This window comes from Manacus candei, unplaced genomic scaffold, assembly GCF_025592945.1.
Source record: "Manacus candei isolate 608988 ecotype Guabito, Panama unplaced genomic scaffold, ASM2559294v1 h1tg000028l, whole genome shotgun sequence".
NCBI lineage: Eukaryota > Metazoa > Chordata > Aves > Passeriformes > Pipridae > Manacus > Manacus candei.
Window position 1 is genome coordinate 19,620,427 of NW_026138076.1, and position 144,179 is coordinate 19,764,605.

Sequence of the window (144,179 nt, forward strand, 5' to 3'; positions counted from 1 at the left end):
GTTTTGAACAAAACGTTTTATAAGAAGTGGGTAAGGAAAGTAAGGATCAAGCTTTTTTCAGTACAGCAAACAACAAAACATATTTCATTTCAGCAGCCAAAAGAGAACTTATTTTTTGCTTCCTTTTTCATATCTTAGTCACTGCAATGTCTTGCAGCTGCATATTTTGACACTTTGACAGATACTTCCAGGTCTGCCCAATGGCCGAGGAATGACTCTCTCACTTGGAAGCGCTGACTGAGGCATGGGAACGCGCAACTGTTTAAAGGGGAACTGAAATAAATTCACCCTTACTTTTTAGATCATTATGTGTGTAACAGAGAAAAAACCAGGTCTTGTTTCTTATATCAAACTGCTCAAGAAGACTGTGTTTCCTTTGCATTCGTGCAAATTTAAGGGCAAAATACATACCACATATGGGTGACTGCTTTTGACAATTTATACTAGAAACTTACACTTTAGTCTCCCAGATCAAATCCTGGATCTTTTCTTCGTTTTCTTCACATCACTGAAGAAACATTCTGCATTTACATTACCATACATTCTGTGTTCACTATGGCTTTTTGTGCAAAGCCTTTTTATTCAGAACTGTCACATCAAAGCATCTAGCTTCTTTGACATACAATCTTTCAGACTGTTTGCTTGTCTTCTGGGATGCCTTCATCCCAAAACATATCTTGTAGTACAGACATTATCCAAAGAAAAACACTCCTAATTTCCTCAAAGAGGGTTATGACTTGTTTTTTTGAAATGTTCGTTATGAACATTTTCTCAAGCAGAAAGAACTTTGTTTTCAGCTTTAGACAGTTTAGTTCCTGTTATTTTCTGTACAGTTCTGCAAGGTCTTGAAGGTTATCTGTCATTTGTTCTAATTTAGAGAATATGCTTTGGTAAGCAAGCAGATTTGGCTAGAGATGTAAAGCTGAAGTCAGTTCAGCCTTTTTTAAGAACACGGGGTATATATGATTTTTGAATTCTCATCCATTGCATATTAAATCTGAACTACTTTCAGTCAAAGTAGTGACTAAATTTGCATTAAAAGAAAGTACAAATTCTGTAAAGAGTGTTTCACAAGATTAATTTTTTCATACCAAATCATTAACTTGATTTTTGTATGGATAATGTAAGTATGTTTTCGATTACCATTCAGAAGTGATTTTGTAGTTGGTTTTCAATGATAGTTGAATACCAACCATGATGCGGTTGGTATTTTCTTTTTCACAATTAAGGAGTTGTGTATAAATTTACTTTGATTTTACAGCACACACAACATCATTTCTGTTATGTTCTTCTCATGGTACTACAGCCTGACGAATGCTCTTTTTAAGACTATGGGAAACCTGTCAGTAAAGGTAGGAGCAGCAGCAAAGTACCTAATATCTCTGTTATTCCCTAGAAGAAAGCATAACTGTGGTCAGCATCCATGAACATTACATGACGAAGTTCATGGCTCCAGGGTGTTTGCAATGATATTTTTGCTGCCTCTGAAAAGACTTGCTAAAGTCTGTTGAGCCATGCTGCTGGAATGAAGTGACGAAATCATGAGAAGCAACAGTTAAATGTTATATTCAGATTGCTAGCAGACACAGTGCTTGACTTCTTTTTACCTGAAGTAACTTTTTGGGGCATACTGATTCTGTGATTGTTTTTAATTTGTTTTATCATGCCTGGTGTCCCCATCCTTTTCAGATCAGAGTCAAAACATCTGCACAGCCAGCTAAAGGCCATTGTGCCATTTGATAGTTTTGGGTTCAAAAAATTACAAGTGGAGATGGTCTCTACCAAGTAATATGTCACTTGATCTCCTGGTAGGAAATTCCTCTAGCTAGATATCATGAAAAAAACCAACAACATTCTTTCCATAATTGAGTGTAGATCACAATTATAGAATTAATTGACAATCTCTGGGAAATGGTTGACAACTTTTGTGACTTTTGAGAAGTTACATCAGTTGATTCCAGGTCAATTAGAGATCTTCTTCTTCCACATCATTAACATGTTCAAAATGAAGAGCTGTGCCTCAAGGTCAGAGTTTGGCATAGGAAATTCATATTCACTGATTCTTGGGATTCATGTTGCAAAACTTCTAGACTAGCTGTTCCACTAAGCAACCTTCCAGAAGCAGAGGACTTCTTTCTGTTTCTCCTTCTGAAGTACCGGTCAGAGGAATGCTGCCTGTGAACAGCCTGTACTGCTGTTCCTAGAACCATAAGCACAGTTTGTTGCTTTGAGAATGGTGAAGTTGCCAGATCAAGCAGCAGTATTGCATTATCAGAGATAGTTCTCTTTCTTTCTTGAGACTAGGAAAATTAATAACTCCCAATCCTCTTTTCCATCATTCAAAAGTATACTTATGTATGCAATCACTCCACTTTTCTAAAGAATCCTCTGAAGTGACTGCTCCTTCTACTGTTCCTCTGGGTAGTCCCTTCCCTTCACCACTGTAAACAGACACAGTTTCAAATGAACAAACTTACAACTACAATAAAGGGCAGACTTCAAGTGTTACCTCAGTTTCACAGTATGGTTAAGGTTGGAAGGGACCACTGGAGGTCATCTAGTTCAGCCTCCCTGCTCAAGCAGGATCCCTTAGACCCCTAGACCCTCAGGATTATGTCCTGACAGCTTTTGAATATCTCCAGGGAAAGAGACTCCACAACTTCACTGAGCAATCTGTTCCAGTGCTCAGGGTCACCCACACAACAAAGTTCTTCTTCATATTTGGGTGGAACTTCCTGTGTTCTTGTTTCTGCTTATTTTCTCTTGTCCTGTTGCCCAGCATCACTGAGTCAAGAACCAGCCTGGTTCCTGACACCCTCCCTTTACTTACACACATTGATAAGATCCCTCCTAAGTCTCCTCCAGGCTATAGTGAACCACATGTGTCACCACTATGAACTGACAAAGTCAACAGACACATGCAATAACATGTAACAGAAGTAAAACTTCCTGAAGTCAAGTCAGAATGAAACAGTAAAACCACATTGATACTAAATAGGCAACATAGTTTTCAATTAGCTTGAGCATACTACTGGAAATTTTTCTGAAGCCAATACAAATTATGTGGCTATGGTTTACCAGTATTTTCTGTGGCAAAAACGCCATTTGTGAAAAATTTGGACCAACTTCAGTGAAAACTGCTTGCAAAGTGCAGAATAGACTCATAAAACCTCAGAGATCTGATATTCAGAGTATTCTCCGACTGCTTGAAAAATCTATTCTCTATTCAGGGATGATACACTGATGTTAGCATTTAGGAACAAACTGAGGAGCTAAAATCCTGCTAAAGACCCATGAGTGAATAGTCGCTTGATTGTACTTGTGCAGTAAAGAATCTATGTGGCAACCATTAGCATATAGTCACCACACTTAAATTAAACACTAGTAATGAATCAATTAAGTAAACTGAAGTGAGCAACAGGCTTGCATGCACCAGAGGCAACACCTTTTTTAGATCTTCCATCTTCCAAATACAATTATAATATCTTCCTGGAGTCATCCTGAGGTAATAATTCATTTCATGCTTGGTTGCTGTAAACATCCTGGTATGACAGAAAAATATTTAAATTCTTTTTTATTTATTACCTTATATTGTTCCATGGCCAGGATGCCTTTAGCATGAGTTGCTCTAAGGTGAGAAAGCAGTAGGCTTAACCTAAAATAACTTCACAATGGACTGAGAACTAATCATTTATGTGATCTCAAACATTTCATGATACTATGAATTTATTAACTCATTGTCTCCACCTATGTATATGTATGACATACGTATACGTGCATCTATATGCTCGGTCCCCTCAGCATAACTCTTGGATCTCAGGATTGTTAAGACTATATGGATATGAGAGCCTTTATGCTGCAGAAAAACTCATTTACTTTCAGGAATTCTCCACTTGTTGCATGGGGCAGACTTGGGTTTCAGGATTATGTTCATGATTACATTTTCACTGTTGTTCCAGAAAATCTGGGTTTCTTGAATGTCTCATGTCAAACCTGTCAATAGATATCCAAGATTCCTTAAAACATCTAAAAATATGTGGATGCCAGTGTTTAAGCAGCAGAATCCTTCCTATTATTGTCTCTAAATTGAAGTAAAAGGTATATTGCAAAATACAGTGTGGGTCAAAGGTGGTTCAGTACTTTAACTTTCAACAATAACTATTTTCAAGATTTATGTAAAAAATTCTTAGGGAACAGAAATAGCCAGAATAGTCACTGTTCAAAAGTCAGGATGTTTCCCATATGGTGTAAATCTTCATTTTTTGCTGACTAATGCTTATTTGACAGTGATTGTACTAAATAAAGTCTATAAACATACAAACTAAGTTCTTACAATTTGAATACAAAGTTGACATTTTCTCATGTGTGTATAGTCTAATTTCTTAAACATTTAGGCATAATGCATGAATATATTTTTCTTTAGAAATTTTGAAGAAACAAATGTTTAGTTGCAAGTTCCCTATCACAGGATACTTCATCTGTATTTTGTCTTTATACTTTACTAAATCGTAGTTTCCGTATACTGTGTGTTTATTTCTTTTTCCCATTTTCCACTTCTATCTCTTTAGTTCTGGTTTCCTTTTTTTACTTTAACTCTGACTACATATGCCTTTTATAATAACAGCATTGAAAACTGAGTTCACTTCTATGACAAAAGAATACTGTCTGACGCCAGAAAAACAAACTGAGAACAGCAGTCTCAAAGTAGGCTAATACTCAGTTGTTTACCTAATTTTTTAAAAAAATATATTGCTTTTTAAATACTAGTCACAACTAGTTAATGTTATGATAAATTACATTTTCTGCTGGTACAACTTCTAGGTTAAATGAACAGCAACAATCCCACGTAAGAATTTGATATAGATTTCTGCTTTACTTCTATATCTATTATTTCATTCTGTGTTCTTCTTGAAGACTATTTTAGCAATATCCAGATGCAATAGTTAATCCATAGTTATGATAAGATGGATTTTCTAATTGGAGTTAATAATTTCAAGATTTTTTTAATTCCCCACAGGGTGACACAGCAGTCTTTGCAAGAAATTATTTTGTCTAGAACTTAATCATTTTGGTACACTTAAAAACAAATAAACAATAACAAAATCTCACAGAAGCCTGGGAGTTTCTGGAGCTACATAAAATGATCATTTAGTTTAAAATACACAAGTATACTTCAGGAACTACTTCAAGTGCCCTAGTTTCAAAAGAAGGGCATTTCCCCCCACCAGTATACAGTATCATTGTACAGCCTCATGGTCTTACGGTTAAGATACTTTCCAGGGAGATGAGGATTTCAGTGCATTTGTTTTGTTGAAAGTCTTGACAACCTTAGCCCCATATTCCATGCAAATGCTTTAATTGCTCAGGTATTCCACAAAACAGAGGACAGATCATGTTTCCCACCCTTTCTGTAAATTTAAAGAAAGTGGTCAAAACAACCATATTTTGATTGAAGTTAATGTGGAGCAGAACAGGTAAATACTCGGGCAGAGAAACATCATTTTTTCAGACTACTGATTGGATTTGAGTTTCATACAGCTACCAGTTTTAATCCTAACAAGTCAGTCACTGAAAATTGTGGAATCTTCTGCGTTAGAGTAGATGTACTGCCAAAACTACAGACCTAACATGGTTCAACAGGGCTTTTGAGAATCACAGTCTTGGATTTAGATGCTTGAACCATCTACAGATCCACTTTTGGCACTATCATATTTTTTTGGATCTTGACCTGAAACTCTCTAAGCCTTGATTTAGACTAAAATAGCTCTAGTACTCCAAGAAACTATAGAGGTCTGCTATGGGAAAGTTACTACTATCTTTGAGGCCCAAGCTATCTGCAATCAGGCATGCCAAGAGTTATTATTGCTAGTAGTACTGTATTAGCTACCATGAGGACTGCTTCCTCACTAATACTAGTGGTTGAAAGATGAAGGGTAAAAGGCTAGAGTAGACACATCTCTGATTGTTTAGGTTAATTATTTGTTCTCAGTGCAACAGAAGGAAGCCATGCAATGAATTTGTGCAATAACTTAAGTGTTAAGCAAAGTGTTCTCCTGGTTTCAGATATTTTCACAAAATTTGCTGATTTCTCCAGCTGTCTTTCCCTTTTGAGTTTGCAAGTGTATTAACTCTGCCTGATTAGTCATATACCTAAGTGAATCAGCACAAAATAATTCATGTGTCTTAGCTTCATTGGATTACATTTAGTCATGCAATATTTGATTTGTCTTGATCCCTAGATTCCTAGTGTACGGTTTTGAATTTGCACATAGTTACTCTCTAAATTTTTGGACATCTTTGCTGGCTGTTGAGACATCCTGCCTTGAACTTTATCTGCTCCAGATGCCAGATGTGGTTAGTAACTTTGAACTCGAGCCCAGAAACTAAAAAAAAAAGGTCAAAACAGATATGGAAAAAGAACCTACAGTGGTGCCAAGATCCACCCTCACTTTTCATGCATAGAAGGTACACTGAAAACTTTGAGCAAACAAATGCTCCATCCACATGCTTAATGCTGTGAAAAAATGACCTCAGAAAAATTGCCTAAAGAAAACTTGAAGGCTCCAGCCTAGTAGTGCACTTTGTATTTACTAGACCTCTGATTCGACATATATAGAGTTTACTTGTGGAAACATACCTGGGAAGACCCTACACAACCAATTTCAGAAGAACATATTTCTACACTACAGAAGATAGACATGAATTAAATAAACAACCAGATTTACTTGTAAAAACAAAAAGTCCAAAATAAAACAAATAAATTCAGAAATAGACTATCCAATGATAGTAAGAGGCATTGTGCTATTCTTCTTTACGAAGAATACTCTTTATTTTAGAGAATTCAAGTAATTCAATAGGATTTATAGAGGCAGACAATATTTTAAGAGTATTTTAATATTTTATACCTCTATAATTTGTGAAAAAAACACATTAAGAAAAGTCTGTTCGAACCAATGCTATTTTTTATCTTCACCCACTACAAAATAACATTACTGTTGTTTTAAACTATATTATAAACTCTACGGTTAAATTGCCTTTAGTGTGTGGAATCCTGATCTTAGCAGAGTCTCATAAGAGCCACTAGATACCTGCAGCTTGTCTGAAATTAATTTATAATCACACAGAAACTGGATCTGCCTGACCATAATCTCATGAAATCCAGGAGGAGAAAGAACAAAAAATCTTACTGTATAAGTGCTAAAAATATCACATATCAAAATTTCTTTTTTGTCATTTACATGAAAATAATTTTTAAGGCATAGAATCGGATAAATTCATCAAAATGCACTATAAGATGCATATACATATGCATTTTTTGTCACTGAACTCTGTGAGCCCCACCTAATGTCACCTAAGCCAGGAAAGAAAACATAAACTCACTCTGTAAATAGTGTTGTTATTTTTCAAGCTGTACCAGTTTGGGTATTTCATAATGGGCTAATTTATCTTTCAAATAGAAATTAGTGACATGCAGAACTGGTCTATTTCCTTGGTATAGAAAGGTATGCAAGTTATATATATTTAGATACACACACGCAAATATATTTTGATTATTGAATGAATATTGATATATGAAGAAGGACAGGAATATACCTAAATTAGATTTAAAAAACCAATCAAACATTCTTGAAAAATAATCTGTTTTCTCTGGAAAAAATGTTCTGAAAAAATGTATGTAATAGATTTAATTAACTTTACAGACATTGCAGTATTGCCATAATATAGAAAACGACAGCACTCATTCTGAACAAAAATCCACATATTCTAGAATCCCTTCCTTGACAGTCGCCAGATTAGATCAGAACATACATATACATACATACATACATACATACATACATACACACACACACACATATATGTATATACTAAGTTTCCCACATTTTGCTCTCACCTTCAGTGATGGTAATTTGGTGTCTAATTAACGTAAATCTCATTGATAATTTTTGAACCCATTTAAAATTATACAACATCGTATGGCAATGGGTTCCACAGTCCACAGGTGCACTGGAGCCAAATGAACAGACACCCAAAGCACAAGGCTTGTGCATAAGTCCTATGCAATGCTTAACATTCTTACTCACAAGTTCTAAGTGGCTCAGCAGAAAAGTTTCCCATTTAGATCACACACTATATTCTCTCAATGAACTGTATAAAAAGTTTATGTATCACTTGAGTGATATGAATCAACCATCTGGGACCAGTGCATCATATCTTGGCATTGCTTTGCTTACTTGGAGATGGTTGAATAATGGTCATTAACAGTAGATTTATACATGTAAAATATATATATATATATATATATATATATATATATACATATGCATAACAATGGTAACTGGCACCACGAGCCTGAGAAAAAGTTCTGTTGATGAGGACTTTTTCAATTACAGTGCTGGATTACGAATATGTTCAGATCACCAGAACACTTTAATTAAACTTTGTTGTAGACTTCTGCTGCAATGCTTCTGCCGTAAATTGCCTTATAGATTTTGCTGTCTCTACTGCCTAAAAATGGATTACATAGTTCTTTAGACTTAGGCCATGATTCACAAAACAACACAAATTTTCCCTCCAAAACTGAGAGGATGATGTCCTGGTATATCTAATAAATGTTTCTACAACACACATTTGAGTACCTCGTGGGAGACTCATTATTTGAAGCAAAAGAAAAGGCAATAATTGTGAGGCAATAAAAATTAGGGGGGAATTGAATAAATGGTTTCACTCATGGGAATTCAGTCTAATAGTATTATCCTTATTTTTTTTCCAGGTAGACAATCTGTCTAAATGTGTTTGTCTAATAAGTCTTAAAATGTAATAAGCCTTAAAAACCCCTGACTAGAATGGTTGATGTTCAATTTTATGGAAAATTCTCACATTTCATAAGTACTTTTATCACTACGAAGGAATTCACAGTCAAGAAATTATTCAGGGAATATGAAATTAGAAATTCCGTGGGAAAAAGAACTGCTACAAAATTGAAAAACATTAAAAATACTGTATATAACAGAGACTATTTATCAACTAATAGAATATAAAGGCCCAAATAAAAAATAACAAAATGAATTAAGAATAAAATTAATTTTGAAAAAAAAAATCCTTATTAATAAAATAAGAACTGTCTTGTTCTAATGATTTTTTTCTTTGAAACTTGTCATAATAAATGTGGTTCCATAAGAGATCGGCGCTCTCTTAATACTGAAACTCTGAACATCTCTACTTACAGAGAATAATGACTTGATATATGGTGTGGTATAGGGAGCTAGAAAGGTGGAATGATCCAGTCTGATTCACTTCACTTTAACAAAAATACTTAAGTTGTCACCAGGACTCATTCTGGTCTTACATGGTTCATGGTTCACAGATTTTTGTCAGATTATGTTCATTTTCATGTTCATTCCTATGTTCAGTCTCATATTCTTATTTTGGATTTTTAACTTCTCAGTTTTTGAAATTTTTTTTCACTTTTCTTTTGAAAAGACTAAGAAGTAATTCTTAGCATCTCAAACATTATGTTATTCAGTAGTGTTACAGGATATGAAATAATTCAAATAGGAGCGACATTTCTCTCTTAATTGAAAAGGCATTTAAGAAAATTGAAAATTTTATTTTAATAGTATAATGTTAAGTATAATCTCCATTCCAAGAAATGAAATTCAGTCACATAAGGAGGAAGGTCTGGGTCCATAAAAAGGTGACTTCACAGAACATATTGGAAGGGACCCACAAGGATCATCAAGTCCAGCTCTTAAATGAATAACCCATAAAAGGATTGAACACATGACCTTGGCATTATTAGCACAATACTCTAACCAACTGAGCTCATCTCAGGATTGTATCTATATCTCAGTAATCATGTATATGTTTCATTTCTACAGACCTGTTACTTCCATCAACAGTAGTGCCTTATAATATTTAGGAGAGAAATTAAGTATCCCAATAAATAGTCTGCCTATCTTAACACAAAACTTAATTAGTGCACTGTATGCATTTCTAAATACTTTCAAAGGCACTAAGTAAGAAACAGTAAGAAGAAGATATTTGCTGTGTTTCTGCCTTTGTATCTGGCCTATCTCTGTTTGTATCTGGCCTAGTGAAATTCCATCGTTACCCTGTGTCACATGAATGCCAGAAGTATTTAAACCCTGCAGGAGTTTTAAATTATATAGGTAAATGACACCTCTCAAAAGACAGAAATGTGGATTGAACAGTCCCCTCTCCCTGATGAGAGGAAAAAGAAAGGAACCAAAACCAAGGTAATTATTTTGCTATGGAATTATTTTGAAAAGTGGGAGTTGCACGAAAACATAATGTAGTGAGAGAGGCATTGCCACGGTATTAAGCACAAAGCCCAGATGAGTATCTGTGCTCACTGCTCACATCACAGCATATAGGACTGATCACAAGACTGGATGATTTTATGCATGAACTAGACAAATATTAACACAGAGTTTACACTTTGCACATCAACACCGTCAGTGAGACAGTTTTCCTGGTAAAAACAAAAACATCCTGAGGGTGTTGTGACTGAGCATTTGTTTGAAAATTACAGAAATACTTTTGCAGATGTAGGGAGTCTCAGTTCTTACTTAACTTGTCTTTACCTGCAGTTTTCCAATTTGAAGAAAACATCTGATATGAAAATATCTTACTTTTGACACCGTAGAATTATGAAGAATTTTAAGCAGGCAAATTCTAATGAGAAATGTGAGACAGTTTCTTGGGCTGTGCTACCAACCCTGTTTATAGATGCCCTCACAATAATTTCTAAGAAAGTACTTTATGATCTCTCTCATTGTACTGGTTTAAAGGTAAACCAGCAGGAGGAATGAACCCAACTCAAAAGAGATCACAAGTCAGAGTTACAATTTAATGAAAAGTAATACAATAATACAATTATACCGACAAGCAATTGTTTTTAACCCACAAACCCAGATGTATAACCCTGGGGCACGAACAGAATGGTGTTCATTGGCCCCTGTGCTGAGCCCCACGTGGTCCCCCTGAGTCCAAAGTAAAAGGGGGTGGAAAACCTGCTGGTGAGAGCGCTGGTCGCAGTCTGGTCAAGGGTGGTGGTCATAGTCCAGTCGAGAGTGGTGGTTGCAGTCCGGTCGAGGTTCTGGTTCTCCTCTGGATCCAACAAATGGTACCAGAAGTCCCAAGACTCCAAGATATATACACTCAGGTTTGAGTGGGAATGCCCAGTACCTCCCCAAGGGCAGAGAGTTCCACAGTGGGTGGTTGTGAGTCGTGAGATATTTTTGGAATCCTTGGTGGCCTGTTAGCAGACATGACCCCTCAGGCTGGGTGTGAAGGTGCTAGTGACTCCGTGGAGGGGAGTTAACATCACCCATAACTATAGCCTGAGGGGTCAGGGCATCACCCATGACTATAGCCTGCTCTGGGCAGCTGCTGCAAATGGTATATTGTTAACAGTTCCTGGGAAATGACATAGAAGATGTAGAATACACAGTTTGGGTTACACCCACACAGTGATAAACTGCTCCCGGCTGCTCAAACTAGGACACTCATGAAGATCTCTTATTGTGAAAATTAAAAATAAAATATTAAAAAAAAATTAAACAAATTTTTTTTGAAATGTAGTAGTTTAGTGCATGAGCAAAATTAAATATTTCCTGTAAATACTTTTTATTGTCTCCAGTTCATAGACATATGTGACCTCAATCTTTTCATACTATTTTCTAATGAATGTGCATATATGAAATGAAATAAAGTTAAACTACTTTTGTTGCCAGCTTCTGCCTAATTTCAAAATGGAATTAATCCAATAAATGTTGATGGGTTTTTTAATTCTGTACTGTAACTGCTAATTGGAAAATATTAAAACATTTTAAAGAGTGTATCAGTTACTTTTCTGCCACAAATACCTAAGTATGTCACCATATTTGATGTGGCTGTGCATTCTGTTTTTATATGACTTCTGAAGTGTCTTGAAAGACTTATTTATATGACTTCATGCAAAAATTTTTGCAATACATTATAGATTTACAATCCAAACAAAACCGTCGTGAGGTTTCAAGTTTCATAACATAGTCAAAGGTATCATTTTTCTAGTAGTAAAAAAAGGCTTTCAGTTAGACAACAATTCTAAAAATGGATAAGTTTATTTTTACTTGCCCAAATAGCAGAAATATAAAATGGAAGAAAGATACCTAGTTATTTACACTGTCTTAGAAGAATGTACCTACTAGTAAGATTTTCAGATATTCTAGAATATAATGGCAAATTCGAACTTAGCCAAATAATTACATCGAGGATTTCAGCTTCTTTCTAATGGTGATATGAAGGAAACCCTATTATGTAAGCAGGAACTAATTTGTATATCTCAGCAAATGAATTCACTATGTGCAGATAATGCCTCCACATAGATTTGTACTAAATATTTAGTTGGAGCTTTTAATATGAACAGAAGGATGATTGTGGCTGCATTCATAAAAAAGTAAAGATTCTTATACCAGCATAACATGGTTCCTTTACCAAGCCGCATTGATGAGTTCCTTAAAACCCTGAATGTTCCTTTGTAAGTCAAGATTCATCTAAGAATTTCAGCTAGAAAGCCCACAATATATCATTCTCAATTGTCTAGCAAATACATCTTATTTTCCCTGAAGGCCACACAGCTGAGAATTTGTGAAAGGCGCCTGTGTACACCCTCCATAAGCACTCAGCACTAGCTGAGAGCTTTTCAGTGATCAAAAATAATATTCATTAATTGACTGTAAACTTCTATTAGTTAAAACACTTCAAAAACAGGCCAGTGGCTAAAATTTTAAGTATTAGCTACAGTCCTCCCTTTGGCATAGGATATTTCCTTTTAATAGATTTTTTTAAAAAATGTTATTATTTTTAATATCTACATCTAAGCTTATATTGATCATGCCTGAAGTAAATATTTATGCTTCTTTTTTTGTATTTTCACCAATATCAACAATGACATTTCCTTTAGAAATTATGAAATTGATTCTCGTAGTTTTATATATTTTTTGTTGGTTTTACTCAGTTTCTGATTCAATTTCATGTATTTCTTAACATTAAGCATAAAAAAATAATTTAAAAGAATGGACTTCCTATGAGAAAAAGTGCCATGGTGTTAACACTTGAGATTTTTTAATCATTTCTTAATTTCATTTTCCGTGATAAGTGTAATTTCTAGTAAGTTCATCACTCACCAGTTTTTTTGCTTCCTTTTTAATAATTTTCTTTGAGCTTTGTTTATGTTTTCATGTAATTTCTGAATGTCACTACATCATTCTTATGACCAGATGTTTATCTATAACACAGTACGAGTTTTCTGTAGCACTTCCAAGTTTTTGCACAAAAGACAGTTGTGGAAGTTTCCTAAAACACACATATAACAATCACTCTGCAGCACAAAATAGTCTGCAGAGTTAAAAAAAAAACTCCGTATGAGACAGATTTTTTTCTAAAACAGAACATCGAGAAATTGAGGTACCTAGATAGAGACGTGTATAGAAAAAAAAAGGAAGGAGTCAAAACACTAGCTTGAAAGACAACTATCCATCAGACCATACATAAAATTGGAAAGCAGAATAAGGAGGGCTCATTGGATTCATGCCTCCCTGCTAATTCCTTATTTTTCAGAGTTGGAATGAGGGTTTTCTGAGATTTCTCTTTTTTTTTTTGTAATATTCTTACTTTTAAATGTTAAAATATAATAAAAAGCTTTTTTTCTCTCCTCAACTGGATATTACTCAAAGAAGGCCCATTAGTAGTATTTATCAAATAAAATAATTAATCAGACTCTAGCATTTCAACAAATACCAAAACCCATGACTTTTATCTCTGTGGTTTTAATCCTGAAAGGAAGTAAACAAATCACTTGCACTAGAATTACACAGTTCTAAGAAACACAAGTTACTCTGCTGGGTGGCTGGTCTGATTTTGATTGCTCACACTAGATTTTAAGAAGCCCTTCACAATTTGAGTGTAAGCCTACAACATTTTCTTTCCAAATGTGTAGATATTTGCCCAGCTTGATGGGTTGATAATCAAATTAACAGAATAGACAGTCAGTCCTGCATATAGTGTGTTGCCAAAGTTGCAAGAGGCATGGGAGGGGTTCACATATTTTTGTTTTGGTTTTGCTGCCAGCTGCCATACTGCTGGGGTGTTTAAAGAGAGTGCCAAATACAGGGTTTTAAAGGTTCTCCTATAATTATATCAGATAGAGAAAGGGTAGGGCATGCTTTAACATTGAATCTTTCCTTATTCATTTAGAGCCTGGCTCAAGCCTTGAGAAGTTTAACACCTTGCAGAACTGCCTTCCTAGCAAGGCCTCATGCTCATGTTCTCATTCTTCCAGCAGACTACAATTTTTTTAAATGTGTTATCTCAGGCATCAGATTAAACCCAAATTTCCTACCTTATCTAGTTAGTTTTTAAAATTTATTTTAATAGTAATGTTTATATCCTCATTGAGCATTGTGTTACATTATTTGCTGAGCTTTTATTTTTCCTTAACAGCATTAAGTATCTACGGTGAAACACAAACAGCTTATTGATCCTCAGTTATTTGATCTATATGCAGGACAATGGATTGAAAACTTTACAATTGTGATGCCTAAGATACAGGCTGAATCAATATTCAGCATGACAGAAGGAATTTGGTCAAGGAAACACATGCTGGAGAGCTAGAAAGCCTCTCTGAATAGGTATCCAGGACACGGTTCCTAAATCTTTTGTCCTTTGCTTCCTAGGCAGCTATTTTCTTCCCCTTTTCCCTAGATATCTGTTACTACATTATTTTCTGTATTTCAAAACTTTTCTTTCAGTAGTAGTAGATACTTCCAAATGGACAGGAAACTCTCTCTCCCTCTTAGCATTCCTTCTCTAATATCAGTTGAAGGCAATCTAAAAACCAGTCATAGCCTCTCTTGCCTCTCATTTACTGTAACATCCTCCCACATGCTCTGACAAATCTTTTCACAAAAATTGTATACTTTTCAGATATTCTTAAGAATCAGGAAATTGCACTATATGAGTTTCTCATTCCCTTTTTTAATGTCCTCAGTGACTTCTCTTTCCTAATTTATAATGCAAAGTGGTCTAGTCTTCACTGTATGATCCTCATTAAGCTACTAAACCAAGCCTTTTTATTCTCATATAATGCTAATGCATGAACTGTCATTTCTATTATGACAATAATACTAACCTCAATTTCTATTTCTTGTATTTAAAAAAAAAACCACCATATTGTGCTGTCTTCTATCCAGCCTGCTATTTTTGAAAAGACAGACAATCACAGGACTGTTTAAATGTCTTACTCCAAATCTCACCATGGAAGTCTTGACATCTCAAGCATGTAGCATGAGCACCATAAAAGTAGATTTTTCGCAACTATTTTCTTGTACTCTACTCTGATGTATCCTGTTTTCACTTATTTTCGCCAAGTACATTACATTTTGTGCATCTACTGCTGGTGTCCTGGATGAACAAAATAATTTAGCCATTCACCTACCATGAGCTGACATGATGTTGTGCTTTAAAAATGCATTTTGGCAAATCTCTGAGCCTGTTGTTCATTCAGTTTCTTGCCCTCCGAGTTAGTTAGATATTTCTGGCAACCGGTCTATGTCTTGAATTATTTTATATTATTTTATATTATTTACATATAATATCTGAAATAAAGCCTAGCTGCATAACCTCATCTTCTCATGCAGTAATTGATGCCTTTCAACTTAATACATGCAAAGAGATCATACAGAAATTTCATTATGAAAAAGCCTCTTGGACATGGAAAACTGTTTTATACTTGCTGAACACTTAAGTTTCTTGTTAAGGAAGGTTTGATTACACCAGATTAAGCATGTGACCTGAAATCAGTTCTTTAATTACCCCATGCAAAGCTGGACATTTGTGTCATTTCTCTATCTTCGTTTTCCACCTGTTCTTCTCAGTAGAAGCTGGGGAAATGCACTAAGCTACATACCAAAGTGCACATGCTGCCTGTGTTTGTATATCCTGCTATATGCATTGCCTGATAATCCATTCACAGGTATGATGTCACTTATTTAGTTTTCATAGCAACTTGGAAAATATCTTGCAGAGAATGAAGAGATGGTAACAAAAATGAGGCATGGGTTGCTTTTTTGAAAAGCCATTTTTGAATGAACAGGACGGCATACATCTCAGAGAGATCATATTCCTTTACAAAAACAGATTAAAACTACCTGGAGTCTCTTCCCACTTTGATGCCACTGTGTTCTATGAGGAACAGTGCAGCATAAACCATGGACTAAGTAAATGGAAGGAAATGGAAGAGAAAGCACCACAGACACGAAAGGAAAGCAAAAAACCCAGACATTTTGCTAGTGATTTCAGATAATAGTTGTTTGTGATATTTTTGAGTCTAACTAATGTATTGGATAAGAACCCCTTAGGGCAAGTGTTAGTGCACATTTCATTTTGATGAAAAAAACATAAATGTGGTAAGATTCGGTTTAACTCTACCATTGAATAATGCAACCTCACATTTTTTTAAATGAACATACCAGCTTAAATCAACATATCAGTACACGAAGAACAAGGTACCCAAAGCATATACTCAATCTTCTGTAAACTGGTAATTTAGGAAGACAGATTCTTTATAGTATGCTACTGTCTGCTGTGACAGTTCTTCCAACTTTTTATGTGAACTTGGGTACTTTTCTTCCTTAAGGACGGGTTATCTGAAAAGATGGACCATTGAAACACTGACAAATGGAAGTCCTCATGCTTTTAAGAAAGTTTTCCTGAAAATTGAATGAAAGGTTCAAAAACTGTCAATTTATGAACCACGGAAGAAAAATATTTCATAACTACCTCCCCCCTCAGATTTCACCAAGAAGACTGAGATGCTAACACAGCAAATGTCTACAAGGAGCTTTTTCCTATGGACAATGTTTTGTCCTTATTGCAAACTTGGGGCAGTAAAGGACTGTGTTCCAACAAATTTCTTGAAAGTACCTGTAGTGAGTTGGCAACAAATCCAGTGCAGTTTGAATGAGAAGAGTGTACATATCTCTTACTGTCAAGCTAACTTTGCTGCCTGCAGGGGTAAGTCACAGAGCCATCCTTCTATTACTTCTGCCTAGATTTGGAGGATTGGTACATACTGTTTTAGCTAGGAACGCTGTGTCTTATTTCAAATATATTTTTCCAAATTTACTGGTATCAATGTGGAACCTTTTTTTCTGCCATCTTGCAAGATGTGTCATTTAGATTCTTGAATGGAATAATGGAAAGAGCCTGTTCAGCAACAAAAACAGATTAGAACCCTGGTTTAGTTTATCACAATACTTCTAAACAATTTCAATCTATGATACCCAGGACTATATTCAATCAAGCTGATCTTTGGGATGCAGACTTACAAGCTTTGTTTTATGGAAACAGTGTGTGCACTCAGATTTTAAAACATTCCAGAATCTCTAAAGAGTCCAGATTGTTCTTAACATTCATGCCAAACTATCAACAATTTAAGAAATGGTTGCCAAAGGTCATTCCAGCTACAGCTGTTTGGAAATGTAAAGGGCTTTATTGATCTTTTCCCTTGCATAGCTCTTTAAAAAAATATTATTACATCACAGAAATAAAGACCATGACAGATGTTGATAATGACTTGGTCATAAAGGGTGGAGGAGAACAGGAAGGGGGGGCTAATCAGGTTTGGGTTGAGGGTGAAAGACTCCACTACAATGCTATTGTTAGGTCCCTGTGTGGTAATACTGCTCTCATGATGTGACTTTGACCTGGCACTGTACTTGTCTCCCAACAAATTAGGGAAGCTGGCTCAGCTGGTTGGGAAAGAAATCATTAGGCATGGCACTTTAGGTGGCACAAATTTGACAGCTCCAAAGCAATCTGGAGTCCTCCCAGAAACATGGGTATCATATTCAAACAACTCACTAACCCCAGAGGCCAGCTCTGACTGCTCTTATGAAGTACTGTGAATCATGATCTTTAGGAAAACTAAATGGCTTAGATCCAATTTAGCAGCTGGATTATATTAGTTCACATTTTTAAGGACAAAGGTTATAATAACAAGATCTTGCGTTACCCAATTGACTCAATTTACTCAATTAGGTAACATAGTTACCTTAATGGTTCTGTAATAGTTTGCTGGTGTTAGGAACAATGTAATTTCTTTCTTCTAGGTAATACAAAAGAGGAGAATTTCATAGATGAAGGCAGACTAGTAGAAAATAGGCAGTTGGGATAAGAGAGAAGGCATGGTAGGCACACTGTTGCTGAGAAGTTAGGAGAAATGACAACAGACATTAATGATAGAGATGCAGTCTGAGTCAGAGTACTTCAGGGCCTTGAAAGCATAAGCGAGAAGTTTAAACCTGATACACCAGGCAAAAGAAAACAGAGAACACAAAAGACAAATGTGTGTGTGTTAATACACACATGTACTTGCATGATGTACATGTTTAGAGAACTTAAGACTGAAACAATGGAATTTTTCTGCCTGCCCAACACTCCACAACATTGCATTTTCTATGGGACAACATTTGTGAATCTCATAACAGACTATTAAGCAAGAAAATTTATTTCAGCTTTCAGATTGTTAAGGTTGCTCTTATTTCTAATGTACAGTGATATACCTTGATATTGAGACATTTTAGTTGCATACAGTTCACATTAATGTAGCAGACAGAATCTGGCTTATAAACTGTAAAAGTGGTTAAACACATTTTAAGGTATAAGCTACTTTATCCACAGACCTGCAAGTTTCTAGAAAGCACTTACCTTGATATGTCTAAAAACCATAACATTTAATGGATGCTTTTTTATGCAAATAGATTCTGCTTAGTAGCAGAATAAGAGGTACAAGGCTGGTGGACTGTTTTGAAGTGTGAAAAAGGGCCCTATGTTTGTTTTTTTCGAGGCTGAACTCTTAATTCCTCACCCTGCTGCTCATGCAGCTTGGGCCAACTAAAACTCACACAGCCCGAAGAGCTGCCAAGAGCCCTTATCAAAGCTTGTAGCAGCTTCTAACGCGATTTATGGAGTCTCAAATACTCTAATACACACACATGCATATCTCCCCCTCCACCGAGAGGAGCTGTAGCTGGGACCCGTTCTTGGGAAGACACAGTGAGCCGGTCCTCTCCGGAAAGCCCGAGAGTGAGAAGAGGGCATGAATCTGGTCTCCACTCTGGCTCTTGATCTCCGGGGTTCATCCAGGCACTCGGGAGAAGGATTTAATGACCCGCTCCGCCCCTACTCCCCCCGCCCAGGCAGCTCCGGGCGGCTTTCGGTCACACGAGAAGGGAGCGGGGGGGAATGAGCCACAGCGGCGGCTCCCCCCTCACAGGAGGGGGAGGAGGAAAGGAGGGAGGGCAGGAGGGAGGGAGAAAGGAAAGCGGGCAGGTGACACCGCGCTGGGTTGCTCGGGCTCGGCGGCAGGAGCGCGGCGGCCATGCACGTCAATGGGAAGGTGGCTCTGGTCACCGGCGGGGCGCAGGGCATCGGACGGGCTTTCGTACAGGCGCTGCTGGGAAAGGGCGCCAAGGTAAGTCTCGGGAAGCGCGCCATCCCTCCCCTTCCCTCCCCTGCCCTTGCCTCCAGCCAGCACTCCCGTGGGTGCGAGGTGGTGGCAGCCCCCGGGGCTCGGCTCGGCTCGGCGGGGGACCCGTCCGTCTGTCCATCCGCCCGCCCGCCACTCGTTTTCCTCCCTCCCCGCTCAGGTAGCCCTCCTGGACCGCAACTCCGAGGCCGGACAGGAGAGCAAGGCGGCCCTGGACGAACAGTTTGAAGCGCAGAGGACGGTGTTCATCCAGTGTGACGTGACGGATCAGGAGCAACTGAAAGGTAGGGAAATCCAGCGCTGCGCTCCGGTGTAAAGCGCAGCGACCGGAGTGAGCCCGGTCTGCCGCACCGGTAAGAGTGCGCTGAAAGGTTCTGGGGGACAGCCTGCTCCCGACCGCTTCTGACAGTGACTCAAAAAGGATTTGTTTCTGAACCTGCAGATGTGAAATATTACTACCACAATTTCACCCTTTTCCTTCGCACATGGGAAAGAAAAGCCAAAGAAATCCTTTCTATTGAGGTTTTGTGCGTGATATTTTTGCATTAAAGCCTCTGTAGAAGATAATTGTTATTTTATGAGTAATATATATAAACTTTAAAGCTCAGACTTGGTTTTTATGAGGCTTCAGTACAGATTCCAAGCTACATTCCCTCATAATAAATGCTGTGCTGGGTTGCAGAGCTCCTTCCATCCAGCACACTTACTTTCATTGCATGCTGCCACAGCTGAAAGCAGAACTGCCACAGTTGAAAGCAAAAAATAGCATGCTACTATACTGTGATGTTATCTGTGGGGTGACAACACCTCACACACATTTTGCAGATGCAGGGAATGCAAGGAGCTTCCCTCATGGATGATTTGCACTTCTGTTTTCACTTAGTGAAACAGTGTACCCTAATGAGTTCCTAGAATATCATATAATGTTGATGCACACCCTTCACAATATTTCATAACAGGCACATCACTTCATCAAAGGTTCATTATTAAATGATACAATCATAGGTAGTGACTCAGATACAGATTTGGACATCCCTTTTTTCAGCACTCTTTCCCCAGATTAATTTCTGCCAAACTAGATGTGAATATTTTTAGCTCTGTTTTTGTTCGCTAAACTTCACTGGTCACTTTCTCAAGAGTGGTCATTGAGCATATCCATTCCTCTTTTAGAAAACATTACAGTTATTCCAGAATTCAGCAATATTGTTTACAGTTCCAAGCTAGCATGACTATGCCTAAGTCCATAGCTTTACAGTGCCTGTCTGTAAGAGAGATGCTGGACTTTAAATATGAGATCTTCTCTAATCAGCTTACAAAGTCTTTATCAGCTAGGTTGATTATTGACTGTTTCTCCAAGTGGGAGGAGTAACCTAGGAGCAAGAAAAAGCATCCTAGGGGTAGGAGTAACATCTGCTGTAGCATGGGTGTTGCCCCAGTGTGCCTTCTCTCCCACAATTCCTCCTTTCTTTAGTGCCAGGGTAGTGCAGGACCAGTAGGGTGTGAACTGGGAGCTGGAGTGAGCAGAATGGGTCAGGAAGGGAGGTGTTAGAACCAAATTAGTAGGAAAAGAGTAGGATTGGAATGGGCTCTTGCAAACAGAAAGAGCAGCTGTTGTATATGCTTCTCTGATAATCATATTAATCCTGTTGTACATTTCTTACCATAAATTTGCAACCATGTCTTACAATCTTTTTGGGTTTCTGTGTTGGTTTTGGTGGTGTTTGTTGTTTGGGGGTTTTCTGACTGCTTTATTTTCAATTTTTTCACTTGTAATTGTATGCTACTGCTTAATGAATTTAGATTCATTTCATACCTAGTGTTTAAAGGTCTTATGGGATGAATTAAGTCCTGTATTTTATGTTAAAGGTCATGTGCAAGAATGCAGCCTCTTTTTATAACTTTAGCCCTTACAGTAGGAAACAAGTCCCAATACTAGAACTAGTATCTGTAGGTACACAAGGCTTATGGGTAGGAAATCAGCTGCTTCATCTACTTTCAAGTCTTACCTGTACTCTTTTCTCTGGTGGTTCTTTCAGTCTCCTACAAAAGTCTTCTATTTTGTCCTACTTTTGAAAAATCACCATACATTTACTTTTGCTTTCCAAGGATATCTAAGAAGCTCTTCTATAACTGCTGTTTGTGCTTGGTTTCCACTGTTTTTCTTACTTTTCCTTTAAAATGGAAACTCCTCTTCATTTTTATTTTTTCACTCAGTGTTTCATATGATCATCTGCTTTTAATTTTTATGGTTCCATAAGCACTAACTAGCGTGCAATGTAAAGGAACATTTTGAAAAGGCAAAAACAAGTCAGCTTAGACTGATGTGTGAGTGAGAACTTTACTAAGAATTTACAGCGAGTTTCTTCTTTTTGGGGATAGGTAAGAGATGGGATTACTGTAGACAAACTTTTACCAGAAATATTCCAAACATAGATATGAAAACAGCTGAAAAGCATTTGGCTCTTTTCTCAATGGGTAAATTAGAAAACTACAGTCAGTCCATGAATCTAATAAACAAATAATTAGCAAAATTACTATTATCCCTGGTGGGTTTTGAAGGCAAAAGATTCTGTTAAGAATTAGGTTGATGAAAGATGTTATTTAGAGAAGGCCTAAGAGGGAATCATCCAGTTTCCAAAATTTGGAAGTTAATTGAGGACCCAAATGGTATTTATTTTACTCATTGAAACTAAGTTAAATACTCAGTTCTGCTAGTAATAAAGCCAAAGGTTTCCATTTACCCTTGTTGATGCAGGATTGGTGAGAGTTAAGTTGAGAAAAGAGAGAAAGAATTAGCAACAAACATAAGAAAAGCCAAAAAGGCAGACAGCCAAAACTAGAGGATTTAGTAATATTACAATATTCTAGTATGGAATAAGAATATTAGAAAAATCTGTACAATAAAGGCAATTGGACAAATAAAACCTTTTCCATCAGCTGCCTAGCTCTTGTTTTGATGTGAAGAACATGATGGACCTGCAGCATTCAGGCAAAGAAAAGGCTTTAACAGTACTGACTGTTTTTCTTGTCTGGTACAAGAAAAAACTTTGTACATCCCTCCAACTGCTGTAAAAATATGTAGGTGTCTGAAAGCTGCTGTTATGCTCCTGAATAGCCAAATACTAAAGATCAGAGAATGAATATGTTCCTGGGATCATCTTTCAGTGAAATAGTTTCATTAAGACCTATCAAGCATAATTTCAGTACACCTGAAACACTGTAGATTTTCAGTCAGTCATCAAACAATGTTTTTTAAAATAATACTCTGGAGGTGGTGTCTTGGTTTACATAATAATAAATATTTAGTGATAAGAATCAAGGGAAAACCAAACAAGCTATATGGACATGTCAGATAATGTCTTTAGTCCTGGAAAATCTTAGTTTGGAATGAACATCTGGGAGTCATCTCATCCAACTACCCTGTCAAAGCAGAGGCAGGCTTGATGAGTTTGCTCCTCACTATGACATCATCATGTTTTTCCACAGACATCTTTTATTTCAGTTCTAAACCTTGTCACCTGGGAGAACACAATGTCATTGTGGAAGTTTCCCAGTTCTTTATTTTGAAATTCTTTGGAAGACAGGTCACTACTTTTATCATCAAAATGAAGAAGATTTAAATTTGAGAAACAGATTATTAAAGTTACCCGACAAGAAAGATGTATTACATTGTATCCATAAATATATACATTTAAACAAGAATCATGATCAATTATTTGTATTTGAAATATTTATATTCATTATTCATTAAATAAAAATTGGACTGAATGAAGAAAATTGTTCTGAACACATGAAGCTTTTTACTTGTCATTTAAAATAGATGGTGTCAAATCTTAAATTCGCTAACTGTGTCAAACTGTTACAAATCAAACTGTAAATGCTTAATTTACATAATTAGGGTGTCAAACATCCTATCTAATGTAAAATGTATAGATGATAAGAACTTTTATTAGCTCCTCTTATCAGACATCACAAAACTGAATGAAAAGGTAACTATGGTATCTTAATTCTTTCAGTTTCCCTCATTATGTCTAATATTAGTGCATATTAGATAAAGCATTTAATTGCATGTTGCTCATTAGTGGCTAAGAAAACAATGAAGACATTTTGATAGACTAATAAAGCATTAATTTGTACACATGTACTTTTATGTCTTACTTTCCACAAATGCTAAGAAATTTCACCCTTGGATCTTCCTATAGATGCTTTCAAAAAAGTAATTGAACATTTTGGAAGGCTGGATATTGTGGTTAATAATGCTGGAGTGAACAATGAGAAGGACTGGGAAAGCACTATACAAACTAACTTGGTAAGCATTATCTCCTTTCACATGTTCATATTTAAAGCTGGAATACACTTAACAGCCTTGGCTTGTACAGACTGTGCCATATGACAGAGCATTAATTATCGGATTGGTAAGCACAGCTATTGAAACAATAACCATGTAACTGCATGTGTACTAACCAAAGAAAGGGTGTGTGGTGGGTCCTTTAAACTGTCTGAGACATGCAGCACTGCGTAGAAGTACTCAGGCTATCTATCACCAGAAAACGTTCTCTTTCTATAAAACACAATGAAATTCTAAAGAGGAGTAACAATCGACTGCCAAAGCAGTAGAGCTGCATCCACAGTGGGCCCAGTCTCTTTATATGAAGGTTTTAGAACATTTTAGTTACTTGTGAGACTCAGTTGGCCTGCATTAGAGGATAAATTGCCATTTGCCGTTCAACCAAGAGCTCCACATTTTCTTCACTAATGAAGCAACCACATAATCTGAGCCATTTCACCATCATCACTGGTAGAAGCACACCTCTTAAGAGCACTTACTTGTTAAAACCCAGTACGTTCAACGAGCTTGTAAAATTCATTTTTGAACAGACTATTACCAGTTCTTTGATATAAGAACCACAATATCTGTTTCTCAATTGAATTTTTTTTAAATTTGTAGTATATTGCTGGGACATCTAAGCTCCAAAGGAAAGACCAACTTTCTAGGTTAAAAAAATTCTGACCAACTAGTATTCTACCACCTGTGAAGTCCTAATTCAATGGTGATTCAACAAGTCACCCCATGATCATACTTACTGCAAAGAAAGTAGCAAAAGGAAGCTTTGAAGAGTGAAATGTGAAGATTTCTCATTTGGAATTTGTCAGGCAACAAGAAAGCTCAGAATAAGAAAATTGAGTTTGTTTTTGTCAAAAATTTTGAGGACCAAACTACCTGTCTTTGAATCCTAATGTCTCCATGAAAACAAACTAACAAAACAACCCCAGGACAAGTAAGACAAACTGTATATGAGAGAAGTTACAGAAAAATTAATGTCAAAATAGGTATTTGGGAAAAAAATTACGTTTCATACCACCTTTCTCTTGACCTTTTATATCTGTCTATTCTTCACATACTCTTCAAGATTTAAGTACATATATTTCTTCCTCCTTCTCTAATTTCTACAATGTGCTGAAAAATCAAACATCAGGAAACTTCATATTGTGAAGTAACAGGATAACTGTCATCCTCAGTGATATGCAATACCAATATCTATTAATACAGATCCCTTGAATTTGAAAGAAGACTTTATCTGTGCTCTAGACAACTTATTTCTCTCTATTTTTGTGCCTGGTTTTAACACAAGATATAAGTTACTGTAGACATCCATTGACCTATCAAATTTGCAAACACAGATAGTCATCACTAGAAAAAGCGAAGTCCATGTGAGAAACATATTTGACTGTCACCCACCTTACAGTTTAGCTCAAAAAACTAAAGGCACTTCTGATCATGAAATCTTGAAGATATTTACTGTCGGGGTAAATAATGTGGTGTCTTAATAATTTTTCAGTGACAAGAGCTTCAAACAGAAGACATTGAGAACCTCCTTCTGCTGTTTTGCAGACAACACCAAGTTGGGTGGGAGTGTTGATCTGCTGGAGGGTCTCTACAGAGGGATCTGGACAGGCTGGATAGATGAACCAAAGCCAAGTGTCTGGGGTGCAGTAAGGCAAAATGCCCAATCCTCACTTTGTTCTCAACAACCCCATGCAGAACTGCAGGCTGCAGGAAGCATGGATAGAAAGTAGCCCAATGGAAAAGGACCTGGGGGTGTTGGTTGACAGCCAACTGGTTCAACGTGAGCCAGCAGTGTGCCCAGGTGGCCAAGAAGGTCAATGGCATCCTGGTTTTTACCAGAAATGGTGTGGCCAGCAGGAGCAGGGCAGTGACTCTCTCTCTGTATTTAGCACTAGTGAGGCTGCACATCAAATTCCATATTCAGTTTGAGCTCCTCAGTACCAGAAAGACACTGAGGTATAGGAGAATATCTGAAGAAGGGCAGCTAAGCTGGTAAAGGGTCTTATAAGGAGCAGCTAAGGGAGCTGGGGTTGTTTGGCCTGGAGGAAAGGAGTCTCAGGGGAGACCTTATCACTTTCTAAAACCACTTGAAAGGAGGTTGTAATGAGGTGAGGGTCAGCCTCTTCTTCCACGTTAGTGATAGGATGAGGAAATGGTTTGAAGTCGTGCCAGGGGAGGTTAGACTGGATCTCAGGAAACATTTCTTCACCAAAAGGGTTGTCAAGCATTGGAGCAGGCTGCCTAGGGAAGTGGTTGAGTCACCATCTCTGGAGGTATTTAAAAGACCTATAGATAGGGTACTTGGGGTCACAGTTTAGTGGTGGCCTTGGCAACGCTGGGTTATCAGTTGGATTTGATGTTCTTAAAGGTCTTTCCCAACCTAAACAATTCTAGGATTCTATTTTTTTTTCTTATTACAAGTCATTGAGCAAAAGCAGACCCTAGGTGAGTTTTTTGCTTTTTGTTGAAAGGAAAAAAATATGTCTGAAATACATGTTTTAAAAATGTCTCTATTTCCCTGATGTGGGATATTTTAAGTATTCTTTGTATTATTCCTAAGAACAAGAATAATTGCTACAGTCACACATTGTGATACACATAATACACATATTTTTTATTTTAAAAAGGGAAAATAAGCCCTCTACATTCCAGTTGTTGTCTTAGTGATATCATTTATATATTGAAATGACAAATATTCCTTGCCCCAGTTTAAAGTACAAAGTACAAAAGTAGAGCAGTACAGAGCAAGATAAATCAGAACAAACACATCTGGGGTGTGTTCTTTATGGCTAAAACAGTTCACAGAACCGGTTGGTCTTCAAGAATATTTTTAAAGGAGTGTAAGGAAGTTCTCTGCTAGTACTGCTTGAGAAAGCATGAAGAACAGAAATGAAGAAGCAAGTTCAAAAACTAGGACTTAATTTGCAAGGAAAAAGAGGAAATAGAACACAATTCCTACTTGTATCCATTACAGTTTCCCAGGAGCAAGAAAAGACAACTTAATAAAGATGGGGATGGGGGGTAGAAGGAGTATCAACTGCTAAAAAGGTATTTCTCTTGCAGTGTTTTCCACCATTTTGCTCCATTTTGTGCTAAACACCCATATTTTCATTACTTTATAAATATTTCTGTTACTTTCTTTTGTTAAGTATTCCAGAAATGCCATCTATTTGTCACCTCAAAACTCCAAAGCTCGCGGTGTGAACTTGATCGATATCAGCTTAATCAACAGCCACTTCAACTGCTCATACCCATATGAGTGTTCACTCCTGTTACTGTGGTGCAAAAGAAAAAATCCATACAGGAATTCCACTTTAAACAGATATTACCAGTGTAGTTTCAAGAGTTCACCACACACAAACATACTAATGCACAGAATAGCACAGGGGCATATGACACTTACGATCTTATCAAGAGTCCTACCTACAGCCCTCCAGCATAAGAATAGTGTTTATTGCTTTCAACTTCATATGAACTTTTACCTTAGGGATCCAAAAATTTCATAATCTGACTTTTTTCTCTTCAAATCCCTAAAGCAAGAAAAGGGCCCACATCTTTATAAGCCTTGAAAATATATGTTAGTTAAACACAATTGGGTATTCTAAGAAATTTCGGTAATTTTATCTTGTGTTGATGATGTAGGCTTTCTGGAACCACTGTAATTAGAGTGGCCACTATAACTACAATATCTTTTCTCTGTACAAATGCGCTTAAGCACATTTTATATTTAAGACAATCCCCCAAATTACATGCAGATTCCCTTTTTATGTTCATGTCACAGGTTTCTGAAAACTGACATAGCTTGCAGTATACAGTTCAGTGTAGCAGGACTGGTATCACATTTTCTTGCATTTTAAGTATTACCTTAAACAAAAATTCAGAAGCACTTTATGTGACATTTTGACTACCTCCTTGTTTTATTATGCCAAAAAAATTAATTTTGTAGATATATTTAAACAAATTTCCCAAATGTAATTACACAGATTTATGAAAAAATTTGAACTCAAAATCACAACTATCTCCTGGTTTTGTGATGATTTTGTACACTTTAATACATTCTGGCAAAACTTTAAATTGCAGGCCAGAAATTGGGCGCATCAAAAAAAAACCAGTCACATGGGATCCAATTATTTAAGCATTCCCCAGAAAGAAGTAGAATTCAAATGCGTTACGAGACAAAATGTAGCAATACCCAACAATTCCAAGATTTTACGTTTTTTATGGGTTTGCATAAGTTATTTCCATAAATGAGAGAGGTAACAATTTGCATAAATTTAGAAAAGTTACTAAAAGAAGTCTACCAAATTCATGGTTTGTCCCTGAAAAATATTTGGATTGGAACTACAGAGAAGATAATGCAACACTGTATATTTATGTGTGACTCCTTTCAATATAGCTCACGGTGCAATAAATGTTCCAGTAATTAGCAAACCTTGCAAAGTCAGTTTGCTCATCAGTAAGGAAATATTCCTCAAAAGGGCAGTTAATGTCTTGGCAGAAACCAGAAGGGTAACTAAGTACACATCAGAAGTGATTAACTGAATTTATTTTTGGGACAAAGACTTCATGATCATCACAAGGCTGTTCCACTGTGCAAGCCATACAAAGGATCCCTTGGGAGTATGCTGCAACCTTCGTCTGGTCCATACACATTGCTTGCCTTTCCCAGTGTACCAGGAGAAATGACAAGGACTGAACTTTCATCCCAAAATAATCTGACCCAGACACACAGCTGGATTCAGCAGCTGGAAATAACCAGTGGATCCCACAACACAGACAAAAGCAAGCACTGTTTCTTAATGCCACCAAACAAACCAAAACAAATTGCTATCTGTAGAAGATAAAATGGTATATGTGACTGGTTTACCACGCTTGCCTTCTAAGACAACTAGAAATTAACTAGCTTAGTTGCTTATTCTTCAGCATAATTTTATATCGGGGGACCAAGTGTCTATGGAGAGATGCAGCCAAAAAGAGATACTTCCTTTGAAATTAGTGACATGAGGGTCAATCCTCTAAGTGCATAAAGAAGCATATAGGTATAATTATTTTTGTTGTTCATATTGCATTAGGAAGGAAACAGTGACCTACCTTAATCGCAAAGTCAATGAAATTTTTAGCTTACAGTTTTAATGTATGTTTATAGCAACCACAGTTGAAGTACAGTGAAAAGCAAATGTCTTTAAACTAAGAACTTAAGCTTAGCTATTCAAATGTCCTTCGCGAATAGAGGTGTGTGGAGTGGAGAGGGGGGAAGTAAAGAAAACTACCATGAAAAAACTAAAAGATAGTGTTTCACTCCAACCTTGTAAAAAAAGCTATGGATTTGCAGCAAATGAACAAATCCTACTGCACACTCCTTTCTCCTTTTTACCTCTCCCTCCCTAGACTTCTTGTTTTCCACAGTTTGAGCTGGAAATTCAAACTCAAGAGCCTCCAATTTCATTTCATAGAAATTAAATTAACTTCTACATAGCAATGCCAAGGGACTTGCATGCTTGCTACAACTTGTCTACTTCCTAGAAAATATACATTAAAAAAAAAAATCAGTCCCACCTTTCTGTCCAACAGCAAAATGCTAAAATTTTCCACGGGTACCACTAGCAGCACTTAGTTTCAGACTTTTGAACTCTGTCTTACGCAGTTTACAAGGTACTTTAAATGTTTCCTTATAGATAGCCATCAATTTACAACATCACAGTATGAAAGGCAAATGATCTTGGTTCAAATTCCAGCTCTGTGCTAACCTGCTTTATGAAACCACAAGTCCATGGCTCTTTCATTTTTGTTCATTATCCCTAGCACTGAACTATGTTAGCTCAGGAACCTATATAAAATGTTAGGACTGATTACCCTTTTTTTCCCTCAAAGGATTTCATATTGCTGTACCATCTTAATAGCAATATAGCACTTATCTTCAACACTGAATGTGCTAATACATTTTCTCAGCATGAAATACTAGCATGCATAAGGAGACAGCAGAAGTATCAGACAGAGGTGGAAGGGAAACCTTATTAGATAGGTAAAACTTTTGTTAAATAGGAGTTGGAACACCTGCCTTGAAACACTAGAAGAAAGCACTGTGTACTAAGTTACCTTCAAAGAAATTGTCACTTGCAAAAGATGATGATTAATGATGTTCTGAGCACCATCACTGAAGAACTTTTTTTTTTCTTCTTTTTTTTTTTTAATGGATAAAGCTAGAATGGAATACAAAGTATGAGAACTGAGTTAGAGGTATAATGTTGGAATGCAAGAATTTGTACACATTGGCTGGCATTGGTTCCCAAAAGAGAAAAAAATGAATTAGTGCTCTATTGAAGACTTGGAGTCTAGTTAGAATCAGAGTTTCAATATATGATTTCCTTTAGAATAATACAATTAAAGCTATACAGCCATGGGATACATAGAAATGTCAAGAATCAAGGATTTTTAAAGTTTTATTTCTGATTTTGACACTGATACCTAAATTGCCATTTAAGAAATCATTAAATAAGCTAGTGATTATTGATATGATACTCTCAAAAGCAATTGCAAATGCTCAGAGTATTTGCATAATTATTTTACAATGTTTATCATGCTGTCAGATACCACTTTGAGTTTATTACTTTATAGTACTTTAGAAGGTCTGATCTCTACTTTAAGTATGTAATTTATAAAAACTAATGGTCATATTATAACTTTATTGGAAAGAATCCTAAATTTTCCACTGGCATTTGAAGAGTAAAATTGCCCTCTTGGGAGACCACTCAGACTTCCAGTGCACCTTGATGGCCTATCTTCATTATGTGCTATAGTAAAACACTGTATACTGGTAAGAAAATAAACAGCAGTGTTGCTAAATCACACAGTTTTCAACAGCTAGAAGGACAGTAATTTAGACTATTTTCTGATTTTAATGATACTTGTTTTCCATAGCCAGGGTCAAAAAAACTGTGTGAGAGTCATCTGTCCTAATTCTTGATTAACCTACATTTAATTACAAATCTGACAACTTTCATACTCTTTGTTCTTGACATGTTTATGAACAACATCCATTCCACTAAATGCAGCTTTAAACAAAGGAACTGTAAAAATTTCAGCTCTGAATTGCTTTCCTGTACAGTCTCTCAGCATATTTTTATCTTAAACCAAGTCAGACAATTTTTTTAATTAGGTAATTTTAAAATTCACTTTCCCAGAATTTCTATTTGCAACAGACAAGCTATGAATTATTGTTGGTTAAGAGCATGGAATTAAATTATTTTAGAAGTTCAATTAGAGAACTACACAATCTGAAGAGACTTTTAGTTTCTTTCAATTTATGGAAAGGAAATGAGAGACATTTTTAATCATATCCCAAACGCAGAAAACTGTGCAGAAAACACATAATTCTTTGCCCATCTCACTTTCTATTGTGTATTTCATGGTATAAAGAAGTAACAGACGATGATCTTTCTTTTAGAGTGCAGACTAATCATTCTGACGTCAACAATTAGGAATCCAAAGTCACATATGTGAGGAGGCCTGAGGCTGCAATTTGTGCACTTGCGAAGATGGATTTCATAACAAAACCAAAATCAAATGTGCTATTGTTCTTTGGAAAACAGTAATCCAAATACTTTTTTTCTTTGGGAAACCTCTTTCCCATTTGAGTGTTTGACACCCAGATATGAGGAGCCAGCTTCCCTTCATGAACTCAGCTGGATCAACAGGCTCAAATGGAAAGAGGCACTAAGTCTGCTAAGCACACATTGTTGACTTCCATACTATAGTAAGTTCTGCCACCGCTGTCTTCCTTGGGGAACTATTGAGAGAATTTTCTCTCCTGGAGAGAGGTGGATTCTGGAAAGAGAATGGGAAATCTATCACGCAATACTTTTCATCTGAAGTGTCACCTGCTGAGTATGCAGACAGATAGATTCTTCTCACCCTGGATTTGAGGTTCAGAGTTTATCTATCTACAGAATATAGTAATTCTTTACTTTACCAGCCTAAACATCATAAATAGCCACTTCACCCCAAATCAGTCACAGTCAATGAGGTATTTGCAAGGATTACAGGTAAGGATTACAAGGATATAGCAGGTGTAAGGGGCAATATCCAAATGGAAGTCTGTCTTTATTCTGAAGACTACATCTCACAATACCTTTGTGTAAAGGAGAACGTTTCCAGCCACTTGAATAAATACTAAGTTAATGGATTCTAGAGACAAAAAAAGAACAATACAGTAATTTTCATAAGAGAGTCAAGCAACTCACTTTTTTTCTTGTTTTATAATTGTAGTTTTTACAAGGACTAATCTAGCTCTATTATCTCTTAGAAGGCTGGAGGAATAGAAAAATCCTTAAGGAGCCCCAAGCTGCTTCCTTCTTCAATTGATTTATGTTCTCTAATCATCCTAAGTGGAATTCTCTTTCTCTGCTCAACAGGCTGAGCCACTGCTCCAGGGCATGACAGGACCTGCACCTGCTCTCCACAGACAACATTAACCCCTTTCTTTCTAAAATATCTTTTGTACAACCCCTTTCTTTCTAAATATCTTCTGTACAGCCTATCATAAGTATATATTAAAAAATACCACCCACCCTTAAGTCCAAATCTAATTTCAATTGAGGTGCCAGTTAGTTCATGATCAGAATAAGTATACCTTATGGCAACACTACTGGACATTAACAGTCTTGGGTTAAATAAATCAAATTTATATGTGACAATCAACATTAAACAGCACTAGATTACCTTTACAAGAGGATTTGCTACTTTCCATAACATGTAAGAGAAATCAGATTTACTTTGGTATGTTTCAAGACTGAACAACACTGAAGAGAATTTTGAAAAACAGAAAGTTTCTGTTAAAGCATCTGTTATAGCATCCTTTTGATAATAATCAAAATATTTTTAAAAAATATGTTAGCTGAAACAAAACTTGCCAGGAGAGAAACAAAAAAAAGCTTTTCTATGCTGTAACTGTTTCACTAAAGTTACTGTCTTCCACCAGGAGCCCTTGCTGCTGCCTTTCTCTTACTGTTTGGTTAAATCTCAGATAAAGTGACTCACTCTCTGGGAGAAACTCTCTCTCATGATTCATCCAGGAGGCTGATAACCCCAGGCTTGTCTGAAGTTCAGTGAGAGGAATCCCAGCAGAATTTCTAACTGCATTAGGGATCAAAACCAGATTTTAAGGAATCAGTATTATATAGGTTTCAGAAATTTTCTTTTTCTTCAAAATACTTTCTTAAAAAAAAATAATTGTAAAAATCACCTACTGCAACTAATATTAAGCTAACAATATTTCACATCTCTTAGAATGCTTTTTTTACCTTATCTGTATTTGCCTGTTTGGGCTAATTTTCATTTGAGAGGACTAGTAAAGCTCCCATAACTTTAGCCAGAAAATAATACAGATCTTTAATATCCTGGGACCAGAAATATATTCTTAATCTTAAAAACTGTAAACTTCTTGTGACTTGAGCCAAATGCAGTTTTAAGTGTTAATGTTATTTTCAGATACAGTCTGTACAGTTTTTTATTATGTATAACAGCATGTCTCAACAAAAATTATGGGATATAGATCAGTTCATTTGCCACTTACATTTTTAGATAAGGTGTGTGTTTGATCTATAATTTACTTATTTAATTTCTTTCGTGGCTCTTATTTCACTTTGCAATATTTTAGTTTGATTATTGATATCTTCTTAAGAAAAATAAGTAAACTGCTATTACTTCTATTTATTGCAGTCCCACTTCTGAAGTTATGGAGTTGTAATACTGTGGAGTGTCTTTTGTGTTTATAATCTTCAAAGTATAAATAGGATCAATGGTAAAGCAATACAGGTTCTAAGCACCACAATAAAAGCAAGTTTCAGTTTGTAGGAGCACAACAGAAAGATACTTTGTATACCATAAATAATTCAGTAAGATATTTTAATAGTTTCAAATAATCTTTGAATATCTTTGATAATTCCTTCCCCTTATACCAGACATCTGTGATTAGAGGAACCTACCTTGGCCTAGAATACATGAGAAAAGGAAATGGAGGCAATGGAGGAGTAATCATTAATATCTCATCCTTGGCAGGTGAGAATATTTTCTGCAAAACACTTCCTACTACTTTTTTTTCTAAAGTAAATGAATAATACTTGTCAGTCGTATTTTTTCTTCTTTCTTATGGCTCTTCCCTGTTTATTTTTCCATGTTTATATTTATTTTGACCTGGTTTTCATCATAGCAACAGAAGCATATCAAATCACTACAACTTTCATTTGCTTTTTTAAGCATACTTCAATAGAAAAATCAGTCATTTTCCTAACCTATCGGTCTCATATTTAAAATCTTGTGCATGATATAAATTCCTCCATTCAATTCCATAGGAGCACAGTTGTAGGAATATCTAAGACTAGACTGTATCTACTCTACTAACGAAGATTGTCATACACTCATTCTGTTCCAAGTCCTCTCAAATGTGATCTACTTGAGCTTGAGAAGTCATAAAATTAACATATTTCACCGAGCTTAAGCAAGTGTTTTCTTTGCTCACTCTTTGTCTATGCTATAATTGTGTTTCAATTTATCGGCATAAAAATAGCATTATATGGGTCAGGGTTATTGCTGCTCAGTTGTGAGGCAGAATTCTGCACCATTTCCTGTGGCACACTCAATGTTGCAATGACTGGGTTCACAGTAAAAAAGCACAGCTAAAGGGGAAACTATATATGGACAATGATGTCATCTGACAACCTTCCTCAAAAAATGTGTGGGGAAGTACTTGCATTCTCTCTTTTTTGTTTGAAGAGTTTGTTCTCTCTTTTTACTGTTATACTGTCTGGGAAAAATAATATATATGCTAGTTTACACTTGGATTGTCAGAGCTTTCTTTGGTATCTGTGCAGATTACCAAATTAGAGCAATTTTATTCCAAGATATTCCTATCTGTCTTAACAATGAAAAGCCATTTAAGAGCACTGGCCATAGTTACTGACTGTGGATAGGTGTGGATGTTCTGAGTATTAAATTCTCCTGTAAACCTTAGCTTTTGTGATAAAAAGTCTAGTTCACCCTGTTAAGATAATGCATATGGATCTGGAGGATCTGAATTAATACATGCACATATCTCATACGGGTGAGAGGTTCTTTATTAAAAGCCTCCGTGTACTTTTAAGTCAGCATTTGTAATACTGCCTAACACACTGCCCACTGACGCCTCTAAGTTTATCCCTATTGGCTCGAATGGACATTGTATGGGGATCAAATTAACCTGAAGGAACTGCTGTTGCAGTACAAGAGTTCATCAGCACAAGTAAAAGATTAAACATTTTCACAGGAACACTGGTGCCCAGGCAGTGCTTAAGAAAGGGCAGAGGAAGCAAGTAGTTTGATTCCTTTTCTAAATAGTCTCACATAAACACAAAATGACTTTGTTTTTAAGACCTAAAAGCTTGGCTGTTCTGTTTGTTAAGAGCTTGTAAGAGCTGCTTTAATTATTTGATTAAAATTTGCATTTATTTACTTAATTTTTTAACATTAACATTGTGCCATTATGATTGTGGGTATCTGACAAAACAAAGTGTTCTTTGTTTTGTTTTCTTTTACATGGCTTGTATTTAGGAATTGTTTCCAAAGGCATAAGAAAAAACACACTTTAAAAGCTAACATATACTAATTTTTATTGCTTACTTATTTACTACTACTTGTGCTTTATGACTCTAATTCTCCTTTCCAGTTTGAAGGTCTAGGTCCTGTAGTTTATTCCATATATGAAAGGCAAACTGCCATTGGCTTGCTTACTATTCTTTTTGAGTGTTTTCTTAGAACTAGCTTCTGTTGATCATTAAATTTTTGAGTGGCTTTGATCCCCCCTGTGCAAGTTCTCTGTAAGATGCAGACAGTAACTATTCCTGTGTCTTGATGAGCAACAAAAAGAATTGTATTTAGTGCTTACGTAACATTCAATAATAGCTTTACACATTAATTAGTTTCCAGTTCTCTGCCATGGAAATTTTCCCAATGATTTGGACTAGGGACAGAATTAAGCCTTACAGTTCTACATTTTCAAACACCCATGGAACTACTTAAATGCTTCCTATGAAGTCGATGCTTAAAGTGTTCATTCAGCTGGATTAAAGCCAGTGTTCACCCTGTCTTTCCAGTACTGGGTCTTCCTTTCTTTAGTCTCTCCACAGGACAGGACTAGGTAAGAGAGCAAGCACTCAGCTGTGTCTCAGATCTATAAATCTGATTGTTATTGGACTTGTGTATTCATATCAAGAAGTAATGCTGCTAAACTGAAATAATGAGAAATGAATTTTACTTCTAACTTGGCCCCCTAATGACTGCAGGGTTTTGTACTGAAAAAAATTTGATTTCAAATTTAAGGAGTAAAATGTTCTAAAATTTCTTCTGTAGGAAGCTACACATTACCTTTATTTTGTTTAATGGAATAGTTACAAGCAACAGAGAAGCCATACAAAACTAAATTTAACTCAAGAGATTATTTACCTGATTAAATTTAACATTGTCTTCTACCTTGTGGTGGCTGGTACCTTACACTTTTTGCAAGTAAAGGGAGAAACAAAGTCATGCATACACTTTGGCTTGGTAGCTTTCATATTTTGAAGAAGGTATTTTATAAAACTGAATTTGTATCTGTCTGGATTCTAGCAGACAAAAAACCTTCAGAGTTTTCATAGAGGGCTTAGAAGTGGTAAAATTTTTAGCACACCACCAAGATTGAGAGGTTGTTTGATACGCAATGAATCTGGTCACCTTTCTGTTGTACAGTCATATAAGTGCTTTGATTGCACTCAACTTTGAGCACTCAGATTCCACAAGCAGCTCATTTGTCCTCCTTTTATATGGAAAGCTTCAGCCCAAAGAAATACTTAAAGTACCCATCATAGCAAACAGGCTTTAATAGGACCTGATTCTATATATATTACAAGAACAAAACTAAGAATATGGTATCACAGTGGTACAGGGGAGCAGAAGTGCCAATGGCTGTACAACCAGGGCCTTAATTTCACGATTGTGAAAGAGCTTCCGGTCCCTCCGCTTTATTAAAAGAAGGATACTGAGCAGAATCCAACAGAATGAGGTTAAAAAATTTAGAAACTATTCCTCTGAGACTTCAGTTCACTATTAAAGGAATCATAGAAATGGCACAGCTTAGAATTTCTGCTAGGATTTCTGAGTGTCTTTTGTTTTGGCACTCAGGAGGACTGCTAGGATGTCATGAGGGTATAAAGGGAAAAAATCAGAAGGGCCAAAGTCCAACTAAAAACTAAAAAGGTTAATAAATCTTATTCAAAGAGACTTGTTCAAACCTCTGAAGGCAATATGTGTTCAGCAGGAAAGTATAACTGGGGAAAAATGCTTAATTCTGTTTTCATCAAAGTTCTTCAGCAGACTGAAGGGAAATTTCAGTCTCAACAAAGCTTACTGATAACAATACAAGCTTATTGATACAACTTTCCACTTCCAGTACTAATTTCTCAAGATGTGGATATTGAAACTATTGACCATGATAAATAAGGCATTGGAGTGAGAAGCCTGACACCATGTCTCCAATGGTAGAATGATCTTGCCACTCTAATAACAAGGGGACTAGAGTATTAGCAAGGGCAAGAGGTGTCTCTGTCAACCTGCCAGCAACTGAGAAAAATAAAAAAAGAGCAGTTAACACTGATTTTGGTAAACCAAAGAGCATCTTGAGTCAACATGAAATCATTTGCAATTCACTGTGCAGCAACATCCAGAGAAAGAAAAACTTAGGCATAGCTGCCCCCCCTTGTTAAGAGAGATTAAAACACACATATATCACTTTCCAGAAGTACACTAACCCATCCATTTGAACACCCTCCCCTTCCTCCCCCCATTATTTTGTGCATAATGTTCTCCAGTCTGTTTCACAGCCGTTCTGCATTGCATAAGATAATTAAATATTCATGGAAGGAGCAAATAGAATCCAGATTTTCTAACAAAAGGATGTCCTAAGTAATATGTTATGAACTCATCTTTGCTTGCTGCTTAAATTGAGCAGGCTCAATATCACACAGTGGTTCATCACAAAATACTTGCTAAGAAAGTCCTTAGGACACATCACTAACAAGTTCAGCTCTTTCCAGTGTAGGGAAGTGGCTCAGAACTGGAAAGCCCACACCATGGTTCTCAGTACCAAACTCAGGAAGAAAAGTAAGACAGGGCTGTCATTGTTTTGTGTGAGGGGTGCTAGGACTAGTCTTAGCTGCTTGGGCTGAAAATGAGTCAACTGATTATTTCTTGGTTCTCCACTTCTGCAAAAATAATAATTTCAATTAGAAAAGAACTTGCTTTTTTAAAAAAATTATTTGTTCCTCCCTTTCTGCTTAGTTATTCTTGCTGTCTTTGCCATTTAAGTAAGTCTTTGAACCTCATTACACTTCATTATTGTGAGCTGTGCCCTTCCTTTGTTTATTTCTTGACTTTGTTTCTCTTCCCTCTCAAGTAAAAAGTAATTTGCCTCACTGGGCTTAAAAAAATAAAAATAAAATTACCTCTAAATTCCTCCTCTGTGTCTCTCACTAAATTGTGTCAGTTTTATTTCTGTTTGCTGCAGCCTAATTGCAATTTTTTTTATCTAAAGTATGTAAAAGTACTTAAGAGTATTTTTAAAAATAATGTTATAATATTTCTAATATGCTACTATTCCAATGTTTCCAATAATTTGAAGAATGGTGATGATCATCAAAATTCAACAAAAAAGAGGAATATTAAGCCTGTGTTGTGATCACAACCCACAGGAGACAACACAAAAGCCATTTTCATAAAGTGAGTTCTCAAGCAGAAGTTTAACACATTAGTCCAAACTAATCAAATAAATACAAGTTAAAGAGAACAACCAGCCACTAGGTTTAGTTCTTCACTTTCCACTACTGAACAGTGCTAATAACAGTCTTGGTTTCACTGGATCACCAAGGTAGCATATGAACCAAGATAAAACCTTGAAACTTTCAGGTTCGTAATTAGAACTTGGTGCTGTCTTAGAAGGTTTGTTCCTTTAGACAAAACAGATTCCAGAGCAAAGAGCCCATGTAAGTCTCTGGCAAACATATTTTTTTCTGGCAAATCCATATTTAAAGCTGGGTAGTGAATTCCTCATCTCCACTGAGATAAGTCCCTCCCCTTCTTGAATGTATCACTTAAAGATATGAAATATGAAAAATGAAAGTAACCATACTAGATGTGAGTTATTAATTGAGATGACTTCCAATAGAACCAAGCATTAAGGCATCAAAATCACTATCCAGTTTTACAATGGCACATTAAGGAACACAGACTAATTTTATCCTCTAATTTTAGGACAGGTTGAGGTTTGCTATTCATAAGGGCATAGCTTTCAGGTGAAACTACAGCATCCATATGGTCCAGTTCAGCTTTCATTGTACAGTGGAAATTGCTGGCACGATGGGCAGGAATGAATATGCACTCATGATCTGTCATTTCTTCTTGATTAGCTTCTTTGGCCATCAAACTCAGTCTTACTAGAACTAAGTTCTTAATTTTCCTTCAAAACCTCTGTTCTCTCTTCTTTTTCTAGTATAAATAAAAATTTCTGCTCTCCCCCTCTCACCATCCAGATTCACGATGTTAGCAGTCATTTTTTATTTTGCTTCTCCTTTTCCCACACTTCCTCTCTGAAGTCACTGTAAATTAATGCAGGTGTCCAGTTCACATCAGCTAGGGTGTTAGAAATCAAAGATTATCTAAAATACTTCAGATCCTTTATATACCTAAATACTTTACTAATTCATAGAACATGACTTAAAAATCTCATTCTTGAGTGTTTTCTTCCAGATCCTGTCCTCTCTTCTAAGTCATACTTCATAAATAAAACTTTTCCTCTTAAAAGTTACACTTTCATTACTGTTCTTTTGACTCTTTGTGTTTTTATCCAATATCTTTTCCCAGCCTGTCTCAGATTATAAAATATAATCTGCACATTTTTACTACTCTATTTTGTTGTATCTCTATAAATATATCATATTTTTTTTTACATTATATACCTATATGTGTGTTTAAGGTAATCATAAATAGGAGTTCTCAACATCTTTATTCAGCTATCTTTTTATTTTAAAGGACTCATGCCTGCTGCATTTCAACCTGTGTACTGTGCTACAAAACATGGTGTAATTGGATTCACACGATCAATAGCAGTAAGTATGTGTTTTGGAAAAGAGTATCAGCAGCTCCTTCGGAACATGCTGAAGTTTTTCACGTTCCTTCTCTATAGCCACACAACTGGAATTAATTTTCTGAAAGGAAACAAAGTGTCTGAAGCAGTGGAGGTTCCCTCCTTTCACAAAGGCAATCCAAAGATGAAATAAGTATGGCATCTGTGTGTTTATGACCGATTTGAGGTTTTGGGAGCATGGAAGAAAGATGTTGCAAAGTAATTTAAGGAGAGTGGGAGGAGCCCAAAAGCCAAATTCTAATCCAAGCTTTAAAAATTTTTTCAGAACCCCGTCCCAGTCACTTAACATTTTGTTTTCCTTATTTGCCAGTCAGGTTGGTTACATTTTTTAATGATAAAAAGGCACTAAAGTTTACAAAAGTGACTTGGACTCACCATTATTTATTCTTACTGAGTCTTAATACTCCAAAAAGGCAAAATGACACATTCAGGATGGGACATGTAAGATGACCATACAGTAAGTCTCAGGCTCTGACTCCAAAACTTCCTAGTTAAATTGAACAAGCAGTGTAATAAAGTAACTTGGAGGGAGCAGATATGGTTACTTTCAATAGATTAATCTACTCATATAAGATTTCCAACCTGATTTCCAGAATTATTCACCTAAAATAATACTTTGGATATTTTATCCATATTTTATGCCCCCATGCCCACACAAATTTAACTTCTTTTTCAGATTAACCTTAAGAGAATAGTATGGATAAGTGTTTCATATACCACATTAAACACATCAAGAACCTAACACCTAGGCTTGCATTTTGTTTTTCTCATTATAAATATAGATTACACCATCTAAGTGCAAAAGTAAATTAGAGGAAACACTGTCTTTAAGTAACATAAGAATGTCAAGAATAAAAAGAATAATGAACATAGTGAACTACAGTATTTACCAGGGAAGGCAGTACAGCCTAATGTTGGGCTGGTCTGATACCTAACATCTAGGATTTGATTTTCTTTTCTCCCTCAGACCAAGAGGGCAGACTACCATACCATGAAAATGACATGAGACTTGCATAATACCTGAAAGGATTCCTGTTAAATATTAAAATAAATAGAATGTAGCATTAACATTTATGGTTATTCTTGAATATGTCATGTATAGTTCATAAGTTCTGTGCTGAGAAAGTTCATCCAGCATGCAACGCATGCCTGAATGCTGATCAGACTTCTCTGCTACATACACACTTTAGTAGAACCACAAATGAGGGCACAGAACAACTTGTGCATCTTGCTTTCATCATGTTCCTGAACTACTTCCTGAAAAAACTAGTGCCTCTTTCCTGGAGTTCACAGGGACTTTCCTGTGGAGATGCTCAGTGATAGCTTCATACACTGGCAGGGACAACAGAGCAACTGGAAAGGTTTAACATTACAGTTCTAGGCATAAAGACTAGATCCTATTTCTGTTGATGTAGGAAGGCAAATACAATCTTAGAGATACTGTTTCTTTAATGCAGAGTTTTATTTTAATAAAAAAGTTCATATATTTGGGAGATTCTTTTTCTTGGTTTTGCTTAGAAGAGTTATCTCCTCACCCTAGAATACTTTTAATGACATGCTAAGAGCACTAATAACAAAAAATATTAGAAAAAAACAGCTTCATGCAAGTAAGAGTGTTGATTTCTTGTAGAATTGTTCTCCCAACAAAACAAACAGTTTTTTTCCTAGTAATCTAGTATGATTACTACAGGAAATGTGCTTCAAACTTAGTTTGAAACAAAACAATCAGTAGTAACAAAATCTGCTTATTAAGCAAGGCTGAAAAGTACTTAGTGTTAAATCTCATTATCTAAAAACTTACACAATACTGTCTCAAAATGTTGATGACAAGCGTCTAACCCTTTCTCTTTTCTAGTTAGCTGCTAATATGGACAACTATGGTGTAAGACTCAACACAATTTGTCCAGGATTTGTCAACACACCAATTCTTCAGTCCATAGATAAAGAAGAGAATATGGGACAATATTATTCATATAAGGATGAGATCAAAAATATGATGCAGTTCTATGGCGTGATGGAGTAAGTCAAGTCAGATACAGGCTTTTTCCTTTTGTTCATGAGGAACAAAGACATGCAATAGCACTTTTAGAAAAATTAAAATAAAAGGGAAATGCTGCCTCAGACAAAAGACTATCAAATGTGTTATCCTATAAACAAGGAAAAAAAGGAAGACATCTAAGGCTATTTTTACAGCACCACCCTCACAGTAATATATCCCCATATGCATTCCCAATTCCCAGCAAAATGCAAATCAAATTCCTAAGTTAAATACATTGTGTTTAGTTTTTAATAGACCTAGGTGTTCCCTCATAAATTTCTTTAATCAAACATCTTGTGAGATACAAGGTATATAATTTGCGTTGGATTTTCACAAAATTTGCCAGTGAAACAAGACAGAAGACCAAGAACTGAAAAAACTGGACTAAGTTCATAAAAGCACAGTAGCAGCCATCGTGCATCAGATCAAAGAGTTATCTGACCCATTACAGTATTGCCAACAAAGGCCAAAAGCAGACATCTTGGACAGCCTGTGAGAACAAGACAAGTATAAAGTGGGGTTTTTTTAACACTTTCTTAGTTTCTAACAATTGGCTGCTCAGATGCTTCTGCACAAAGGAAATGCTATGACTGTGTTGGTTTCACCCATACTTTTCCGTATGTAAAATACATTGCACCTATTGACCACAGCAAACTGCATGTGAAATTATCCTTATGCTAATTTGTATGTCAGTCCTGGTACAGAAACAGCAGAGCTGCAGATGATTGTGTAAGGATTACTTCTGTCCATTTTCCTGGCAGAGAAAACTTTGATAGGAAGTCCAGTAGCATTTGGATGTCCACAGGCGTTTATCAGAAACTAGAGCAAACAAATGATGATTTGTAAAGCAACCACTTTACATGTATGTCCTGATTGAGGAGACTAAATATCTTTCCTGAAACACTCAGACACCTCTGCTTTTCTTCAAAGTAAATTTGCTCAAACAAAAATTTGTTTAATTTTCAGGTTATATAGATTTACATTGAGTTTCTTTACTTGTCCTTTTCACGTTTTATTATATCATGAATGTGAAATAACTTTTTTTTTCAGCCCATCAACAATTGCTGAGGGACTGATAACAATAATTGAAGATGATACTCTAAATGGAGAAGTAATGAAGATTACAGCATCCCAAGGGATTCATTTTCAGCAATATGGCCAAACACCTTTTCCATCATCAAAGAGATGAATAATTGTTTTGTGCTAATTACTCCTGGCTTTTCTTAAATATAAAAAGTTTTGAAAAGAGTAATTTTGGGGAAAAGGGTTAATGTTTTATCTAGAGCAGTAACAGTGCTCAAACGTTTGCTATAACAAAGAAATGGGCAAGAAAATCTGGTGTGGGAAGATGTTACCACTCTATTCTGATTATAAAAACACTAAGAAGATTATTTATTTAGTATAATAAACACATTGCTCTGAAGACTTTTTTTGTTGTTTAGTAATAGGAGCCACTTTTTTCATTCTGGTAGTTCTGATCTACAGACTCCAAGTGTATTTTGGTGGACCTGACTTACTTTCTTAAAATTCTTTTCAATGCCTACTTACATTTTCAATTCTTCAGACCAGGAATTCAGTTCAGGAATCTAGCCCATAAGCTCTGTAAGGAGTTAAGAATTTACTTTTTCTTATGAAAATTAAGCAGAACAAGAGGCAAAATTCAAATTCCTTATATATATATACATATATATAAGTATGTTCAAAATTCAAATTCCTGGTGTATATATGCACATATATATTAATATGTTCCATATCATATAAGAAAGTACAGATTTTTATATTCTTAGATTTTAGGTATTTATAAAATAATCTAGAAATATTTTTGTTTTCTTATATATATATATATATATATTTGTGTGTGTGTGTGAATTTTCTCTCTCTGTATATAAAAGGATGAATACTTTGGCATTGTTTGAAATGTCTGCTTACTCATTAGATCATATTTTCCAAACCCTTAAATCTAATTTCTTTCCTGATTGATTAAAATATTAATTCAATCCTGAATAATCTGGGTCTTTTTCATGTTTTATACATGTCTGTTTTGGTTTCACAATACATATTCTGAGATGCAGCATGTCATATAGTGGCAAAGAAAACAAAAATTGAGCTTCCTACCTCCTGAGCACTACTGGACCTCCTGAATCCAGGTCAATCCCCAGCTACATTTATCCAACAAACCTAGGTACTCCATGGGTTACGTGCCTGACAAAAATAATTTTTTACATGGTCATTTAATTAGGTGATGACCTAAAAAGATTTAATAGCTCCTGAGAAAGTTAGAAAAAGTTAAAATTTACCCTTCTTAGGAGTACAGACTTTAATCTCACAGATCTTTTTTCAGCATTGTATCTGAAATAGTGGAAATACTAGCACTTACCTTCTGTGAAGTTGGGGGGGAGAAGAAAAGAAACAGACACTCATACTTTGAATTACTCATTCTCCCATTTTTTTGGCTATGTTAGCACTATTTTTAAAGCCCATTTTGAATGCACACATGATGCTAGCCACACCTTTAACATCCCTGGCAGCATCTGCATATCCATCTGGACTGGAAAATACTATCTGATTTGATAGTATTAATTTCTACTTTTGTCTCAATAAAATGAGAGCATTTCTAATACGGGGCAGACTAGTGTAAAAGATGTGATGTAAACTTTAACTCAGCATGTGTTAGTTAGGTCCTAAAGCTGATAATTATCTACCTCTGTATGTCTCCTTGTTAAGCAGTATTTCAAGATAGTTTATAAACAAGTGAAGGTTTAATAATAGTGATACTATATTCAAAACATGTAATGAGCAAACACCAGGCTAGAAGAGTAACTCAGCAGCTTCTCTTAGTAACACACCTCAAATAATGATGGGAATATCGTTGATGATATATTGCTGTCTTGAATGCTTCTCTTCATCTCTGCTCCTTGCTGCCCCAAAAGAAATATCTGTTAAATAGGGTGGGTTGACTTTCCCAAGGGATCCATGAAAGCATACGTAATTTAAGAATATTAATAATAAGAGGCTAGAAGTCAAATATATGCTCCCTGGGAGAATCAAAACCAGAAAGATATGTAAAGTTAATTAGAGCTAATCACTTTAGACATTGCACAATTAACTTGTGATAATGCACTTGTAGAAAATTCTAATTCTATGAATCATCAGTATTCTAAGAGTAGATTCCATTTATGTGGTATATCAATAGTCACACAAGAAAATATCAGATTCATAAAATATACAATTTGACTCCAGGACACCTGGAAAATCTAAGCCGGTATCTGGGAAACAATTTAAGTCACAACTTTTTGTATGTATGGGTCTTTTCTTCTAGTTTAATTTTGTAGCTCAAAAGACAGATGTTTTCAAATCAAAGCCATACAGAAAACTTCATGAAAGGCACATACTGCACTGATTTCCATTTGATAATCTGATAAGGAAGTCTCAGAATGCAATACATGCTCATTTGATCAAATAAACATTTAAACTAAAATAAATCTCAAATTTTTAGCACATCTGGAACTCACTGAAAGAAACACATACAATGAAGCAAAACCCTTGGCACAAATTATAACGGAGAAAACTAGCCATCAAATTTCTACCTTTTAATTAAAAAGTGCCCCAAACCAAATATTACAGCTCTCCAGTTTCAGTTAGTCTGCATTTAAACACATCCGAGGGTTTTATCTGCACAGGAAGAACAAGACCTACATATGTTTTGGAAGGGTTTCCTGTAAGACTTCCCCCCAACCTTTGGAAGTCTTCCAGTAAGAAAGAAAAAGAGCATATGTTTGATTTACAGAGAGAAACACCCAGAGAAGCAGTACGTAGAAAGATGAGTTAAAGAGAGAAAGTGACTTTCATTTTTGCACAAAAATAGTTTTTAAACTTCTTAAGTTAAAAGTCTTGACATAATTCCAAGACTAAATTTATTTTGCCTGGGAGACCATAATTTTTAGAACAACTGTTCCAGTTTTGTAGGGAAAACACAGCCAAAAGGAAAAATAAATATTTTAAATGAGATACAATAATTGCCAAGAACATAAAATAACAAGTAATATTCTAGACTCAAATAATGATCATTATTTGGAATGAATACTCAATCCCATGTGACACGAGTTTACTTTTCAGTGGGTCCTTACAGTTTCAACTAAGATTTTTTTAAGGGTAAAGGATAAATATGACTAGTGAACTCCATCTTTTCAGTGCTCATGATCCTACACAAAAGTCCAAATCATAAGGCATTTCAAATGCTTTGTTACATGATAGTTTTACTTTATTTCTTTGTTTAATGCCTTGATTCAAGGCATTTAGAAGGTAAATAACTACAATCATCAACATAATTATGTAGATAATAAATTACATTATGTAGACTTCAGAAGGACATGGAACTGATTTGTATTATGAGCATCATAAAATCATATGGGTATTAATTTTATTATTGAGGGGGTGAGCCATGCAGTAACAAGTCCTTCTTGTAGTTTCTTTAAATTAAGGAAGTCCTGATATGAGAGACTAGACTTTCCTCTTGTTTGGGACATAAGCTTTGCAAACAGTAAATCAAAAGTAAACTTTAATAAACCCAAAATCTGATTTACTCTGAAATCTTGAATATGAGACTAATCTTTAAAGAAACAGCATTAGATGCTTAATGCTATGGCTTTTGGGCAGGATGAGACTCCTCTGACAGATAAAGATTTCCTTCCTCCAGTGTTGAACTCCTCTAAACTTTCTACATGCTGATGCTCCAGCTTGAACTTCCCTTTTAGCTAAGTCTATTTGCTTTGAATCAAGAGACGTTGACAGTTTTCAGCTCCGGAATGGAGCTGAATCCAGATGGTTTAATGAAAGTGAAGGATAGTACCATATGACTTGGATTTTTTTTTTCCCCTCCAGTACAGAAAGGAATAGCTTAATGTCAGGTCAAATTTTAAATTCTAGATGAGAGAGACAGTAAATAAGAGTTTGTTCTTACTCTGAAGGGGACAGTAAACAGGAAGAGAACAGGTCAGGTCAAAATATATAAGAGGAAAACAGGCTAAACCTGAAACATATTTAAAATAAGTAAATTAACCCCACTCTTTAAGTGGAAAACCATTACTATGAACTGTGGCCCAAATTTAAACCTCAATGTTTTTTGACTTGTATAGAGACAGTCTAACAGTATTCTCAGGGACTCAGAAGATAAAATCAGGATCTTCACAATAAAAATTAACCTTAATGAAAAAAATCAATCTATTTCAAGCAATCATTCAGCAGTGAAGCATTTGCAACAGTTATGTATATACAGCTCCTTTTATTTTTCACAAGCTCTGTGCTAATTCACTGCTGGCACTTGCTGGACAAATCTTACAGAGATTATTACTACTACTGAGGTGGAATTAATTTCTTACAACAAGAGTTGTGCTTTTTCAACCTTCACTTTCATCAGAGGGTTCCTAGCCCTCCTGCTTTCACACAGAAAAGAAGCTACACAGGACTTGATGATCATCTGGTGACAAGTCTGACATCTGGTCCTGGAATTCTGGATGGTTGAAGGCTCTAGATTTAGCATCATGAAGCAGAGATTTATTGTAGTGACATCCAAGAAGAATGCAAAAGATCTGTCTATTCCCTTATATGTCACCCTGGCCACTCCTCTGCATCTTTCCCCTGGACTACCTTAAACACAAACATTTCAGCAGTGAACTACACTCCAGCTACACCAAAACACAGCTGTGCCTCTTCATCAGTCACTGAGGACATATTCACATAAGACATCACTGATTTCAGGCAAACCATAAGGCCAGTTTATTAGTTCCCATGATGCTCCATGTCACAGAAGTGGCTCCAGGTATCTCAGTAGCACTTTTGTCTCCACAATGAGACCTTTCCGCAGCAGCCGCAATCTGGGGAAAGTCAAGAAAGAAGAATAGGAAATCAGGCTCTCAGTTACACAGCTTTGAACTCTTTACTATAGGACATGAGAAAAAGCACACTTCTGCTTGCTTTCAGAAAAAAAAAAGAAAACACAAAGACAACTTTTAGTGCACTTTCTCACAGCTGCAAACAAAACCCAAAGAAGAAAAGAGGAAATACAGATATTTCTGGAACACAGGAATGCAAAACTTCTCAGAAAAAATAGTTTTATTTTAGCTCATCTAGCCATTTCTATTTACATAAATGACTAACACTTCAGAATTTTGAACAGCATTTGACCTTGAAGACTTCTTTCTGCAATTAACACTACCAGCAGTTAACTTCAAATACATATGAACAGTGTAGTTCTCAAGAAAGACCCAGAGATGGGTAGAGAATACTGAATTCTCTGCTACTTATTCTGGAACAGTTCTTACAAAAATGAATAAGCTTCCTTATACAAAATCCTTCTGGCAATTTCACTTCAAAAAATATAGTGTTCTTTTATGGAGCTTTTATCTTTCTGTGCATTCATAAATACACTGCCCTCAGCAATGCTTACAAATTAGCTGACACTTATCAAAACTACTGCTGTAGTCTTGATTTAAGTGAGTTACTATACTTGGTACGTATTAATGTAAGGTTAGGGAAAATGCAGATAGCATTCTTTTGCCTATCTATCTATATATATACACATATACACATATCTTCACATATATGTATCTATCCACACACTCACAGACCACACATACAAAAAAAATTATCATTTGTTCTAGAGCAACATTCACTATTTTTGCATGTGCCTGAAGATAGTAACTTTTACAAAAGTTGTAAAGCATTATTTCTCAGTTTAACTCCCAAATCTGGTATCTGAAGTTCATGGAATATGCTTAAATCTGTATAAACTAGCAGGTTTTACCTAGTCTAAGTCTAATTTGCAATTTCATTTTTCTTCTCAGTTTCTGAAATATACCAAAATTAGATTTACTCTTTAATTTAAACACTCATACATTAGCTGATGTATAATCTTTGACATATTACGTATCCCTAAAATTCCACCTGCTGAGGTAAATCTATTGTCTTATCTGTTATAATTTCTTATATGTTATTTTATATATTATTATAGATAATCACAATCACTGAAATGTTTGCAATGTTACACACTGGACACTTCCCAGATATTTCAAGACAGAGCCTTTAGAATCATAGAATCACTTAGGTTTGAAAAGACATTTAAGATCATTTAGTCCATCTCTGTGGAAGAATAAATATACTTTTTTTCATATCTGTTTTCCTCTTCTTTAAACTGCTAGCATTATTAAGTTTTACTTGTAGAACAGGAAAACAAAATTAAACAATAACCCCAAAACTCAAAGAAAACCCAGCTTTTCTTTGAAAGTTACCCATCCAAATAATAATGACAAGAAAAAGCATAAAAGAACATACATTGCTATTACATTTATTGAACAGAACCATCCACTGAATATAACAGTGGGTTCTACTTAAAAAAGAACAACTGTGCTACAATGTGGTCAAAACAAAAAACATGATCACCTCTGTGACTGTGTTCCTTGGAAAACTATAAAATATATCATCTGAGTAGCCTCATTATTACTTGTCATTTCCCATTTTGTTTAATATGTCGATCATTAAAAAAAAAAAACAAACAAACAAACCACAAAACCAAACCACACCCACAAAAAAACATAGAACAAAAGGTTTCCATAAAGTATAAAGCTTGTGCTCCTCAACTGAACTGAAGACAAGTAGCCATATCTTGCAGTACAGATATTTGTCTATGACACACACATGGTGCAAACTCTGTGGTTGAAACAGTAAGGTTCATTTCTATGAATGGCAGAGTCTGTATAAATAATGGTATGGATAGTAAGGTTGCTATTGGCCATTAATTTTCCCTCAATTTTTCATTGTACCATACTTTTGGAAAAATAATTATTTATACAGCTTAAGGACGAAAAATGTAATCACTCTACGCACTGAAATGAAATTCAAAATGAGAGTTTCTTAAAACATTTGACCATGAAAACACATTGGTAGCATAAATTAAAATACTACAGGGTACCAACAAAGATCTGTGGGGCAGATCTGTTTAACAGACATAGGGACTAAAACCATCTTAGACTTTGTTAATAGCGTTTTCAATTAGCAATAGCTTAAGCAATCATAGTCATTTAAATAAACTAAATGTGCTTCATTTCTGTAAATTTCAAGCCTTGGTGCTGCAATTACAACAAAGCATTTTTGTTCTCAAATTAAATGAAACTTTAGCACTGAAACATTCGTGATTTTGAGGAAACATCTACATGCAAAGCAGTATTTGAAAATGCATGCTAAGCTTCAGGGAAAAGCTTAGATGTCATCAGCTTCAGTGAAACTGAACCAGCCTACAAGTCAGCTGAATCTCTGTTCAAGTCTCTGTGCTATAGACAAAAAATAAAGACATAGCATATAGCAATGAAGCATTAACTGCACTACCTGCATATTGGTCCTGAAGGCATGAAGTTTTTTTTCTTTGTCTAATTTTCCTGTGAAGACACCTTCTGTGAGCTGCATTAGCTGTATTAGTTTGTTAGCTCTTTGCCTCCAACTTCCCTTAATTTCTGGATATTCTGAGAAACATTCAGTTAAAAGTCATTTTTGGCCTAATGCAGAAAACTAAAGTTCATATCCAAAAGTACTGGGTCACAGCTTCCGAGCTGCATAATTCTGGAGAAAATGCAGAAGAAATTGTTAACTTACATGGACTTGGGTACTAATGGTAAATGCTGCTCCAGACCATGTGACAAACTCTGAAGATGTGATAACAGTATTTGAAAATATGCATTAACTGAGTTCTTGTTCAATTTCTAAATGAAATGCTAATGTTAAACCAAATTGACCAAAAATACTCTTTCACTCCTCTGCAGGCAGAGGTGATCAGGTCCTCAGTTCTAAAAGTCAAACAATATTCCAGAAGAAATGAAAAGAGAGAGAAAGAGCTGTCACTGTTTACATCTCTGCAAACAAGCAAATAACTGCTAATAAGTAGCATGACTATCCTGTCTTGGAACTTGGCTACCTCTATAATATTACAACTTTGAGGAAAGATCTGACCTGCAAAATCATTGCTATTTGTTTCTATTTACTTTACTTTTTTCTTCTGTGTATTCCGGTAGGTTTTGTATATTTAAAGCATTTAGAATATATGAATAGGCATCTAATCACCTGTAAAGCAACTTAGACTACTGGATCCTCAATATTTGCCTGATATTCAAAATTAGGTTTGTGGATGATCAGAAGCTTTGACAGTGGTATTTGACACAGGAGCTGCAGTCTGACTCCCAAAGCAGAAATGTAAATTACAGTAATACAGAAAGCAAATGCATTTTGATTTGCAAATCTTTATTTCAGATTTAGCAGCTATTCATGTCTGATTAAAACCCAGAGACTGAAATACAACTATTATAATAGGACTTCTAAAACCTAACTTTTCAACTCATTAGTAATTCATGCGTTCTGATCAAATTTTCACTCTCTAGTAATTCATTAAAGCATATCTTTGAAAGACAGTTGCATAAAAAGTTCTACAATTAGACAGATTCAAACCAATTCAGTAGCTTTGTTTATAGGGCAGCTGCCAAAACTTGAGTCACTAAGTCAGCCTGTGACATGCCCGCTTGTATAACTTGTATTCTTTGGCAGCATTTGAGGGGTTTGCATATCTCTTGTTGGATACATAACTCTACTCACAGATCAAAAAATGAAATGGAGTGATAAATTTGTATAAAATTAGTTTTCAAACTGTACTCATTAAATCCAGCGGAGATCAGTGTATTTTTTTTACATCCTGCACCACCCTCTTACTTGGTGGCCAAAGAAAGGGTAAAAACTTGAAGCTGGTAAATGGCAAACCTCTTGCCTTACATCACAATTCTGATTAAAAGAAAGCTTTAAAATCCACCAGGATACTATATCTTCTCTGATAGCAGAGGTTGGTAGATATACAAAAAGAACAAATTTAATGAATTTGTCACAAGCACCACCGACTTCAGCCTGCTGCATATCGATAGCTACCTCTGTGTGGAGAGAGAAAGCACACTCTCTCTCACTCTGTCTCTCCATCTACTTAATTGAATAAGGGAAAGGACAGGTGAAAGAGTAATAAATTTCAAGCACAGTTGTTAGCTTTTTAACCTAAAATTAGATTCAATACTGAAATAATTGGTCTCCGCCATTCAGAAATCTGTTCCACTATTTTTCTGCAAATTTTATGCCTCTGAGAGTTGTTTCCTAACCAAATGGCTCAAGCAATAAACATTTTGGGAGATGATTTGCTTTGCTTCCTTTAATGTCTAGAAAATGGTTAGGCTTTTTAAACCATCAGCTTTTAGCTCGATAACCACATTTCAGTTCTGGATTAAAAGAGTCTCTGGTCATCAACAGTTACTTTTTTCCTCCTAAACAGGTTTATTTAGTGAAACAATCAACTCTTAACAATTTGATGACTCTGGCATCCTCTTTAGGTGGTATAATACAATCCAATTTCATAAGAGATTTCAAAGCTAGTCAGAGCTTGCTTAGCAGTTCCTATTTATCTTTCTCTGGAAAAGAAAGGAAATGTTTTGTTTGCTTTTTTGTCTTGTTTTCCCTTGAAGGATTCCAGTAGGCCAGTTTGAAATCCAGAATATTAATTACTTTATATACCATTACATCAACGTGATCTGAAGGAAACAGATTTTTCTGAGTTTCCTGTTCTAAATGATGTGAGTTCAGATAGAACATTTGATAGTTGAGGACTGGGGCCTCTCTACATGCAATCAGTTCTTCCTTATCTAGTAAAGCATTGTTTTTAATTTCATGTTCTGCTAGTGCCAGGTTGAAACGAAATTGCATTATTTTTCATATTTGACCTTTCCACACCTACAACTTTACCTCTTTACACTTTGAGGTAGGGTGTCTGATGGTCAAGGATGACAAGGAGAAATAAAAGTAGACATTAAGGAAGTGAATCTGTGGAGCCTGAGGTCACCTTAGAGGATACAGAATCACTGTTTCTCCACTATCTAGAATCCAACTCATATTGTGTAAGTTTGGCTTGAATTCTGGTGAAACACATTCATCAGATGACTAAACAGAGAAGAACTTGAAGAGGAACTTGTCACCCACTGGCTGGAGATGAGTACACAGCCTGAGAGGTGAAGTGTCAAAATTCCTATGAGGGAAGAACATGAACCAGTTCCAGTCAAGAGAATGAAAGGTAAGGAGGCAGACAAGAATCCACACAAGCTGCAGGAAAGCCTTGTCAGAGGCATCTCTTCTGGGACAGAGAGCTGCCTCTCTGCTTTAGGTCATCTATGATGTTTTAGGTCATCTAAACACTTTCATCTATGATCCATTTCCCATTAAAAGTTGGACTAGATGATTTTTCAATGTCTCTTCCAACCTTGCCTGTTCTGGTGTCGTGCACATTACTTTTTTAACACCCTCTATATGGGCCATATTATGGTGCTCCTGGAACTAGTCATTTTCAGACCACCATAAAACCCCACAACCAGGCTGAACTCTAATTTGTTGACAAATAGTTTATATCAGATGGTGGTAAAATGGCATAAAGACCCATTGTAGAGTGTACAGCTAGGAATTTCCTTCCTAAAAAGAAACCGTTCTAGGCTTCGAGTCAGATGTAAAAGAAGGTCAAAATTACTTTATGGATGCGTAGTTTTTGGTTTCTCTTGAAATCACTGGGTGTGGCTGTAAAGTTCTACTTCCCATGCCAGATCCAGAGGTTTAAAAATTATACACAGAAGAATGGGCTTCGGGCTTTTATCTTGTAACAAGTAATTGATAACAGCAGTGTTGATTGTAGTGTAATAGGAAGAGAAAAAAATACACAGAAACCTGAAACCAGTTGGGAGGCTGGCCACTGCCTGAAACAGCAAAGCTCTGCTTCCATGTGCACAATCTGATGAAAGAAGGGAAATATCTGTTTATAGTAGAAAAAAAACCCAGTGCTGCTGGCAACATGAGGGCACCTCACACAATATCTTCATTGTTTCTGAGTTACCCTTGATGGACAAAAATAAAACATCTAATTTAATTGAGAAAAAGAGGGGTTTTTTCTTAAACTAGCCTGGAATTGGCTGTGAAGAGGAGCTATCTAACACATCAAAGGGCTTCCTGGGCCATGGTATGCTGTTACTTTAAGGAAACCCCAGACATGACAGATTGGGATGGAAAAGAATTATATGAATGCTTGTACATCATTCCAACATGAACTCTGCCAAGGAGGAGGTCTGGGGTGTTTACTGCACCTGCTTTCCTCCCACCCTTTCTTGGATTATGTGTCAGCAGGAATTGATTAGCTGATCTGGAGTATGCAGCAAGTGCATCCCTCGCTGCTCCTAATTATACAGCAAATCATGGTAAAAAAACCCACATTTCCAAGCTTGGAAAGCAAGTTGGCAAAATGGATTGAAAGGCTAAGGAGGGAACTTAAACTCATAGGTCTTTGCTGCAGTGTTTACTGAGACATAGTAATATTTGGCTTTGCAAAAGCAGACAATTTTCAAGATGGAAGACAAATTATAGAATCATAGAATCATTAAGGTTGGAAAGACCATCAAGATCATCAAGTCCAATGTCAACCCAGCACCACCACCATGTTCACCATTAAACTATGTCCTCAGGTGACACATCCACATGTTATTTGAACACTTCCAGGGGTTGTGATTTCACCACTTTCCTAGGCAGCCTGTTCCAGTGCTTAACAACCATTTCAGTGAAGAAATTAAATGTGATTACTTTAGTAAGGCAGGATTCCTCACATAAAAACATCAAATTCTAAATTAGTAAAATATTCTCATACCTCTGATTTCCCTGTAATCCCCTATCTGTAAGAAAATATTTTTGTCTGCGCTATCCTCATGTTGAAAATGCTTTTAATACTTTCTTAGCATTAAGGGGAAAAACAGGAGTTTAATTTTATCCAAAAGATAAAAAATGTTTCATATGAAAATTTTAGTGTCAGTGATAAATGCAATCCTGAATTTGTTTGATCTGTTTCAGACTAGGAATATTAGATGCAGTTACTAATATTGTTTCCTTTGCAGGAAAGCTGGGGACCTCAGAGCAAAATATTCTGTTTCAAAGCTAATGTGTGCTGTTTCACCACAGAAACCATTTCCAGTATTACTGGCCTTAACTCATATTGTTTGTTCTCAAGAATCCTTCTTGGAACTGAAACTCACCTTGACCCTGCATAACTAAGTGCTGCAACTACTCTATTGTGCAGGGGTAGCAATTTTATTTTTTAACTAGTAACTGATACTCAAATATGATTTCTATTTTCTCATGAACACTAGTTGTCATACATTTATCATACTAAACTGCAAATGGATAAGCCTTCAATATACAATATATTTTAGAAGGAAAGAAACTGATTGGGTAAAGAGTTGAAAGATAATTTCTTTCTATTAATATTTAAAAACCTCTACGTAACAGCACACCACACCTTCCCTACTCTGTTGTAAACACTTGAAGTAGCCAGACAGGTTTTTGAAGGTCACATTGTATTATTATGGATGAAGTTCCATAAAAAGGCTGAATTACAATGTTTCTCCTATCATTTGTGGCAATATGTAGAAATAAACATGTGACCTGTACCACAGATGCTGTAATTTGTAAGTTTTTTCAAAAAGAAACAGATTTTATAATGTGCTTGATGGTTTGGGTCTTTTTCCAACTTACATATAATCACTTCTACTACACAAGGCCCATGACAAAAAAATGGAAAAAAGTATACCACCTTCTTTTTCTTGCATTAAAAAAAAGTGATGAAAGTAAGCTTATTGAAAAGCAACAGCTTTGGAGGACATGTTTAAATACAAAGATAGTATAGAAATTTAGGATGACAGGTTAAAAGGGAACAGAAAGTGCAATCAAGAACCTGTCTATACCCGTGCTGCCTCTGTTCCTTCTCTGCCAGACATTCATCCCATTTGGTCCTGTTACAGGCTTTCCCAATGAGTTGTTCCTGTAAACAAGTTAACTGCTGACAAGGCGTCACAGTAATCCAACAATCTTTGTACCTCACAATATGTGTGACAACTTTCAGAAGATTGAGCCAGTTCACATCACTTGAGAGCACTGGTGTGAGATCACGGAGGTGCAAGGCTGACTAGCAAACCCACATCCTGATCATGCAGGAAGATGTTTATAAGTACATGACCAGGTTTGCATGTTTGCTTTTCTTTCATAGAAAAGAAAAGTCTACTGGATTAATTAAACACTTCATTTCCAAACTATACAGTATACTTGTCAATTTAGAGCTGCTGAAATTTTGAAGGAATTAATTTGAACATTTATAATTTTCTCTCTTTCAGCTCCAGTTTTTTTCTCCTCCTTTTAGCTGTCTGCTGCTAGTTTGTTATTAAAAAAAAAATAAATCTTTCATTTCTCTGCACTTATATGTTTTGCATCATAGGATTACATATATCACTAGTTTCCAAATAATTTGCTATTTCTGGTACTCTATGAAACCATTTTTAATAAATATGAATGTCTTCCCTCTCACTGGAAACATTGCACCAGCCAATGCTACAGAAGAATATGAAAGGTGTATGAATCAAATATAAAGAGAAGATGGAGAAACACACTGCAAGTAAAATGCCTTGTGAAATATTTACTTTCTAAGACATTTCTATGTGAAGTTTATTCTCAGAAGAAATAGTAGAGTGTAAAATCAGTAGCCCTAATTTAAGCTAAAAAGTGTTTCAGAAAAATTATATTAATTATAAGTCCTGACCTTCTGTTATAAGGTTTGCAGACACAACCTTTATAGAATGCGTATGGAAAACCAGGGAAAAATTATGAAGTACTACATTGTTGACAGGCAGTGGCAGCCTCTCTTTGTCTTTGCCCAACAAGTTCTTCTCAGACAAAGTCAGAACTAGAACAAGAAAAATGGTTAATATTTACAAGGAGCAGGTAATTCTGAACCTCTTCTCCTAGTTTTTTGCTAAAGCACACTTAAGTGCCTCTTTCATCCAGGAACTTGTTGGAACCTCTTACTCTGTCTTGGATCTATCAAACTACTGACATTGATAATAAACCTCTTTCTCAACATGCCCTTACTGAAGAAGAGGAACTTTCAGAAGCTAACAGTACCCAGCAGCTTCTGGCAAAGGGATTTAAAAATCAAACTAGAAAATAAAAAGTGAAAAATGGAGGTAATAATAAATAAAACTGAAATTCCAAATAACACCAAAAGTTACAAGAGAAACATTTCACATTGTTTTCTGGCTTCATCTCTTACTCAGCTCTTGTTTTGACATAGCCCCTAAACATTTATACGGCTAATACCACAGCAAAACCAAAAGTCTTTCTCTTCCCAAGAAAACACCAAGATCCTCTTTTTTGGAAACACAGTTTTTGCTGCACATGGGTTATGTAGGTGAGCCTCTACTAGGAAAAGCAGCCTAGAGTTACCTAAGTTTAATTTTTAAAATTAACTGCTTCAACTTAAATATTTTGCTTCCCTTGAGACAAAAATTGTAAATTGCAAGCTTTTGTTCGCATACTGCTCAATGTAATTTCTAACCGCAAATGAAATGAAATATGCATTATTTAATTTGCTTGCATGCTTTTTTCCAGAGTCCACTCTATGATTTCTGGAATGCTAATTACTTCATAATTTTTCTCTGCCTTATCCATAATCCTGCTGGGGATCCAGACAGAGAGAAATTTAGGTAAAATTAAATAGATTGTAGAAAGCCCAGTTTTGGAATTGCATTCTGCACTGCTTTGTTATGTTTTACTACAGTTGCCCTTCTCACATGAATGAAGCATATTCTTTATTTTCTATACTTGATTGTGCAGAAATGAATGACTAAAATTTACAGTGGAGCACCTGAAACAGGGAAACATTAAAGATTAAGTCCTATCTTCAAGAAGTCTTTTACAATTTTCCTTAATGGAGATAGCATTTTGTATGGTAAAATTCATGTGGGCACTTGATGGCTATGGACCATTGAAACAAACTTTTGGGTTTGTTTCTGACTCTTTAACCAATTTATGTGTTCTTTTTATACAAATCAGAGCTGCACTTTGCACCTAGTGAGCATTTAGTGGAGAGAAACAAAATACTTTCTCTGGGAAACACTAAGAAATGAAACAACCTGCAAGATTACCACCAACATGACCCCCTTCTCAGCTACCACACAGAAGACTATTTCACTCTGTGCTGAAATTTCATATTCTAAGAACTTCGATTTGCAGATTGAATTTTGAAGGAAGAGTTCCTGTAATGTGCAAACTCTGTTTATCTCACCAAAACTTCATTTCTGTTTGTTCTGGAAGCTGCTTGTCTGAATTTAAAATGAAAGCACTTGGTTTGCCCTCAGGGCTTAGTACAAACAAAGATTTGGGAAATAATTAATTTGAATGCAGAAGAAGTAGTAAGAGAAGAGTATTTACATGTAAATATCTTTTTTTTAAAAATTCAGAAAAAATTAGCGAACTGCAGGAAATATGCAACTGGGAAATGAGATGGCCAGATAAGCAACAAACTATATTTTTTTGCTTAACATGATACCAATTTGAATTTGCAAGTACTAACTGTGAAATGAAATATAACCGGAAAATGTAGTTGAGTCAAAAACCCAACAGCAAGATACGTAATTAAAATTTAGCATCAAAAGAGTATTTCTAAGTAACATATCTATAGAGAGAGTAAAGAGCATGTGTATAATATACAAACATGAATGTTAACAAAATTTCATGAGAAAGCAGTGAAAGTACTGTTGGTTTAGCTGTAAATAAAAGCTGGTTAAAACTACTAATCATAGAAAAAAACCACTCATAGAGATAAACATAAAATGTGAATGCAGAGATAAACGTATATGCTATTTGATCTGTACTAAAGAAAAAGATAATGTTCTGGACATTTTTTTTAATTTATTTATTGTCTCAGTGGAGTTAATTTGTTTCATATACATGGTGTTGGTTTGGGATTTTTAATCAGCCCTGACAGTTCTCCAGTAAATTATTAAAATGCCTAAAGTTTCTGCTTTAGAAACTTTAGAACTTCTTGTAGCTGACATAATGGAAACAGAATTGAGGAGTTTCTAAGCACTTCTATGAACATACTGTTCAGAGCATAAGAATAGGGACATGCTACCACATTATTTGACTGTTAAGAAAGGAAGTGCTGTTAAGAAGTTACGTAATATCATCACAGATGTGGGTGTATTAGTGGTAAATTCCTAAAAAATTTAACAGTTAGGAGTTATGAATTCATATACATGCACCTCCACCCTATTGCCCAGACATCTATATGACCTTTCAGTATCTCCCAAGCACCATACCTACATTCGTCAGACTTTTATTTTGTTCCTATATTTAAAAAGGATCCAGGAGGAAAATTACTTCCTTCGTTTATGGCCACAAGTCAGAATAGCCCTGAGCCACATTGGTAATGACATTCCTTATCTGTCGCAATCTTGGCTTCCTTTTGTTTGCTGGGCTTTTTGGGAACACTTTGTATAGTAATTACTCTAATCTTGTTCTCTTTCCTAATACATTTCCACATTAAAAAAAAAAAATAAAAATGGAATTTAATGCAGGATAATTAATTTATACTGTTAGAAAGAAATCCAATAAACTGGGAAAATCTATCAATTTCAGTCACTGTAAAAAGGGCAGACCTGAGCACCAAAACTGACTACAGTCGGGCAGAAGACACAAATGGGAATATTCAGCAGCTGTTTCACAGTGTTTGGATTTTTTTAAACAGAAAAAGAGGGATCAAAATTGTTATGAAATCCCTGAAAGTGAGACAGCCAAGTCTTTTGTGTTCCTTCCTCCTACAGGGTCAAGAAAGAAAAAAGTTAGTGAAAAGAGGTAGTAAAAAAAATTACATATCTGAAATGCATGCAGTTTCTCCTGCACTTTTCTGGCACACAGGCTTTTCATTTAGTCTTTTTGGATGTTTTCTCCATTAAAACTACAAGCAATGTAGAGTGAAAGTATTTCTCCCTGATTTACGTAAACAGCGAATGTATCAGAGAGTACACAGGAATTGTCAAACTTCCATATCCTGTCTCTGATAGCAGTCACTATCACTGTAAGAAGAAAGCAAGTAAGGGTAACAAGATATCCTTATCAACATGGAAAGCTGTTCCCACCCTCTGAAACTGATTCATGTACAGAAGATAACTAGCCTCAAAACAACTGTAAAAAAAAATATGAATAATCTTGCTACCTCTACAAAGGGGCAATCTGTCCTTTAGTCATTTGGCTTCGATGTTACATAAAAATTCTTGACCTTCTAGTGTATTTCCAAGAGAACATCTCATTTCTCCATCACAGCACAAGATCCCATCTCTTGCTCAGTTCTGTTGCCTAATGATAGATGACGGTTCTTTTTCGCAGCCAAAACACACACACTTCTAGCGCAGGATTGCCAGTGGCAGCATACAAAAACAAACTGTACCAGGTTTCTACTCTACAACCACCCTCAAGATATATCAATGATGTTCAAATTATGCCATGCATTTGGTCATCATAAGAATTTAGAATTTATTCAGATATTATTACATAGCTTTCTATGCAATTTCTAGCAATATCAAAGTAGATTCCCTTACTCTTTCTACTTTATCAGTGTCTAACTACAGGACTTCTGTGAACCTTGTGCTGTTTCCCAGCATCAGACAACATAATTTGGAAAAGTCATTGACACTTTCCTAAAATGCATCTAATTCTTCAGGCATGATGTGAAACTAAGGAAAAGAACAATTTAACTTTTTTTCCACAGATTTGGTACTCTGTTTACCTGTAAGAAGTCAAGTCTTCTTTAAAATAATCTCAAATGTGAATTGAAAAAATGAAATGAAAAACCAAAAAGGAGCTTTTTCAACGTGAGTGTTGAAAATTTCCACTGGGAAAACTGCAAAGAAAATTCGGCATAAAACAGGTTTAAATATCCTTTATAATAATATTGTCCTTTGCAAACTCATTTAACTTTCTCTATCAAAAACTTCAAAAATGTTATTCACCAATATCTGATATTACACAAATAAAATTTCTTGTGAAAAAGTCCGTTTTCAAAAAAGGTAAACAAAAGTTACAATGAGTAATATTGTTACTTAACAAAGTTATAAGTGTTCTTGTATTGAGAGGGGTATAAATGACGTAGTGACTAGTAAATCCTAGTAGAAGGATTTAGGTGAAACTTTGGAGAGAGTTTTAATTTAGCAGTTCACCTTAATACCATCCTGTGTTCCCCTTGGTATTATCACATCAGATAATTAGAACAATAGTATAAAATTTCAAAGTGAATTTTTTCCTTATCTTTTGCATCCAATCCTTCTATGCCATTCCAAAAAAATGGAAGCTGCTGGATTAGATCATCTAGCATATCTCAATACAGACTGTTCTTTACAGACAAGATTGCTTGTTCTAAAAAAATCCACGATGTTGGGATTTCCACAACTTCTATCCAGTGTCCCTTTCTTCACAGGTTTCACTCTCAAGAACCTTTCATATATTCAAATCTGAATTTTATTTTAGAGATTTCATCTTGTTGTATTGGCTTCCAGCTCAGTGGATTATTCTAAATATTTCCTAATTGTCTGCATCTGAACTAATAGTATCAGGACAGAGATGCAGGCCATGTCAAAGCTGAGTGTGAAAAAGAGAGATAGCAAAGATAGAGGCCACTGAGTGCTCTTAAAGTGAAGGTAAATTGCTCAGAGTTAGTACAAGATATTCTGGGAGCCAACACAGAGCTGCAAACTTCCAAAATAACTTATGCTGCCAACTATGCTATTTAATAAATAATTAGTAACTGACTAATCTACTTCAAATTTCCAAACTAGAGTAATGTGAGGACTTATTATACAAGAGAAAGAGGGGAAGTATAATGTTTACATTCTTTTTACATAGCAGTATCATTTTATGAAGAATTAGATAAATAAAAATAGACCACATAAAAAGAATCTGAGCAAAATTGTTCAGTCTTTCAGGATGTTGGATATCTGCATTTTTTTCTCTGTAAGTATGTTAATTAACTCAGGTTTCCCACAAAGGAAAGTCTTATTATGAATCACCTCAAGTATGGCTGAATTTCACAAGGCCACAGGAATGTTCCCACTCTGAAATGTACATTTAATTGGAAGGAATTAATCAGCTGTTTAGAGTAGAAGAAAAACACAATTGACTCCATATGCCTGAGAGCTCAGTAGTAAACCTTTCCACAAATGAAAGCTTCTACCCCTACACAGAAATGTAGTGGTGCCTGGCAAACCCCGTTATTTCCAGAACATGAATGGGTTAAATTTTAATGTGCTATGATGGAGGCCAGTGCTGCAGAGTCATCCCACAATGAAAAGAAACACCACATTGCAACACAAAGGTCTCTGAACAGCCTGTACAATCATCAGTTGGTAGCACGTCAATGCTAATTAAATAGAGTTGACACAACTTTTGTAAGAAGGTGTGGAGAAAGATGCCTCAACCTGGGAAAACTTGCATAGTTTTCTTGAGTAACTTACAGTTTTAGGTAGTATCTGATTTATATAACACTTAGCAGTTCTAGCTGGGAAAAAGTATTACATATGTGTACTCAAATCAGAATGGGAAAAAAAGTTAATCTGCCTGAATGCCATTGAAGTAACATGTAATAAGTGGAAACTGCGAGAAAGAAAAATAAAGTATTGGTACAAAGTAATTCAGCTTACAAGGTAGAAGGATTCCTGATGCTTATGGGGGATAGAAATTCACTAATGTTATGCCCATTATTACAATAATACAATTCTATTTTCTGAAGAGTTGCCAGAAGAGACAAAACTATTGATTTCATAAATCTGGCAACACAAATGCATAACAATAATGCACAAAAATATATTAATCACTTCACTGATCAGAAAAGTAATGTTTTCCATTTATTTTAAACAAAATAATATTTATATACTCTTAATTCCATCTTTTAGATAAGTCCATTGTGCTATTTTGTGTGGTAGCTATACATAACCATCTGAATGTTTTCCATGCAAAAAGATTATTCGCTTGAAACCAAGAAGTACCCACTTGTGAACAGATAATAAGAACAGACTTATTCTCTTATATAGGACTCTTCACATGCAGCACAATACTCCCAAATTCATTAGGACAGAGTGGATAAGAAAACTCTGGAGCAAGACAACTTACTGTCATGGGTTACCTGCTGTAGGTAGTCAAGCTCCACCCAGCCAATTGCTCACTCCCCCGACAGCAGGGCAAAAGTGTGAAACTCAAGAGTTGAGACAAAGACAGTTTAATAGGTAAAGCAGAAGCTGTGCAAAGCAAAACAAGGTATGAATTCACCACTTCCCATGGGCAGGCAGGTGTTCAGCCATCCCCAGGAAAGCTGAGTTCCATCACACATGATGGTTACTTGGGAAGACAAATGTCATTACTCCAGGTATGCCCCTTTCCTTCTCTTCCACCAGCTTTATATACTAAGCATGGTAACTTATGGTATGGATTATCCCTTTGGTCAGTGGGGATCATCTGTCCTGGCTCTGTCCCCTCCCAGCTCTTTGTGCACCCCCAGCCTCCTCACTGGCCAGATAGTGTGAGAAACAGAAAATACCTTGACCCTGTGTAAGTGCTGCTCAGCAACAATACGAACATTCTTGTGTTATCAACATTGTTTTGGCCAAAACCACAAAACATAGCACCTTACAAGGTACTGTGAGGATTAACTCTATCCTGGCCAAAATCAGTACATTCACACACAACAACAAAAAAAAAAAAAACGTAATCAGAACAAATAAAAATTTTTAACAAGGTATAGGTCAAATATGCAAGCAGGGTCAGCTCAACCCCATTTATAAACCAGGTTGTTATAAGCCATGAAAAGAGAAAAAAATAAAAAAGGAGGGGTAGATGCAGTCTCTGAAATCACGATCTATTCAATATTTTTCACTTAAGGAAAGTAAAACATCAACAAATGCTAAGAGCAGGAGTGTACATTACAGTATTTTTTAAAATTATTTTTTCCTGTGAATGCGGGCATATACAGACACAAGCCAAACAGCTGTCTGAAGGTTTTAAGCCAATCATTTTTTTGAGAGAAGGAATTTAATGAACATTTAACAGAGCACATATTGAATTTGAGATATCTGAGCATTGAAAGAGAAGACAAATTGCAAAAATATTTCTGAGTGTTTTCCCCTCAGTACAGGCAAATTGTGTTCAAAAAGACAAATAGGAAGGCTGAGAAAAACATTGGACTTTTTTTTGTGTAATGGTAGTCTCAAAGCAGGTACACAGTCAGTGAGAAACCAATAATGCAGAAGAATCAATTGCAATGAAAATTACAGTTCTTTGTTCTTCTTGATAAAAAAAAAAAAAAAAGAACAAAAAACACAGTCAAAGACCATGTATTGAAAATATTAAGTGACTCAGATAAAAAGAGTGCATGTTTGTTAAGAAAAATGTCTGTCATATCTTTTTTTGTGAAATAGGTCTTGGCCCAGTTAAACACCTGATACTGGAAAAAAATTCATAAATAAGTTTTAAAAAATCAAGGACATAAACAAGTAGGGCCAGTGAAAGTATTGTTTGTGCTTTCTCTCCTGTCTCTGCTTCTAAAAGAAAGATAAGTTATTAGTTTACACAATGAACCTATTTTAGCTGGACAAAGGAAAAGCAGTGGCCATTATTGTCTGAGGCACTGCACAGTCAGCAAAAGCAGCAGTTTTACGTGCTTTAAATACACCAGGAAAAGATGACAGTTTGTGATGCACCGGCCTTTGAACAATGTGTAGGGAGGAACAAAATTCCTGAGGACAGAAAGCTCTCTACCACACTGGATACCAGTTGGAGTTTATCATGATACTCTGGAGTCTGGCTCTGACCTATATCTTTCCTTTGACCAGATAAAAACAGCCCAAACACATGCAACGATTAGAAAGCATAAAAAATCTCTTACAAGTGGACACACCAGCAAGGAAGTCAAAGACATTGCCTGACAGTGGAGCAAAGTAAGCATCACACTGTTTTTTGCCTGAAGCAAGAGAGTTCTCCATGAGCTAGAAGCATGTGGGACAGCAGCTGGGTACAGCTCAGCACTGAATTGTGAAGATGGCTTCAAGGCAGTAGGGGGTTCAGTGACTTAATGTCACAGCAGGCAGAGTAGCATGAGGTCCCAATTAAAATGATTTGGCAGATATGCAAAGACTACTGTTAGTTGGAACAGCAAATACATTTACTCTGTGGAGAACAAATTCATTCTCATGTCCAGTGAACGTACATTAGCATGCCTTTCCTGTATCTGACTCATTTGTCACTTTAAATACTATAAATTAAGCATAGTTGTTGTTGATATGCACTTGCATACAGAAATTCATGAAAAAACCCAGAAAATATGAAGTGTGAAACAACAGCAGTGAGGGTTGTGAAAAACAAAGCTGCTACAGTAGCAAAACCAGTAAAGTTTGTTGCTGTATCTTGACACTTCACAGTGCTGATATCTCAGCAGTGACAAATCAACATGCATGTCCTTGATTATAAAACAGCTGCTAGTATGACATTCTCAGTTCCTCATATTGCTTCCTCAGTATCTACAGTGAGTGCTACACTGCAAACAAAACTGAAAATGTCTATTAATGTTTATTAGCAGCTTCTCTTTATTTGAAAGGATGAATCACCTCTTGGCTCCCCGAAACTCTGAGTTAATCTTAGCCACTCCTGAACTGACTCATACTCACTATTATTATTATTGTGGGGACTCCAGTGAGATACTCCAGTTCATATTACTAGTGCCATAACGCATCTGATTCAGGATGATGCTATGACCCTACCACTATCACATATGACAGGTGCTTATAACAAGATCCAGAGCAAGTCAGGATTGTCAGGGCTACACATGTGAGCCTTTACAGAACCACCTTACTAGAAATGTGTAAAATAAAAGGTGCTATTCCTGTTTGTTAAGGATTTCAGAAACAGTAGATGCAACAATGCAGTAGCATGATCCCTTAATGGACTGTTTACCTTCAGGTTACAAATATCCTACTGTGACTCCTATCAGTACAAAGTTAGTATCCAGGGCACAGATAACACAGCTACAACTGCTACCCAAAAAAATTATTATGTGGTCTACTGCCTGTACTCTAAAGCAGCCTCCCAATCCTGTAGAGTTGGTTTCTTGAGTTTGTTGATAGTCTTGTTGGGTTTTTTTCTTCTCTTTCCTTTTTTTTTTTTTTTTAATTCAAGTGACATTTCCCTTTCCTGTTCCTCCCACTAGGTTTTGCGACTAGGAATGAATGGGAGAATAATGCATGGGTCTCTCAATCTGCAAGCTGGGGAAATCATCTGAACTAAAACATACTCCTGAGCTTGCTTAGACTGTAATGCACAAACCCCTTGGAACTGTTATTCTAATTGAAGTGATCCAAAACAAAATAAGATAACATAATTCTATTTTTTTGGGCATGGAGCTGGTAAGGATAAGACAAAGTGAAGAAATAACTTCTTATACTTAATTAAAAAAAAACCAAGATACTTTTCACTACCTCTCATATCTCCTTTAGTAAATGAAAAGTCAAGAATTTTGTTACTGAATTTAACACAGAGTGTGATTACCAGACAGGATGGTTCACCTGCATTATTGTATTCAATATTAACAAACATAGCTGCTGTGGAGGATAAACCTAATTACTAATAATCATCCCTCTTTCCTCTCACAGTCTAAACCGGACTTTATTTCATTCCAGGAAATGACCTTCATTAAGTCTGATGTCCTCTTCTGTGCTAGGACCATATGCGTATTCTCTCGTGCTCTGGACCACTCAGTAATCATAGAATCCTTTAAGATGGAAAAGACCTTTATGATTATACAGTCCAACATTTAACACAGCACTGCCAAGTCCACCACTAAATGATGTCTCCAAGTGCCACATCTACACATCTTTTAAATACCTCTGGGGATGATGACTCAACCACTTCCCTAGGCAGACTGTTCCAATGCTTGAAAATCCTTTTGATGAGGACATTTTTCCTCATATCCAATCTAAACCTCTTGTGGCACAAATTGAGGCCATTTCCTTTTGTCCTATAGATTGTCAGCTGGGAGAAGAGATTGGCCCCTATATGTCTACAACCTCCCTTTAGGTAGCTGCAGACAGTGATGTATCATTTGTGACACTTCTAATATTCCTCCTATCCCCACTTTCTCCTACTCCATACACCATGTTATTTTTTTTGAAAAGGTTCTCTAAGACTTCCTTCTCATCATTTTTCTCCAGTGCCTACTTTTATTAACTATTCTGATGGCTCTTCCTCGTACTTACCAGTTTTTAAGTGGGTTCCTTTTGCCTTTTTAAGTTCATGTCATCAAAGCTCCCGACAAAGCTAGTCTTCCAGGTTTTTAATCCAAAATTCTTTTTACAAGCTCTTGACACTGGGAAGATTATTGTTTCTTTCCTTACCGTATATAGCTTTCCTCTTAAAATTTTTCTCTTCTCTGATGAAGCTTTTGCCACCTGAACAAATGAAAACATTTGAAGATAAATAACGTAAATCTGGATTTACTGAATCCAACTACCTTATTCATCTTCAAATTTGAAATTAAAGAAACAAATTATTTCTTGAGTTTATCTTTTCCACCTATCTGCAAAAAGCCAATATAAATCTATTCAGTAAAACTGAGCAAGAATTGGGGTAACCTTGACCATGAATCTGTAACAATCATGTTACATAGATAACTATGGTTTTACTGACAAGACATGTGCAGCAATTGTCTTGTAAGTGATTAAAGCTGCAAAAAGACAACTTTAAGTCTGATTAAAATTCAGAGGCCTATTTTAGCACATACAACTATGCAGGACTTGCACTTGAATGCTCCATGAAGTACTGACACTGATGTGATGAAGAAGTGTGTTCTGAAATAGAGAAAATTGAGAATTGAGCAGGCTGGCACTGAGACTGCCAAGAAATTGACACACTTCATGACTCAGCCCCACTGACCAGATAAACTAAATGAGACAAATTGCTTTCAAGAAAAAAAATATTTTCTGAAGGCAGTCAGAAAAATAATTTCCCACACAAAGTTCATATCTGTTCTTTTGTGTTCAAAGCACTGAAGAATAATTGAAAATGTCTTAGTATTAAGCCTTGATTCTCTCACTCTGACTTTTATGTGTATTACTGAAACTCAACCCTTTACAGGCCACTTATCTATGTAAACAGTTTCCTCTGAAGAATAAAATAATCCTTTCTGCAGCTTTTATATTATTTTTTTAACATAAAATTCAACTCCTTTTAAAGCTTCACTGGGCAATGCAAGCTACCTCATTTTCCACAGTACTCCTCCAGTCCTAATTCCAATTTAATTCTTCCTGTATTTAATTTATATATTTGAATTATTTTTCATTGGCCTAATAATTCTGGAATGCAAGGTATATGTTATCCATCATGCCTGATGTGTCATGTTTGTCTAACAATTTTCAGCCAAGTAAACTCAATGTGGGTTTCTTATCTCTACTTATCTTTGATTGTAAATTCCTCAGGGCAGTGACTGAGACCTCAACAAGGTACTGAAATATGCTAAGCAAACAACAGTAGTTGACCTGTACAGTAAATTTCCATGACTTCACTGACAAACATATTGTCAAACAGTTTTCACTACAATAATTGCCAGTCAACTAGCAAAGTTCATGAACATCATACCAGCTTCAGAAGCTGATATAAATTTAAGAAGCACATTGAAGCTGTACGATAACCTAGGTAATATAACATAAATCCTACTAGGCACTAAATTTGCAGCAAATATGTTTGTTTGTTGGGATTAACCAATCATATTCTTTGTTGGCTATCTTCCATACACTGGCAAGATGTTCTTTCCATCTTATCTCAATATACTTGTGGAGACATACGACACGCAGAACAGCTGCATTTGCTAATCAGTAACGTACCTGTGTAAAGCACTAAAAGCCTCAACACTTCCCTGAAGTCCACACGGATGTGTTTGTGCCAGCCAGATAAGAAACAGGCCAAAAGGACAAAGATAAACTTCTTAGGCCTCCAAGACTGTAGTATAGTTTTTTTGCACTGCTACAACACAGCAAGGTATTCAATACAGATACACTATTACATTTGACATGGTGATGAAAGATGGTTCCTTCTTACTGAAGCTCCTGTCAATTTTTGACACTTTCCCATGGTTGCAGTCAAATCAAGTTGTAGGAAGCCTAAGTCTTCACATTCTGGCTTTTCATTATAGCTAAACTTAATTTGGAGCAAAGTAGTTTAACAATGAGTTAATGGCATTTTAAGATACAGTTGAGTTTGTTACACTGTCAGATTGCATTCTGTAGCAATCATATGGTACTCATACATTCCTCAAGAAAAAAAAACAACCAAACAAACAAAAAACTTTCTATCACTTCTACTTCAATGATAATTCTACAAATTGAAATCAACAGAAATTATACACTAGAGATTTGATATGCTCCTAATTCCCTATTTGGGCAAGGAACACTGACGTGGTTAGACCTTTATTTTTTTCACATGTATATTTGCCTTTTCAGGTACTTGGGAACAGAAGGGGGGGGTAGCACATTTGCATATTTTAATCAAATTCTAGCAAATTAAATAACTCAATTATTTTACAAATAAGATCACTTACCTTAACTGAAAGCTCTCAAGCACTGTGCAAAAGCCATCTGGAGCACTTATCAGTGGACAGACAATTGTTATTATACTGATTAGAGTAAGATATCACTGGATGCAGTATGCAGAAATTCTTAGATGCCAGAAGACCTCATTGCTGTAAGGTAATGCTGTTTTTTCTCCTTTTGTGGGAGAAAAAGAAAAGTCAGCAAATTTGGTTTAACTTTGGAAACCTTTCCTGGCATTTACTGATTCCTGATGTGTATAACAAAGCATTTATAGCTCAACTTCCAAAAACATGTTACAGTCACATACATTGCTTGATAAATATTTAACCTCCAACCTCTCTGCCTCTCCACCTACCTTGTTTTGAAGTGTTTTCATTATTTCTCATACAATGGTAACATAAGTATAGGCAGAACTAAGTTGATTCCACACATCTAGTAAAAAAACACGAACAACATGCCTGGAATACTTGTAAATCATAGGTTTTATCATTTAAGAGTATAATCCTGCCTTGCTTCTAAGCTCGTAACATAGATAGCAGTTAATAACAACTAGAGGACTGAATGCACTATGAGGCCTTTAAGAATACACACAGGTAAATGGGTATCCAAGACAAGGACCACAGGTCCTATACACAGAAATTCTAACTGTACAATAATTCACAGAAGTCCATTCTCAAACATTTGGTGAATCAAATTCAACCAAAAAACAGTATTAACTCTCCAGTTTGCAAGATTCTATTTTTTCAGTCCAAAAGTTATATTTTCAAAATATAATATGCTCATTTTCCTGCTTTGTAAGACATGAAAACTCAGTTGCTGACTGCTTATGAATAGTAGGAGTTCCCTTTCATTTTCAAAAAAACTGAGATAATACAACTATGTTTAATTTTCAGCCTTATATTCTCATGACTTGTTGTTTTGACTGAAAGATTAATTGCTTTTTTTCTGCTCTATATCATGTTATAAGTATCAAATACACAATGTATTACAATAATTTGTTTTTCTGTGATGTAGACAGTGACCTAGAAAATTTCTTTTGAGTGCCTAAAGATGTTATTTCATCTAAATTTTAATAGTTTATTTCCAAGACTTCAAAATATTCTATAGTCTATAATATCCTAAATACTAGGACTTTAAGAGTCCTTAATTTTCTTTTGAATGTGTGCACTAGTTTTGCACAAATGAAAACAGTCAGATCTCACAAACAAACAAACAAGAGAGAAAACTCCCTTTTTTGGCCACAAGAAAATACAATTATTCCTGATTTTTTCAACTGAACAATCTAAAACCAGCTATAAAGCAGTGTGGCAGAACATATATTAACATCTCATAATATCAAAGAAAAGGCTCATGGCTCTTTGGTTGCCTCCCACTTCTGTTCAAAACAATACCTATCTAAGCCCTTTTTGGGAGTTCTTAGATTAGAAGACCTAGCAGATATCCTGTGTAGCTCTTTCTGGAGAGCAGGGCTCCCAGCAATCTTCAGTGCCTTCCAGTTGTGTTTCCCAGTCCTTTGCAGATGCACCAGCTGCTCATGTGCACAACGAGCCATTATGCTGGAGACTCTCTAAAATGGTATGGATGAAAAGCTGGGGTTTTGGCAAAATAGTTTTGTGAGGTTGATATTCTCCAAAACACACTGCTACATGTAGTATAGACTAGTATTTTCTTGTGAAGTTTGCACTATTATCTCCATGATTAAGGAGTTTTAAAGATCAGAATACGTATTGTGGGTGCACATGAAATTCCACTCTGACTGGCCAGAGAGAGATCTGTCTGGTTGAATGAAATACACCACAGCAAAATTCACACAGATATAAACACTTATGGAAGACACCTTTCTACATTGAGCAGAGGAATTAGGTAAAACCCTCAACTAACTTATAAGTGGAGGGAGTGAGGGGGGAACCCGCAGGGGGAACTCACCTCCCCCAGAAAAACCTATCAGCCTTATCTTGAAAAAATGTAGGACAATTAAAAGCCAATAATACTTATGAGGGAGGATTTTGTTTCTTAACATCAAAACAAAATATTTTTTCCTCATAGAAGCTTTTACTCTGTATGTTTTGATGATAAACCTTACCCTTGATTTTACCTTTGGGCTAAAAGATGCAAAAGTTTTTCATCATCTTTTGTGTTCCTTCACCGTGCATTATCTAAACAGACACCTCATTGCTCAGAGTGCTTATGACTTCTAACCACAACACAAAGGGCAAAAAAATAGTTATATGTATTTTAAATAAATCATACTAAAATGCAGGAGGTAATGGAAGTTACTGTGCCACCCAGGATCTGACTAATTACAATAATAAAACACATAGCAATTACTTGCAGCTATAAGTTGTTAGGTTACCTCTAACATTCTCTTGCGTTTTGCAGAACAATTTATTTTAGCTCAGAAAAGTTAAAAAAATGCACCTACACCGCCATCTTGTGGAAAGTATCCCTTTTCCATTTATTGGATTTTGCTGGATCAAACACCATTTCGAAGGGAAATTTCTGTTTCTTTAGTATGCTGCTCTTACCTATCAGACACGTAAACTTTTTTTTTTTTTAAATAAAACAGTATTAATTTAACTTCAACTCATTTTCCTACTCTATAACATAAAAAAGATGAGACAGATTCTGCACCGAACTTGTAGTTCAAAGTGCAACTCAGCTAAAACCAGCAACTTGGAGAGAAAAATCATATTACACTGATGCATCTCAGTGACCAATTGGAATATTCTCATTTTCCAGAACCAGATTTGTAAAATCCCCCTTTCAAACACATCTTCTCACCTACAATTTATCCATCACCTGCTCAGCATTTCCAATAAGGCTACCAATAACACCTGTACATTTCTCACCCTCAGAGGAGCTGTAATGGAGCAGAATTCATGACCAGAGTGGAATTAGCTCTGCTGTGAATATGAAGGAAGCACTTCATCATCCTTTCCAGGTTAAAACACACTTCCTTCCCAGTGTAGCCTGTAAGAACCACAAGGTATGTATTTTTCACACAGGGCTGATAAATAACCATTAATCAGTTACAATTAGTGTTATATAAGATAGACTCGGAAAAAGGATAAGAACTTGCCTAGTTTTCTAGTCATTAAATGCTTTATATTGAGATAGATAATTTTGAAGGAACTACCCATAAAAGTTAAAAAGCAAAATACCATAACATAGGCTACAAAACTCTTCAGCATGAACAATAATTGCAGCAGAACTACAGTTGGGATACAAGTCTGGAGTTTTGCAAACTAATGCCTCTTTCATGGGCTGTCAGTCTGATATATTTAGAAAACATGTATTCAAGTCTTTCACATTTTTACCTGGACCTACTCTATCTTCAAGTTAATCTCCCTTATCCATCTCTACCATACTTCCACAGGCCACTATGAGTATGAATAAATCTTTATGCACATCACATTTCCCAAAGAGGTCTAAAAAAATACTTTGGCATTCTTGAGCTCAGGAAGATTATACAGCATTTTCTTAGCAGTGTTACTCTATTGTCACCAGCAGGAAGACTACTGAATTCTAAGATCCTGAATGCCAAAAAAAGAGTCCATTTCAGTCCTGTTTGCCCTCAAAACACAAACAAGCCAACCTTTGTCCATCAGGTATGGGGCAAAGAAGATTACTGGGCAAAGTGGGGTGGGAGACGTGGAACATTTTTTACTTGAGTGGAAATTGTAACAACCAATAAGACCCCCCTCAGTTATGATGAACTACCAGATTCAGAAATCCTCATCTCCCCCTGATTCAGATTCAGTTGTGAGAAACAATAACAAAATTATAAGAAATTTATATTTAATAGGTTTATTTTTAAAAAATAAATAGTAATCAATAAATAACATGTACGATAGTCTTCCACATCTCAAGACTGTGAAGTTATTTTCTTAGAGATATTTTGGGGAAGGTACCGTTGTCCAAGGTCAATATTCATAAGAGCCTGGGATTTTTGGCACAAGAGAGGAAAGTGAAGGGGAACTAGGTTCTGGGAAAGTTTCAAATGAAGATAGGATAAATCCAGGTACAAGTGTGAGAAATTCTGAACCTGCCTGTTTATTAAATTTCAATAAATTATAACAAGCATGAAAATAATTACTTAATAGAAACATTCAATCTTTTCGAACACATTTACACAAAAATGTGTAGCCATACATTTGGTCTAAGACCAAATATACTGTCTTGAACAATGTATAACATACTTTAATAGTGTACATAAAAAAAGTCTTTGTCAAATAATTTCCACTAGACTGTACTTCAGTCATTTGCAAAATGCTGTCACAAACTAATCTCATTTCTATGATATAAATTAAACAAATATATGTTGTCATATGTATATTTTCCAATTGTGTTATCACAAAATAAATGCTGTTTTAAGGCTGATCTAAAGATAAAAGACGAAATTATAAAATAGCGTGCTAATATTTTTGTCATTGTTCTAGTTTTTGGAGAAATAGGTATCTCTCATGGGAGGAATGACTGGATTACAGTGCTCAAAAAACAAAGTTCCTCTCACGTGAAATTTGATTGCAAATAACCAAAATGCATTAAGAAGGGAACTAATTCAATTCTCAACAAAATTAGAATGGTAACAAGAGTTTTACATTTAACTGTTCGTACCTGGTTACAACTTATTCTTTGAATTCCTACTCTTTTAAGATGTGATTATTTTAGTAGAGCTCAATATGTTGTGAACATGAGTGTCTGTATTACTGCAGTGACAGATAAACATATAGATACAAAATATATGCACAGAATTAATATTCTTGCCAAGTATTTTGTATTAATTCTCATCTGTCAGTACCAACTGACAGATATCTAATTGGAGTAATGGATGTCTAACTTTCTGGAAAGCTATTAATCACTTTCACATACTTAAGGCCATTCAGTCATTTCTTCCAGTGTTGTTGAAAATGCAGAAATGTTTTGGAATAATTCAGTGTGTTGATGGCAAATATGCTGCAAGGTAATAATCACCTGGCATATCCTGACAGTAGACCAGATGTCAGTTGTATCTCACCAACTGAGCTGAAAGTAAACTAGAAACATACAATGCTACTGTGAAAGGTGTCTCAATGAAAACAACTCAAAGAAAAATAAAACCTGTTCTCAGAATTCAGTTAAATCCAAAGAAATTCCACCTTGAACTTAGCTCAGACAAATTTGAAGACTTTCAGAATTCATCACATGCTGTACGGATAAATACATACAGTGCTTCTTAATATATTTGATAGGAAACATATGACTGGAATGTTTCAAACCTTGGGGATAGGCATAAACTTAAATCTACACATCACATATCAGAGGTCCCTCACATGTCTAACAAAACAAATAAAGAAAAAAACAGCCAGCAAACAAACAAAACCCACAAAGCATAGTTCTTGGCTATTTGTTAGGCAAATTCTTCAGATCCTGCAGTTAAAGCCACAATACAGCAGAACACCAGAACACATTTTTACATACCTAATTACATGAAGTCCCTGATAGCTGCACTTAAACTGATTCCAAAAAAGACAGAATTTTCATTACATATAATGAAATTAATTATTTTTCTGTCTTTTCCAGTGGAATAGCTGGGTTTATTGTTAGTTTTCCCTTTATCAGGGAGTATGTATAATTCCATAGAATACTACAGAAACCATTATATAGGTGCTACACAGGGGGTAAACTAATTTAACATAAATTAGCAATTATGAGGAAGCATATAATCTGATCTATAGATGACCATATATTACAAATAAATATGACTATCTGCCTTTCTTAAGAGTTAAATTATTTTATCTATTTAACTGCAGATGGAAGTACTTCACTCTGTTTTGCGCAATCCAGTACTCATCTACTCATATGAGTAGACCTGTCTCTCACTTTATAGAATACATTGGTAAAATTTTTCCATACATGCTAATGCCAAATATCCTAGATGTTTTGGTTTGAAGCTCCCAGGAACTAAAAGCAAACTGGTATCCTGAAAAACTAGAGCTACAGGCCAGATTCACCAAAACTGACTCTATTGTCAATTCTTAATATTGACTGTATTCTTAATAGTTTTCCAGTGTCTAAATATCAAATTACTCATGATGTATTAAGTAGCAGAAACTGTTTTCCAGCTTCAGCTCAGACTTGTAGGCTCTATGTCTGCTCAACTGCAGAGAATTAGAATCAACCAAAGAAATATTCTGAGATGATAGTTTAGCTTTATTGTTGCAATAATACTTTCTATTCACTCAGTTAACATTTTCATGGTTAGGCTTCGCAAACGAAGATTAAGGAAGGCTCTATCCACATTTATTACAGGCATGCTGTCAGTTAACATAGTTATCAGAATAACTGTCTGAATAGGAATTTATGGAGAAAATAGGTTTAGGCCCTAAATAATGAATCATTTGTAGGGCATCTCTAAGGGCTCTGCTCTCCAAGACTCCCTCAAATCTATCAAATACCTTGCTTGGTTTTAGAGAACAACAAATTCAGGGATTGCACTCCTCTGTAGTTGCCTACAAAAGTTTATCTGATGTTAAAAAGCAGGTGCAAAGTTTCATGTTCCTAGATATATTTTCTAATATTATTTGTCAGGCTGTATAAAACGGAAAGCTGATATTATGTAATAAAGGCAAGCTGAGAACTAAGTGTCCTTAAAATTAACAATAAAAAACTGCAGGCTATAAGTCAAAACAAATACCACCCTTCAAGATTTTGACAAAATCACTTCCAGTTCAAAGAATGCTTCTCAATCCTCATGTTACCCTTTTTATTTTTTTTTAATTCATCATTCATTCGTGCAGAGATAATAATAAGGCGGGTTTGTCATGGAAAAAAATCTACTCTAAAAAAATTAATTTTAAAAACGAGCATCTCTGTTACTACATTGCCCTTCTTCCAAAGATATCCAAGCCAGGAATCAAGCATAATGCCACCTGTTATGAAAGGTCTTTTTTTTCCCCTACTTTTAAAACTACTTCAAGACACTTTATGCTTTCCTTTAATTCAGAACAGAACAGAATTAAGTTGCTGTGCCACAAAGAGCAAACTGTGACAGCTGATTTCAAAGCAATCCTTCAAGACAAGTCCTGACTGCCATGCTTGTACTCAGCTGAAGAAGATTACTCAAAGGTTGGATGAACAAGAGCTGCTGTTATACAACCTCAGTGGTCTCAAAACTGCAGAAGGAAACATATGGGTAGCATATCAGCACTGAAAATGGCAGGTCTGCAAATGTGCAACATCCTCCTGATGGCCATTATTATCATATAAGCCCAGTATCCATACATAAAAATATGAAGATCTATTTTTATTGCTTTAGAGCTGGAGATCAGAAATCACTTTAATATTTTAGAGCTCTCAACTCAGTGTGTCTGAAAGGACCATGGCTCCACGCTCTGTTCAATAAGGATTTGATTTCTCTGTATTATTTAAACATCCACCTTTAGGGGATTTTGTGTCCTTTTTCTCCACAGTATACTTGCATAATTTCTCACAGATTCTTGAAACTCATAAAAGTTTTATATATGTGTGTCAAGGTAAGAATAACCACTTTCAGGTAAGTAAAAGTAGTGTCTATTAAGAAAAGCTGTAGACGTCAAGAGAGCTAAGTAATTCTGAGTTGCTTTAGGGCTTTGACTTTGCACTTATTCCTACGTGTATCTCAGGAAAATTCCTACTTTCTACATGTTGCTTGTATTAGTGGCACACACAATACCTTCAGTGCTATTCTCTTGGACATTGAACAGTTTTTCAGGATGCAGAAACCAGTAACCTTCTTTAAAGGATTTATTTTTTAAGCATTCCTCCTAAAAGTTACAATTTTGTTCTGCTGAGACTCCCAAACATAGTTTGAGCCTTCAAATTCTCCTAAATATAAAATGACTGTGGTGGTCTTTTAAAGAGAAATTGTACAGTTTATTCAAAGTTAAGTGATTGGTGCACAAGATAATATTGCCACAGACTTCGGTGGTGCAGTATCAGGCCTTATAAGAGCAGTCATTCCTGCCTTTTCTGTGACTTCTAAATTCAAATTATTTTACTGGCAGTTTTCTCAGAAGAGTTGCATTTTTGCACATTAGAGAATGTTTACAAAGATCAAAGCATTAATTAATAAAGTAATTAACTATACCCCACAATGTTAATTTATTTAGACACTATTCAAAAGACATAAGATCACAGTATTTTATTAAATATTTAAACTGTCTAACTGCTCATCAAATATTTAAACTGTCTAAGCAAGACAAAAGTTTTCATAGACTGAAGTGTTTTTCTTCACATATATTATTCTTTATATTTTCTACATATGTAAATGTCTTTATCTATTTATCTCTCTCCTTTTCAGTACAGCTTGAAACAACAGAAAATTATGAATGAAAAGACAAGAATAGACCAAGCAGTAGCATTAATTCTGTATCACGATCAATACCCCAAAACAAGTTTTCTTTCTGCCTCCCTTCCTTCTTGTTATAATTTCTGCAGGTGTCCAGAAAATGTATCACACCAAACAATTACAAATCTGTATCCCTGAGAGAAATTACAAACATGCTCACTGTTTTGCTAACACTTTGCTAAACTTCCTTTGACACAAGGATATTCTCACACAATAGTGATACATATCAGACAAAAATATTGCATAAAAAATAATAAATTAGTTGAATTAAGGGCTGTACAGGAGGTCAGACACTTTAAAGAAAATCCAACAAGCCATTTCCTCAAATAACGGGACTTTAATATTCTCTTAAATACCATTCACTTATTGTGCAAAGAATGACCTGCTCCAGACTTCTTTACACATAATAAAACAAAGAGTTAAACTTGTGAGTATTGATACTTAAACAACCTTATAAACTTGTGCAAGACTGACATGGCCATAAAAACTCTGTTCATCCCTAATAAATCACTCCTTTTATTTTAATAGCACTGGCATAAAAACAAATAACAGTTACCATCTAGATTGCTTGGGTGCATGTGTTTTAGTGAATGGTTACTTCTATGCACACTTAAAACTCTGAACCATATAGAATTAATGAGGCTGCAAACAAAGGAGAATAAAGTTCTACTTATAATTTGTCTATATGCCCGATACACAGCACTCACGCACAAACAGAGAAACCGGTCTCTCTACAGCAGAGCTAGGTGAACTATATATTTAGAGGCTTATATTAAGCAGAGGGAAAGGAATTGCACAATATAACATGAACCAACCAACTAACTTTCACTACTGTCCTGTTCTGTCTCTGTACAGGCAAGTGACCACTAGATTGCGTAAAAAAGAAATATGTGTGGTTTCAAGTGGTCTGTTGAATAAAAAGTAGAGGACTCAGTAGCTCAGTTCTGGAAAGAAAATCAAAGTCATACTGAACACAGACAGATCAATTCAATAAGCACCACAAACTACAAAACACCTTTGAATGTGCACCATCAATTGCAGAAATGCTATTGTTTAATTTAGCTGGGAAAAAATGCTGTGCCTGTGGGAGTACTGCATTTCACTTCACGTGGGATAGAGAAAAGAGAACAGAGAAAGCAAAGGAGACCAAAACTGTTTTTCTGTCTGTACTCTCTGGTAGGGAATTGGGGATATGCTCTCTATGCTGCCAACAGAGGCATTCGTATCATGTGTCCTTGAAAAAGCCCCTAAAAAGATAACTGTTTTTATAGCTTATTTCACTCTCCAGCACTGTACTGCCAAGCACTGTAGGACACGTAGCAGAACTTAAGTGAAACTGAACTGACAAATCCCTTATAAGTGTTCTGTTTTAACTTAATAGAATCATGCTGGTGTGCCACCAAGAAGGTCCTCCTTCCATGAGTTACAGTCCAACTACATTATTGCAACCAACAAATGGAATTCACAATGAAGAATGCAACTGACTTTATTATTTCACATCACTTAGATTCTAAGCTTGTTTTGAAAGCCTCTACTTTCCTTTTTTGTATCCACAAAGTACATAAGGTAAGAAAGACTGATGCATTTAAAGGAATCTGAGAACACTCTTGGAAGAAAAGGAATGCACATGAAATTATGATTTCTGGAATACTTATTTTTGTAATCAAATCAAAACATCTCTGCACCTTTCTTAAAGCCATCTTGCCCAGAAATTTCTTCACACATCTAGAAAAATCTCTGTAAACTCGCTTCTCGCATATGGAACAACAAGAGAACAGCAAGCATCAATTGCTTTCAAAAACACTTTTGAAAAAATATAAATGCCGTTCCTTTTGCTCTCAAGTTTACACATATGATCATGGTATCTCTATGATTACCATGTCACAGACTCAAGACACTGCACTCAAGACACTGCACCACTTCTTCACGAAATTCATTTTGTTTGTATAGAAAAACAAACCAATGAACTCCCAGCCCTTCAGTGGTCTCTCACCAAGCTGACACGCACCATTCCACACCAGTTTCTCATAAGTTGGAAGGATTCCACAGAATCTCCAAGGACAAACTTTAGAAGGAGGCTTGAGTTAAAAGATCGGCAGCACATAAACCTGTCTTTTTAATGGCAACCACTTTACATTGTTTAGCACATTTAGCAGGATTTAAGGATGAATCTAATACAGTCACAAACTTCCAGAAAAAGCCTCTGAGGTAGAGGGGGAAAAAATGGTGAGGGGTGAAATATATAGTCACTGCCAACAGGTCTTGAGCAAGCACTGCATGAGCAGGTGAAAAAAAATCTAGTGACTGTGAAGAGCTTGATGACAGCTCTGGGTCTGCTTCCCTTATTCAACTGTTTCCACTTATATTCACCTCTGCATCTGTTACATATTTAGGGGTGTTTTTCTTAGTAGCTTTGAGTCCATTGAAGCAGGTGAGCACGTATTCAAAAGACAACTAAAAAGAAAATAAAACATTAAAAAGAAACCATTAAATAGTTCAGAGAAAAGTCGAACGATAAAGTGTGCTCTTTGCAAATAAAGGTAGCAAACTCATTTCAATTGAGTTTATGCCATTTGAATGTAGACAAATGAATAAAACAGTTTAATTTTAAATGAAATCGGGGGAACGTAATTTGATGCATATAATCTCTCTTGGCAAGGACTTCTCAAGAAGGACAACAGCAAATACACGCACATACCACCTGCAAGTATCTATCATACACTGATCTTCCTTAAGCAACTTTCCCCCACGTTCCCACCCTTCAACATTAAGCAATTATTTAAAACTCACTTTATAATCTTACCTGTTTTCCTCCGTATTTATGTGCTGACAGAGGTCCCAGGTCAGCAAAGTATGTGGTACGCACTTGAGATCCAAGTGCATAATGGCAGGGAGAAGGGTTAATTCCCCCCCAAAATGCCTTTCTGAATATGAACTCTTTGGCCAAGGGTGATGAATTTATGCTTTTGTTTTCAAGCTGTTCTTGGAGTGAAAAGGAAAAAAGAAAAAAGTAACCCACAGACTTGTCTCCAAAGTACTTAATAATTTGATTCATATGTAAACAGGTTTTTGTTAGGTTTTGGGTTTTTTTTTTCATATATAACCTTACTTTAATACCTTAATTGCTGGGTAGAACAATATGCAGCTACGTTCGGGACTATATGGAAAAGTATTAAAATACATTATAACAATTCATTTTCTTTGTACTGGTGAGTCTACGTAATTTTGACAGGGACTGTGAAGGACTCAACAGTCCAATAGATTGTAATTTCACATCTAAAAAGTTTAGAGGTGTTGCAGAACTACCTAAGCACTTGACCAGCTCCTCCCTCAAAGAAATACAAAGGAATCCAAACATCTGTATTAAAGTGCAGTTACACGACACATTGTCTTGTCTTCAGACAGCAAAGCCAGTTTAAGATGTTCCCATGCATTTCCTCCCTGACACCAGCTATTCCTTCCTTCCTTTAAGCTGCTCCCTGGAATAAGCCAATTATATAAAACCTTCTTTGTGGTTTAGATGTTTTACCTGCAGTAAAATACCTCTCTCTATTTTTGATCACAGATGAAAACAACCTCCAAATTACAAGTACCTACATATTATTGGAAGGAAGACACTTTTCTCGTTTAAAACACCCATGGTGATGATGTTTATAAAGTAATCCAGAGGAAAATGTCTGGATCATAATGACAAAAAAATCCATGAAATTCTGGTCTAGGCATCAGGGAGCTCACAGAGATGCAGTTTACATTACATTTGCTTTTGCCAAGACTGCTTATCTTGCAACTGTACATATGATGCAATAAGAACCACAAAATTGTGAAGGGGGAAAAAAACAAACAAAACAAAACAAAACCCCCACTCCTTATGTGAACTACAGATTGGTGGTTAAGACAGTCCCTGAAAGGGAGGCACATATTTGCATTCCTACTGCTGAGGAAAATACTACATGTCCTAAGCCATAACACAAAAGGCAAGTCACAGAATCACAGAATCATTTAGATTGGAAAAGACCTCCAAGATCATTGAGTCCAACCATTGACCGATCACCACCTTGTCAATTAGACCTGACCACTAAGTGCCACATCCAATTGTTTCTTGAACACTTCCAGGGACGGTGACTCCACCACATCCCTGGGCAGTCCATTCCAGTGTTTAACAACCCCTTCCATGAAGAAATTCCTTCTGATGTCCAAACTGAACCTCCCCTAGCACAACTTGAAGCCATTTCCTTTCATCCTGTCGCTAGTTGTCTGGGAGAAGAGGCCAACTCACACCTTGTTACAATCTCCTTTCAGGTAGTTGTAGAGAGCAATAAGGTCTCCCCTGAGACTCCTTTTCTCCAGGTGAAACAACGCCAGCTTCCTCAGATGCTCCTCATATGATTTACTCTCTAGATCCTTCACCAGCTTTGTTGCCCTTCTCTGGATATGCTCCAGCACCTCAATGTCTTTCTTATAGTGAGGGGCCCAAAACACATAACTCGAGGTGCAGCGTCATCAGTGCCGAGTACAGGGGGACAATCACTTTACTGGACCTACTGGCCACACTGTTGCTGATACAGGCCAGGATGCCATTGGTCTTCTTGGCCACCTGCGCACTGCTGGCTCATCTTCAGCCACTGTCAACCAGCACTCCCAGGTCCTTTTCTGCCAGCTGCCTTCCAGCTACTCTTCCCGCAGCCTGTATCACTGCAGGGGGTTGTTGTGACCCAAGGGCAGGACCCAGCACTTGGCCTTGTTGAACCTCAGACAACTGGCCTTGGCCCATTGATTCAGCCTGCCCACATCCTTCTGCAGAGTCTTCCTACCTTCCTGAAGATCAACACTTCCACCCTCTAGTATCATCTGTGAACTTCCTGAGGGTGTCCTTGATGCCCTCGTCCAGATCATCGATAGATATTAGACAGGACTGGGCCCAATACTGAGCCCTGGGAAACATCACTAGTGACCATCCAACAACTGGATTTAGTTCCATTCACCACCACACTCTGAGCCCAGTCATCCATCCAGTTTTTAACCCAGAGATGAGTGCACCTGTCCAAGCTGTGGGTTGACAACTTTTCCAGAAGAATACCATGGGAGACAGACTTTGCTGAAGTCCAGGTAAAATACATCCACAGCCTTCCGCTCATCCAATCCTGCCACCTATCTTACAAGCAGATCAGTGCAGTAAGTGGACTCCAAGGATGTCTAACAGACCAAGTCTGAAGGAAATATGTGTAAATGAGCTGGTTGGGTTTGGATGCTGACTATTTGAAATGCTTCTCAGTACTGTTTAGGACTGGACACAAACATATGTTCAAGTTTGTGGAGCTCTAGATTATATAAATTTTAATGTTTCTTTCAAATTCTGGTGGCTCTTAAGAGACAGTTTTGTGCTTAGGCATCCTAACTTAAGTTGATGCCAACTTTTTTCAAACTTAGTTTAATAACTCCTTTGAACACTCCTGTTATTCTAATTTATAAGGCAACATATTTGTTCATATTCAGATAAAATATATCAGATAAACCACAGCTAACGTTACAAAAAAAAATTAGATGTATGTTTTCTTAAAAATAATCATCATAAGGAAGAGAACATATGATGATTTAATCAGTGAAAACATTTCAGTTCTTGAAAAATATATGAATAATAAACACACGTCAAAAAGAGCAAGGCATCTCTAAGCATAAAATTTTGAGAAATAGTAGAAAATATTTCTCTCTGAAAACATTTTCCAACAGTCTGCAACGTTGCAAATTACATTAATGCTTGTCATTTTGTCCAAACTACAGTCACAGTGTGAAATTACAAACCATGATAAGATGATAAAAGTATAGTATCAAACTAATTTCCCACTTACAGCATGGTAGCCTCACAAGAGCAATTAGATTTCATTTTTTGTCACATATTTGGCACATTTACAGATACCTTCAGAACGTTAAATTCATCAAATTTAACAAAAACAACAGTTTGTCAACTGCTGAGTTTGGGGAACTAAAACATTCAAACTACTCACAGGTATTCAGCCTACATGGTCTAATCCAAATCAAAGCATGCCAAGTAGGGCCACACTGGCAGCAAAGGAGTAAGACCTACTAGTAGCACAAACTAGGCTAAGGGCAGAAAAGGATACAGGGAGAGGAGACAAGACAATGCATAAATGAGTCATGGGGATTTAAGCAGTAGGGAAGAAGGTAGTACAGTCTGTCTAGAGACAGATTAGTCAACTTTCATTAGTTCACTCTAATACTTGAAAAAATTTGGTTTTCTCCAGAACATATTTAGGAGGCAGATAAAAATAATGCATCACAGCATCATAGAAAAAAAAATTAAAAAATCAAATATGTAACTTTCATTTATTTTGTGGTGCTTTTAACAGAAAAAGTTTTATCCTTCTCAAGAAAGTTACAAAACCTACTTCTGCTGACAGTCTTAATAGAATTTGCTTGCCCCTTTTGTGTAATCATAATTGATCACCTTCATTTTTACGTGCAAAACATTTCACACAGCTGCAGAAATACTGGAAATGCTTGTTGCTTTCAAGTTCCTGAAGCTATTTTAAACAAGTATATCTCAAAATCCCATTTTATAGATAAAAGAGCTTGGATAGAAGAGATTATCCCAAGATATATTTCTTTCTCATTCATGAAGCAACCAATCTTTCTTAGTCAAAAGATTCAAATACATGAATAGACACCTCTAAATGGTGCTGTTATGATTAAATCTTCAAAATTCTGCTGCATGGAAAGACTAGCACTATATCCTTAACAGATGTAGTGCTGGAATGGTTTTATACTCTTCAGAGAAATGGTAGAATATGATTTATCACCCGAGTGCTGTCAGTGACGAATGACAATTCCAGCTGATTGAACTTTTCTAAAGAAAGTAAAAGATGGAATCATTTCACTATTTTACAGTTTGGAAAAGCAGCCTGGAGTGCTGAAATGTGCCAGAATTTCTATAATTAGTGGCCTTCTACTATCTACTTTAAGCAAGGGAATTATATCATGTAGATTATGGGATCTGAGGCCACACAGAGTGTCATTTTCACCATGTCTGGAGGAGGATTTAAATATGAGTACAACTTTATGTAGACACAAATTTTCTAAATTATAACACATTACTACACAAAACCACTAAAACCAAAGTTAGATGTTTTCAAATCCTTGCAACTTGAAATCTAGGTTTCCATCATACCGGGTCTGAATCTGCCACAAGAAAAAGCTAAGCACAAGGTAACGTTCAATGCGATATTTCAACTGAGAAATAAACCAGTTTCCAAGTTCACGACTGGTGTACATAACCTGTGAGGATTTAAAATCTGCACATACTTATTCTAGTGAAATAACTTCAAGGAGGACTTGAGTCTTTACTTTCAATACCAGATCAGAAGAAAATAAAGAAGCAAGCCTTGTTCACATCACTATAATGTCTCTCAAATAACATGACTGTTTTTTTCTTAAAGGAGAAAAAGCAATTTCCTTCATTAAAGAACAAATATTTAAACTTAGTCTCCCTCCCCTTATTTTTTTGACATTTTAATATTAATATTTGAGAGCTTTAAGTTCTAGTCAGCATTGCATTAACTGTTGCTCTAACAAGTGTTAATGCAGTTCCTGTCTTTCCTCTGAAGAGCTATAAAAACACAGTGCTTTCGAAATTTAGGTAAGGATATAAATCTCAGCTCCAGGTGTTCCTGAATTACTTTCCGTAATCTGAAATGAAACTAGTCTTGACCAACTCTGAATAAAGTTTGAATGCAGTATAGACTTGTATTAAGTTAAACCACCAGAAGAATGAGTATGTAAAACAAACCAAAACTTACTGACATATTTACTTTCTGGAAGGCATGTTAAATGAACTTTAAAACCAGATCTGAAAATCCAGCTGTAAATGGGTATGCAAAAGTGATTAATGAGTGCTGAACACCATCCAGATCACATACGTGTAAGAACTACAGCAAGCTAGTAAAAATTCCACCCTGAAGTAACAATTCAATTTAAATTAGAACTTGCAGTTACTTTTCTAATTTAAGTCAATAGTAATTCTATGGTTGCCATATATCAGAAAAACTTGCTTAGTAAGAGTATAAAACAGCTCAGTACAACAGACATAAACAACGTTTTCAAATTTCATTCCTGAGTGAAGAGTGTACAACTTCTTCACTGCCAACCCTAACACAAATCCTCCCAAGTCTGTACCCCTAATCATGTTTCTACTTTCAATGAGTTTCTGAATGTCTCTTCTATCCCCCAACCACCACCACTAACTAGAAAATCCTCCCTCATTATCTTGACTGATTGCTTCAATTAGCGAGCAATTCAGTCAACTCACATTATGTTCTATGTTTCAATTCCAGGAAGGTAAAGTTCACTGACATACTTCAGGTTTACTTAATTAGAAGGAAAATTAACTTAAATGTTCTAAAGACACAATGCTGGATTAGACTGCCTGACTAATGCTTATAAACTGTTTGCACCAGCCAAGGCCTTCCTTGCCAACCATGTCCTGGGGGGCATCAGGCAAAGCATCGCCAGCTGGTTGAGGGAGGGGCTCTGCACTGGGGCAGCCTCACCTTGAATATTGTGTGCAGTTTTGGGTACCACAATACAGGAAAGACATTAAGCTACTAGAGAGCATCCAAAGGAGGGCAATGAAGATGGTGAATGGCCTTGAGGGGAAGCCGTATGAAGAGTGGCTGAGGTCACTTGGTCTGTTCAGCCCAGAGAAAAGAAACTGAGGGAAGACCTCATCATGGTCTACAATTTCCTCATGAGGGGAAGAAGAGGGGCAGGCATTGATCTCTTCTCTGTGGTGACCAGTGACAGGACCCAAGGGAATGGCCTGAAGTTGTGTCAGGAGAGGTTTAGCTTGGATATTAGAAAAAAGGTTCTTCACCCAGAGGGTCATTGAGTGCTGGAATAGGCTCCCCAGGGAAGTGGTCACAGCACCAAGACTGATAGAGTAAATTGTACATTAGAGTAGGTAAAAAAATTACATTAACATGTTTATTGTAACCAATTTTGGGTCTTCAATCAGTACTATATTTAGAAATAGATTTGCACACCCCTCAACAATTAGGAGAGTTAGAAAATTTTTAGTGAGAAAAGTGTTTTATGTTGAAAAGTGACATCTTCTTCTATTGCTTAAAATATATTTTTATTACCATGTCTGAGGAAGATGACAAAACTTATACTTTACTTAACTTAGTTATTTTGCATCAGCAAAGATATGAATGAACTATCTACAGGAACAACCACTCCAAAAAAGTTTGCCAGACACATGACAGTGACGAAATATTTTCTTTTCTTAATATAAGGGAGACTAGCTCTTATGTCATTAGGAAGCAAGTCAGTAAATGCTACCAAGTTTTGAACAACTCAATATAAGAAGAGGTCACTTAAAGTAAGGGCTGTTCTTGTTCAAGCTATTTCATCAACAGCAGAACATTGCAAAGCCCCTTAGCACACAAAAGTACAATACACAAGTAGTTTAAAAGTCTTTTAGCTTTCAAGTACTAATGCCATACAAAAACTCTAATTTAAAATACAGTCAATCCAAAAGTCTGCATAAAATCCTTAGAAGTTTTACAAACACTTTTAGAGTTTGTTAGAAAACCCCAAACAAACAAAGCCACAAGCAAACAAAACAACAAGAAAAACAACCATCTCAAAATCAGCTGTATCTTACACTGTACCTCAGGTTTCTACGGGAAGTCATATTCACACATGATAAGATGGGTCAAGGCAGCATAAAACCATACCTGGAGATATGAGAAAATGAATGTAGGGTTAGAGACTTGGAAAAAAAAATCATTCATCTACATTCAGTCAGTCAACAATTCTTAGGGTTACTTTTTCCTCAGAACCAAGAACATGGCCCTACTATAGTCAACTTACCCTTATTCCAAGTAAATGAACTATCTAGTAAATTACTCTGTTTCAAGAGCAGTTATACTTTCTATTGAGGTGACAATGATTATCCACCATTTTGTTAAAAAACAGCCCTTCACCTTCCCTCTTTTACCCCATTTGAAAATGCACTGTGAAATCTTGGTTTTTCTTAGTTCTCAGCTTTCAGGTGAACCTGAGCTTTGAAAAACTTCTGAAAGCATTGGAATACCCAAAAAGAAGGAGAATCTAAGGGAATCAAGCCCATCCCTCTGATAAGAGGTTGAAATAGAAAGCACACACATTAAAGCAGAAGAAGCCACGGGGAATATTATGGATAAATAGTAGAATATTTACCATTTTAGTAAAGGAAGGAATTGGGTTCTAGTGGCTTGGTACAGGACAAGGATATGGAAAAGAGATCAGAAGGCTTCTGCTTATCTCAGAACTATTAAAAACTTAATTTCTTTACAAATGAAAATTTGCACAGCAAATTTGAGCAGTTTTAAAGAAAGACACAACACATTTGAGTGCAGATAATTTTTATAATATGAAGATAAATAAAGTCTAATGAAGAAGAGTTAGACTGCAAAAAATAAGGTTGGACAGATTGTTTCTAGAAAATCATATCACAAATGTCACAAATGTGACTTCCTAATATATCAAAGAAGTGCTGAAGCCTTGTCTAAGCAGAAGCAGTTTGAACCAGCTGTCCTTCATTATAGGTTTCTAGCTTAGCTGAGGGTTAGACCCTCAAGTCTCTGCTGACAGATGTTTGAGTAATACTTTATTTGGTTGCTTTGCAAGAAAGGGCTGAGATGATTGCCTATGCTGACAGGAATCTTAACATTAACTTGAATTTGCAGTGGTACCTGTTTCTCACGGGTCATCTGACGCAATTTTAGCTATATAAGGAGCTTTGAATGTTCCTGAATTTCATCAGAGACTTCTGTGTGGCCCTAAGCTCTCAGGCAGACAAGTTGTTAAGGCTTAGTACTAGACAGGGCCTCAGAAACCCAAAAGTAAGAGGAAAAAAATGCATAAAGTCTTTCATACTAAACAGACACCATGGTTAAGTGAGCTGAGTGGTCAGTTTAAAGGTGTTTATCTTTTTAATGGGAGTCTAAATGTTAAATTAGTACCTCTAAGTTAAAGCTGCTATTAAATACCAAGTAATCAGTTATGTTACACTGCTGACAGTATGAAATTCAATTCCCTTTGAAAGATGCTGCACTCAGTTTAAACTTGCAGCTTCTGCAATTATGTGATAGGTATGCTCATTCCCAAGAATCCATCAAGTTTATCTATATTGTCTTTCTGCACTTTTCGGTGACAAATGTCTAATTTTCTTCAAGTAGTATAAATATTAGATATATAGTAGCCTCAAAGAACTCAAAAGAAGCAGCAGAACCTTTCTTCAGCATCTTCATTGTAAAGGGATTTTTAGGTGAGAACTTTTGTTTAATATTATGCTTCCAATATTGTCCATTAGAGATCACATTTCATACAGACCTAAAATGACAAAAATAACCCAGTGTTTAACCTAAGAAAGGTAAAAAGGATGTGAAAAGATAAAATTGGTTTCCCTGGATAAATCAGGAACAAGTAAAGACAGAGAAGCATACAGATATACAAGTCTACAATTTGGAAAAGGTTCCGAAGATCAGAGTGACATTTTGTTAAGGGTCAAACAACAAAAAGCTGAAGAAAACTTGCAAGAAGGCTGTTAGGACAAAAATTTAATTTGTGCTACCCTTTTCACAGACTTAGCTGAGCAGCTACTGCTAGAAAGGTAGAAACATCGAATGCAAATCTGTTCATAAATGTTCTAGAAGATGTGGTTTTCTTGTGATATGACAATTTTGGCTGACAATATTCAGACTGTTAAGATGAGAAATGCTGAAAAAATATTTACTGAAAATACTGAGTGAAAAAAGAATTGCTGAAGAAGTTCAATGCTGACAAACATTAAACAAGATACATGACAACTCTAACTTTGCAGTGATGAATTCTGAGTTGATTCCCCCTATGCAAAAATGAGATACTGGGTGTACAGATGTGTCCAGGAGGCAAAATAGCCCCTTGGGAAAATTGCAGAGATGTTACATTTTGCTATGAAAAAGAATTCAGGTCTCAAACAGAAAACAGAAGATGAGAATGTGATTTATACAGATGAGAATGTGATTTATACAAAATCTCAAACTAACACTTACCTCTTCAAATAACATTGGAAAAACTCATGCTAGTTTCCTGCTGACCTGTTTATGTTCTGCAAGCATTGTTTTCATACTTGAAGTTTACTGTCTATGTATTTTGCCTCTATTGTTTCTCTCCAATCATGCAAATTATACAAATATAGTCACAATTTCACTAGTACACTTATCAACAACTTCCCTGGGATATTTCCCAGATTTACCTTTTCTAGACCATGACCTCTCTCATGGTTCACATTCTGCAAGAGCCTGCACAATGTCCCCAGTGGTCTACGTTTTCAAAAAATTATCCTAAGTGATGTAGAATCTCTACCAATAGAATAGAATGAGGTAACAAGAACAGCACTTTTGCCATGGTACTTGCCTAATCCTGTTTATTTATTCCCTCCATTTCTCCTAGATTCACTGGTACACAAAACCCATCTCAATAATAGCTGTCTCTTTCTGAAACACAAGGCATAAAAGAAAATACTGGCAAGAAAAATACTCACATATTCACCTGATACAGTAATAAACACCATTAACAATTTCTTCTTTACTGAAGGAAAGAAAAATAGATCAGCTTAAGTGCAATGCTATTCAAAAAAGATAATGCAAGAACTTAAAGTAACAGGTATTTTAAAAAGGTATATTTAAAATAATATGGCCAGAAACAGTATTTCTGGTATTTCTGAAAGCTCCTGCTTTTGGATTCTTTTTTTTTTTACCCACGTAATCACGGAGTAAACTCAGTAAATTCTACTTATCCTAAAATAAGAGCAGAATTGATGCTTTTCATTTTCAACAACAACAACAAAAATAATATGAAGATAAAATTAGAAAGGAGAATCAGCTTTAGTACTGGTAGCAGAAGCAACGAGCTCGCTCTTCTCTCTTCCTCCAGATATGTAGTCCAGACATTAAATTCAAGCAGCAGTTTCTGAAGCAGAAAAACATAGCTTCAGTTTGTAAAGAAGGAAAACATTAGCAGGCCAGGTATAAGGAAAGGAAATGAAAGGGGAGTAAAATTCCCTTTCAGCTACAAAAGCAGTTCTAAATGAACTTATGATAAGGATTATGGGACATATTTGCTAATAATAATAGCAAGAGAGCTGGAATTAACTGGGCCTATCCACCATTATGTGCAATAATGTATTCATCATTGACATCAGGAAAATCTGTCTTAGATAGGGGGTAAATACTCATTTAGAGGTGCAAGAAATGCAACTCAACAATTTTTATAGAGATTTTAACACATATTCTTGGGTATCTTTTCTTAGATATTTGAAAAAATTAAATTAGAGGGATTATATCTGCAAAAAAGGCTCAGAGTCACAAATAAGACCCCACATGAAGAATAAAAAGTAAATATTAAATTTAATTTCTCTTACAAAAAATCCCACATCATTTTGAAGTATTCTCTATATTGCAGACAGCTTTAATTTTAAAATTTAAGAATTTAAGCTTTTTATAATAACCTGTATAGATTAACGTATTTATCTGAAAAAACCTATATAGATTAACATCTTCATACTTCTAAGTGATTGCAAAATTGTTATGTGGGGAAGAAAAGGGCTGATTGTAACAGGATATTGGGAAGTTCTTTAGTCTTTAATCTTTTCTCAAACACAAAGACCTTGTTGCACCATTGCTCCATTACTCAAAGTTGTTCTTATCTTCTCCATGACTTAAAGAACTGCAGCTAACCTTTTCCCTGATAAGACAACACTAGCTACTGTTATCTGGAAAAAGCAGAAAATGTCAATCTTTCATGAAAAAAAACATAACTTAAGGACTAAACTGTTTATATTATAGTAGACAAGTTTTTCTACATTTACCAATAAACTACACCAAAATAGAAAACATGTATGATACTTTATATGCTTTATTTGGGGTCTATTTGTCAGTAAGAGTCAACTTTTTATTTTGTATGGTGACTAATTCTGGAGCAACAAAAAAAGAATGATCCTTCAGCAAATTGTCTGACTTAACACTCAGATTTAAAATCGTCATTTTTGCATGAATAACGGGCTTACTTTACATGGATGTTATTTCTTAAATCACTCCAAATATAACTTCAATTTTTAACATGAAAGCATTGAGCCCATTTTAAAACAGAAATCTTGAGTTCAGATATTCCTTACTTGATTTTACCATTTATGTTAAAAACTAGTACTAATTATGTTTTGAATGTTTTATAGATATTTTTAAACATATTCTTCCCTTTTGTTCCCACAGAAAATACATATACAACAATCATTGTGGGATACATGGGATGTTGAAACTGCATAACGTGAACTACCGAGAACACCGTTTAACTTTAGATCCTATATTCAGTTACTGAGGTATATGCTGCTGTCCAAGACTTTAAAACTAGAGTTACCAAACTGGCTGGGTTGTCAGCAAGAGCAGTTACAGCAAGAGAGACTGGCGTGTTCTGACTCACACTTCCTGGGTCCTGCAGCCTGTACTGACCTCAACACTACAGCCCTGGTAACCTGAGCTACTCAATTTACTGATAACTTTGACACTACAAATGAAGACCTAAATGAGTAATCAAGACAACTTAACCTCAGTGGATATTTTAAAGCTAGCTAGCTATGTGCTGAAGTGTGCTGCTGAGGTCAGTCAGTTCAAGTCTGAAAGCCTTATTACCTAAAGCTCGAAAACCCTGTCTGACATCTATGCCATTTTAAATAAACTGTCAAATTAAGTTTTCTCATTTACAGGTCTGTGATTTGTACAAGATTCAAGATACTCTCACATTCCATCTTCACCTTGACTAAGGTCTATGAAATCATTTGCTGAAGCAATACTGCTGTCTGTCCTGGTTCCAGCCAGGACAGGGGTAATTTTTTTGCAGTAGTGGGGAGGGGGCATGATTAGAACCAAGCAGTTATTCCATACCCCTCACGTCCTTGCCAGGGGCAAGGGAAAGAGACTCTTTCTTCTAAGGAGAAGGGGTTCCTTATGGTCAAGAAAACGTGGTGGAGAGAGTAGTTGGGGTAGCGTGGCACCAGCACCAAGCCAGAGTGGTGGGGTGGTGCCAGCTGTGGTCAGGTCAGGCTCAGTGAGCATTTTGCATGTGAATCACTGTCTTTTGTACACTCTTGTTATTAACATTGCTGCTGTTATTGTTGGTTTTCTTATCTCATTGCTGTTTCCAATAAATTGTTCTTATCTCAATCTGTGATCTTTGCCTTTTGTGCCTCCCACTCTCAACTGCATCCCACCACAGCAGAAAGGGGAAGGGGAAAATGGGGGCAGGGAGCAAGAGAGAGCAGCAGTGTGGTTTTGGTTGGTGGGAACACTGAGTTGGGAGTACCATTTCTAAACCATGACACTGTACTAGTACTGGGACAGTATATGTTAAATAACCTGTAGCACTTTAAAATGTGGAACAAAATACAGAAAGAGACTTACATAGTAGATAAGGTTGGAGTGAAATAAAGGACACAAGCAACAGTATGTGATAACAAGAAGACGGTTCACTGAGAAACTGCAGTGATTAGTTTTTCTGATAAGACAAACAAGTCCTGGTCCTGCTGCTTTTCTAAGAGAACACCTGTCATTCCTGCATAGGTGTTCAGCTGTAATGGTTCCCCTGCAGGGACAAAAACACTTGTTTTAAAGAGGGAACACTGGAACAGTTCTCTTGAGGTGACAATAGGCTTAGGAGAGTGAAGTCAACACTAGGGAAAAAAAACTAGGCTCTCTAAGCAGTATGCATCTGTTACATATCAGTTCAACCATACCACAAACACCTAAACAAAGAGTGGCTAGAATTCCTTTTGCTGTATTTCAGAGGCTTGAAAATAACTAATTTTATGTAATCACTATTTTAGTAGTGAGGCTCTTACTGTGCCAGTGTTTGGTTTTCCTTAGCAATCTGTTTATTTCTTCTTTTGCACATCATTACAAAATGAAATAGTATAGAAAGCATTGAAAGATATGTAAAGATTAATGAAAGTCATCGAATGTTACTAATTCACTGATCAAAGGAAAGTGTTTTATGTGTTTTATAGAGTTAGGAACAATATAAATTGTTACAGTTACTATACAATTTTTTATTTTTACACAGCTATGCGGCCATGGCTATCTTTTTAAGACAGGAAAAGTATAGACATATACAACTCTGGCTGGCCAGCAACACCTTAAAAAAATCCCAAAACAACCCAAACAAGCCCCAAAGAAAATCTCCCCAAACAAACCAACCAACTCCCCACCACTGCCTTGGTTTTCATTGTATTCAAGGTGACTTTTATATCTGCGATACTAGGCCCCACCTCATATATATCCTAAAATGTTACTCAAAAATCACCACAGCAGACTAAAGAAGGCTGGAGCGAGCCTTTCCGAGGAGGTGCTATAACAGCAAAGTACCAAAGTATCCACTCACACCATAAATCATAAAAGAGGCAAATTGACCTGTGCAGGCAATCTAACAGCAATAAAATCCTTAGTAGTGAAGGGATTTTTAGTCCCCAGAAAACTGAAGGTAATGTGATATAAATACTGTAATGCAACAATATCACAGGCAGTAACTGCCAATGAGGATATCCACCCCAAGCTCATTTCTGGGTAGCCCCAGCGGCACACTCCCGTCTTGCCTTCTGGTGGTGTTGCCTTGACTTTGTATCAAGCCAATTCAGTTTGACTGAAATCTGCTCCTCTCTTGCATCTGGTCTCTCCCCAGCTGAAGTGACCAGTTTCACACTGTTACGTGCGCACTGTTTCGTCATAGATAAAGCCATTATCACAGAATCATAGCATGCTTTGGGTTGGAAGGAACCTTAAAAGACCATCCAGTTCCAATGTCCCTGCCATGGGCAGGGACACCTTCCACTAGACAAAGTTGCTAAAAAAATCTACACTTCCAGGGATGGGGCATCCACAGTTTCTCTGGGAAACCTGTTCCAGGTGACTCACCATCCTCACAAGGAAGAATTTCTTCCTAATATCTAATATAAACCCACACTCTCAGCTTGAAGCCATTCCCCCTTGTCCCTTCACTCCATGCCCTCTCAAGACGTCCAACTCCCTTTAAGTACTGGAAGGCTGCTATTGGGGTCTCTGGAGTCTTCTCCAGGCTGAACAACCCTAGCTCTCTCAACCATAGGAGAGGTGCTCCAGCCCTCTTAATTATCTTAGTGGCCCTCCTCTGGACTTCCTCCAACAGGTCCATGTCCCTTGTAGTTGGTGGCCCCAGATTTGGATACAGTACTCCAGTGAGGTTTCACAGAAATGGAGTAGAGAGGCAGAATCACCTCCCTTGACCTGCTAATCACACTTCTTTTGATGCAGCCCAGGGTACACCTGGCCCTCTGGGCCGCAAGTGCACATTGCTGGCTCATGTCAAGTTTTCACCTCGATGACACATTCTGAAGAATGAGAGTTTGATATTTTTGTTTTAACAGAGTTAAAAGTGTTCTGATGAAAACATGGAGAATGCAGAGGTGATTACCTAAATCCTGGAAGAATAACAACAAACACCAATTCAGATTCCAAGTCCAATTACCTCTCTCCATAGGGATACAGTCTCATTTTTTTCCTTCATGTGCAAACCAGAATTATGTCAAACATATTCTTATTTACATCACTGTTCCCCACTCTCCTAGTTTCAGAGGCATTCCTGGGTGGAAAGTTTGCTGAACTTCTGAGGAATACATGAGTCTGAACCATCTCCTCTCTTTCTGCACATCACATTTGGAGATTAAGCTCTAATCATATTGTCTGGGTCATGAGAAGAGTCATTCAATTGTCTCATGCCTTTGATCATCATACTTACGGTAATAAATTGTTTGCTGGTATGTCTTCATGAAAAAGGCTATATGTAATACAGAAAATACAGAAATGTTTCAACAGTGATATATGAAAAAAACCCTACAGAAAATTTGAGACACTGGTCCTAAATTGTTATATCTCAGCTTAAAATGGAACTTGATATTCAGCCTAGTTATTTCCTACCATATCAGCATTGAATTTTCCGTAGTTCACACAAAAGCACAACTACTTTATCTGAAATTGTCACAGCTGTCAACTACTTTTATAACTACAAGAAGTTGGAGCTTAAGTTAACACTAATACTCAAGCTCAAGTTCATGAATTTACTCTTAGTTCCTTCAATAGGTTCCAAAGGAATGGTTTCAATTAAAAGAACTCTTTAAACCAGACCACCTTTTTTTTCCATTAGCTTTTTTCCTAAGTAATTCTCAAAGTGGACATAAACAATGAACCAAACCACATAATACTCTCAGGAGAAGAACAAGGGGAATCACTTAATTTTACAGTTGGAGAAAGCAAAATTACTACAAATTATTTATGCAATGACCTAAAGACTATGCAATCCCAGACTACATCAGTACGACAGGAAAGGCATAGTGTGTTCTACTTGATCACCTATGAAGCAAACCAACATGCAGAACTAAAAATAACTGAAGAATATTCATGTATATTAAAATCTCCTTAAATTGTTAGCAATGAAATGCTTCAAACTCCATTAACTGTATTATCTAGCTTATCACAGTTAAACTAAAGTTGAAAGGAGTATTTGTTTCATATTTTTATAATACAGTGTGATAGTCTATGTGAAATTATTTTAAATGCATTACACATTCATATATGCTTATTCCACAATATGAAAGGTTTCAAAAAATATTTCCCAAAAATTGTATTTGCATTTGCCTGTATATTTTATGGTCCTCTTACACAGCAACAGGACAGAAGTTTTTTGGGTTTTTTTTTCTGAATATATGAAAGATATGACTAAATCCAAAAAAACTGGCCAGGGGAAAAAAGAAAGAAAAATCACAAGCACATGTAATAAAAAGAGCTATTTTAACACCTGAAAACTGACCCAATCCCAAACTGTAGATTTACATTCCCTTTAATCCTATTTTCCACATTTTTCTCACACGTTTGCCCTTTCATTTAGTCAATTCAAAAATAAACAAGTTTTCATGAATATGTACACTGGGAGTTTGCATAGGAACAACTTCACTTCTAGCTCGCTACAGGGTCAGAGAAAAAACCCTTCAGCAGTAAAACACCAACTTGACCCATTCTTTCTTCTGCTGCCCCATTACTTGCTGACAGCACAGCGTGCTGCTCCAACCGAAAGTTCAGGCACAAATGTTTGTATGCAATGTCATAAGCTGGAACATGGAACTGATGTGAATCAGAAAAAAAAAAAGCAAAAACAAAAACAAAAAAACTCCAAGACCACCCCAAAAAAACAACCAATACCCCTTGCTATGTATTTTCAGAAGTGTATACTTAAGTCACATCAGTTACAAAACACAGTTCATAACATAGACAGATGGGAATGAGCAGCACTGGGAGGAAATCCCCTAAGCTGCCAAAAACTTCAGCTTTGTGAAACTATTCTCAGCATTCATGGAAAGTATTCAAGGCTCTCTAACTGCAGTTTTCTTAATCCCAGTTCATATTTCAACATGCACTGCAATGAAGCAACACTAGGTAAGAAGAGAACAGACAGGCAAACGTGAAACTTTATGAAAACCTTGCAGTATGTTTTAGAAATATAATTGCATCTTTCATTCAAATATCCCGAGGCATGATATTCTTGACATTGCTTATACTAAAAATTAATCATTATAAATCTAACATTAGCAAAATTATATTTCTCTTGATTCTGGAGCCTATCATCAAGTGATTTTGCTTTACAGCATAAGTTTTCTTTACAATAACTGCAAAAGGAAAGGTGAAGGGAAACCCAACACACAGTGCTGTATTAGAGCATCAGCACTCTACACTACTGCTAATTGTTGTTAACCTATAACTAGAGCAGTTTGCTCCCAGAGAGTAAAAAGCCTCACTACCTCCAAATCAAGCATCTGCTCTTGATAATCTATAAAGAATAAGTCTTGCAATGACCAGTACAGCATCTTTCTCTCAGATAAGGTCACATTGCCTAAACAGAGCTACTAAGTTTACTACACCTCATTAAACAAGCTGTAGGATGCTCAGGTGAAGGCATATCATAGTTTTGGTATGACTCCTTTTACCCATTTGGAACAGTCAAGTTAGAAGTGTTTTAGTTAGTACCCTTGTATTAACTGCTCATCTGACATCACTGGCAGAGTGCATCATCCTAAGTACCCTACAAAGACCACAACACAGACCTCTATCACACAGAAATCTGCCTAGATAACACAGAAGCAACATACTATCACTAAACAATTTTTGCAGATATAAGACCTCTCCTGAAGAAACAGTTTGCTGTCTGTTATAACTGAACCAAGATATTTTCACCACAGAGTTAAAGATCCTAGAAAAAAACTGAACAGGAACTACAGGTGGCATAAAGTGTTTGGAAAGATAACTGTAAATAATTCACAAATAAATAATTTTGAGGTAGAATATATTACAACTGCGACTGTTCAAAATCATGGCTAACTTCCGGTGTCAAAACAAGCAGCTGATAGAAAAAGCTGTTTTAAAACCCTGTTCACTAATGATTAGTAATGAATTTTAAGCATCTCTAATAAAAAGTTACTATATAAATTCCACAAATACCAGTAGCTTCTCACATATTTTTACCATTTTTTATTTTTTTCAGAAAAATTAACCTTTACAAGACAATAATGCACTTCTCAAACTTCACTTTGTCCATATTCTTGATTTCAGCTTTTCATTACTGTTTAAGCATTTAAGCTGCTGGAAGAAGCTCTGGATTTTCAATTCTGTAGCACTAAACAGAGATGATATTGAATTGCACACATACAGAAAGACCTAGCACTTGCTGCATTCCCCAGAGGCATTCAGTGATAAATCACTGTAACTTGAATCAATTACACCGACTACCACTTCTCATTTTTGCCATGACATCAACAAACAACAGATTCATTCCTCTGGTTCTTGCCAGAAATATTATCAAATTTCATAGAGAATAAATATCTTACTTAACATAAAAGCCCCTTTGACTTCAAGGCAAAGAGGAAAAATAAGAGAGATAATAATTCAGAATATTTGATCACTACTGTAGGAATATTAATTTTTACTCCTTTGATAATTACTTTGTATACAGATTTCCACAAGATGGTGCTGTAGTCCTATTTTAAAAACATGAACTGCTCTAACATTTAGAAGACTTCATTTAATTTCATTTTAGAATAATGAAGAGTGATTTGTAAGGTCTGTTTTCAAATAAGGAGCAAAACAAATTCATATCATCTAATTTCCAATCTTTTTTATTTCTTCTTTTTTAAACAACCAAAAAAGTTGCAGAACTACATTTTATAACATAATGGATCACTAAGTTATTCTGTTTGTATATAAAATAAAGTCAATTTATATTCCTAATGGTTATAGAAAAAAAAAATTACTATTGTTAAAACATATAAATCATTTTTACAGCATGTCAAACAGCTGCTTCTGTCTTTATCTGAAAACTCTGCAAAAAAAAAAAAAGTATTTGTGGTTTTGTAATATTAAACTCCAAAAATCCTTTCAAGTGAAATATTAAAGTACAAAGAAACCTTGATATGATAGGCTACCAATTTACAAAGAGTAATAAACAAAAAAAAAAAATCTTACCAAACCTCACACATCTTTGGTCTGATTATGTTTATAGAAGTCTTACATCTACTTATGTCTCTAAACAGAAATCTTAGTATGGCTTCAAATAATGAAAATGTTGTGTTTCTTTGTACACTGGCTGGTCTCCATCTGTGCTGCTGGTCTTAAAATGTGTTGGGTAAAAGCACTAAAACACTCAGCACATCTCTTGCAGTCAAAGTCTGTGGCTTACTTGCACATTTTAGTGTTTAGGATCAAACTGAACCCCACTTTGTCAGTGTTAATGTAAGTCATAAAGTGTTGGTGCTCTCCAGCTCAGCATGAAAACTTATATTTAAAAAAAAATACCCAGTAGAAAAGGTACCTATTTGAAACTGTGTATATAAGTTTTTTATTAAGATTTATTCAATAGTACAGATGGTAAGATGGTATGTAAGAATGCCTCTTGGGTGTAACATGCAAGTTCCAGCTGGAATGTTTCCAACAGGATGTAAACCACGGTCCTCAAGCTTGCACTTTAAAAAACATATTACTTAGCACACTGCTAACAAATGTCAACACAAGAATACACTCCTGTAATGACTTCAATTTACAGAAGTGCAGGGAGGGTGGGAGAAGCTATTTGAGCAGTTTTTAAAACAAAAAATTGGGGTCAGGGGAAGGGAAATCAATACACAGATACATCAGAAAAATATTTATTCAAAGAAATAAAAGCACTAGTGATCATTACAAATTCGATATTTTAAAAATTTAATGCTGTATAAACATACATATTACTCCTGGTATCCATAAGTCTGCACAGACCAGATCTCACGACCTGTGCTTTCAGGTATTCTCAGAGGTGGGCTTGATGTTTTCAACAATTTGAAGGTTTCTTCAATTCTGAAAATAAATTTTGTTCACATATGCTTATTATAATCAGGTAAGAAATTACTGTCTTGCCTTTAACTTTTTAATTATCCAAAATACTAATATATAGCATGAAACCAAAAGTTTTCTCTCATCCTCCCTTTTCCTCTGCAATTGATTTGTATTTTAAATGCCTACCACATATCATAAACCTTACATACACATAAAGAAAGAGGCAACCCAAACAACACAATCAAAATCACAGAAAAGGCTAGACATTTTTACAGGCCAGCCACTTACAGAAATCTCTTGCTAAAGAAACATTATACAAAAATGCATTTCTCTTCAAGTATAATAAAAATATTTCTTACCAAACAATTTTATTACAGATCTCAGGATCAGTATCAAATACATCTTAATAAGTTAACATAATTCTTAAGCTGAGATTGGTTTTACTTTTCCTTAAATAATAAAAAGTAGAGTTAAGATATGTAGTTATTTTTCAGGAGAAAAGTTGCAAGTACCAGGGAATTCTTATCAGAAGATAAATACTATTCCTAATTTTTGTCAACCAAATTCTAAACACTCTTTAATCTCTATTTAATACTATTAAGAATGCTTTCTATTGCTTTTTAGAAACCAAAACAGTGACTCATCCCACAAATACAGAACTGTAAGTGGATTTATTATCCAGTGGAGTCATAAGGAAATGCCACACCTGATGTAGAGACCTTTGAGGTTTGGAACACACATGTACATTCTCTATATGCCTTAGTCCAATACAAATCCCTCCTGGGAAATAAATTCCTGCTGCCCTTTCCTATTACTTACATTTTACTTATCTTTTCCATTCTTTGTCTTATTGTCTCCTACAATTTAAAAGCAACAAAGTTAGTGAACTCTTCAAAGCTGACATTCTTCAGATGGACTTTCAACTTAAAGATTCAGAGAAAATGTGACTTTAAGCACTGTTTACATATCAAAAGTATTTTTATGAGACAGACCTAGATGTAGTTTTGCTTAGTTTCCTTGTTTTTCACTAGTAGTATATACAACTAAAACCAATGCTTACTTGTTCTCTTGACCTCAGAAAGGAAATCAACCAAGCATTCCCCAGTTTTACTTACCTTTGAAATGTCTGTCAGATCATGAGAATTAATGGTCATGGCTTTGGGAGATGGGTTTGTGGATAATAGTGAACTGCATCCAGAGGACTGAAGATGACTCTCTGGCATCTCCTCATTCCTCTCTGTATCTATAGAGAAATACTCGGTTTTGTGTCACCTTTGCCTTTTTGCTCCCTTTTGCAAGGTCAGCTATCAAAAAACTTGATTTACAGTATGTAATAACAGAAGAGAATGCATTGTTTAGAGCGGGAAAAGGAAAAGCTACTATAAGAGTCCAAAATAGGTTTCTAATCTTTTTAAAACAAGATAAATGCAGTATTACTATGTATAATATATACAAAGCAAATTCCAAAAAGATTACTAGGAAGATTACTTTATCCTGATTCCAGCAAAATCAAAACTTACGAACATCTGATTACAGTGTCAACTTTTAATAGTAATTCCATATAGTTTACATTATTTTTATTGTAAACTGCCTGTTCAAACACATCTTTAATTTGTGCTAAGTAACCTGTCTTATAAGTAGCAGAAACATTATAGAAAATTATCACCTTCTTGCTTAGCTTAAAATTTGTATCACGCTCTTGCCGTTTTCTGGCTTTCCTCCCCTTGGGACAACTGTAGCAACCATTCAGCAGAAAGAGACTTTTTTTTTCTGTTATATTGGGAAGGCTGTGTTATTCTTTGCAATTTCAGATTACTAAAATTTGTGAGGGAAGAGAACTTAGTATCTAGGAAAAAGTGTTCCCATGTCCTTATTTTTAGTAAGGTCACCATCAATGCATCATACCTTTGGAACATGCTTAGCTACACTACTGTGTCTAAAAGTCATATCAACTAATTTTAAGCAATTAAAATTAAAAATTGTTTCTTCTGTACAGCTGTGATTTCTGAAGAGCACTAGAACCAAAAAGAGCACGAAAGCATTCCTGCACTGTACATCTCAGATAAAAAAGTTAAGATTGGCCCCATAACTTGTATGCCTAAAATTTCTTGAATTTTAGAAAAACAGGAGTAACAAAATCAGAAGAACTCAAGAAGTTTGAAAATATGAAAATTCTCTTTGAAAGACCATCTGTTTACTGATATGAAGTCCTTAAGTGTCACTAACAAACCACTAAACTAACAAAATGAAGTATACATGTTGCAAGCTTTCCTGTAAAAGGAGGATCCCATTTCTGAGACTACAAAATAAAAACAAACCTTGACATAACCAAGAAACTGCCTTCCTCATTTCCATAGAAATTTCTGAGATTCCCTTTTAATTACAATGCAACAGGCCAACACTAGAAGAAATGGAAAACAGCACTTCCTCCTTAACATTGGTGGCAGGAATAACAGTTGCCACAGGGGAAAAAGGTCGAATCAATGAAGTGAATGATGCAAGCTTAGGGATAAAGAGTTATCGTTGAGGAAGACAGAAAAATTACTTATGGCCTGGGCAATGTTTTTAATTTCTTTCCCACTTAAGGCTTTTTCATTTACTTCTTGTATGTTATCAAAATTAAGATGAAAATGGAAGAAAAAGATTTTGCCTTCCTGCTTAAAATGAGAAATCTTAGCAAAAATGCCAGTTAGATGGTTGTTAACTGGTTCAAAGGGATGAAATATAGACAACATTCAGCAGTAGTTTGAAAAAGAACACAGATTATGAATAAAAAGCCTCTGATTTATCTTGAGTCCCATTATAAAACTAGAAAACAGCATCATAAAACCAGTGATAGCAAAAATAATTCCTTCTGTGCTTATGAATAGTGTATTTTCAAAACACAGTAACTGCTTTAAAGTCCAGATAACATTGTCTTTCACTACCTTAGCAACAGCATCTCAATTAAATTTATATCGTTAATATTTTGAGTAGCTATTTGTAACTATTAATTACTAAGCTAGAGTAGATAAATCTTCTGAAGAACCAATTACAGACAGGAAGTGATGAGGACGTTAAATTCTAATCTGCAGTACGGATTTAAATTCAGAGGTCACTAAATTGCAATTATCTACTTAAAAGGAGTATTTTAGTCAAGGTCAGCAAGAAGTGTTTAGCATATTTATGTTAATTAAAAGGAAAATCATTAATACTCACCAGGAGAAACTGGAATGCTATTGGAAGTACATGTCCAGCTTACATTGCTGGATTCTGTAGGTAAGTCTCTCTGAAATACAAGTTTACTGCATTTTAGCCATACACCCTGTTTAAATCATATTTTGACTGAAGAAAATTATATTTAAGTACTTACTACGTATGCATTTGCACCATCCAGTCAAGTTGGCACTGCACAAATGTCTTTACAGGATTAAAAAAATCCAACATTTCCATACATACACTTCATTTAAAAAGTAGTCTATTTCATGGAGTTTTTTTTAATATCAATATTGCTGTTTGTAAACAGGACAAAAACAGGCTAAAACATAGTTCATATAACTTAGGTATGAGTGGAACAAATAACCTTAGTTCTTAGCATGCTAATCATTTTATCTTGACATTGGCTGCCATTAGTTTAACAAAGCAAGTGTACCTTCCACTGCTGGTTGATATTCAGAAATGCAGTTCTCAGTACTAAAAAAATAGCCTGTAGATTAAATGAACCTCTTTCCACTTAAATGCTTAGAACTTAGAAGTCTATCCTAAGCTAGTTTCCCAGACTCCTAAATGAGAGAATGCTCTTTTAAGAAAGGTTCTCAGTTTAAGTCAATCTAATTTAAAAAGGCTGTTCATAAGCAAGGAAACATTAAATGCTTTTGAGTGTACTTTTCTAATTTCAAAGTTAAAAAACACAACACTCAAACAACATCTAGACTATTTTTTTACCAATGAGTTATCATTATGATTTGAAATCTCAGCCTTTAAAACATATTGTTTTATATACTGAAGTCTATATCAGTTAACAGGGGAATATTATACCCAAATAAGTGAATGAGTGAGAAATAGTACATATGGTGTGGGAAGATGCTGGAAAAACCTGTAATAATGGATATCTCTTTTAAAAAAATACAAAAATAGATATCTCCACTGTCTACGTTTAATTCCTTTCACTGAAATGGATTTGGTATCTTTCACACTTTCCCAGAGCTAAATGCACAGCTGTTGCTACTTTTGCAACAGCAAAAGACAGATCTTAGAGTGTTTCTGCTGTGTTGGCTAGATTCCAAAAATTCCCCAAAAAGTGCAAGAATAAGACTAAAGAAGTAATTCTGAATTGTTTCTGTGTATGTGAAGCACAATTTGGATGCAATTTCATCAAACAAGGAAGCAGTAATTCTGTGACCCAAAGGATTATTTCTTGGCAGTTTTCAAAAGCCTACTGGGAAATAGGGTTTTGAAGACTATATAAATATAGATATACATACATACATACATACATATATATACATATACACATACACATGTATATATATGTATATATGTATGTGGTCTTACATATATATATAGAATTAGCTTATTTTGCTTTGAAAAAAGACCAGCAACAATGTCACACAGTAACTACATTTGAATTTGTTCCTGAGGGTGAATTCTTTCAGTAACATGTAGTATAGAAATATAATTACCTCACTCAAAAATTTTTCAGTGATATTTTTGAGAGTATTTTCCAAACGCTATTCCAACCATGGGAACAACTGCAATAAACATGTCACTTAAGTAATAATAAACCAAATTTACAGAAAAAAAAGAACAAGTCTAGTCTGAAACACAAACTTTCCTGGGCTGCTACAACAATCTCTTAAAAAGAATGTATTTGAAACAGGACCAAAACCTTGGTGAACCAGGCTGTTCACCTGAAGGCCTCCTGAGACTGCTAGCAAAAGAAAACACTGTCATTGGTGGTGTTATATGGGCATATGTCTACTGATAATTAAATTCCAATATCCATAAGAAACTGATTTCAGATGGTAAATCACCTGAGCCATTGCTGACATGAAACTGTTTAAAAATGTGACTGAGAACATCGATCCTTTCTATTTGAGCCACAGCCTTTAGCAGTAATCTTGTGATCAGTCTGAACACTTACCCATTTCAAGACTTTGCATAACTAGCACACTTTCAAGGCACACAGTAAAAAATGTCTTGTATACAAATATTAGCAACATTTTCAAATTTGTGGGTTCAGCAATACACACAAAGCTCCCAGTTAAGAATAAATTCAGCATTTTTACATCTGTGGAGAAAAATCCAACTATTTTCCACAAGAGTTTTCAACTTCTGGACAGCATCTGACAGTATGTGAAGGATACAGATGAGATGCATATGCAAATACACTTTGAATTTAAGCATGTGATCAAAAAATTTATGCTATGGTTCACTGCATCTCGAAATACTTACATATGTATTTAAATGAAATTATATAATGTGCACACAAAGAGTTTTGAACTGCATGAAAAATAACCCAGTCTTAATGCAACATAAGACTTGATTTGCTGTGCCAAATGTAGCTACATCACAACTGTAGCACTTTCACACATTTAAAACTGCAACAAACATCATAGACAAGAAATAGGAAGTGGGGGAAGAGGGTGTAAACAGGAGTAAAAAAACATCAATTACACTAGAAATTTCAAGGAGCCACAAATTAAAAAAAAAAAAAGACTAAAATAAGAATTAACTCTTTAATTAATCCCGCATTTTCCATTGCACATACCATCTATTTTTGTCAATGTCAGTTGTATAGAATGAAGACTGCATATTCAGAAGTCTTCAAAAACTTCCTTCTATAACTCCACTAGTAAATAAAAACACACCAAAGCATAACTAATGAAAACGGGCTTAGCTATTCCTGCACAAACCCAGTTCCCAATGGAGAGCTTTGTTCATAGAGCATGATAGCACAACAGAACTTAACAAAAAAAAAATCACCATCAACTCCATAAACAGCACTTCCATTCAAATTATGTCTTTAAAACCAGTAAAAGGCACATACAGGAGGTAGAAAGAGTAGAAACAGACCAACAATGCTGAGTCTGGGCAATTTTTGTTATAGCATTAAAATAGAAGTTAACATACCTTTTTGGATTGTAACAACAGTTCTGTTTCAAGAAGCAAAACTCGATTCAACAAGTTATTCCAGTCCTTCTCATCTATTATCACCTTTCCTTGCAGTTTCTCTTCTAAAACTTGTAGTTTATCTTCTATCCAATCTAGCTTATGAAGCTTTTCCTGGCAATCAGCAAGCTGACTCTTTAAAAACTCAATCTCAGAATTACCTTCTATGACCTGAAAGTATGGATAAGAACATCTAATTTCTAATTTCAAAACATATATAATTCATCATTTAATCAATCAAATTAAGTGCAATCTTCCTCAAGTTCAGTAACTGCATCCTGTTACACTAGAAAAATATTTTCCTTTAAGAATTGTCATAATATGCCTATCCATGGAACTCAGCTTTTAAAAGAAACTGTTGACAGAACTGTCTCTTGAAAGGTCAGTTCAATTTAAATGACTTTTCTTTTTTCCAATTTTTTCAATACATTTATTGTATAACTATTAGTTATACTTAAGGAGCATCCAGCTATAATGTAAAAAGCTTTATCCCTTCAGAAAAACCCTGTAAAAAAACATTAAGAATACATGCAGAGAGCATCTTAAAATAAAAGTTCTTACTTGGTCACATTTAACTTCCACAATATCATGATCTAGGCACAATTCCTCCTCGTTACCCCTCTGTGTTGGAAGGGGTAGTGGATGAACGTCACCACTAACTTCATTTCCTGAGTGTCGCTCTACTAGAGGCTTCTTTTGAGTATGTTAAAAAACAAACAAAGAAAAAACCCCAACAAACTGCTGGTGTTATTCATTACAAGAACATTTCAATTTATTACCCAACTAATGACACATAAGATCTATCATTTTAGTATTTATTTAAATATGGCAATCTTATCCCAACTGGTTACAAAATACAGAAAGCAAGAGCAGGCAGTTCGATTTAAAAAAAATCATACAGACTTGAAAGAACTGTAAAACAAATATGCAAACACTTTATCATATACACTGTGTACCCTGTTTCCCTTCCACAAACAGTAATGAATGAAACGCAATCTCCTTTCATAATGTAAGGGTTGTTAGATTTCTAAGTGTGGATTGGGAGGTATGTTAATACATCTAGCGAGATTCATAGACAGTTCCAACAACAAAACCATGACTAAAAGATTCAGAACAAACAAAAGTTTAACTAGGAAGCTCAGAATTCTCTCTTTCTTGACAACTGTCACCAAAATAGCCCTACAAGCTACAAATTTAGTTTCCTTTGAAGGCTTCCCTTAGAGAAAAAAAAGTAAGAGAAAAAAAAGTAAGAGAAAAATTTTGCAATTCCTTCTAGGTGGATTAAGTCCTTTGATCCTGCCACAAAACAAAATAAAATTCTTAATCATTAAGAATGCACAAGTACTAGTTTTGTGCAGCATCTTAACACATACAGATTCCTAGATGTTTTAGTGAAGCTGAAATGCTCCTCTTCTAGGGAATTCTTAATATGCACTATATATCCCCACTCATTTCTACCATTAAACAACCAGAAGAGAAGACAAGCCATTTCAAATACTTTCTTTGTGAAGTTTTCCACACTGATAAAAGCAGTATTTTCCTTCTAAATAGAAATCACCAACTTTGGGCAGTCATAGTCCTAAAAGTTTTGTAAAACTTTATTTTGCACCCCTTTAGCAGAAAATATTAAGAAAGCTGCCTCCTCTCCACATGTCAAGAGTAGCATAATGCAGAATCATTTTTACTCAAATCATAATCATTTTACTCTTGTAAAACCAAAGCCAGGAGACATTAAGAAATCCTTGCTGAACAGATTCAAACAAAAAGCAAAAAGTGGTCTGAAAGCTGAGTTGACAACACATGCATTAGGCCAAGTACACTTCATTCTCCAAACACAATGTAGCTTCTTTTTCTGATTTTACCTTTTTTTCATTGCTGTCCCTCCATTTGATACAATTCAAATGACAAACAACAGCACTAGATTATTACCACCAAGACTTGGAGATCAGCTACTCAGTAAAAAAGGCAATATCCTCTGTATTTCAGCCATTATTTCAGTCAACCACACTTCGGGGAAAAACGAACAAACAAACACCAGGTCACCTCAAAACTGGTTTGATTAAGTGTTAAAATCTAAATAAAAGCACAAATTCCATCCAGAGTGTGAAATGCTACAAATGAGATTAACCTTTAGACACAAAACATAAAAGTTATTTTCATACCTGTTTGGAATTCGGAGCGCTGCCACTAGGATCAGCAAGGCCTTTACCACAATTTGACCATATTTCATATTTAAAAGGTTTGAGTTTTTTCCTTGTTTGGGATTTAACCTCCAAAGTGAACAGAAGAAAATAAGATAGGAAAATTTTCCAGGATTACACACCCCACTTTTTACCATCACTAATAGTCAGAAATATTTCATGGTGCGCACACACAAAAAAATTTAAACCTCTGTAGTACAATAATGTCTAAAAAAAATTATCCAAATTTACAGAGAACACATATGCACAAGTGCATGCCATATTTATACACTCATTAATGCCTATGCAAAGTTGCATCAAAGGTGGCTGTAAAATAGAAAAGACAACTTGCACCAGAGTTGAAATGCGAACAAATAGAAAAAATTGTAGTTATGTTCCCAAAAGTAGCAAATTAAGTATACAGAAGCTCTGAAGACTGTTATAAACTCAAAGGAAACAAAATCCTGTAAAATAGGAAGACTGAAAATTCTTTACATTAAAGCACAGACTGATACACAACATACACTGATAAAAATAATGCCTTAACAATGTAAACAAGTATCATTGATGAAAATACTCAGATTTGAGAAACGAATATATCACTGTAAAGACACCAAGTACTAGATATATCTTCATTCTAATATTTTTTCCATTTATACTTCAAAGAATTGGCAACTTCATATCTTGAATGATAGCATTCAAGCATCTAACAATGGAAATTCATACTAATTATCCATTGTTTTGTCCATCAGCGATGCTGCATCTTAAACAAACTGGTCTTCGGCTTCTACCTGCAACATCAAGCATGTCAAAAGAAACTTATAATAAAGGTAACCTTTTAATCAGTACCTTATTAGAGTTACTCAATTCCTTATGTTTTTTCACCACAGAGTTGATAATGTCACAAACAATCTGCATTTTTCTTTCCGCAAAGCCAAACTGAAGAAATTGCTCTTTTGTTAAAATTGGTTTATACTGAAACTGATCTCGAAGAAACTGCAACAAAACAGGAGTTTACTTCACTTTCAAAATCACCACACAATTTGCTGTAGAACTGGCATGGTCATATTCTTGTTTTACTACAATCTTTTCTTTCATTCTGCACTTCAACAGTTAAACCTTTTCTCATTTGATTATTTATACATATATAAATGCATATATAGTTGTTTCTTTTAACTAGGCTTTAAACATACTTCCTCTTCTAGAAACATTTCATTTGCATCACCCTTCTGAAGTTTAACCCACTGTCTTAAGATTCATTAAATAAATTACTGTAGTAATTAATACTAAAAAATTTAAAACAAAGATTTTCCAAAGTGACTGTGCAACAAAAAGTTGTTTCAATCTCAGTAAATGCGTCAGAGGGCTACGTAAAGCTGCCCCAGAACCTTTCTGTAAAGCAGTCTCTGTGCTCCTCAGATGGAAACTAGTCTGAACTAGCCACCATTTGTTAATACATCAAGCCACCTTTTCTAAAAACATGCTTATGGATATTTTAAGGATAGTTTAAAGTTATTTTCAATCAGTTAAGAACTTGATTCCAACTTATAAAGTGTTAAGTATTTGAGTTCATAGATTAAAATGGCATAGCGTTTTAAAATAGCCATATTTCTTAATTGTGCTTTCATTACAGTTTTTTAAGTTTTATGTGGGGATTTTTTGGTGGTATGATTTCTTCCAAGGTCACTTCCATAAACCTTGTTAGGTAATAAATATTTTGGTATTCTTTAAAACAAAAAAACATATTACTGTTTCTGCAACTATCTCAAAATAGAGAGACCGTTGGCTAACACCACCCATCCTTATTTTCATGAAATCCTAAACCCTTGCCACACAGTGACTTATTACTCATTTTAACTCCTAACAGAGCTACAGTTCACGTTTGTTGCCAAAAATTTTCACTTTCTAATAAAACTCATAGCAGATGTTTAATTTTTGTGAGACTATACTCAAAACTGCATTTCTTCTGCAAAGAACACAAAGACAGATACCTTATAAACAGCTTCAATAAAACGCAAGTCACTCTTTGCTGTCAGTTCCACATCACACTTTACCAAAAGCTCTGCTATGCAGGTTGAAAAAGAAGTAAAACAATAGTTGATGATAGGTAAAAATGCAGCTGGATCACCCTTTACTAACCTATTAAGAAACAAAAGTATTTTACACAGCAGAAGATAACAAAAGCCTTTCATTACATGAATTCAAACATTTAACTTGAAAGGCATTAATATAGCCAGCAAGTTATATCCAAGTCTCTCTTTCATTTTAAGGTTTTTTTGTTCAGGCATATCTCATTCAGTAGATTTTACTGTTATCTGTATAATGCTCAAAAAAAAAAAAGTTCTTGTGATCTTCCTATAATTTAAACATCGACAGGTCTAAAGCCCACCAGCATTTTCAGCTCAACATTCAACACCTTTTTTTAATCTTTACAGGATGAAACTTCCTGAATGAAGTTTTGCAAGCACTTACAAAGAAATTACAAAGGTGAGAGATTAACTGAAGAAAAGAGAACAGCAGAAGAGCAAAACAGTGATATACTTCAGGATTATTCTAAGGATTGCTCAGAGGAGGAAAATTGCACCCTTTTGTATTCCACTTCCCATTCACCAAACCCCAGCTTCTCGCAGACATATGCTCTGCTTACTCATCACTATGTGTAATGCTAATATTCACACACAGCTTGTTTACACATCTTGCTGTCATCGTGTATTAGCTCAAATTTTCACACTGCCACTTACACTGTATAATCCACATCTCTGGGATAACTTAACAAGCGAAGTCCTTGTTCCATTTTTCTTAAACTTCCATTTAGGTCTCCTGTTGCCATTATTCTGTATGCTATTCTTCTTTCAGTATGGAATAAATGTAAAAAAGTACATCCCCTTTAAAAAAATAATATACACAAAAATTACAAAATGCAATAGAATTACCACTGAAATTCAAAGAGTTTTGCTCCCCTTTCTAAACACTACTATTTCCAAAGCATTACAATACAGCACAGAACTACAGTTCGATACCAATTAATACCAGGCATTATCTTCTTTCATTCGAAAGAGGATCAAGCAGTAATCCTCAATGTGATCAACTACCAAAGAGTTTTAAAGGTATCTGAAAACATAAGAATTAAGAATTTTGTGTTGGCTGAATCCACTAAAACTGAATGAAAACAAGTTTCTTGGCTGTTTCAAAGGAGCAGAAGTTCCACAAGTAGTGAAAAGCTTCTGCATTCTTCAGTTTAGAATGCTTCTTTTCTCCACCTGGCCCTAAGATCACTGGCCAAAAGAGCAATGTTTGGCTTTGTAGACATCAGAAGATAGGACTAGCAACTCATCAGATAATATTTCTCTATTTAGACAATTTGTTAAATACACTTAAAATTGTTAGGGGGGAGGGGGTAACAGAGTGGTTAGATATTTAGGCAAAATAGTTTATTGGGATGATAACCAAAAAGTCCTTGTTTAACTTCTACATTGTAACATACAACTTGAGAATCCACTTTTAATTTATTGTAAGCTTTGCTTTGCGGAAGAAAGAGACTTTAGAATCTAAGGACTTGGTGCAAACTACAAAAAGCTCTTTTCCTGGAGAACTATCCCACAAGGAAACTGAAGACTGAAAAAAAAAATAAAAAAGAGAATCAGCAAAGCATGAAACCACCAACATCCAAATCAGTTTTTAGATCTATCAAAGGCATAATTAAATACAGGAAGCACCCACTTTTAGTACGTACCAAACAGAACTGATTAATAAATTGTCAAATGAAAGAAGAGAAGACTGGGGAGAAAACAAGAAAAAAAAAATTAAAAATTGCCATAAGAGATCTAAAAGTACTGGCAATTCTGCCCGGCTGGCATATAGTAAAATGAAACACCTGAAGCAGTACCTTCAAGTATCAGTACTAATAACTATCCTTGAAAATAAATTTGTATTTAGAGACAGCCTAAATATACTGTACCTTGCAACCATTTGTTTATATGTAACCAGTATTAGCTCTTCTCCAATACAAAAGTTTAAGAGCACAGACTGGATCATAGCCCAGCTCCAAAGTCACAACTGAAAACAAATGCTTGCATCTTAACAACCTGGAGAGACTGACAGAACTTGAGAAAGCCTATCAGCAAACTATTAAAGTCAGTGTTTTTTGAATTGTTTAGAGGAGATTAAAAAAAGCCTAAAATCTGAAATTTAAAAGCTGGCACCTCTCAAAGAACATCCTTCCTCACATCCTCAAGATCTGCTTGTGACTGGCTTAATCCTCTACAGTACTTGCCACAAAAGCCTCAGTTAAAGAGTAATGACTTCAGTTATTAAGCCTTAGAATAGAAAATCACTGTTCAACTTCCTGCTAGAACCTGGGAGATAATTGCTTGCCACTGTCTCCACTGAATTTCTTTTCTTGCCAGATAACAAGTACTTTGAAGCCTACCAGTCCAAGCAGTGAAGGGGCATTGACAGACAACCTACAAAGGAGGCAACGGTCTCAAGAGACAGTTAAGGCTTGTATTAATGGTCTGGGTTTGTTGAGGGTGTTTTTCTTCTTGTGCTTCTCTGGTGTTTAATCAGCAATCCTCTAGATCAAGCTCTTTGCATGTGTTCTGCCCTTCTTAAAGTATTTTCTTCCTATTTAATTATGGGGTTCTTTCAATTTAATTATTAGGTTCTCAGTTATTAGTTGTGCTAAATGTAAGTACACAACACTTGCTGTTGAATGTTTGGGACAATTTAACCAATTTGTTTGGAAACTGAGGTAGCTATTCTTCCTGCATTACCTTACAAAGTGATCCATCCTATGGTTTTGCCAGTGTAACTACATATTAAGACAAGTCTCAAAGAGTCTGATATAAAAATGGAGCTCTAACCTGCAATGCAAGTACTCACAGAAGATACTCTCACAGGAATTTGTCTAATCATACAGGCCATTTCCCAAAAGTATTTACAATCCTTTTTACACTGGACCTCTGGATGTAAAACAAGCAACTACTGTTACAATAAAACAAAAAAACTGCTATTACTACTACAAAACAAAATAGCTTGAGGTCATAAAAATAACAGTGAAGTTGGCAGAAAATCTTACAACACCGTAAAAAGTGGCACATAGCTTATGCCTGTAGAAACTCATGATGGAACATCTACACAACATTGGCTGTCCAGAATAAAATCGGTACAACAAAGTTTTAAGATATGATAACACAGAACTGCAAGTGGATCAAACAACAATTCTTGAAAACTGCACATGGTATTCAAAGAATCAATGTAAAACAAAAAAAAAAAAAAATAAAAACCAAACAAATAAAAAACAAATAAAACCAAACAAATAAAAAAACAAACAAACAAACAAACAAAACAAAACACCAAAACCAAAAAAGAACCAAAATAGCTACCCCATGCAGGTTACCAAGTATCTCAACACTGTAAGCATTGTCTTTGAAATGCCTAACAAAATAGGTTTGTGATTTCTTCTAATTTTATCTAGCCAGTCCTCTCGCATGGGGTGGGGAACTGAGGGGAAATAGCACCATTACGCAGAGACGCAAAAACGTCACCGACAAACAGTGGATTTCGCTATCGTGCCAGATACCACCGTCGCACTTGGAGCACACAGGCAACTCGCACAGGAGCGAACCGCACAAGGAACTGCGTGTCATTGGCTGGCTGCCCTGGGCGCCACCGCAACTCCAGCGGGAAAATCGCGTGTCCCCGCCAGGACACGGCGCAGCGTGCTGAGGCGAACTCGCCAGAGTGGGACTGGGGCCGGCTCCACATCCGCCCTCCCTAACTCTTGGACAGGCCCCAGGGAGAGGCAGAACCCTGCGCTTGGAGCCGGCCCGCACGGCTGGGACAAACCCCTTCCCCGGGAGAGATCCTGACGCTCACCCGCGCCAGGCGCACCCCCCGTGGGAACCCCGCAGTTCCCGCCGGGAGCGCCGCTGTTCCCCCTGGGAGCCGAGCCGGGCACACACTGAATCTGCCGCCGCGAACCCAACGGCCACTTCCGCTTCCTGCGCCCCCGGTGACGTCACTTCCAGCAACAACAGCAGCCGTCAGAGCGGCCCAGTGGGGACGCGGGGCGGCGGGCGCGTCCTCCTGCCGAGGCTCCCTCCCAGCCCAGGCTCCCTCCCTGCGCCCCTCCGGCTGCCCCCGCCTCTCCCCGGGGCCGCGCAGCCCCTTCCCGCCCGGCGCGGCTCTCGCACGGACGCGGGCCGGGCTCGTCGCGGCGGCGGTGGGACCCGGGCTGGCTCAGGTACGGCCCGCGGTGCCCCGGGGGGCGGGCGGGCGGCCTGGCCAATGGGAGCGGGGCCTCGGGGGCGGCCCAATGGGGCCCTGGCGCGGCACCGCCGGGAGCGGAGCGGCCTTTCCGGCCGGGATCCCGGAGCCCCCGTGTGAGGAGGGGCGCGGCCCGCGGCGGCGGCGAGCAGCGCGGCTGCGGAGCTCCTGGAGACGCGGGGCGGCTTTGGGCCTGCGGGACGGGCTGTGCCTCCGCCCGCCAGCCTGGTTGCCCGGAGTCAGTTTAAAGCCCTTTAGGACTCGCACGGTTACGGGCCTCGGTTACGAAGGAAGGAACGTTCTCCTGTGGGGATGATTGTGGCTGCAAAACGGCAGCCACAGGGCTCGGTTGCCATAAAGCGGAGAGCATTTAGATCAAGAGTGCGTGTTGGTTTTTATTTAACGAAGTAGAAGCCGGTGCTAATGCATCATTAATCAAGATTGCTTTTAGTATCCTATCGTGCTTGTCAACACTGCTAAAGAATTTATTATGTAGTAGCAAAGTAACATGAAAAAGACGCAATTAGAATTTAAATCAGCCTTTGATAGATACCAGACAGAGCCGGAAAAGATCAGCAATTTAGAAACAAGCTTGGTTATTTTTACTGTGATAGTTTTTACAGCCAAGCTATCAAGGTTTAAATTCCTAGATGAAGTTACATCATTGGAAGTTTGAAAACATACATATGAGTGGCCTGTTGAATCTGGAGATTGAAAATGTATGTTCAAAATAATTTAAAAATGTATTTCTGGATACCATTACTTAAAAGACTTTATTATAACAATGGGATTGCTCATCTTGCGTTACGAGTGAGTTCTGAAAGCGTTTTTCCTGAATTACTACAAAGCTGAAAGTAATTACATGATGAGGAAGATTATATGTGTTCTAACAACTAGCATATAAGCTGCTGAATAGCTACACGGATATTGGAGCCTTGTGGATTTCCAGCAGCTGGTTCTAGAATGGTTTAAATTGTGTCTCACTTTGTTTCTTCTCTAAAATTTTTTCAGTTGGTCCTTAAAGTAGCGAATGTATTTTTTAGTCTTTTTTTACATTACAAAAAGGGTTTTTATACTATCTCTGCAGTGATGTCCTCTTTTTAAGTATGTGAGTACATTATTCTGAAGGATTTGTGTTAGGACGCTAGGCAAGAAAGCTTGAAAAGATACTCATTCTCTTGTTTCTAAGCACCCAAAATCCTTACTGCATTATCCTTGAAGTCATGAAACTTTGTTTCAATGTCAGTCACAACCTCATCTTGTGTGCTACCCAATACTCAGGGCATTTTTGTTTTTCTTTGTATTTTATAGTGCTTCATTGACGCTAAATAGGATATTTTTATTAAATTTTAAAGGAAGTTTAAAGATTCCAAATGTTCTGAAGCTTGAGGCTTCCTAACTTGCATAGGATATAAATAATATTTGGTACTCTTTGCAGAAGCTTATTGTTAATTTTGTAACTCTTCAAGCATGGAAATTTTCGAAAAAATCCAGGCTGTTTTATGGGTTTCGTTTTCAGTATTTTTTCAGTTGCTTTATGAAGACAGATGACATGGTCACCATAATTTTGACAAAACTCACTTTTTATCTATTCAGATCAGTCCTACAGTTTTATTTTGCGGTGTGTGCTGAGTCTGTCTTACAAACGTTTATTAATAGCCGTCAACATTTAATTTGGATTTTATGTCCAGCAGGCTCGCAGATGGGTCAAGGACTCTGGAGAGTTGCTAGGAACCAGCAATTGCAACAGCAAGGATACAGTGGACCAGGCTATCTTACCAGAGAGCATGGTAGGAGGGTAGCTGCTAACGTTTCCAATACAAGCCATCGCAAACAAGCCCAAGGAGGCATTGACATCTACCACCTGTTGAAGACAAGAAAATCTAAAGAACAAGAAGGATTCATTAACCTGGAAATGCTACCACCAGAGCTTAGTTTTACCATTTTGTCATACCTGAATGCAACTGACCTCTGTCTAGCTTCATGTGTCTGGCAGGATCTTGCTAATGATGAGCTCCTCTGGCAAGGGTAAGCATGAACAAAAAAGTGTGACCTGGACATTATAAAAATAATTAGATTTTAAATTTATCTCAGTAAGTGCTTTTTGGCACTCTGACCTTAGCAAAGGATTCCTGACTTAAATGAGTTTTGACATAGAGGAAGCATATGTAGTTTAAAAATGTGTTATTCTGGATTTCTAATTACTATTGGGTATTTTTGGAGATTACTATGTACACAAGTGTATTTGGCACAAGTGTGTTATTACACACCTATTGTTTGGCATATTATGGGGAAAATAAACAGGACTTGTTTTCACTTTGGTATTAGCTCAAAGCACATCTCAAATGTTTGTATTATTTCTCTGAACTTCAAACCAGTGTCTAGCTTGAGCGAGGAATGCTATTCAGACAAACTTCCAAATGAAAAGACAGGATAACTCATCTACTATATTTGTCTTAGAGCAACTTAGTATATGTTTTTTTGGAAGACAGTTATGGAGGTGGGGAAAAAAAGGCTGGGTTTTCTCAAGTGAAATGTCTGCAGTCTAGATTTAAACACATTTATGTAAAACATGTGCAGAGCTTGTATGTCTAGGAACATTCTTTCATACAAAATACCGTAATATCAAAAGGTAATTAACAATATTTTCTTTGATATTTTAAGTTTTACAACACAAGGAAAGACTCATGAAGTCATACTTATCTTCAGAGTAGATGGTTAGCAAAACTTGTAACTTCTTTCACATTTTCTTACCTATATCTGTAAGTTAGGGTTTTGTTCAGGTTATTTCTTTTGCTTTCACTGTGCTCTACATCTCTTCCTTTCCTTGTGTATTTCCTTGCCCCTTTGTGTTTGAATTAAGCAGCTTCCCTTCCTATCCTGCTTTATGAACCTAGCAATAGGATAATGCAATATAATTTCATAGTCACAATGGTTCTGCTGTTGGGGATTGTTGTATTGACAGGAAATAGAAATTCCAGTGAAGGATACCAGTAACCTTCTAAGTTTATCAGTACACATTGTACTGTGCTCACTTCTTGGTACCAAACCCACCCTAAGTACAAATAAATTCCCTAGGCTCAAGCTTGAAGATACTAGAGCTTCTTTGTTGTATGCAGTATATATTCTTAACATACAGGGGCAAAAAAACTCCAATGTATTTTCCTCAAAGTTCATTCTGGAAATAGTTCGATCATTTCTAGTGAAATCTTTCCAAATAATGGTCACATTCAAAGTATGCCCTTTGGTAATGAAAATGTGTCCTGATTTAGCAGATTAATAAGAATCTCAATTTGCATAATCTCTGTAGACATCTACAGATCTTCAGCATTCCACATGTATTGGATGCATTTAAGCTTTGGCAAGTCCTGTGGCTGCAGTTCCAAACTCAGTCCAAATAAGTCCCAGGTCTGAACTGAAAACAAAGTCTGTGCCATGTCCTCCTTGCTGGTCCTAAACATTGTGCCTAATTAGTTACAAAGCAGGTGTGTTGAAGCAAAACTACCAGTTCAATAAGGAATCTAGAGAGCATAGAAAATGAAAGTTAAAGGGGGTTTCAGATGGTGTCATCAAGGAGACTGAGATGAAGGACAGAAACCAATGAAACTGAGGTACAGAGTCAAGCTGAGATGGAAGGGAAAGAAACTGAGAAGTTGTAGAAGATACAGAGGGATGGGGCTAGATCTAGTAATTAGGACTGGCCAAGACATGAAAAAGAAGATTCTGGTGGAAAAGGTGGGGAAAGTGGTGAGTTAATGGCATCATTTTGTGCAGATGTGGTGTCCCCTTCACTGCACAAGAAAAGAAACAGTGTTTTATTTGTCATAATACTGCAGGAGGACAACTCCTCACAGTTCTCATTCAGATACTACCAGGGCCAGAGGTCTCCACTGTGTAGATTTCCTTATGATGCCACCTACTGGGATATGTTTCGAGTTTGCACTCAAATACACCAAAACCTCTGTGAGAAGAAAACAATGATCATATAATTGAAGATTGTGGCAACATACATGTAAAAGAATTAATAACTGAAAGAATTAATAACCTATTTCTAACTTTTCCTACAGTTTGAGTATTTAGCTTTGCAGTGTTGATTACATTTTGCTTCTGTAAAATATATGAAATTCAGAAAAGAATTTTTATAATAGACTAATTCTGTTTTCGTAGGTTGTGTAAATCCACTTGGGGTCACTGTTCTATATACAATAAGAATCCGCCTCTAGGATTTTCTTTTAGAAAATTGTATATGCAGCTAGATGAGGGAAGTCTCACCTTTAATGCCAACCCTGATGAGGTAAGTGAACTGTTGATGACAGTAATACACAGTTAAAATAATTGTGATTGTTTTTTTATAACTATAGCTATATAAAAAACAAGTTTTAATAAGTGTTTGTTTTACTGTAGGGGTGGTTAATACTAAGCTACTGCCCTATTCTGGTCGTTTTTGAGTATTGTAGCTGTGCACACCATTTACATGACTTGCCTCCTAAGTACTCTGTACACCAGTCTGACCTATGGATGCCAGAAATCCATAACCACGAGGCACATATCCTAACTGAAGAGACAGCGGTGAATTTTTAAAGGATAATAATACACTTCCATAAATTAAAATACTAAAATGCTCCTACAGAGTATGAGTTTGGTTCCACTTCAGGTAAAGTAGAATGAGGTATTAAGTCTGACTACTTCTATGACAATTACGTTTTGTTGTAAGCGACTTTTACTTAATTTCCACTATCAAGGGCAAATCTTGAAGTATTATGGGAAAGATATACTGCTGAACTATTCTGAAGTTCAGTTTGATTTGATTTCTGTGGATGTTTGTATTGCATAATCTTTATAGTATAGAAAAACATAAATTTATCTTCAAAAAAAATACCCCATGTCAAATTGAAAGGTTTGCATTTATTAATTCATGTAACTAACTGGAACAGTCAGTTTCTTCTTTCAGTCCGTCACCTTTCAAAGAAGAAAAGAGTATGAAAGTAGACAACTTTTGCCTGGAAGATATGCAATTAGAGCCCAAGTGACAAAGCCAGACTCCTGCTTAATGTTTTGTAGGAAAAGAGGGTACACAGTGCAATACTGAACAAAAGTAGCATTAACTTCCTGCATATAATTCTGCATACGCAAGGAAGTGGTGATTGAATAAATCCAAAGTAGGAAAAGGACTAAGAGATATGAAAAGATATACTTCTAGAAGCAAATTGCACTCTGCAGATATGATACAGAAAACATGAACTTGTTACCACAGGGTGAAATAAATAAAGCAGTGGTATAAATCATTACAATAATGTGATTGTGCTTAAGTTCTTGCTTTATCACATATTCCGCTTGATCAAGAGACCACTACTTTTATCAAAAATTGGAGTATTTTGTAATTTCTCCCATACAACTCTGCCTTGAATTCTGATACACAGTGTTGAGATATCAGCACCTTGCCACTTGAGTGATTAATATTGATTTTCAGCAGAATTTTCGTAAATTTAGTAAAAAATATAAAGGTTTTCAAATGAAATGCAGTATTTAGGTGACTTAAATTTTTTCAATAATATATCAAGTTTTAATTGGTAGCAACTTTGTCCATCCAAATTTTTCTTTGTATTTCAGTTTAACATAATTTTTCACTTAACTATGTGAGTTTATAATGTGCTGTTATATTTCAACCATATATAAAGTAATCTCCATATGTTTAAAGCATTTGGAGCCTTCACAAAAGGCACTTAATAAAAAAATCCATTATTTTTAAAGGAAATTAAGATCTGCAGATTAGAGCTAACTTATAGTATACCTAATTTAGGTATTAACTTTATTATGCTCCTCTTGCTTCTTATGGGTTCATTATGGTTTTATTGTACAATAGTAGTACAAACAGTCTGCTTCAATGAGAGATGAGAACCTCAGGGTATCTCCTAAGGGCTCTGTTCCTCTCTCCCTGTGGAGCACCATAGCCTGGTAGGAACCATTCAGGGCCTGAGTTTCAACAATTGCTTTTATCGTTTACAATTGTGATATTGGCAGAATTATTATTATAAGGACACTGTGACTGGACTATATGATATGAGGTTCCACTATTACAAATTGTGTCTCCGAATTTCCTGCCAAACTCTGCTTTACATTTGATAACAGACCTGATCAAATTACTATAAAAATAGGAATACTTACAGCCACAGGAGCAAGATTCTCCAAAGGACACCGCCCATGTCATGAAAGTGGGTAACCAGGCTCCACAGCAACAGCTCCAGAGCTAGCGGTGGCTCACGGGGTAGGGAAGAGCATCTACACACTTTGTGGTAGGATTCTCTGGTTAGCCATTGTTGTTTGCATGGTGTTGTGATATCTGCTGTAATTTAGTGTGTTGATTGTGTGCATGAGCTTGCATAATTCATAGCAAGTGCTCACATTCAGCTGAAAGGATGTGCCTAATCACATTACACATAAAAAAACCCTCCAGTGCATGTTTGGGTTGGGGTTTTTTTTGTTTGGTTGGTTGATTGGTTGATTGGTTTTGTTGGTTTTTTTCATATGGCGCCACCATTGTAGCCAAGATTTTGGAACCCAGTTTTTTGTTGTTTCTTTGGAGAGGGGGGAATTTAGTGTCAGTATTAACACATGAGTATGAATATTACGTTGTTTAATCTGCCTATATGGTCTCTGCTGTATTTTATTTTAAGGGGAGTGTATGGTGTATGTGAAATATTTCTCATGCAGTGCTCATTTCATCTCATGTGCTTATGACTCAGAATTTGTAAGCAACCGGAAGTTATTTCCCACTGTTTTGTATCCAGTTTCTAACTCCCTACAAAATATATTGTTAAGTTTAGTATGTGGAGCTATGCTGTGTAGTTAAAATTGAAACTGAAGGTACAAAATAAAATCTTTTGGTCAGGAAAGATCTATTTTTTTTTCATCCTGTCAGTCTTTAATGAGGTTGTGATTTCCTTTATATAGCATAATGATAAAGTTCAGTAAGACAGTACTTATGCTAAGCCTGGCTTTCCACTCTTCTGATTGTCTTCTTCACTATCAACTGCCCTTAGTTTTTGTCAGGGAGGTCAGTTTTTTCTGACCTCTTCCTCATTTTAAATGATTTGCCACTTGTATATAGCTACCTTACCAGACTTTAATTATAGTGTGTAGATGGTGGAATGTTTACAATGCTGTATATTTCTAAGCAGGTTTTTTTGAAACTTATCCTATTTCATTATCATTTACTAAGCAAGCCAATTTTTAGATGCACTGATTTATCTGTCTGAAGACTACCAGAATTATGTGTATGCTATAGGGGGAAGAAGTTCTTTTGTGTGATTTATCAAAAAAGTTGGAAAGGAACATACAGCTCAAACCTTTTGAAAACTCTACATTAAAGTCAGAGAGGTTTAATCTTGTTAATTATTAGTTATGGATTCTGTGTAATGTGGAAAATATTTCTGTGTTCTACTTGCAATTTCTGCCATCATAAGTTTGTATCACTGAAACTGTATTTTAAAGACATACAGTGAAAGTGACACTGAGGTGTATGTTATATATTGTGTCCACGTTTGTCACCAAATTACTTGATTCATTACTTAGTAAAAGAATCTTAAAAATTTCTAGTAGAAAATATCTCATCTGTACTGTGCATATTTTCCAGAAGATGCACCATGAACTATATAAAGATACTGCATTTCTCTAGAAAAATGGGAGCAATAATACCATACATGTCTAATTATTATTTACTAATAATGTTACTGTTACCTAGAATCCCCAATAAGAAATTGGCACCCTACTATGCTATATACTCTCTATATAGAATAAAATGACAGTCACTATCTCCAAAGAATTTAAGTAAATAATTAAGCTATTATTTAAACTTGAATTCATATATTTTCTCAGCTTTTCTTTAAAAACGTTTTAATTTTGTTGGTGATCAAAATCACCTTTTTTAAATACAGTACAGACTAAAAAGAAATGAGCACTTCGTTGATACTTCTGTAATCCTACCAAAATGTAAAAACTTATAACTTGCAGTAATATAAACCATCTAAAAATGTTTATGTAAAGAGGCTACTAGTGTTTTCCTTAGTCACCTTTAAAAACTCTTAAGCTAAAGAAATACAGCATGTGTAAAGCCATTTATGTGAAATTTGAAATATTAAGTGAAATTTGTCTTTATTGACAAATGTATTTGTCATATATTTTCCTGCACTACCTTTAAGTAGGCATTAGATAAAAAGCTTCATTGTTTCCTGACTGACTTCGCAAACAATTCCATTTGAATATGAAAAAGAGAAATTATTTATATATGTAGAAAAACACTGATTCCAAAATTTCTGTGCCATTAACTTAGAATATGTCTGGTTTGTTTTGTATGCATATATAAACAGAGGTGTCAAAAGCAACTACAAAAGTTTTAATGTTGACTGCTGTACTGAAGTGTTCTGAAAGTACTCCTAGCAGCGAAGAAAATAAATGCAGAAATGAAAACAATACTGAAAAATAAAAGTTTTCCATTTTAGGTATCCTATATGGATATAAACGAATGCAAAGGCTCTTGGAAACAGGCAGAAAAGCAAGCAAGGAGCATCAGTGCTGTAGTAGAATAAGTTGGGAAAACAAGCATTGTGTGCATGGAAAAAAAGGAGCAACTGTAAAAAATAACATACTGAAATACAACAATTGGCTTTTGTTGTTACTATTAGTCTATAATTATGATTGTTATTTGCATATGTAATTTAAATCAACTCTTCCATACGTTGATATTTTATCCAGAGCTGTCTGAAATTCAGTGATAATATTCTTGCCACAGAGGCAAGGTATCCTTGAGGCATCTCTCCTAATTCTCTAATGCTAAGAACGTTATAGTGCTCTGAATCAGAATTAAAAGAACATACTGTATGTGCTCATCCCTCAATGTCTCCCAAGTGTTAAAAAGGCCTCTTCAGACCCAGCAGAGTGGCACAGATCTGCCTACCTGACTGCAGTCAGATGTTTCCTAAGGGAATCGCCAGCTGACTGATAAATAATCTTAGTGTAGGTTTTAATAGTGTGTAGAACTACTTATTTCAGCTAGTCTGTATGCCACAAGTGACCACCCTAGCTACCAAAAGAGATCTATTTGAAGCGTGGTTTCTGAGAAAGTTTCCAGGCAGTATTTACAGTGCTACAAAAAGCAGATTCAATGACATGCTGTAAATCTTGTAAATGAACTTCATTTGCTGGGAGACAAAATTTAAGAACTTAACAGAGAAATCAGGTCTCTGCTGTTGCAAAGTGTTTTTGATAGCTTAGAATGAAATAAAAAGCAACTAAAAATGATGGCATGTGGTAAATATCATTTATACTCTGTTTGCTTGTGAAGGAGTTGAGGAAAATGAATGTGACTGCATTCACAGTGAAAGATATTATCAAGAATTAAGTATGGTGGGGGGAGAAGGAGGGAACTAGAGACAGGGAATAAAAATGCTGTGCAAACACCTCGTAGCCTATCAGGTGAAGATTGGATGTTGAGTTGCAATCTAGTGCATGAGAAAGAGGATGCAGCATTTACTGTCACAGAGAAACCAACCCATTGTCTGTCTTAAAGAAGGTGTTATTTTCATTCTGCCTCATCTATGACATGCCAGGTATTTCCTGGAAGTGTTGCAGAAGTGTTTATTCGTTGTGGCAGGAATGCTACTCAGACTTCCTCACCAGGCTTCAGTTGGTACTACCTTAAGCAAATACCCGTTACTGAAGCAAAAGTGTAAATCTCATTAAGTCGGGATATATGTAAAGATGTTCTGCTGCTCATCTTACATAAATTGCCAAAATTCTTGAGGAATTAATACACAGTTGTTTATTTTAATCTCCCATTTTTAGTTTCTTATTTAGCTCTAATTCAAAAGAGTACTTAACGTTATGTTGTCCATCCATGTTATGGACAAAAATATGATCTAATTTGGACTGAAATGTGAATTTATAGTGCAATACATGCTTCATTACAGTCCTAAATACAGATTCTTTTAAAATTGGATCCTAACATTGCAAGATTTATTTTTATAAACCATTTTTTAAATGAAATAAATATATACCAATTAACAGATATTTTCTATAAATATATAAGCAAAAATTATGGACTGGTAAAAATAGCTAGTTAATATTACAGGTTTTTCTTGGCTTTTCACTTTTGTTCTTAAACATATTTTCTAATTACTTTTTTTTTTTTTTTGCTTGATGCAACTGAGGCTTTGCCTTACCAATCTGCTTCTTAAAATGCTCCAAACCTGCATTCAGTCCTTTATTTCTTTTTGACACAACATTGAAGAGTACTGGGAAGTTTAGCTTACGCACTGAATGACAGGTTGCCCCTACGTCTTTATAGATGTAATGTAAACTAAAAGGGCAAACTTGCAAAGTATTTGGAAGCCTGATATCAGCGGGTTTATGAAAAAATATTTCAGAAGTATTTTAAAGATGATTTAAGTTGTGCCCTTGGTACACTGTTCTGTGCAGAAATGCACCGTCCTACATGTTCTGCATTTCAATGTTATTCTACAGTCAAGATATATTGTACTTAAGCCTTGTAACAAATGCTCAGAACCGCTCTCAGCCCCTACCAAACTGAATTGGAAGAAGTTGGTTAGTTATTCTCAGGTTTAGATTTTTGTTATTGAAAAATGTGAACGCTTTTTAAATCCATTAATTGGGTTTTGGTTTCAGAGTTCATAAGGGAAATATTTTTATGCTTTGGGATATTTCAATGACCAGAAAGAATCCTGAATATCACTGAAATACTTTAAAATTAAATTTGGCATGTTTATTCTGCAAGAAATGTGTGCTTGTGGAAGTGTAAAATTGTGGAAATCATAATATGAATATGAAATATATACAATTCTGTGTTTTTAAACTAGTTTTATGTTAGGCATAGTGTTCTTATTTATGTGTATGCATATTTATATATGTTGATATTTACCTATGCTTTGAAATCAGCGTGCTTGTGTTTATTTGCATTATTACACATTTAAACAAATGCATTTAATGCATCTATTTGAATGTGATACATCGTATACATGTGAGAACATTACTGTTTTAATGAAAGATATTAAAGACTAAACACATTATGGCTAAGATTTTCTTATTTACAAAAGTTATGAAATTAACATTATGGTCCCTGCAGCATTTTAAATACTATTACAAAGTATGAAAATAAAAATACTCATCTACACTGTAAAGAAATTATTAAATAACCATCATTCTCATTATAGGGTTCATAATTTAAAATTTCCTACTAAGACTGAATGTAAAATCTCAACCATAACAATAAATTGTTTCTTTGCATTTGATTTATAATTTTAGAGTGTATTGTGCATGTTGAAATGTGATTTAGAGGAGGAGGGATCATTCTGAAAAACAACCCAACTAATTAGTAGGATGACATTCCTACATTGTAAAGTACAATACTTGTTCCCAAATACATTATGAAGATTAAACAAATTTATATGTACATGTATTTTATCTCAGGGAGTCAACTACTTTATGTCCAAAGGCATATTAGACGATTCACCAAAAGAAATAGCTAAGTTTATCTTTTGCACGAGAACACTAAATTGGAAGAAGCTGAGAATCTACCTTGATGAAAGGTAATTTGAATTTCTCTTAAAACATTTTTTATGAATTTTCAATGTATAGCACCATTCAACAATATTTTTTTTGTAGTGATGCAATTTTAAAGTGTAAAAAGGCAAGAAAATGCAACTAAATGATGCTGCTAAATCTGAACAGTTATTCAGTTTAAGTATTTATGTGACTGTAACACGTTATAAGAACCCTCAAAAATACCACCTATAACAATTAGTCTCACATCTCAGGATTTTCCTGCATTTTTGCAGTTCTGGGCATAAATTGTTTTGAAGTTATGGTGAGCATTTAAACTGCGCAGGATAGTCTTTGCACTGTTTAACATTCAGATTTTCTAGATATTTTGCTGCTTTTTTTGATTTGAGGGGTTTTTTTTCCCCTATCTAGTATGGATATTAATCAGACAAATTAGTTATCACTTTACCAAGGGTTGATAGATTTTTAACTAATTTTGAATCACCTAACCATTATTTGATTGTCTGATATTTCTCAACTGCAAGTCACAAACACCTCCTAAGATGCAATGGTGCATCCTCTTAGAGGCATCATGAGCTGCAGTAAGGAACAGTCTCCCTGCTGTAGTGTGCTCTTCTGTCTCTACAGTGCTTTCTTATGCCATCAGATTGAAGTGGGACAGTATGGGGAAAGAGGAGCACCAGCACTTTCAACAGAAGTTAAAGAGAAGGAAAATAATAAAGGCATCTAAATAGAAATGCTGCTGTCCTTCTGTTCGTCCTAGCAGGAATCCCCTCCTGCTCGTCATCCTCTTGAACTTGTACTACTAAAGGAATAAAAGGAGTTATTCTGTAGTGTTATCACCACTGACAGTCCTGTGCTGTAAAACTTCAGATTATCAATCTTTTAGTCAATAGAAAATACACAAAACCATTTAGTGGATGAGATTGCAAGTTAATATTAGCAACTACTGCCATTCATCTTCCCTTCATAAACAGTGTATTCAGACACTAAAAATAAAAACCAGTTTTCTAATGTTGAAACTCCCATCTTAGTACTGAAAGGTCTAGCTGAAGTCTGATTTTAACAAGACACTCCTATAGCAGCTTCTACTTAGGCACCCAAATGTGTGACACGTGAATTTATTCCCTTTACTGTCTTTTTTAATGACTTTGTCACAGTTTAAAGGAAGCAAAACCTCCATGTAGACTGATTGAATATACATATAAAGAAACTTTTAATTCTGATTAATGTATATTTTTATAGTATTTGACTACTCTATATGTGAAAAACGTGTAGATATTATCTTTGTGCTGTTAGTGATCATTTTGCCTTTCAGCAGAAAACAAAGATCCTACTGTTCTAACGCTTTCAGGGTTTTTTTTAAAACCTACATTTTCATATTTCCACAGTTAAAAGAAACTTCTCTAATAATGTGAGTTTTCATTCTACCAGGCGAGATGTTTTGGATGACCTTGTGACGCTGCACAACTTCAGAAATCAGTTCTTGCCAAATGCACTGAGAGAGTTCTTCAGACACATTCATGCTCCTGAGGAGCGTGGGGAGTACCTTGAAACTCTCATAACAAAGTTCTCTCACAGATTCTGTGCTTGTAATCCCGATTTGATGAGAGAACTTGGCCTTAGTCCTGGTAAGCAAAAATGAGCTTTGATTTTGTGGATCAGTCTTTTTGTTTCTGGATGATATTACTGTTTCTGATAGCTTTAAAATCAGCACCTAAACACATATTTCTTAAAGTACAAACATGGTTCAGTATACAGTCATAATTCCAGTTGGGTTTAAAAAAAAAAAAAAAAAAAACAAAACAATAAAACCCAAATATACAGATTCTTTTTTTAGCTGATTAATAGAGTTTATTTCCATGTTATCTTTCCCTCACTTTTGTCTGTACTTCAGCTTTTTAATTGAGTTTTTTACTGTCTCTGAATTTCCTCTTGCAAAGTCTTACACACTTAGCATTTTACCTTGTGGATAGTCTCACAGAAATGAAAGGGAATTTTGGGCCTCATCGAAGTTAACAAGCATTTCTAATTTGTTCGGGGAAGCAGTTTTCAGCAGTGGAACTGCTTACTTTTTTAAAGATAAGCTTTTGCAGGATATTGGCTTTAGTTCACAAAATCTTCAAGAAGCTGTTTAAATGAACATGAATAAAGCCCTTAGTGAGTTTTGGATTATGTAGAAATATTAAGAGATTTGTGAATTCTCATTTGGCAACCTGCTGACATTATTACTTTGAAAGTTTCTGTATTCAATTTCATTTCACTGGGATACCCCTTTGAGTTGTTATATATGTATATATATACATACATATATGTAAACAAAATTATGAGCCCCGATGATGAAGACCATAAGGTTCTTAGAGAGGAAACAATACTTTTAATGATCACAATTTCTTCTTTAAACTTTTTTTTATTTATTCTCTCTTGTCTAGATGCAGTTTATGTACTGTGTTACTCTTTGATTCTACTTTCAATTGATCTAACAAGCCCTCACGTGAAGAACAAAATGTCAAAGAGGGAATTCATCCGAAATACACGGCGAGCTGCACAGAATATTAGTGAAGATTTTGTAGGGCACCTTTATGACAACATCTACCTTATTGGCCATGTGGCTGCCTAAAAGCACAATTTGCTAGCACTTAAAATTTGTAATTTTCAAATATTACGTCAATTCAAGACATTAATTATTTTGTAGAGATGGGGGTTATTTTAGTGCTGGTCATTCTAACCTCTGTATGCAATCAAAGTTTGTGTGTGTAAGTGTGTGTATGTGTAAACTACCTTTTCTATCTATTTACTATGGGAATGGAAGGACTTGGTTTTCATAATTTTTTTCAGTTTTGCACAAAACAATGCCATTAGTCTGACACAGCCATTTACGAATGTTAAACTGACATTACAGTCTAAGCTGACAAAGTGGTGAATTTGTGCGTTAGATCTGCTTGAAACTTTAATAAGTTCATTCTTTTTAGGATACTGTGTAATGTGTATATATTTAACTGAAGAGATTTATAAGCATAATTATTTTATTGTGAAATATTTTAACTAAAATTTCTCCTCTTATCTCTTAAAATAGTGTTGTACTTTTGTTTGCTTTTTTTTTTTACAATGCTGACTACCTCAGATGCATAACTTAGAGAAACATTAGTCTGAGTACTACAATAAAGTTTATTCTAGGAGATGACAACACTTGTAAAATATCTAGGCTGGTATTTTATACTATATTTACTAACTTGAATTAGCATATTGCCAATCTGCTGTTCACTCAGTTTTAAAGATTACAGGCTCTATTTTAGATGAACCCTGATGTCATACAGGGATTGCCAAGGGAAATAATGCAGTGTACAGAGAGTTTTACATAATTTACATATATAACCTATTTTGCAGACACTAGTTTTTGGGAAACAGGGCAACTACAATCACTTATTCAGCCCAGTAAGCAAGGAAAAATCCAAACAGGAAAAGTAGTGGGGGCTACTAACATGTTGCTGCTTTCAGCTGGTTCCCTCAGTCTGGAAGTGTCAATGATGGAAATGCCTGGGCAAATACATACCAGATGACTCATTGCTAAAGCTGTTAAAAACTGACTGTGCAAGATTAGAGCAGTGACTGTGCAGAATTCAAGAGCCGTTTCAGAGTCAGATACTGAGTTACTTTTGAAATCAGTCATATAGCTAGCTTTTTAGACAGTTCTGGATTTATGGAAATACTTCAAAAATTATTTAGGACAGGTTGTGTCTGAAGTATGTAGAATATTAGCAGTGCAACTGCTGTGCATGTGCAGGAATTGAATGAGGTTTTGCCTGGTTTTTGTTCAGACAACTCACAGAGCAGTGCTTTTCTTAAATTGACATAACATAGTTAAAATAAGAGCTGTTCTTCATTAGGTTTGTTTACATAATATTCAGCTATCAGTAGCATCTGGATTCATCATGGCAACAAGTACATTTATTCTTTTTCCCTACCACACCATGAGGTGAGGTGGGAAGGCATTCTTAGTTCATTAATTAATCAGGTTAATCTGATCTTCTATGTAGAAAGCCCATGGCAGAGCCAGGAACTGAATGCATACTCCTCATAGGCACACACTTTGCCTACGCTGCTGCTTTCCATTTGGTACATAGGGAGTGTTATATTTTATTTAAAAGTGAGAATAATCATGGCAATGACAGTCCACATAAGGGCTGCCTAAATGACAGGAAGAAAAAATGTAGCTATTGCTGCTATTTCAAGTGTTTAGTACATTTTGTTTATAGCTCTGGTCCACATATAAAAATGCACACAGAAAAAATTGTACTTTTTTATTATATTACCTTTAATCAAGTGCAAATGCCATTTGTATTTATGTAGCATACACACACAAAGCCAGGAGCCAGCAGTATAGCAGCTGTCTTCCAGACAGGTTTACAGTATCACTTGCCTCTCTCAGGATAACTATTCTTCACTCTGTTTTGTTTCATGTATTTCAAGAAGTCCAAGGATGTGTTCTGCAGTGGTCAGTCAATTAATCTTAAACACAAATAAAGAGTGTGTGGTTTGGTGGGGAGCTTTGTTTAAGACACGGCTTTCTGCTCCTGTATTAGACAAATAAATTAAAAAAAAATTAAACAAGTGGGAAAACTTTTAACATAACCTGTAAAGCCAACAATAAAGGACAAGTGTCTCCTGGGTTCATTAAAGTGATCTTAAGTGAACACTGCAGAATACAGCTTTCTAGAAAACACTCCGCAGAAGTTATACATGTAATAGGAAGAATGCAGTGAATTTTGAAGTTAGAACTATTCTTATTAGGAAGTGTTTTCTTCTCAAACCATAAATGCAGAGGAAGGCTTAATTCTCTTCTGACTTGTATTTAAGTTGGCATTAGTGATACTGGTTTTGATTTTGCACTGATAAGAGAGCATGAATTGTTAGTCTGCATTTCTCTTAATTTCCATTTACCCTGATACAAAACAAAGCCTCCAGGTAGATAGAACATGTTTTTTTTCTGGAGTAGATGAATGTGTCTATTAGCAAGGTTTAGAAAGCTTCAAGGCCAGTGTAGCAGCCAAGAAGATAAATTAGAAACAGGATGGTATGATTAAAATTTTCATAGGACAAGTCCAAGGGAAAAGGAAACAAAACCGTAATGGCATACAGATAACCACATCTGATCTTCCCAATAGGATTTCGAACAGTGTTAGATGATTAGTGCCCAACTCATGTTGTACATTATGTTTCTAGCTCAGAGCTGAACAGGAAGTAGCAAACACAACATGCAAAGTGTGAATTCCCTCAGAGGCAACCAAGAAACAAAGAATGAATATAGATATTTCTTCTGTCCTTTTTTTTTTCTTTCCAGTTCGAGTCTTTTTCCAGAGTGGCTCAGAAGTAATTTTTTGCATTTTAATAATCTGGACTTTATGTGAAATTAGGCAATTTTCTGTCTTAAAAGGAAAAAATAGTCATAAGCAGGTGTAATAGTACTCTTACAAAGTGAGAAAAATTCTCTTAGTCATCCTCCAAAAACCCTTTACAAAACTGAGTTTTGGGCAGTGTCTTCTTCAATGCACATTGCAAAAGAAAATAATGATAGATACTTAATTGATCCAGGTGTCACTAAATGATTTGATGCGGAAATAGCTACTTGATCAAGCACTTCAGAAGACTTAGGTAGAGGATTCCAAGCCTGGTTACATGAGCACGATCAACCTATAACTGCAAAGATTCCCAAGCTATTGTGATTCCACCACTGCATGTCCTTTGAACTTTGGCCATGTGGTGTGGCCTTAATGCTAAGTGTACAGACTGTACACAGCACCGAAGGAAGAAATTAGCCTGCAGCCCATTGCCCTGCAAACACTGGCTATTCTGGTCCTAAAAGACACTGGAATCGTTCTGAATAACCATTTCTGAAATTTTGCTAACTTCAATATATACAGATGTGACAGAAGGACAACTGTTCTGTGTTCATGTAGGGGAAGTGTGTCTACCTGTGTCCATGTAAAGTGTCATACAAATAGAGCTCATTGTTGCATGTATTAAATTCTCAGACTCTCATTGCATTTATTGAAGGAATACGGCATATATTGCATATTCATATGGTAGTTATAGGCAGTATCTGATATTATACATTTTCTCAGACTATTTGGGTCTAGAATACTTTCCATTCAAACTCAAAACAACACATTTATACAGCTTTGACTTTTTAAAATTTAAATTAAATTTAAACTTCAACATACAAAAGCCCAAACAAATGTAAGTTAGAGATATGTCTGTCAATTTTGAAGTGAGCAAGAATATCACATTCAGGAAAAAAGTTTCGATTTGTTCTGTTCAACCTTTCCCTTTCAGCCTCCACATTGGAAAAAGAAAAACTATAAACAGTTCAAAAATACAGCTTTAGGAAAATAAACTGACTAGCTGGGCAAATAAATGTTACTGTTTCTTCTTCAGTATTCTGCAGTTTATTAATGTTCTTTAGATAAAAATTGCCAACAGGAATTGCTCTTTTTTGAAGTGGTAATAATTTTGTTTTCTGTGTAAGGATGTCATTGTTCACTATTTGTTTATACTTCTGTTTTTGGAAAACAAGTATTAAATTATTTTAAGTACTTAAACAAAATTGAGGTATACCTACTTGATATGTTAAAATATCAAAATAACAATAATAAGTATTTAGAAAAGTCGAATTTACTTGACTTCTATTGGATGGGGATATTTTTCAAGTATTTCATGGTTGTATCAGATCTCATAAACATTAAGGCTGATGACTTGTTCTCTGCCATTGTAAGATCTGCCCTTTTGAGTAACAAAGCTCAAAAGCACTATTAAAATGGAAAAAGAACAGACTTAAAGTATTTCCTGTGTCTCCCATAGGCACGTTATGGTTTCATTTTGCCTTAAAGAGAAATAATATCCAAACTTTTATAATCTACATGTAATAATGATTTTAATAGGATAAAGTTTTAGATGATATTCTGATATTATTTATCAGATGTTAAAGTTCAGACTTGCAATACAATATGCACAATTAAATCATACCCAAATAGCTAGGATTGGTTTCAGAAATGTGTATGTAAAAAACTTTAAAGAGATCACATTGCTCCTTCATCACCTCTGTTTTTGCTGGCGTAATGTTAGTAGATTTGCAGTTTTCCTTTCTTATTCATATAAATAGGCTTAGAGAAAAGATGGATTAGAAAATCTTTACACAGAATATTTCCGTTTCATATGTGAAATTTACTTAAATTAAAAAGGAACTTTCTGTATTTACAATTTTACAAAAGCAAAAAACTGCAATTCATTGAAAGAAGGAAGAGGCTCTAATTTTCAGCTATGTGGTTCACTCATAGTATCTAATACAGAAAAAGAGCAAAAAGTATTTTTCAGATTCCTAATAATGCAACAAATGCATTATTTTTTAAGATTAAAAATGCTGCTTATTAATAGAGTATGTGTACCTAAAAAAAATCAAGCTTATTTATGTGAAAGCAACATGGTCAGGATAACAGTTCTTTTCAGAGAGAGTATTCATTTGTAAAAGTTAGCTTTCTTCTTGGCAGTGTTGGAGAGGAATGTTGGATTTAATTTAAAATGATTAATGAGATTTTGTCAGACTCCCTGCCTTTACCACCACTGCAGTTTGTCAGCACAACAACCTGGGAAACCCGGACGCCACTCTGTCGCCCTAAACTGCTTTCCAGGAAAAAATAAACCTGAGTAACTAGTGCCAGATACATGTCAATGGTATTGTCTTTCAGCTGTTGAAAGTTTAACTGTAAGTTGGGACATTTACACATTCTGAGGAAGTGAACCTCATTCATTACTCCAATAGTCTGTTTTTGACAGTGAATACCAGTGTAAACTGAAGTTTTCAGAGCAAGCACAGCCTTTATTATTAACCTTATGGAAAATACTATAATCCATGCAGAGGAGAAATTCTTTAACAGTGAAAAATATATATCAAAACTTGTTTAGCTAAGTTTTTCTGGAGAAAGACCATCTACATTTCATTAGGAGAATCTCATCCTTTGAGCACTACACACGCCAATAGGTTGCTAGGAATGCTCTATTGGACTCAAGGCAAATGCATCTATGTTCACGTGTGTACCAGAATCTGAAAAGTTCACAATACTTTTCATACAGGACCATAACATAAGAAAATGAGTAATTATTTTGAAATGTAAGGTAGATATTGAAAATTATTTACAATTTGCCTTTTTTGCTTTCCTTGTTCTGTTGGTCTACAGCTTGAGCATTATGTTCTCCTTAACACATGAAATACACAAAAACTGAAAAGACTATTTTAATTTCAAAAGCCGCCTTCCCCTTCCAAGGAAACACATTCCTGCCTGTGCTGCAAAAGTCTTTCTGCAGTCACATAACGCTGTATCAACAAACTGACCTTGCATTCACTCCTGAGGACCCCTTTATACACCAGTTCTATCAATTAACTCAGCGGGCCAAAAATCCTGTGAGGCTTCACAGTGATGTAGATGGTGAAAAAGACTTAGTACTGCTCTACTACACTAGGCAGAACATATTCCTTATGAGCCACAATGGCACACTTATTCTTTGCATGACTTTTATCTTAGCTATTTCTTGTGTGTTAAAAAAACTGTTTTCACAACTGCAGTTTCCCTGTCTTCCTATCCAGAATTCAGACTAATTGTCTTCATTACATGCAACACAATTGAATTGAAATATATTTTTATAACTGGAGAACTTCTGAAGTTTACTTGCCTTCAGGCAGCATAAATCACCTGCATAAAAAAACAAGCAAGAAAATCACAGAACTGCATTAGCAGTGCTGGCGAAGTGCATCTCTCAGTGTGCTTCTTAGTCAAAATCAAGATGATGTATTTTTTTACATTTAAGTGTAATTCTTGTTTCTATATTCCACTTAGGAATTTATATCAATAAATGTATTTGCTACTACTCCATGCTGTCAAGTCTGACAGTGCCATTTCTGATTTTGTACTAGCAAAAGCTGGACTTTTTTTGGTTTGGTTTGGTTTTTCCCTTGGCATAGCAGAGAAATTTAGAATAAATACTCAACATTCATTTATCACTGCAAAAATATAATAAAAATGCTTGAATCTTTTTTCCCTATATATAAGGTTTAGATATGTAATAAAATATGGAAGTCACATGATTAGTAATCAGCTTTTGTTAAATTCTTTTTCAACTTTTTAAAAGTAAATACATTAGTATATGATTTCCCTTTCTTGCTATTAAGTGTTCACAGTGTACATAGTGCTGCATGACATATACTGAAAATCACAGCACTTACAAGCCTAATTTGGAGTTTTAAATGGTACATAGACTGACGTTCTGATTTCCTATATAAGATAGATTTCATTTAAAATCATAAATTGTCGAACATAAATCAAGATTTATGATCTGAGTCTAAAGATTCAAGTTAGTAAAACGGAAAGAGCCAAGGGAAGAAATGTTCTTTGATAAGATTTTTCATTAAAACTAAAATGTTGTTGGTTTTAATGCAGATGAAGACAGACGTTTTAAAGAGGTGAGATTAGTGGTTTTTGTAAGAGGATACCTGGTCCCAGACTTGTTCAGACCTCATCCTCCCTCTTTCCTGCAGTAACATAACAGCCTTCCTGCCCTGCCCAACACCTCTTCACCTCTCCACAGCTGTCCACAGGGAGGCTGAGCAGTCTTCCATTGCAGTCTACTCCTCTTCCACCAAATTAGTAATTTCTTAATAGTGGTTAAATAACGGATAAAAGAGAAATTAGCAGTTAAGATGTATTCTCAGTATCAATATTTTCTAAGAACAGACAGTTGTTCTATTATACAAAAGGAACAGAAAAGGAAGCCCATGTTACCATGTGGCAATGGATTTGCCATATGTAGGATGGCAGAAGTCCTGTCAGAGATGGACTAGTGAAGAAAAAGAAGAAAACAGCTCAAATGTTATAGAAACAGAAGTTTTTAAGGTGGTTTAAACAGGTTTTAAAATGGCTTTTGCTTTTCTGCAAAGTCATTGCCCCTTCTTCCCAACACTCCCTGTGAAGGACTATTGTCTCCCATACAGGAGTGTCCTGGGAAGATGTCCTGAGGTGTTTCTCATTGGTCTTTGTTAACCCCTTCCTATTGGCTGTTAAATCCTTACCTGACTGGTTTTTTCTGTATGACCCTGAACCTGTAATTGGTCCCCTTTTGACCCTCCTAAAAGCCTTATAAACCCCTATTCCACAGTAAACTTCCTTTTTTTGTCCATCCCTCCCTGGTGGTCTGTGTGAGCTCCTTACGGGGTTGCCAGGCCATGTGGCGGGGCAGGGGGGAAGAGCATTCACCTTCCAGGTAATGGGCTGGCACCCAGGGCCTGAAGGTTCCCCCTCCAACTAATTCGTCGTATTGCCAATCATAGTTTTATGTCAATCCATTCCAAAATCATCCTCAAACTAATTTAATGAATGCTGATTGATGATCTTTAGTCTATTTTAGAAGTTGTTCGCTACATACTTGAACTAAGAAGAATTTTACACAGAATATGAGATAATACTTGGAGAAGCTTATCTGCCTTATCCTTACAAGACAGCTAACAAGTTACACCCTAGTAAAATTGTTGTCCCACTGCTGTCAAAAGCAAATCAGTAACTCAGAGGAGTAGAGTCAGGATGTTATTGAGATTTGGAAGAAGCAAAAGCTTAGAATTATCTTTAATGCCTCACCTTCTCACAGATCCATTGTCTCAACACACTGTTTAAGCTGATAAACGTCACTGTGTTATCAATTGAAACATAGCGGTATTCTCAAATCTTTTGGGATAATTATTCTCAATAAAGAAGAGAAGCAAAAGCAGGTTGACTCTTTGGAGTGTTTATGCTTACTACAAGTAGTGTAAGTCCTACTTAATACAAGTAGTGCCAGAAAGCATTTAACCTCAGAAAAAAGAGAAATTGTAAAATTCAATGCCCGTGATGCGTAGGAGATTTGTAAAACAAAAAGCAGAGTCCCACCTGTATAGGTATGGCAGAATATTGATCTAAAAGAAAAGGTGTCTCAGTTTTAGTAAAATCTAATCTTCTCAAGCAATGATTGAAGTGTCCATTTGGTTTCACTCCCTTCATAGCCAGTTTTCAGTGTATAGATGTACCACATAATGTAGCAAAGGAGAATTTGTGTTTTAAGAGGCTGATGAATAGTAACCTGTCTACTCTGGCCAGCACTTCTCACAAACAGTCTTTGGTGAGTCAGTAGCGTTTTCAGATCTTCCGGAAAGACATTTGTCACTTGCCATATCACAAATTTTAGAAAAAATGCTCAAAAGGCTGAAGAAAGCCAGGTTGGAGGATGAGGGGTGGAGTTGTTTATACTGTTAGGTATGTGTATTGTATAATTCTCTCCCCTTTCCTCCTTTTTCATTTTCTTTCTTTCCAGAAAAGCTTGCTTGTATCAGTCTTAATAATAATTTCTCTTGGGGGAAGAGGGGGAAAGACTGAATCTTCGAGGATAAAAATGTATGTGAGCTTTCAGTTTTTCCATAACATTAAAATCACTTACATCAAAATTATTAGGTATTTGCTGAGTCTTCAGATACTGTTTTAATGACTATGTATTTCATGTGCTATTTTAACTGAAAATTGTCATTTAATACATTTATCACTCATTGTGTCAGTCTTATACATCACAAATCAAGACAAGTTTCTGTGAAAGGACTCCATAATACATTTCTGTGGAAAATAATACCTCAGGTCCGCAAGAATAAAGCTTTGATTGCTAAAGCTTTCACTTACATGATGATAAGTATAAATTGTTATATGAAAATGGAACTACCTTTAAGCAAGCAAGTAATCCAATCCATTTTAAACACAGGTCGTTAAAAGGGGGATCTTAGATGTAAGTCCCTATTCTGCTGACCATACACATCTTTCTGAGAAGCCAATGAAACAACTCCCCTACTATTTTTGTCTCTAAGACCCAGTCAGCTTGGAAGGACAGCACCAAAACCCACTTTCCTGACATGAGTAGTATTTGGCTTAGGCTCCTTATAGGATTTGTTTTAACAGATGACAACCATGGAGTGAAATTACCAAACACCAAGTTTATTCTTGGTAGGAAAACTTGCACAACAAATGCAATAAGTTCAAAAAGAGAAAATTATTCTTTTCGATGGTTCCATAGAAGCGATGCAGTCACAAGGTCTTTTCTAAGCAAATCCAACACCGGTCCTCAATTATACAAGCTTGTTTGGAAGGTTTCACCAGCTGGGAAAAGCTTCTCTTGATGCTCTCTGCCAGAGCACAGCTTCTCCTCTCTGAGCATCATTCCCTAGGCTTTCCTCAATCTCACTATCCAGAAAGGGCCACAGTTTCAGATCATGGCAGGGTAGATTAAGAACAACACACTGTTTCTGCAGCACCAACCAGTCCTCTATATCTGTTAATCTCCTAATTTACACCAGCACAGAATAAGCTCTTCTCTTTTAAGTCCTGGCACTTGATCAGCTTTTCCTCCCCTAACTATTCTTTCTGCATTACTGGGATGTTTAGACCTGTTGCATTCTTTGTGCTATGGACTCCTCGTTCACTCGTGTCCTTTTGCAAGCGAAAGACTCAGAAAGAGAGGGCACAAACTCCGTGCTGTACAGGGCTCTTATTATCAAAAGATCATTTAAAAAACCAAACCAAAACAACACAGTGCATTCCCAAGAACCTATCCCTGGATACAAATATGTTTCAAATTAAAAAGTAAGGCTAGAAATGACTGCAACATAAAGAATACTTTGCTGACTAGCAAATCTGGTAAACTCATGTCTTTTCCAGATGTATCGATTGCATTGTATTTTAAAATGACCACGTTTCATGTTTTTCAGCCACGTACTCTTGAAATTGTCTCTCTGACTGTAAGCATAATTTTTTTTTTAAGTTTTCAAGTTGGTTAGATGCTTTTTTCTTTCTCTTTTCCAATATTTTCCTTGCTGGTATTAAAGCATACAATGTAACATAACTGCCTAACAATACCTCCTACTTTTTCACTGTGATTTCCTGACTTTGTCAGAATCTTTATAGATAGGGTTTATCTTAGAAAGGCTTATAGAAAAAACAAAAATCTAACTACTCCAAAGAAGACAAATTTATATGTATATGTTTATGCCTTGTATATATCCTAGGCTCCTGGTCTGTTTGCTTGCCAGTATGATTGATTGACTGCGTCCCAAAAGTTGTTTATAAAAACCGGCAGGCCCAGTGTTTGTACAGATCTGAAAACACCCAAAGAAAACCAAGAGCCCGGTGATCTCCCTCTTGGCTCTGTTCCTGCAGCCTCCAATGGGAGTAGTGTTGCGGCGGTGGTTCTAAATAGTGCCGCCGGCGACCTGCCCTTCCTCCTCCCTGGGCTACAGCGGAGCCCCCGCAGTCGGGGGATTTGCACGTTCGCGGACCGCGGATGGCGGCTAAGCGGAGCGGCCCTCGGGGATTGCGAGGGCGACCTGGGAAGATTAATCAGTTTGTCGTTGCTCAGGCTCCGAAGAGGCGGGGGGATCGCGGGAGGGGGGGAGGAGCGGCGTCTTGTTTTTTCTTCCCCTGTTTCAGGAGAGTCCCCTGTCTCCCCAGGGTGACAACCGAGTCACTTTACAGCTGTGTCACCTGAAGCAAAAACGAAATAATAAAAAACAAGCTACCCACAGATTGAGAAGGCTTACTCCAACATTTTTTTGCATGTTAAAACCCCCAACCCCGCCGGAGTCGAGCCGAGCCGAGCCGAGCCGTGCCGTGCCGTGCCGTGCCGTGCCGTGCCGTGCCGTGCCGTGGCGAGCCCCGCCCCACCGGTCTCCACCTGCCGGGGTGCAGGGCCGGGAGAATATTCTACCCTAATCCCCCTCTCCCGGGGGTTTTTTCCATGTGGATCCCATTATCATCATTTGCTCCTAGTATAAGGGGGATTAAGGCGATTAGAATGAAAATAATTAAATGATTTTTCAATTCACCCCTTCATGCAACTGGAAAGAGAGAGAAGGGACTCTACCCAGAGAAACCGAGATGGGGTCTGGGATTTGAAGGGGTTTATTTTTAAAGGAAAGGAAGGAAAGGAAGGAAAGGGGGAAACCTTCGCAGCTGTCAACTGTTTTCCAAACAGTTTAATGCTGGCCAGACCTTTGTCGTAACGTGGCCCTACTGTTTTCAAATGGGTTTTCTAGCCTGTAATTGTTAAGTCTCTGCGTTGAATATACAAGCAAAATAAAACTAAAGAATTCTCGGATGCTGTGGTGTTTTGTTGTTGTTTTGGAGGTGGGAAGGTGGAGAAAATCTTTTGGGGATGGGGTAGTTTGTTTCTTTATTCGTTGTTTTTTTCCTATTACAAGCAAAAATCCTCTATTTCATCATTTCGAATAAAGCCATAGTCCTGACGAAAGGATTTAAAGATTTAAAAATAACAGACGGACTTTAATCTGATGAAAGGATAATCATTTCATCAGCCTCTCTTCTTTTTCAATGAAAGTGCACTGAACAAATGACGAAACTGCTTATATACATATGCACACACTAAAGTTATGTGTTCATTTAGGTATCTTTATGAACCTGTACCTCAATATTTACTGTTTTCGTTTGCACGGATAAAATTTAGAGCTTAAATCCGTGTTTGAGAAAAGGTAAAAGGATTAGTTAATTACAAGCGCCTTCGCCGTCTTCTCTCCCTTTGTTTTTTGTTGGTGTTTTTTTTGTTTGCTTTGTTTTGTTTTTTTTTTTTTGGTTGGGTTTTTTTGTTGTTGTTGTTGTTGGTTTTTTTAAGGTAGAGTTAACAGTACAGAGCATATTAAAATACAGGAGTCCACGGGGGAAATTCGCGTGGCAGATTTTCGGAGACAAAAGGAGATAGCCTTCCCAAAGTCAGTGGAGGCTGCGCTGATTGTCGCCCCATCTGATTTATCTACCTGTGTCACGATACGCGCCAGCCCTGCCGCAGAGCTGGCCGGGAGGCAGCGGGGGGGACAGAGCAGGCGCTTCTCCACAAAGTTCTCCCCCCGCCTTTGCCCGGAGAAGCAAAGTCACTGGAATCAGTCCATTAACTTCAAATGGGCAGAGACAGCGACATAACCCACCCCTTCATAATCACAACGAACTGAATTAAAATTTTAACCCCCCCTGAAGGGACTGGTGCTGAGGGAGGAGGCAGTCTAGCCAGAGACTTTCAGAAAATGCGAAGTTTAAAGTTCTAATGCCTTTGCTACCCGAAGGCACAGCACCAGAGCGGGTAATTCCTTTTACTGATTACTTGACAACAAGCAGATCAAAAAGAAAATATAACATTTGTGTGCTCCCTGCATACCTGAAAATCCTAACAAAAATATTGTGGATGCTCGGCTCTCACTGCTCTAAGCATACACGTCTGCCCACAGGCAGCACTTGGTTTGGTTTTAAAGGTTCTTCTACAGCTGGAAAACTGCCTAGCGGGGTGCTGTTATTTTTAAAATAGTAGATCTTTTAGGGTGAAATTTAAGGACAGAGTTTCTTAGATTTAACGAGGAGGGGAATCCAGCTTGTTGTCGGAAGTTAATTTTCAGCTACTAGAGAAGTTTCTGACTTCAAATATTTTTCTTTCCTCTATAAATGTTATTGGCCTCCTTTCATAGTTACTAAAAAGTTTATCCGGCAAGTCGAAGCCTGAATCCCGGCATTCATTTGGCAGTAACTCCTTTAGTAAATACTTGCTATTACCGCGTAGTGCCCTTTGCCCGCTGGGTCTCGCCATCAGCCCGGCAGTGTAATTCTTACCCACCGAAGCGGTCATTAATGGCAAACCTGCGGCTGCGAGGCGCTTCTCAGTTACCAATAAAACCTTTACTGCTGCTCGACCCGAAGCGTCCTTTGAGAGCACGCTTTTGGGCGCTTTTAGTGCCTGAGCGCTGTTCTGCCTAATACCTCCCTTCCTGATCGCATTACTGGCCGTTCCCCCAGTACTCTTTATGAGCAATAAAAGCTCCCGCAGGCCTCGCTCGGGGCCGCGCCACCGCGCCCCAGGGACGGGCCGGGCTCAGCTCTCATGCGGTCCTGGCGCGGAGCAGGTGACCGAAGCGCGCGGGGTTTTTTCCCCCCGTTTTAGTGCCAAATAGACAAACCCTCGGCTTTACTCCCTTGCATTTCTTCATGGAAGTCGCGCACATTGCTTCAGAGGGGAAGTGTCTTCTCCCGTGGCATTTCCCGCGGTGGCTGGCAGCGAAGGGCCCGCAGAGTTCCGCGGGGCTGCGCAGAGCTGCGCGAAGGACGAGGGAGGGGCAGCGGGCGGGACGCGCACTCCGCGTGTCCGGGTTATCTCCGTCCCCCCGCTGTGGGACAGACAGCTGGCTCGGGGACAGGGCGGCGGCGCTCCCCGGGCTGCCAATAGCCGCCTCCCCTTGGTCAGGTCCATGCCATTCAGAAAACGCCGAGAGGAGGGAAAAAGAGGGAGAATGAAAAAAAATTGTACTAAAACCTCCCACAAAGACACCAAAAAACCCACCCCAAAACAAACCATAAATCCAAACAAAAAGCTCAAACCAACAACAACAACACAACTTCAACCTGTAGTGGCCAAATACGATTTACCTGTTGTGGCCGGAAAGGATGCTATCGCTCTTCCTTCTGGCGGGACTGTCTATCCTGGGAGATCCCCCGTCTCCTCCGGCGGCCTCTCCCTCTGTTCCCTAGAATGACACAAGCGTGTGTAACACAAAGCGACCCCCCACGCACACGCTCCCCTGGGTTTGGGATCGGCGCTCGCAGCCGTACCCGGGGCGCCCTCCTCCCCCCGCCATATAAGGCGCTTCGGGAAAGCTCCGCAGGACCCGCCAGTGCCAAGCGCTGTCCCGGCCAGTTTAGTCCTTAAGCACGGGGAAACCCTCCTTCTTCAGCAAAACCCTAGTGGTTTTTTTGTGTTCTGTGGTGTTGGGGTTTTTTGGTTGTTGTTTTTTTTCCCTGAGAGTATGCACTGAGGTTGATCTCAGCGAGCCCCTCAGACGTGCTGAGAAGAAGCCTCCCGCCCAGCTGGGGCTCCTCGGGAACCTCCAGAGCCGCGGGAGCCCCAGCCCCGTGAGGCGAGATGAGGCGCTCAGCCGGAGTGCTCAGCTGCCCGCCGCCCGCACACTGCGGCCGGCCCCGTCTGTCTCCTGGTTGTAGGATTCAGGCTGGATGGAGTCCTCCCTCACACGGACGTTTGATTTAAATCTGCCTCCGGGGAAATGCAAATAAATAACTTAATAGGGAGGAGGGGAAAAAAAAATTTAAAAGAACACCCAATCCTGAAGCTGACAGGAGTTACAGACACTAAATACATGTAGGGATGGGAGAAAGAGTAAAAGTAAATAAATCTCGGTTACCTAATTGAAAGGCAGAAGCGAGCCCTTTGTGTACACAGGGCTTCACGAAGAGGAAAGCCAGAACACGGGGGGAGCTCAGGGGCTCCTCTTGCCCCTGCTGGCGACGGGAGATTTACCTTTACCCGGCCGTCTCCTCTGGGGGAAAAAAAAAAAAAAAAAAAAAAGAAGCCCAGTAACAG

At 36.2% G+C, this 144,179-nt stretch overlaps 3 protein-coding genes and 2 long non-coding RNA genes across 16 annotated transcripts; 2 read left to right on the forward strand and 3 right to left on the reverse strand.

Moving 5' to 3' along the window:
- Nucleotides 1-19,361: 19,361 nt before the first annotated feature.
- On the forward strand, nt 19,362-44,152 carry HPGD (15-hydroxyprostaglandin dehydrogenase). 4 transcript variants are annotated; one of them, XM_051790217.1, is made up of 7 exons: nt 19,362-19,540; nt 19,716-19,839; nt 23,758-23,864; nt 33,863-33,959; nt 39,993-40,069; nt 41,963-42,126; nt 43,196-44,152. In XM_051790217.1, the coding sequence occupies exons 1-7, from the start codon at nt 19,448-19,450 to the stop codon at nt 43,332-43,334; spliced, it is 801 nt and encodes a 266-aa protein (XP_051646177.1). In that variant the 5' UTR covers nt 19,362-19,447; the 3' UTR covers nt 43,335-44,152. The 4 variants fall into 4 exon arrangements, with proteins under 4 accessions (XP_051646177.1, XP_051646179.1, XP_051646178.1 ...); XM_051790219.1 differs by lacking the exon at nt 41,963-42,126 and having other exon boundaries at nt 19,373-19,540; nt 43,196-43,355; XM_051790218.1 differs by lacking the exons at nt 23,758-23,864; nt 33,863-33,959 and having other exon boundaries at nt 19,373-19,540.
- Nucleotides 44,153-47,896: 3,744 nt separating this feature from the next.
- Nucleotides 47,897-67,661, reverse strand: LOC127472275 (uncharacterized). The gene is made up of 2 exons (XR_007904939.1): nt 67,363-67,661; nt 47,897-48,018 (listed from the first exon to the last, which is right to left on the reverse strand). It is a non-coding gene; the product is annotated as an uncharacterized LOC127472275 (long non-coding RNA).
- Nucleotides 67,662-80,872: 13,211 nt separating this feature from the next.
- Nucleotides 80,873-94,311, reverse strand: LOC127472280 (uncharacterized). Its single transcript, XR_007904947.1, has 4 exons — nt 93,550-94,311; nt 90,639-90,685; nt 87,742-87,807; nt 80,873-81,035 (listed from the first exon to the last, which is right to left on the reverse strand). It is a non-coding gene; the product is annotated as an uncharacterized LOC127472280 (long non-coding RNA).
- Nucleotides 94,312-100,345: 6,034 nt separating this feature from the next.
- Nucleotides 100,346-114,870, reverse strand: CEP44 (centrosomal protein 44). 6 transcript variants are annotated; one of them, XM_051790196.1, is made up of 12 exons: nt 114,735-114,851; nt 113,739-113,840; nt 111,599-111,742; nt 110,849-110,996; nt 109,707-109,853; nt 108,840-108,947; nt 107,239-107,367; nt 106,639-106,848; nt 103,726-103,795; nt 101,643-101,770; nt 101,347-101,384; nt 100,346-100,548 (listed from the first exon to the last, which is right to left on the reverse strand). In XM_051790196.1, the coding sequence occupies exons 3-12, from the start codon at nt 111,685-111,687 to the stop codon at nt 100,440-100,442; spliced, it is 1,176 nt and encodes a 391-aa protein (XP_051646156.1). In that variant the 5' UTR covers nt 111,688-111,742; nt 113,739-113,840; nt 114,735-114,851; the 3' UTR covers nt 100,346-100,439. The 6 variants fall into 6 exon arrangements, with proteins under 6 accessions (XP_051646156.1, XP_051646154.1, XP_051646158.1 ...); XM_051790194.1 differs by having other exon boundaries at nt 107,239-107,370; XM_051790198.1 differs by lacking the exon at nt 113,739-113,840 and having other exon boundaries at nt 107,239-107,370; nt 110,849-110,922; nt 114,735-114,870.
- Nucleotides 114,859-136,922, forward strand: FBXO8 (F-box protein 8). Of its 4 annotated transcripts, none has more exons than XM_051790215.1 (6): nt 114,859-115,101; nt 116,816-117,152; nt 119,292-119,418; nt 126,606-126,724; nt 128,133-128,329; nt 129,131-136,922. In XM_051790215.1, the coding sequence occupies exons 2-6, from the start codon at nt 116,827-116,829 to the stop codon at nt 129,316-129,318; spliced, it is 957 nt and encodes a 318-aa protein (XP_051646175.1). In that variant the 5' UTR covers nt 114,859-115,101; nt 116,816-116,826; the 3' UTR covers nt 129,319-136,922. The 4 variants fall into 4 exon arrangements, with proteins under 4 accessions (XP_051646175.1, XP_051646173.1, XP_051646174.1 ...); XM_051790213.1 differs by having other exon boundaries at nt 114,981-115,101; nt 116,819-117,152; XM_051790214.1 differs by lacking the exon at nt 114,859-115,101 and adding an exon at nt 115,244-115,505.
- The last annotated feature ends 7,257 nt before the right edge of the window (nt 136,923-144,179 follow it).

Excerpts from the sequence above, each read along its gene's own strand:
- FBXO8 (XM_051790215.1), top strand. The coding sequence starts at position 116,827 with ATGGGTCAAGGACTCTGGAGAGTTGCTAGGAACCAGCAATTGCAACAG. Across the intron at positions 119,419-126,605 it reads TTAATGCCAACCCTGATGAG|GGAGTCAACTACTTTATGTC; the intron begins GTAAGTGAACTG and ends ATTTTATCTCAG. Across the intron at positions 128,330-129,130 it reads AGAACTTGGCCTTAGTCCTG|ATGCAGTTTATGTACTGTGT; the intron begins GTAAGCAAAAAT and ends TCTCTTGTCTAG.
- CEP44 (XM_051790195.1), bottom strand. The coding sequence starts at position 111,687 with ATGGCAACAGGAGACCTAAATGGAAGTTTAAGAAAAATGGAACAAGGA. Across the intron at positions 110,997-111,598 it reads AGAGATGTGGATTATACAGT|GTTAGTAAAGGGTGATCCAG; the intron begins GTAAGTGGCAGT and ends GTTTCTTAATAG. Across the intron at positions 107,371-108,839 it reads GCGCTCCGAATTCCAAACAG|AAGCCTCTAGTAGAGCGACA; the intron begins GTATGAAAATAA and ends CATACTCAAAAG.
- HPGD (XM_051790217.1), top strand. The coding sequence starts at position 19,448 with ATGCACGTCAATGGGAAGGTGGCTCTGGTCACCGGCGGGGCGCAGGGC. Across the intron at positions 23,865-33,862 it reads GCACTATACAAACTAACTTG|ACATCTGTGATTAGAGGAAC; the intron begins GTAAGCATTATC and ends CCCTTATACCAG. Across the intron at positions 40,070-41,962 it reads GATTCACACGATCAATAGCA|TTAGCTGCTAATATGGACAA; the intron begins GTAAGTATGTGT and ends TCTCTTTTCTAG.